The 144179-nt window shown below is 43.7% G+C and overlaps 2 protein-coding genes across 4 annotated transcripts; both read right to left on the bottom strand.

The window, feature by feature from the left end:
• Positions 1-2424: 2424 nt before the first annotated feature.
• Positions 2425-67105, bottom strand: peak1 (pseudopodium-enriched atypical kinase 1). Its single transcript, XM_070907445.1, has 5 exons — positions 67047-67105; positions 19950-23458; positions 12998-13245; positions 7760-8580; positions 2425-4659 (listed from the first exon to the last, which is right to left on the bottom strand). The coding sequence occupies exons 2-5, from the start codon at positions 23321-23323 to the stop codon at positions 3277-3279; spliced, it is 5826 nt and encodes a 1941-aa protein (XP_070763546.1). The 5' UTR covers positions 23324-23458; positions 67047-67105; the 3' UTR covers positions 2425-3276.
• Positions 67106-87959: 20854 nt separating this feature from the next.
• Positions 87960-98315, bottom strand: hmg20a (high mobility group 20A). 3 transcript variants are annotated; one of them, XM_070907625.1, is made up of 9 exons: positions 98282-98315; positions 95620-95709; positions 95278-95487; positions 92178-92310; positions 91207-91244; positions 90313-90388; positions 89789-90004; positions 88705-88837; positions 87960-88465 (listed from the first exon to the last, which is right to left on the bottom strand). In XM_070907625.1, exons 2-9 carry the CDS (start codon positions 95683-95685, stop codon positions 88462-88464), a joined length of 876 nt encoding a protein of 291 aa, XP_070763726.1. In that variant the 5' UTR covers positions 95686-95709; positions 98282-98315; the 3' UTR covers positions 87960-88461. The 3 variants fall into 3 exon arrangements, with proteins under 3 accessions (XP_070763726.1, XP_070763728.1, XP_070763727.1); XM_070907626.1 differs by lacking the exon at positions 87960-88465 and having other exon boundaries at positions 88701-88837; XM_070907627.1 differs by lacking the exons at positions 95620-95709; positions 98282-98315 and having other exon boundaries at positions 95278-95493.
• Between the last annotated feature and the right edge of the window lie 45864 nt (positions 98316-144179).

The raw sequence follows: 144179 nt of genomic DNA on the forward strand, positions 1-144179 counted from the left end.
ATCCCCAGATTTCACTGATCAATAGTGAGCTGGGAAGAAACGTGAGGCTTTGAGGCGCTTCTGAAACATCCATCGATACATGCAGACAGAAACATGAGAGGTCCAATTAATAACTAGATAACTGTGAGAGCAGCGAGGGCATCTCTTCATCTCTGAGAGACCAGGTCCAGTTCAGACCCTCAGACTGCAGGACCAATCATTTTCTCTCGAGTTTAAAACATTCACAGCTTTGGATGATGTTCCAAAGCAAGAAGATGAATATGTTTCCAGTTTTAGTATGGTCACTGTAAATAATTCAAAGGCTCATTATCAGCCCAAGCCTTGAGGACGGTTCTGAATTTGCTGACATCAGTGACGTTGTAGCATCAGTCCAGGTCCAAAGGGACCAGGAACAAAGGGCTTCGCTGCACACTTGGCTCTTAATCCAAACATGGAACTCAAGCACATAACAACATGAAGTCAGTCTATATCTTCACCTCCTCGAGTACAGCAGCTGAAACTCCACTGACAGCTCCAATATGTCCAGTTACTATAAAGCCTGGAGGGAAGAATCAACACACAAAGTGTATTTATAAAAACATATATTTATTGTTCTGTTACTGTTGGTTAATGTGATCAACAATAAATGGCGGCAGGCCAGGAGACAAACTGTACACATATGAACAGAAAGCCTTCTGTTTGTCTGTTCAGTGGCAAAGAGAAAGAGACCGAGCAAAGAGAGGAAACACTGGCTGTACAGCTGATGAATGTTGTTTTCATGGTGCGTTCAGAAGTCAACCTTCAGCCTCTTTTCAAAGTGGTTCATCTTTAAAGCAGATAACTTTACAAGAGGGGTAAAAATACTGTACATTGTTCTGTATATCAATGCTTCTGATCATGTGGAAGAAGAATAAGATCTGTGTTTAGGACAAATAACCACACAACAAGTAAAGCTTTAAAAGTGAATAAATGGTATTTAGACTGTCAAAAGAGGTGCTCTGTACTCGACAAAATAGTGTGTGGATTAAAATAGATAAAGGTTATATATATTTATACTATATATACTATATAAAGGCTTAAATCTCTAGACACAAGGACAGCCACCAGTGCTGTCCACACACATTCTTCAGTACACAAACCCTTCAACGCAGCAACAAACTCACACCTGCCTTGTCTTGAACTGTACATCTGCAGCAGAACCGTCACAGGATCCTGATCCCAGCAGTACATCTTCCCCCAGTGACGAGGGGGACTAAACCAGAACAACTAAGGATGTTTGAGAACATCGTCCACCCGGATGAAGAACACCGAGAAGTTTAGATCTGAGCTAAAGATGCTTTTCAGGGTGTTTGATCATCATAACCACTAAGAAAAGGTTTCTTATTGTTTTATGGCTCCTGTTCATGTATTACTTCCACTGACTGAGGCTGGAAGGTACTGATCAACATCACACAGCTCATTTAATTAAAGCTGAATAGATCTGCTGAGTGACAGGATGTGCCGTCCTATTGGCCGGATAACAACAAAGAGGAGGAATGGAAGTCTCAGTGGTTGAGTAGTTGATTATCACACGGATATGTGACATATTATATGTGAAACAAAGTGGTTCAGTTGGAAGATGAGTGTGTTTCTGAAGCGGTGAGACCAGGTCCAAATGTCTGTTTCAGTCCAGGCAAACTTTTACATTCCACACGCTGCACAACAAATCAAACCCAGGAACTGTTCTCAGTCTGTCCTGCTTCAGCAGGTCCTCCGTCTCCATCGAGGAGCGCCAACGGTCACACTGAATGTGCAAATAAATGTCCTCCGTAACGCAGAACCGCTCAAAACAACCTGACAAGAACAACACAAAAGACAAAAAAGAACTTTTTGCAGTCCCCAAAACATCCACTTTAAGAAGTTCTTTACACAGAACTTCACTTTGTTTCTTAAATTGCAGGATTTAGCTGAAATGAATCAGTTTATGTGCCACAGAACTAATGGAAGGGAGGATTAGTAATAAAAGTGTTCCTGCGCCGTCACCTCCAAAGGAAATAACAAAGATATGAATTGCACGTTCTCCGACAAGAAACCAAACAGCCAGAGCAGTTGAGTCCCATTTTAACTTGTTAAGCATCTAAAACTGTTAAAGAAAGAACTGTTAACTGTTCTGAAAACTGCAAAAACTGAAAAGAGACAATGTGAGCTTAGTGCTCATCACCTGCCTCCCTCAAAGGTTAAAGTACGATTCTTCTGTTAAATTCAACTCCAGACTGGCTTTTGATTCGACTCTCAGCTGTGAAAACATTAATATATGTCGTTACTGTCATCATGTAATAAACATCACAAGTATCTCTGGACTCTCTAAATGGACAAATTTGTGTCAGATCTTTGACTTCAGTGGTAAAACATGTCTCACTTTTGCACCAGTCTAGATTTAAAAACAAACATCTCACCCTGATCAGGTTTGATTTTGTTTGTTTCCCTTCATTTCTCTCTTTAGTCTTTACAGATTTCAAATCTGCATCTTTTGAAGAATGAATTTTAAAAAAGCTTTAAAATAAAACACTATGTAATAATGAGTTCAATAATTGTGAGTTAAATTTCCATTTCTGATTCTTTCTCAAGTTCTTTACTTTGAGGGAATCTGATATTTAGATGTCTGATGAAGATTTTCTATAAAATGTTAACACAATAAATAAATCCTGGACAGCTGCCATGCAAAATATATCTAATATACAGCAATCACAGCTCTGAGGGTGAGATGTGTTGTGACACAGGTGAGATGTGTTGTAACACAGGTGAGATGTGTTGTAACACAGGTGAGATGTGTTATAACACAGGTGAGATGTGTTGTAACACAGGTGAGATGTGTTATAACACAGGTGAGATGTGTTGTAACACAGGTGAGATGTGTTGTAACACAGGTGAGAGGTGTCCAGCTACAGAAACAGATGAACTGGGCTGAAAAGATGTCTGGAAACTGCTAAGAGTAGAAATGGCTTCAACTTGCTCTAGTGTTCGTCTTGGGCTGGATTTGAGAGCATGTCAGACTCTGAGCCCCCCCCCCCGCTGGCGTGAATGAGGACAAGAAGAACCCTGATCAGAAGCCTGTCTGATGGGAACGCAGCCGCTCACTGATTCATTTGTCCAGGAAGAAAACACAGACATTTGCACAAGCAGCTGTTTAGTTTTGGAGCACTGTGGCTGCTGCAACAACAAAGCTGACTATTAGCTCACAGCACACATTAGCGTCAGCAGAGGGACCGCGCAGGAGAAGTTGGATCTGTTGCCATAGTAACAGCTCAGTAGAAGAACTCAGAGCGGCTGGGACTGAGTCAGGTGGAGGTTGTGTGCTAGATGTGTTTGAGTTTGGTTCGGTGCTGCGTGCGCCGGCTGGCTCTGGTTCTGGGACGGGGGATGTGGCTGCGGCTGCTGCAGGATGTGGACCACCCGGCTCAGGGTGTCCGTGGTGGCAAACGCCAGATACTGGCAGCACAGCCAGTCCTCCAGGCTCACGCCGCAAGCCGCGTCAAGCGAGCGCTCCGCAAACTTGATCATCATCAGTGTGCGCTTCAGGTCCAGCCAGTTTTGGAGGGTGGCCTCGCGCTGACTGGAAGTGGCCCCTGACATGGGGCCTGTGCTGCTGCAGCCCAGCGCCTGGAACAAGTCCTCCCGAGGGCCCCAGAGCAGGCACTGCAGGCAGGCCCGGGCCTCAGACATGCGGATCCTCTCTGAGGGGTTGACGGTGAGCAGTAACCTAGCCAGCTGCTGCAGACCCTGTGAGTAGAGCGACCTGACAGGCAGCGGCGGCAGGTCCGCCCAGGTGTACTCCCGCTCCTTCAGCTCCGGCGTCTCCTCGAAGGGGTTTGGCCGGTGCAGCATCTCGTAGATGAGAATCCCGGTCTGGAACTCGTCACACTTGCGGTACTGAGTCGCTGTGACAATTTCAGGAGCTAGGCGTGACTGGTCGCGCAGCGTACCGGGGTCGGCGGCCATGAGAGTGCTCTTCTGTTTTGCTTGAGAGAAGTTACTGATGATGAGGCGGGCGGGGCAGGTGGCGTTGGCAGCGGCAGCAGCAGCACTGGTAGAGGTTGCACCAGAACTGCTGCTGCTGCTGTTGTTGTTGGGCTCAAGAATGTCCAGATTCCAGGGGCTGCCAGGTTGGCAGTGGACCAGAAGCAGGTTTTCCAGTCGCAGGTCACAGTGGGTCACATGATAAGGTTTCATGTGCTCCAGGCCGGAGCACAGCTGCAGCAGCAAGAGGCAGACCTGACGCTCGTACAGCTCGGGGTTATGAGTGTGTCGTGCCACGCCCTCTCGGACAAAGTCAGCCACCGTCTGGAAGGGCACCTCTCGAGTGATGACCACCACTCTGCTCTTCAGGCGCCCGGCGGTGTTCATGTGACCCGCTGCTGAGGGTTCATCTAATTTACCATTTGGAGCTTTGGAGTCCGTCGTTTTACTTTCAGTTTTAATCTCGTTCTCTTTCTCCTTCAGCCCGTTTCCATCTTCCTCCGCATCCTCTTCCTCCTCCTCCTCATCTTCTTCTTCCTCCTCCCAGGGCAGCAGCCGGGTGGGGACATCAGCCAGGAAGTGTCCACAGTCTTGCTGGATGTTGAAGTGCACGGCCAGACTCTGTCGCACTGCAAGGCTGTGGAAGAACTGCTGCTGGGTCTCCTTCACTTTGCTCCGACAGATCTGGAGACAGAAAAGAGAAGAGGGAGAACGTTAACATCGATGCTGAGCTGAGAGACCTCTCACCATGAAGTCTACGTGTTGTGTGTGTATCACAGCCTTCTTCCTCTGTGACATAAAAACTATTAAAAACACATCATGAGCCACACTGTTGCACTGGGACATGTTCCTTTATTACTCTGAACATGGACGCTGTTCTTTCTTTAGAGTCAGCGCCACAAACGATGCACTGCCGCCGGAAATCATCACCAGAGCTCCAAACGTGGATTAATCCGCAGCTAAAAATAGTCCCCAACAAATGCACTATTTCCTTCAGTTTGTAAAGATCTAACTATATATCTGAGACCTTCAGTGGGGATGAATGTGTTTGGGGCGGAGAGCCACAGACAGGGCAGGGAAGTCTGAGGGCACCTACTCCCCTGAGGGAGGGTGCTTCAGATGGAGTATACCGGCTCCTTCACGCGTTGTTGGTTTTGGTCGTTTCATGGGATTTGTTAAGGCCAGCCGTATCCTCTAATATGGTTGAAATGTCACTAACTTTTAAATGATGAAAGCTGATGTTTGTAGCTTTGTACATTTAAATGTGTCCTATACCTGTAAGTCTTCCTTGGTTTGATATGAGGACACTGCTCTTCATTTGAATGAAATGAAATAAGAAATGGCCTCTTGACCACCAACAAACTGCAACCTTCTACAGGGACAAAACACAGCACTTGAGCAGAAGTGAAGAGAGCTCATGATGTTAATGATATATAGAGAGAGACGGAGGCAGAGGGACGACTGTGTCTGTCTCCTGACGCTCAGTGGCCTCTGCAGCATCAGTGTCTGAATACCAACAAAGACGTCTCCACATCTTACTGAGACACTTTCACTTGGTTTCGTATTAATGGTGTGCGTTTATCAGTAATTAAACTGCACCAATTCACATCGGATTTACTGTAACATTTGCTGACACCAACATTAGCAAACCTTTCAATAACTAAAATATGACCGAAGCTGACGTTTGGATTCAGAAAAAGAATCTGAGGACAAACACGACTAATGTGTCGACAGGCAGGTGAGAATCATTTCTCTGCATCAATGTGTCTGTGAGCGTCGTAGACACGAGAAGGTCATGAACTCCTGCAGACTGTCAGCACTAATGTGGACCTTCGCCAGCTGCATGAGGTTGACAACGATTACCAAATGTTTCTTAATTCTCCCAAACTAGCTTGGAAGTCTCTCTGCCGACTCCTGAAGAAAAATACACGTACAATACACCCAGTATTGCAGTATTACAGTGTACACTACATTTTGTACAATTGACTTAGATGTTTTTCCTGCATACCCCCTCACTGAGAGCAGTATGAGGTTTGGTGCTTTGCTCAAGGACACTTGGACAGGAGCCCTTCGATTACTGAGAGAGCTACAGACATCGCATATGAATGAAAAATGACGTTATCAAGTTGAAAGCTGTTATTCTATCAGAGCTGTGGACAGGACAAAAACATCAAAGGTCATTTTTAACTAATCCTTGATAGAATCACATGCTCATCATGATGGGACCGTATTGAAGTCTTTCAGTGAAACGATCAAGGCTGCAGTGAAACTGTGCGCCACCTCCATCATTCCACCGTGTCACTCCTATCAAGGGCGGCTTTAACCTTTTAGTGAAGCTTCATTTATGTGCCGGTTATTAGATTGTGATGTGGGACGAAGAGCTCTGCACCAGTTCAACACACTGTGTAACTCGTCAGGAATGTGTGTGTTGCTCAGACTTGTTGAGTTTTCACGGCTCAGGTGATATTTAGTGAGCAGGATAGCTGGTTGTAACACGAAGCTCCAGGTTAACAGGCGATCGACTTCATTTATTGCTCTCCTTGTTTCCTTGAAGCTGACGTTTCAGATACTTAAAGTCACACGACTCACTCGCTGAATTCCTCTGAGAGTCAAGAATTCACACAGAAATGCTGAAGGTGGAGCAGCAATAATTAGCACCACATAAGAAACATCACAGCATGTAAAATCTCATTTGCAGGAGGATCAACTCTACTCAAGGGGGTTAAGGAAGGCAGCAGCACAACTGGGCCACATTCAAACGGAGAGTTGGGGGTTTAATTGGGCCGGTTTGTGTTCTGCTGCTCCTGCTTGGACTCATTTATGGATAAGCGTCATAAAAAAAAGAGTTTCTCTTGAGCTGCTGCTAATATGAGGGCAAAGCTTTGAAGTGCTGTGGAGCGCAGAGAGTTTCACATCCTGTGAATAATGCAACGTTCATCCATATCTGCTTTGTATTTAGCGTCAGAACTCTTCCGGCAAGCTCTGCCCCCGACCCCCACCTCTCTGAACCTCAAGCAGACAAAACTGCCCCCGTCACACAATTATACATTAAAACAACAAACGCATGCTCACACAGGTTTTATTGCACAAGTTTGTGCCCTCAAGGCTCAAAGTTAAGTGGCAATATTTCAGCACCAACAGCTTCCTCCACCTGGGCCGAGGGAGGGGGAGCAGAGTCCTCAACACGAAAACAAAATACAACGCTTTCAGAAATCTGAAAGCACACACACACACACACACACACACACACACACACACACTAAGGCTGCAGCCGTGAATGAAAACTTAAACTGCACCACATTAAGACGAGATCATTGGAACCAAATTAGGTTCTCTCAATAACTCAATATCTGTGACTCTTACAGTCACATCTAGAGTTTCGCATGGAATCAGTGAACTAGGGCTGCGACTAACAAGTATTTTCATTATTGATTAATCTGCCATTTATTCCCTTGATTAATGGATTAATGGTTGGTCTTTGAAATGTCAAATCTTCAATCTTCAAATGTCTTGTTTGTCCAACCAACATTTTGAAACCCAAAGATTTACAAAGCTATAAAACTGAACGAGGGGACGTTTGTGAAACGACTAATCGATCATCCAAATAGTTTCTTTCCATCATCTACGAGTTCATTTTCAACTAAATGTGTAATCAACTTCTTGTTGCAGCTAAATGTATTTCACCTGAACACAAAGGTTAAACTACTTGTTTTACTGGTCGTAGACTGACAGCGTCATACTGTGCACGACACGCAGACTTATAAACAGAGCCAGATCGCCTCACCTTGATGGCGTAGTTGACCAGTGGGTCCTTGGCGTAGGAGGCAGTGTAGTACACAGCATCCCCCGCCTCACAGCAGGGTTTCCCAGTGGTCAGCCTGAAGTGGGACCAGCTGTCGGTGCCGAATCTCAAGTGATCCTTCTGACCAGCCATGAAGCGGTCCTCGCACTTTGTTGCCAGCTTCCGCAGCGTGTCCGTGTGGAGCCCCCGGATCCTTCCCACCACCTCGTCCCAGCTGTCTAACCCCCTGTAAAGAGCAGGTCTCTGGGGTTTGGAGCCTCCTCCTCCAGCAGCACCACCTCGACCCGTTGTCCGACCCCTTCCAGCCAAAGACTCTGTACTCGGGTAGGCCCTCCTCTCTCTGCCGGTGGTGGCACTGGGTGCAGCAGAGGCAGGTTGCGGAACCAGAGAGGATGCGCTGTTAGTCGGGCGGCCCTTGTTGGTAGCCGTGGCAGCTGGCGGCCTCTCCAGGGAGTCACCGCTCTCGTGGTCGTGGACTCGGTGAGGCTCGGAGCTGAGAGAGGAGCTCTGACTCGCCGTCTCCCAGGTGGAGTCCAAGTCGTAGAGAGGGTTGGCCACACTCAGGTTGGTGCCCCCAGGTTTAGCCTCAGCCCGAGGTCTCAGGGCTCCCTGGACTGACTCTTTGCCTCCCATGCTGGGTTCAGTACTGGAGCGAGGTACAGCCTTCTTAGGTAGTGGCGGTGGCGTGGCCTTATAGGCCGGCTGGTCAGCAAGGCCGTCCAGGTCGATGGAGGCCAAGGTGTCGTTGGATGCTTTGATGTTGCGAGGCTGCTTCAGTGGGATCATGTTGGCTCTGGACTGACCTGGAGGGAGAGAAAGATGACAGCTTAACATATACGACTGTGAGGGGGGCACACTGCTGTACACATGACAGCTGGAAAACACCTGGAAAACACCTGGAATACTCCTGGAATACTCCTGGAATACCAGGAAGTGAAATGACAATGTGACGTCACTACATGCACACAACTGCAATTAGGATTACCAACACAGGCAGACAGTAACTAAGTACACTGACCTCAGTACAATTTGAGGTACTTACTTTAGTATTTCCATTTTATGCTACTTTACAGTTCCACTACATTTCAGGGGGAAATATTGTACCTTTTGATCAACTGCGTTTATTTTACATCTACAGTCACTTCATGGCAGATTGAGATTTACATGATCCTGAAACATATTACATACAAGTTATTTTATCTTTTACTTAAGTAGAGTATTTGAATACAGTCTGTGACCAGTTTATACCAAATGAAAGACACGGCCTTTCTCCACCAGTCTCCCCAGTGCTTCTTGTTTCTCCCACATGGCGTTTCCAGCCGCCTCTCATGAAGTCGACACGAGGTTGTGTGCTGCGGCACGTGAGGCAACTGGTCGCCCTGAGGAGAATTCAAGCCAGAGAACAGGACAGCCGGGCACAAGTCGTCCGTCCAACCTCCCAGCTGCCCGACTCAATCTGCAGCTCTGCTCTGCAGTGAGGCTTAAAGAGGCAGCATGGAGAGCACATTCATCAGAGGCTTGAAGTGACCTTATTTTTCTGGGGTGGTGGTGGTGGGAGGGAACGGGAGGGTTGAGGGGTTGATCGGACTCCCTCGATGTTCTCTGCTTCGAGGACCACAGAGGCAGGAGGGTCGGAGACACGTGTCCCATAAGAGGAGAAGAACAAAGGAGTTGTCCCACTTGCATGATGGGAATGAAAGAGCCTGGTAGTTTTAACTGAGTGGGTGGAAAAGGTCACAGACGAGGTCACAGGCGAGGTCACAGACAACGCTACTGCACTAGCTCCTGCTGGATCACGACGAGAGGCTGCTGAGTGTTATTAGATGATGTCTTTCAAAGTCACATCTTCTCCCGTCCCTACGGTGAGGGAAGATGCTTCAACAAACAGTACAAAAGCTTCTGATGTCAACAGTACGAATAACTGCTCACATGTGCGTCACGCTGCCATCATTAAGAGAGCAGAAGAAGCCTTCAGAAAGGACAGTCAGGATGAAGTAAATGAGTCTTGGTAATCCTCCCTGGAACGGGTGTATTTAATGTGTTCCTCCACCAATCTGCAGTAATCCATCCCCGAAAACAGCCGCCTCCCTCGTCCAGTCGTACGGATCTTCGGTTGCAGTAACGTGGCTGCGACTTAACTACATTACATAAGACTAACTCAGTGTGTGACTGACAGTTTATAATTATAATAAACGTGGGGATAAAACAACCTGCAGGGAGGGATTAAAAACCCCATATGGCTCAAATGAACATTTCACCTTACAACAAACAACACAATGAAATTAGGGCTGCAACTAATTACCATCTCCAACATCAATCAATCTGCCAATTATTGATCTATTCATCGTTTAGTCTATGAAATGTTAAAATACAGTGAAAGTAGTAAGTTGACATCTTCAATTGTCGTCTTTGGTCCCATAAGAATAGATGTGGATTACTTTTATACAAAATAATTAACAAAACTACACAGGTGCTGTAATCTTACTGTGAAGGAACAAACTGAACCTGTGATCTCATCTGTTCCTGCTGACAACTCAATGAAACAAACAGTGTGACAGATGCATAAAACCTCAAATAAAACCTGCACAGCAATACACTGATTATTAAGTTAAGTTACTAGTTAAGTTATTTTCTTATATTTAGATCACAGCTGTTAAACTGAACGTCTTCTGAGTCACAAACCCTCCAAAATCGGTTCAGGATTAAAGAGCTGATGGCACTTTCCAAACATTTTGCTGGCAGAGTTGGATGAATGATTTACTTTCTCTTTAAGTATATTTAGGATTTAGAACTGAAACTACAGAAAATCATTTACTGTGTAGTCGTGTCATAGAGGGCCGATGATGCAGCAACAACACAGGAAACTGACTTCCTACCAACATGTTCACAATACATATAAACACGAGTGAAGATGCCACATTACGGCCGTTCACAGCTTTAGAGACCAGTATTCTGTGAAGGAACTTGTTGCCGCAGCAGATTACTGCTCAATAAAACTAACTGACACTGCAACAAGAGGAGGCGATGGAGGAGGTGGGAAAGAGAGGGAGACAGAAACACAGAGAGACACCTGATAACAGAGGGATGAACAGGTGATGAAGGAGACCAATACTGAGAGATGAGGAGGAAGAAAAACAAGCCTACCTCAAGTCCACTAATGCCTCAAAGTTTTCAGGTAAATGTGGAGCAGCAGCTTCCTCTGCTTCATCCCTGAGAGTCTGTACGGAGCCAACAGGCAGGCTCAGCGCTCCCCCCGACACTGGAGAGATCTCACTGAGCGAGGCAGCGAGAGCTCTGCCTCCTACTGCCTGATGCTCTGATTAAAACACAAGTGTGTGTATGTGTGTATACACTGCATATACAGCCAGTGAGAGAGAGAGCCTCTTCAGCTTGCTAAAATGTGTGAACAGAGAGTATTACTGGATCTGAAAGTGGACAGCAGAGAGAGCGGAGGCAGAGCACTTCTATTTCTGCAATTCTGACAAGTAAAATAGACGAGAGAGAAGTGGAAACTTCAAATAGACATCGCACTATTAGTGTAATAAGAATGACGTGCTGACTGTGATGTTTGAAGGCAGACACACACAGTAAAATGAGGCTGCAGGCAGCTCATCATGCCTCATCCAGGGAGCTTTTAACACATTCACAACATATCCATCCAGATACACAAACAGGATATACACTTTACAAGCCGAATTAGAGCAACAATGACACACAAACACCATCTCCGCAAAACCTGCGCACCCTTCAACGCTTTCAACCAAACACAAGCGTACAAGCACACGTGTCCTCTCTAACACACACCTCTTCATGTTTTCATGTGCGACAGCCTCTCTTTCTCCTCTCGTCGCTCATCAACACCAAACCTGTAACACTGAGCTGCTGACAACGTCTAATTATGAAATGTCCACTGTCGACTCGTCAAAACGTGGTCATCATGGTGTTAGAGGAATGTAATGTTTAATATATTATACATATATTCTCTTATTGTTTCTAAGGCTACAGCTGAAGTTCTTCTGGGCTGCTGAGACAAAAAATGAGCATTACTGAAAAAAGATCTCTTCCTTTCAAAAAGAAAAAGAAAACGTCTGCGCGCTGCTGTTTAACACTGAGGATGAGACTGCAGCGTGCCGAGCGTGTGAATTTAGTCTGTTAGGGTCGTAGGATTTACACATGTGCTGCCTCTTGATGACTACATCTAAGGTCTTGCTTCACCACTAAAAAGGAAACCTTGAAGCAAGTTATTTCAGTTATTTCTAAAACCTTCTTTTGCTTCAAACGACGTCACAGACACGAAGAATAAGGTTACACAACTTGTTGTTTTTATTTTCTAGAAAAGATTAAATTTGTGAACTACGAGCAGACGAGTCATGTGAACATTAGAGGCTGAGAGTGAATAATTCAGACTTTCATGCCCTTTTCAAACTGGGCCTGAAGATTGCAGCGACAGACCAGGTAATATTTAATAATCAGATATAATATGAGACATTAACAGCAGTACTGCAGTCAGTACATGTTAGCCCTACTCCAAACTCATCAATCATATCCAATATGGAGACAGAGAAGAATACAAAGAATAGGATTTAGATGAAAACAGGAGAGTAATCTGTTGATTTACGTGAGGGACCCAGTCTTTGTCCAACAAATGAGCTAAAACAAGCGGCCCTGATGAGGATGAGTCAGAGCCCAACAGCCACAAACAGGAGAACTAACCTCCAGCTCTAGCTACATAACATATCTGAAGCTGCAGGCTTTGGGGAACGAGAGGCGTCGAGACTTTGAGCTGCAGCTGTTTTAGCAGGGAATAAATTATGACTCGTCACATGTGGAGGTGTGCTGGTGCTGAAGAAACTGACAGACTCTGGCAACATCCGTCCACTGACGCGTCACCATTAGAACAAACAGACACGTGATGCTGTCCAGAAAATAAAATGTTGGTTTCATATAATCAATACAACCACTTGCAGCCCAGACACCGTGGAGTTTAACCATGTAGAGCTTTTTTATTGCTCCGAGAGACTGCGGTGCACAATCAGCAGCTTATTTTAATGAGAAGAATATTCTGAGCTGCAAGAGGACCTTGCTTTCTGTAAATGACAGCAAACAGTGTCTTTCTGCAGAAGGACATTTTGGAAGCATTATGACATAAAATCCAGTTCACAAGCAGCACTCAAACACACTTTTAAGACACCAACAAATCCTGTTGCATGTCGTTCTCACCCAGGTTGCTGTACGTGGCGCTGCATTGGCTGGAGGCGGTGGAGTGGGAGTGATGGGAGCGATTCCCGTCCTCCTCTGGCTCTCCGAGGCTGGCGCTGCCCTCGCTGGCTGAAGCCGGTGTGGAAACCTGGTTGGCACGGCCCTCCTCGCCCTCCCCAAGCACCAGCCCCAGATTCACTTGGGCAGGCAGGGAGGTGGCACCGGGCAGCTCCCGGTCCCTGGCACTGCTGGCACTGCCTGGTACCTGGCTGCAGATGACAGGGGGAGGCATGGCTCGTTTAGTGCTGAGATAGTGGAATACTTGCTCCATTAAGAATCAGATTCAATGATTTTCTTTCCTTTCTCCGCTTGTTTGTAATATTTGATAATATTTTGGTTTCTATTGTTGGTGATGAGGTTTAATTCTGCATGAAAGAATTTCGCTTTCATTTAGTCTCTGACAGATAACTGTATCTAACAACACAGGATATGAACAGAACACACAGCAATGTTTTTTCAGCCTCTCTCTCTCCAATCACTGTCTGCATCACTTCATCAGTTCGCCTCTTTCTGCCTCTCAGCGAGAGACGCCTTGGAGGCAGCACAGCTCGTAGTGAAGCCTGATGTGGTGGAAGATCACGATGGTGTGTGATAGTAAGTTGTGAAGATCCCTCTGTGACCGGAGGTTCCAGGTGTTTAAAGACTTAAACGTGATCATTAGCCGTCTTTTATTTATTTTTTAATGTTTAATAAGATACTTATCGAGGCCTTCTGGTTGTCCTTGATGATAATCAACCATGAAGCTTAACAAGACCTAAAGAATTAAAAAAACAGGTCAAAAGCAAAATTGTGAACTCCTCCTCGTCTGCTGACTGACATATTTAGGTGGAGTGTGACATTATGACGTTTTTCGGTCTCTAACGCTGCTCTTCAGACTGACTTAGAGCAGATGAATGTATAACAGGATGCCATATACTTCATGATGTACTGACAGTCTTGTGGGCACTAGGAATCTGGGTCATATCTTACAGTTAATCAGGGTGTGTTTTCACTGGAGAGTTGAGATTGCACAGTGAGTCCAATCACAGTGTGGAAGGAGAAGCTAAGAAGAGACTTGTCGTATACTGAAGTTGCTGCAAGTTGTAGGCGATCTGCCACATGTCTCCTTCAGGAAGTGACAGGACCTCAGTTGCCCACTGGGCCTCTGTGCATCAACATACTATTGCACTGCAAAACCCCCCAATCTTTTCTGACATGTCTGAAAAGACATTTAAATGTAAACATAACTTCTGTTTTATCTTTATCATAGACTGAAAATGTGTCAATGAAGGCTGAACACATTTAATACTTAAGATACTTGTATACAACCCAACTGCAACCAGTAATGGCACCTTCAAATGTAGCAAGTAGAATCCAACATGAGGTGAAGTCTCTTTCTTTTCAAAGCAAATCATGAAATCATGAATCATGACCTCTGCACATTCAAACATAGACTGCAAGTGGGTTTGACGTTCTACCCCCAGAAAGTACAAAAGCATTCTGATATGGCTGCAAATAAATACAGATTCAGATTATGTATTATAAACGTGTCTAGTGATAGACTGTAACTCCATAAATGACTGTGTTACAGATACTAATTCAGAGCTGCTGAGGAACAACAGCACTGAACTGTTTCTACAGAGAAGTTCACAGAGGAAACAATGAACATGCAAACACGTGTGCTGTGCAGAGCGCAGACGTCTATATGACGACTGGTTGAGGCAGGGAGTGACGAGGACACCCGGAGCTAAAAAGCCTTTTAATTAAAGCTAAATACAACATCAACAACTGTCCCTCGCTGCTCGACACCGAAGAAAACATAAACAGCTGGTGTTTCATCGAGAGCCATCTGGGATCAGTCTGCCCCTCTGATCGCAGTAAATAAGACACTGCCCTCTGATCTGAGAACAGTTCAACCGACCTGTGTGAGACATTACAGCCTCAGGCCTCCTGGGTTGTGACTTTCTACAGTAGATCTGATCCTCCATTGTAATACATACATACATTCATACTGATCCAGCTGTCAGACGCTGTTGTGGTGGCATATTGTTTGATTGTCTGGCACTGCTGATTTGAATCTTCTTTATCTTTTTATCTTTCTGCTGAATAACAAAAACAGATTTAAAATCAGCTCAAAGTAAAAAAGGCAAATTGTCACACCAAGTTCACAGAGCTGGTTTCACAGCCGCAGGCGTTGTCGTGGGTGGGGCGGGTTGGCAGTAATGTTTGTATTATCCTGAATCACGTGTCATTTCCTTTGACTGTAATAGTGATTACACATGTTGCAAACTATGACTAATGATTCCCTGTCAAGAAATAGGACGGCTCAAGAGACGACGGAGCTCAGAGGGCCTGCAGCACACTTTGTTACTGCCTGTAGTGAAGTGAGCTGAAGTTCTGCTGTCAGTCAGAAAGCGTTTATATTTTCATTTAAAGAACGTGTCTGATTGTGTGAGGCGTTGAAGATGTGTGATGCAGTGATCCTTTGTTCCTAGAACAGGTACGTTTCCATCTGAAACTGACGCTGACATCGTTGGAAAACAGATTTCTGTGATCTCCGAAGGGTCCAAAGTTCCATGCTTAAGCTCAGCAAAATCTAATAACATTATCTTGCAGCTCTCAGTCATTACGCTGGCCCTTTGTAGACAAGGATTTCATATGAAAGCAGTGATGTTCTTTATAAGGAACACAAGTATTATTGCATTGTTTTGACCACGACGTGATAGAAGAGTGAACACCCAGCTGCTCATGTGTCTGTCTCCAGCTGAGGAAAGCATCAGATCTGACGTGTTTATGATCCGTCTTTGTCTGCTGATCAATAGCCTCGGAGTTGCCACAGTGCATGACTGCAGCTTCCTGCAGCTTCCCGCAGCAAACAGCTGATATAAAAAGGCCCATCAAAGAGTTGTGAGCCAACTAGAAAACAAAGAGTAAATAAACTGTGAAAAAATGGAGGCATACAGACTTGAGTAGTGTTAGAACCGAATGCAGAAAGTTAAGCATAAAACATCTGCTGGTGGCCTGATGTCACCTCAGTTTCCTCTTTTATTCTTCCTGTTGTGTCCTCATGAATACAAGTCATTACATGGTTCTGGTTTTAACTCACTGGACATTAATCCTACTGAAAACCAAAGTATTAATGGGTTACAGTCAGCTTCAAAACGAAACAAAAGACCTCCAGCACATAATCCTGTAGGAAGAAAACAGCTTGAGAGGCCCGTGACACAATAAATACCTTTATGGCTGATACATGTTTCAGTGTCAGGACCTGACTTGCTCAGACGGCATGAAGCTGCTTCACTGGATTTCACTGCATTTCACTGTTTCTCCGATCTCTGATCCAAAACAAATCAGAATCTAAAAATGCTCTCCTCAGTCAGTATGACTTCACATGGCCTGATGGCCACAGGTAACAGAAGTGAATCAAACAAAGGGGTTTCAGTTCTTACCCACTGTACTGGCTCACACAGCTTCCCATCTGGAAACTAAAAAAAAAATAAAAGGCCAAGCTGAATTCACATTCTAGATGGAGCAGTTTTCCTGCAAATGTTCTTTCCTTGTCTTCCTCTGTTTCTCTCTCTTTGAATGTTCTTACCTGTCTAAGGTAATGTGTGTTTGCCAGCACTGAAGCACACGCCCACTGTGAGCCAATAAAACTGCTTCCAGTCAAAAACCCTGCAGGGTTAACCCCTCATCTGCCAATCGAAACCAAAGGTCTGTAGGATGGCCTGTGTGATCGGTTCGTTCCATGTAACCACCGACCTGTTAACTCAGGTACACTTCAGGTTTAAGAAGCCTCTGTATCATGAAAGTCCTTCACTCACTGCATACTATGTTTGCAGCGAAGGTTTGTTTAATATGGAGACATATAACATTACCATTTGTCAGCAATAGTGGTGAGTGCAAGCAAGTGGGACTACAATGTGTTTTGGAGAATTTCTTAACAAATAAATACCACATTTGAGAAACTGCTTTGGTTGCACAGAATCCAAAGTTTCAGAAAGACTTTGCAGAGGGACCCAACAAATCTATAAAACTACCTTTAAAACTGGGGGGACCTTTCAGTTGATAACAATCAGACTAGCTATTTAAGAACGCTTTCTTCTGTTACTAGAGCACTGCGATGCTTTTATCCACATTCCTTCTGCAGACTTTGATTTTGTCACATCACAAAAGGAACTTCAGACACCAAGTTTACTGTTTTTGGGTCAACTCAAAAGCATGTGCCAATACCTGAGATAAACATTAAGTAGACAGCAGAGTAACACTAGGTGTGTATATAACACATAGTAGCCTATGGCCAACACACACACACACACACTGAATACAATAGTTACTCATTGACAAGTTCACAGTGAAAGCTGTAAACAGCCGGGTCACAAAGGAATGTTTGTAAGAGACCAAAGGTGTGACGGATTAAACCGTATAAAATCCACATGGGCTTTCACCTTCCTGTATGATTCAGGAACATGTTGGAAATCAAATGTAAGTGAATGAATGCTTGTTATTGCAAACAGCTGCTCAGTACTTAGTGTTGATACAGATGCTCCCTGATGTTCATTGCTCAATATAAACAAGAGGACCATTTAGTAAGGGGGATCATCTGCAGACTGAACTTGGTATTGGCCAGAACTGAGAAGCCATGCAGCTATTTTACTCAACATTATCAGCTTAGTTTCAAGGACGCAGGCAAAAAAACTAATTTCATTCATCCTCTGTGTGAGTCTGACACAGAGTAGATTTCGGCATCAAATAGTGGATACTCTCCAGTGCAAACACAACACCATCATATACCCAGTTTTAGCATGGCATTACCTTGACATCCCATATTTATAGAAAAACTTGCACAAACTTGTACCACTTGTTATAAAGTGAGAGAAGAGACAGGAACTTCTGGAAGAAAGCAAAGATGAGTAGAGCTGAAACTTGTAGAGGAGAGAAAAAACCAGGAAGCTAGAAGAGAGACAGAATGGGGCCAAACTCTTGACAGGATGGAGGAGAGAAATATTCAAGAACGCACAGTGCTTCGGGCTCAAAGGGGGGAAATGTGGAAGGAAGACGTAGAAGAGGAGCATAAACAGAGAGAGTGATGGTGGAGAGTCAAGCACCTTGAAAACAACCCAGAAGATGTGGATAATATGAGAGAAGAAGAAACAGAGGGGCAGTGACGGTGGAAGTCAAACTGTGACAGATCAGGTGAGACACGTTGTGCTTAAGCTCATCTGTGTGTAGGTGAGACGTCTGCTAAATGGAACCCCCCCCAAAACAACCCCTGTACTGTTGAGCGTACTGAGCTCAAGTAGTACTTTCTAACTGTGGAAGCTTTCAGATATATTAGTTTGCATTTAATTGGCTGGCGAACACTGAAAATGTAGCATGTTTGATGCAGCTTAATAGGATATGACTAACTCTAACCAGATTGTCAGATGATTAATTACTGAATCACCTACTGAAGAACTTCTGAGGCGTTTGGGGTGAGTTTTCCCAAATTTGTAAGTACAAAGGCAGATATCTTTTACCCCACCAGGCTTCATTCATTCTAGATGTGAAGTTCAAATGTATTTTCCTGCTATCAACACACAGTAAGCTTGTGAATATGGTGCTAAAACAACATCAACTGAGAGTGTTTTCAGAGTGTATCATCCAACTTAATGATTAGTGGCCAGTACTTCACATTATTAGCAGTGCTTTCAGTATACAGCTTTCCTGATGAATGAGGTTTTGTTTGGCCACTGCAGCATTCATTTGACTGATTACCATATTTGAGCATCTCTTGGCATTTAGCTTCACAAAAACAAGTCACATTCAGCACAAATAAGCTTATAATCCACAACACAACCCAATATACGGTGTATCCGACACATCAGGGTTATCTGGAGCCATGACTCCCACTGCAGGAAATTAAACAGGAAGGACAATAGCAGGTCAAAGACAAATAATGAACGTATTATGCAAGAATACAGTGCCTACTCTGCCAAATAGATTACTGTGTGTGTGTTAATAGAGTAAAGGTTGATCCGACTGCTGGTGGATGACTTGTAACACACCGAGGTCTCCTCCTGAAGGGAGACCCACTGAGCACAGAGCCTGCTGTTCAGCTAATAGATGACATTAGGGAAGAGACCACATAGGCTGTGCAGCCCATGCAGTTGGCTGTGGCAAGGGGGCAAGCAGACATACCAAATAAAGATCAAACGCCTCTAGAAGCTGTGATGAGGGATCTGTACGATAGGGGGGAGAAGCACCCCTGGCACTTTGGAGGAGCAGCTGGTAAAGGTTGAGCATCTTAATTTTCAGCTGGGTCCCATGAAACCGCTGAAGGGATTGCATGTGAAATAATTAGATCAGCAAGAGGTTATGTAGGAAGAACATGTGCAAACTTTGATAGGTTACTAAGAATTCCAGTACAGACCTTAAAGACGAAGGCATAAGGACTATTTCTGCAAATATTATAAATATTCACCTTATAGCAGCTCAAAGTACCATTCACCTCTTTAAAATCTTATTCTGGTGGAACGACTCAGGTTAATCTTTCTACAGGACTTCAATAGCAGCATAACTGCATTCGGTCTGAGGGCCACAATCCTACAGGTCTCATATTTACTCCATGCACATGGGCTTACCTCGCAAATGATAAGATTACATCCTCATTAACCCTTATTAATGACACAGACGTATCCACGGTAACCATGTCAATTCTTGGTCTGAGGTTATCTGGCTGTCCTCTGCAGTAGTTTAGCAGATTTATGTGTTTTTCTTCTGATAAATAAATCTCTGTATTCTGATGAAAATCTAAAACCACATTTATGCTCAAATCCCAGTTTTAATCACAATCCTTACTATGAAGTGCAACTGTTACAGGCTTTACTCTGGTCACTGGGGCATCTTTTAAGATAGTGGTGTCAGAAGAGTGAATAAAAACCTGGACAAATACCTGAAGTCCTTGCTGAAGAGATCACATCCAGTGGTCTGTGAGGGTGGTGTTCGCCCTGGGCTCAAAGGTCTGGGTTCCTTGCTCTCATCAGGTGTCAGTAGTGCAGTTTCTCTGCACTCCTCTACTCGTAGTTCTCCTTCTCCGTCACCAGGGGTGCTGCCACTGTCTGGCTTGTAGGTGAAGATAATGGTTGGCTTCTGGGTGGGATCCTCTGGTTTGGCCTCGGTGAACCAGTGATGATGTTGGATTGGTGGTGGTGGAAGCATGTGAATGACTGTTCCATCAATCCCAACCAGCTTGCCTTTCTCCTTCTCTCTCTCCACCCTCTCTCTCTGCTCATCCTCGTCTTTCCGCCGACGAAAAAAGCTCTTAAAGGAGATCCAGCGTTTGGGTTTTGAGCTTTCTGTTGAAATGCGTCTCCCTTCTGCACCTGGACTTGCTTCACCTTCACTGGGTCGTATAGGAGAACTGGAGGCGGAGCTCTTGGTCCAGTTGCCAAAATGTCTCTGGAGGATGTTAGTAGCGTGGTAAGGGGAAGACGTAGATCTAGGAGGGGGGAATGGGGCACTGGGCTCCGACCTGGGGCTGGAGAGTGGCACAGCAGCAGAGGCACTCTGGGATTTAGACAAAACTTTTGAGGGCGTGTCCCTCTTGGGCTTGGAAAGACAGCCATCAGTTGTGGAAAAGAGGGACTTGGGTCGGGTGAGAGTCTCTTTCATGGCATCAGGTGGGAGGGCATACAGGTCCTCAGAACTGGGGGTTTTGGCTTGTGCTGAGGGCGACTCTGGAGGAGACTGGGGAGGCTGGATGGAGGCCACAATCTGTAAAAGTACAGCACTGGCCTCCTCTCTATGGCTTGCCACTGTCCCAGAAGTTAAGTCTGTATCATCATCTTTATTGCAGGTAGCGTCTCCACTTGTCTTGCAAGTGCGTGTAACAGCATTGGCGGTAGGGCTGGTTTTAGGTAGGTTTGCAGTAATGGCAAGAATAGCAGGGGTATTTGTTGATGTAGTGGGTGTGAGGGCCCCAACTGTGGAGCTCATCCCAGTGCCTGTCACAGTGCTAGAGTCTATAGTGGTTCTAGGTTGTAAATTTGGTGCTTCAGGTGGAGCTTTTGTCTCTTCCAAAGAGGCTCTCTCTGATGTGCCTCTACCAGAGGTTTTCTCTGTTGAGGAGGACTGGACACTCTCAGAGGATCCAATCTCTTCATAAGTATGGCTGGCTACCCTACTACCCACCCCTTTTGGCTGTGGCAGTTCCCCACTGAGTCCCAAGAAGCTCTTATACACAGCTAGGTTGTCATATGCACTTGGATTGATAACAATAGGCACCTTAACAGCATTCTTGGAACTGCGGGCATAGGCTGGCTCATCTCTAATAATAATGGGGAAAGGAGGCATGCCTGCATTATTGAAACTGTTAAACTTGATCTCTGATAAGTTGGGGGATTTCACAGGTACAGTGCGGGAGGATGAAAGCCCAGCAATGGGAGAAGTGGGAGCTGACTTGTGGCTGCAGTATTGAGTGGGGATGGAGGGGCCAGGATTACTTCCAACCCCTAGATCCACTTTAGGTATCTTTTGGCGAGGACTTGTGCTTGATGTCCACACTTCTTGATAGCGTATGCTCCCTGATTTCTTTCGAGAGGTACCTGACAGAGCTACAGATGTGGGTGATGTTGGCATCACAGGAGCAGATGGAGAAACAGGGGAGGTGGGAGACAGGGGCTGACCTAAAGGAGTGCTACAGAACGATGTAGGGCTGGAAGGCATTGACAGGTTTTTGAGTTTTGGAGTAGAGTCTGGAATCTGTTCGTCTTTGTTGGCCATGGATGCTGACACGTCCACTACAGTGTAAGGCTTACAGATCAGCGATTTTTCCAAATTAACTACACGGTATGGTCTAGCTTGCTCCTCTGTGGGACTAAAACTGATAGTGACTGGTTGACCTGGAAGGGCCTGGGGCATTGGCATGCCTTCTCTGCCATCCTGATCTTCTAATCTAATGGCCAGGACAGCCTTGTGTGTTTCAGTCACCTTGAGTGGACTCAGTGCTCTGTGGACAGGCTCTTTTTTTGGAGGAGAAGTGCAGGGGAGAGGTGTCTTCAAAGATGTGGGAGAATGCAAGCCATTTCGAAGAGCACAGGGTGCACTGCTCCCACTGCTGGAAGTTGTTCGAGAATCTTCCGGTAGTGATGACGATGATTCTGGAGAAGTGGTAGACTCTGAATTTGATAGGAAACCACTGCCTTGCATGTCATAGGGTCCATAGGGAAGAAGAGCACCATTGGAGTCCATGGAGGGGTATCCATTCAAGATCTCATCATAGCTATCATCATAGTCCACTGCACAAATCCGCTGAAGGGAGCGGTTGCGAAGTGGCACAGTGTTCCACTTTTTTCCTGCAGTAAAATGCACCGGAGACAATGTGGCAGCACGGAAATGTGCAAATCGTGGTTGGCCTCGCATACGGATCTCCATAGCTAGTAACTCTTCATCACTTTCATCCCAGCTCTCATGTTCATCATCATCCCTTCCAGTTTCTTCCTCCTCATCCTCCTCGTCCTCATCATCTTCGCCTTCACTAGAAAACTCTGGGTAGCAAAATCGACCACCCTCTGTGCTGATGACCTCAGTGCTATCGCTAAGGGATACCCGTTTTTGAGCAGTGCCACCACCGCCACTACTGCTGCTGCTTCCCATGGCCAGACAGCTTGAGGCTGGAAGGCCTCTTTCCAAGGACCGTCGGTATGAACTACTGATTCGTCCCCAAAACAAGCCCTTGGAACCAGAAAGGGGTGTAGGGCTAGGGCCAGGACATAACCCAGCAATCTCCTTTAGGACATCTGTCAGTCCACTGTTGTTGTTATTTCCACTGGGGGTCCTTGGGCTAAGTTGTCCATACCCCTCAATCTCCTCACTGCCATCCTCTCCTTCGTTGTTGTTGTTGCTGGGTCCACCAGGCCTCTTACGGTTCAGTCCATTGCGATTCCAGACCGTGAAGGCTGATGTTTTGCCATGTTCTATCACATTTGGTGGTCGTTGCAGGTTGCCATCTGAATCCATTCCTGCAGAGGAACAGGGCAGCATCATAGTGGGCTTAACAGCAATGGTTGGCTTCTTAGCCACCGGTGGACGGAAGTGTCCTGAGCGGGCAGAACCACTGCCAGCCCTCTGTGAGTTGTTTGTAAGGTTAGGGTTGGCTCTGGCCCCAGCAGTGGGTGGATTCTGTTGCTGAGTTGTTGCAGGCCTCTGCTCAGAAGGAGGCTTCCCTCCACCACTCTGAAGCAGACAGTGCAGACTCTTAGGTTTAAAGCAGTTCTTGCACTCGCCTGGTTTCCACACGTGCTCGGTGAAAGTGCTGCAGGCGGACATGGCTGCTGGTCCAGTAAGGCAGCCTGCTGGGTCAGTGGACAGAAAACCCCTCCATGAAGCTATGAGCTACAGGAACTGACTGTAGTACCACAATGATGAACACTATTCAAGCCTCACATGTGGGGGATACTGGACCTGAAAAAGAGAACAGGAGAGAAATATTAAACTACTTGAATTCATACTTCACCTAAACAAACTGCAGAGTAGTTAGAAACTTTGTTAATCAAAGTTATGTCCATGCAGGACCAAAATACTGACCCAAACAAGGAAAATTAGATCCCATTACACAATTACACTCATCACACACAGAGCTGGCCTGAAGTAAAGAGGATACAGCGGGGCAGAAAGAGGGAAACAGAAAAAGAGAATGAATTAGGAAGGCAGTGCTGCATTGTCTCCATTAGGTGGCAAACTTTCTCTACTTAGCAGCCAATCTATTCTATGGGGCAGTCATCGGTCTCCTCCTGACCCTGAAAAGGACCAGCAAGACTCAAAAAGCAGAGGGGCAGAAGTGAAGAGGATTAAGATTAAGAGCTTATTTCTGAATTGCTGTCCTGCCTTGTTGTTGGCTGTTTCAGCCAGGCTTAGGTGAGATAAAGGTACTGATATTGTCATTGAATCAAAACCTCAATGACCTAAATCCTCTGGACTAGATCAGTTACATGGAAAATGGAAATCAAAAGCTCTTCAGCTGTGTTCACACGCACTCAAGTCTGACAAACGGCATGGCGGACAATTCAGCAAGACAATGAGCCTCAGACAGCGGATTGTCCTTAACGGTTAGTCACATGACTTTTACTTGCTAAAGACCTGATTGTAAGAAAAAAGAAGGCTGCAGTAAGTTGTGGAGAGAGCAATGCCAAGGAACACACAAGCACCTGAAAATGTCTATGATTCATGGACTTCAGGTATTGACTACAAATTATTTGCAACCTAATATGATGACTCTATTCAATTTTTGTTAGTAGTAGTTTGTCCAATACCATTCGATCCCCTAAATATACAGTATGTATATGAATGGCTACAATTTCTACGCTCTTTATATTGGATGAACAACCTCGGATCTGAAAGTTGGCACATAGTCATTCTTTAATTTCAGTGCACAAATGCAGTGCCAAACAACGACATGCCACTCTCCTCCTGCACTACAGGAGCTGTCAGCAAACAATACTCAGACATATGATATAAAAAACTGGTTTCAAATGGCAACTAAATCATTTGTTTTGTTTCTCTTGTTTAATCTGTAAATCAACGTGCATACAAAAGAAACAGATTTAGATATTCACACCATTCAGCCTTTGTAAGATAACAAAGACTGACATTTAAAAAGCTGGGCTCAAGCATAGTCTCAGGTTATCGGCACCAGCACATACATATCACACACATCCTGTTTTCAGCCCTCCAGGTCACACTTCACATCAGGAAACCACATGCTTTTGTTTTTTTAATTACACAGTGCAAAGGTACCCTATTTCAAATCCTTTCCAATCTATCACACAGACCAGAACTCGGTGCAACAGTTATTGGCTGTTCAATCAACAAATACAGTTGTGACTTCTCTTATTTAAACATATTCAAAGAAGGGAAAGATGGGATTAAACCTCTTTGTGGAAGACTTTGTTTACGCCCCACTTCAACGCAAATCATGAATCTATTGGGGGGCGGAGAGACGTTAGTATTCGAATGTACTTTGTCCTGTCCACTTTGAAAACCACATTGACATCAAATCCATGGATAATAATAATTAAAATCAAGCGTTACATGAACGCCTGGGATCTGTATGTTATCTGGTACAGTTTTCACATTATTGATGTGTCTGAGAGTGAGGAAGTTAACTCTTCAAATATTGTTGGACTTTTGATGATGATGAATCAAAATGAACAAATAACGGCCACACAAACATTGCACAATGACTTCCCAGAGAGCTCAACATACAATACTTGAATGATGGGTTCAACATGCTTCTAAACACTGTCCCTCCATCCTCCATCTCTTTACTTCTGCTATAATCAATCAACAACATAAATATCACCTTAAGCAGACTGTGAGATGATTCTGTCCCTTTATGGACTATGACTCATTGTAGGGCTGATATTGACAGAGGCGGGTGAATCAGACTTCTCATCCATCTAACAAGGTCATCAGGGTGTCGGATCCTGTACGGAAGGATGTTACCATGACAACACCCTGGACTCGCCCAGGGTAAGACACAATACAGCAGGAACTCTTGAATCAAACTTTGCTGACCAAACAGTGATGGGAGGGAGGATTTATCCTGCAGCACAGCGCAGGCCGCATCCTCACAGGAAACAAAAACTGTCAGTGTGACACGTAAGACTTTCAAAATGTCATGGGCAACCAACAGTACAGCCCAAGAAAAATGAATTACTGAGTCCAATATATGTTTCTGTTTTGCTCCTTCGATGGAACAAAAGCCGTATTTTGCTCATTTACAAGAACAGCATCCAGAATCCTTTCCTCGACTCCAGGCCTCTGTCCTCCTTTAAACACAACAGGAATAATTTAAGACTTTGTTTTGCACAGCTGTAATGCAGCTGTTGCACAAGTATCTTTCATATGAGAAATAACTGGACAGCAGAGAAAGGCATAAAACAAGTGGTATTAACATGGATATTACAATCATTTTTGCACACTGAGAAAAAGCTGAACTGAGTTTCTCTGTACCATTACTATTATTACAGTACATTATTTCTTCCCTCCCTATTGTATTTACTTTGTTCAAAGCAGCTCCCAGGGCGCATTAAGAAGATAATAAGATAAGTCAGTTTTTCACGCCTTTGTGTTTCTGAGAATCAAGAAATATCCAATATCCAAAATATGTAGCATACACTTTTCCACCAACAGAAACCCCCCAGTGGTGGATGTGACAGCATATGTCACTTTTCCCTCAGCCACAATTAAAATTCCGTTGTTGCTTTGATTCCATTTTTCCTTCCCTCCACAGTGGGAGCTGATATGACACTGCCTCCACCAGCCAGCAAAACGTACTTATATTTTAGTTTCTCATTAAGCTGAAGGCAAAAAGTAGTGCCATGTTGTTACTGACAAGACCCACAACATTTAATCTGGGATGACAGTTATGCCTCGGGGACACCAACAATCCCATCTGCCAAACAATCCTTTCCTAAACCATGCGGTCCAGTATTTTTAGTTCACACAGCTCACAGTGCGGGGCACATCATTAAAATATGATAACTCCAGACATCATACAGAAAGAGCGGGAAAACCTCCCTGAAACTTCAATCTCTCGCTTATGTAATCGTCTTTGTCGTTTCAGTTTGAACATGGAAATGATTCTATCTATAGTCATACTCATTGCAATGTAAGTGTTCCTACTCATGCCCATCAGCCAAATAATGGACTGCTATTTTTGTGTTACTGTCATTATGTAACAGATATTACACAACACAATTGAAATGTGATGAATTTCAATACAGCAAATTGGTTTCAGTACAAAGCCTCAAGAACACACAATGTTTTCAGTCCTACAGACGGGATGTGTTGCGTAAACACACACGAACACAGTACTAGAAAGATGATTTTTGGTGTTTGGGACTGCTCTATAATATTGACAGTGTCTTATTGATCCAGTCTTTGCGTGTGTCCACAGTGCGACTCTGCAGCTTCTTTGATTGGAGAGATGTGAAGCGGCACTAAGACGCAAGCCAGGGTGATTATTGGAAAACAGGATGCAGTCGTACATCTTTTCTTTCTGCCTGATCCTTTCCTCCAGCTTTCTCTGACCGGTGAAATGAAGAGTCATAGCTGACCACCTCTAATACTGGACACAAACATTGATTTTACATTATATATTATTTCTTGAAAACCAGCAGGCTATAATTTGTCTACACTGGTGAAACATCCTTTTTGCTGGGTGTGTATGTGGGAACATGAGAGCTAAAGCCACTTCATTTGTTCACTGTGTAACGCTGCATCTCCTGTGCTACAGTTGTAAATAGTCAATTACATGAGTCAACACGTGTCCATACATACATACAGTCCCTGCTGATGTGATTATAATCTGGGTATAATCTGAGACGCACTGATGACCTATTTCAAATTTTGTAACATGTACATGGAGAATTCGTCTTTGTAGAAGTGAAGCGAATCTTAACAGTGGAATCCAGATGTGTTGTGTTTACTGATTTACATCTTACTTGTATGTTGTTTCCTACAAATGTTACGGAGAGAATGAAGTAAATACTTTCAACAGATATTTGCCTCCAGACAAACTGTACTTGTGGATGATTAACACACCAGAAACTTCAGATGAGTGGGAAGCTTTTTGGATCACTTGAATGTGTCATCTCTTTCAGGTACTTTGTGTGAGAGAGTGAAGCATGTGAGTCTATTTAAAATCTTACTTACTGAACCTGAATCTTAACATCTAATTCTTACTTAACAAACAATATGAGCAGATTGAGATTTAGAGTGGAGTTTGAAATAGATAACATCAGGAATGTTGGCTGTTCCGAGTTGTGAGTTCTGGGTCAGGTGCTGGTGCTTTGAGATGGACCTCATTCCTTCTGCTGTGTCAACAGGTCACCTGCTGCCTGAGTGAGAGGAGCAATGATTAGCTTTTAACATTCAGCACACATGCACAGTGAGGCTCTTCATAGTGCTTGTGTACATACAGCATTTCAGTGAACTATGATATATGTGGAGTGTGTACATTTGATCTAAATAGCGTTAAACAATACTCTGATGCACTGTGTGTGTAACTGCTGACAGAAAGTAGCTGTAAAAGGTGAAAGGTCGGCGTACAGATGCCTCATTATCCCTGCTGTTAACCTCAGCTGCCCCCCCGTCTGTCCGCTGCTGCTCTCATGCATAACTATTTCCCTCAGTTTGCTGAGGCTCTCCCTTCTCTGTTTCTTCCTACTGTATTCAAAAATGTTCTTTGTTGTTTGTCTTTTTCCCTTTGGCTCAAAATGTCCCACTCTCTTCTCCCTCCACCTCCTCGTCTCTACCCACTCGCTTTTTCTTCAGGTTTTTCTCTCCTCTGAGGAAATCTGCCTTCCTTCTGTCCCTCCTTGCTTCAAACAGTCCTTCCAGATAGACCTGACAGACCAAAAGCCAAACTACAAAATACTAATAAAAGTTGTGACTGGGTGAATGAGAGGCACATTGTAAAGTGCTTTGGGTAAAAGTGCCACATAAATGCAGTCCGGCTCATCCATAAATCATAATGATGAACTCAAATGTGCAGTTAACGTGTCTGATGCACCTGCAGGTCATGCACAAATATGCACATACACATATATGGAGGAACTGATGCTTGTGATTTCATTATTGCTGCAACTAATTATTGTTTTCATAATCAATTAATGTGCCAGTCCGTGCGCCTCTACATTTAATGACTTCATGTGTAAACACCTTCACCTTGTTTTGTCCACCATACAAACTTTTTTCACCGTGTTTTCGGTGGAAGTGAGAGATTCTGGTTTGTGGGCAGGCCACTGGAGGATATAAAGAAATCTCACAGCTGTGTGAAGACAACTGAGGCCGCACAACACGAAAAACACATGCACACACACAGATTCATGCCTACATGCATGAATCAATCCCATATTCCCTCTAAAATGCTGAAAATCCAGTGGTGCCACTTGTGGCTTTCTGCCAAAGACAAAAATCTGAAAACAACAAATCAGTCACACAGATGACAAACAGCACACACACCAACGAAGCCTCAAGACAGTCAAACAGGATGAAGGTCCAGAGCTGCTTTCTGTTGCTTTTCCTGTGACTGCCGTTCAGATGAGATGCAGGGTTGGCCCTCGATCTGCGACCATCTGCTCCTGATTTGATAGCAGCAAACACTGTCTGGTTCAGTGCCAGGCGAGATATCACACAGCACCTGCTGCCTGGTGCCACTACCACCAAGACACGAGCCCCACGGGACCGCCAAGTGAGACCGCCAAGTGAGACCGCCAAGGGAGACCGCCAAGTGAGACCCAGACTTGTACTGAGATAAGAATAACTTCTGTGGAGCGAGTGGAGGGATAGAACTTTATTTACTGAAAGCTACGAGACTTATGCATTAAACATTTCCCTCTGTGTGTGACTCTTTAGAGATGAAGAACTAGCTCAAGAGATCAGTTTAGTATGCAGTGAACCAGCCCTGATCTTAGCAATAAGGTGGACAGATGAGGAAGACAAGCTCTCAGAGTGACTACTTCTTCTCCAGTTAACAGTCACACAGACAAGAAAAATACAAAGTCTTTCAACTGAATCCAAACCCAATTCAACTGGAGTAAAGTATACGTGCTTACTGACAAATCTAGAACGGTTTTAATGAATCAGCAGACGAAACACAGATTTACAAATATTATTCTTTTTAAAACCTCTGTGTCTGCTTTAAATGTCAGTATTACACATAACTGAAGTTTTGAATATCAAAAGCGGATGTTTGAACTCCTGTCATCTTCTTCATGCATCCATCCCTCATCAGTTACAACTCAGTGAACTGACATCCAGAGAAATACTGATAAAGCATGTGGGACCCGTCCGAGACAGACTACGTTTAGCAACAACACAGCCAGAGAAGAGCGCCCCCACCTGTAGGTTTGTGTCGGTGTGAGAGATGGGAGCATGTGACTGCAGGAGACAGAGACTGTGTGCAAACACAGTCTAAATGTGAGCTTGTGAGTCGGTGAGGCAGTAAGAGGGAAGCAACATCTCTGCATACTTAAACAGCAATTTAACACCATGTTTTGGCTCCAACATGCTCAAAAACTGCATTCAAGCCCAGACTACTACCCAGCAGTAACAGCAGTAGTTACCAGTCTTAGTCACATGCTCTCAAGCCTCCAGGTCTGGAGAGGTCTGAGGGCAAAAAGGTTTGGTTTCAGATGGTCAGAACCCCAAATGCCCCCATAAAGGAAATACAGTATGCTCACAGCGAGTACCGTCACAAGCATGGGCAGGGTCCAGGTCTTTGGTTCATGGACATTCACAGACCAAGGAAGAAGCTCAGCGATGTTTTTGTGATACCACAGCAATGTGGTGTTCCCACAGTTTATTTTTAATGCCAGCAGTCTCACGTTTCAGTAGTACACACAGGAAGCAACCGTGTTTTTGTGTCGTGTAGCTGCTTTGTAGGTCAAACTCATATGTAACCAAAGCGTGATTATTCTTATTATTATTCTGGCAGTTGATAATTAACTGACATTGTTTCGTCTATGTCCGATGTCTGACCAAGAATATATTACACGAGGCATCTTTGTCAATATCCAAATTAGACCATTGCCTGTAGTTGTAACTGTGGCTTTTCATTTGAGATGTTAGAGTAGACTTGTGATCAGTTTAGCGCTGATCAAGCTAGCCTTTACACAAGCTCTCTGAGGCTATGTGTTGCTGATACAACCTTCCAACAGCCTGGACACGTAACGTGCAGACAGGTACACGTACGGCGTCACAGGACGTCTAAGGACGGGGTCTTCAGTTTTTGGACCCACGCTGACTTGAAATTTGAAACTTGAACTTCTTCACAGAGTTTAGCCTACTGACTACAGTAACTGACAACAGTAGGCTATATAAGGGATAAGTTACTAAACAACCGGCAGATGCTACTAACATAATCAGAATCAGAATCAGAAACACTTTATCGATCCCCGGGGGGAAATTATATAAGAGAGTAACATAAGAAGAAGACTAAAGCTTAAATATGAGGTGCTGAGACATACAGTGCCAGTGAGAAAACAGACGACAAATCAGACAAGAAGAAGAGATGGAGAGATTGAGATGTAAAGAAGTGCAGCTCATGTTGAGTTTGTCCCTGAGAGAAGGCAGTATGCTGAGGATGGAGGCTGATTTCCCACCCAGAGCACGTTCATAGAGAGGCGGCGGGAGCCGCTGAGCCTGGAACATAATAGAGGAATAACTGAGGCTGAAAGCTGATGCTGGGAGGAGATGGGTTATGGGATTTTCTGCTGCTTTATGGCAGAGGGCTTGAATGATAAGACAGCCGTGGCAGTGGGATAGACAAGAGCAGAGCAGATATGAAAAAGGAGTGGACCTGCAGAGGGACGCCGGGCAGTGGGAGAAAGCTGTGTACTCAGTAGTTTGTTAAGGGAACAGTAAGCCAGTGTCCGCCACCACAAGTTCTTTAAAGAATAATCCTCCATCATTTATTCTTACAGGGTTATATCAGAAGCTTTCCAGATGTTTTCGGGGGGAGAAGGGCCACACCCCACAGTGTTGTTAGTGAAGCTACCTATGGCCCACTGTGCTGATGGTTTTCAATTGATGGAGTTATAAGAAATCATTCCATTTGATCATTTCCTTGCTGTTTGCTTATTCTCATCTGAAATAAATAAAATAACAATCATATAAATAATCTAATACCACTACATTATGATTTCTGTTTCATATTATTAAGAGGCAAGTACATGCTTTCCATGTTGAGAAACAACATGGAAAGCATGGAAATAACATCTTTAATTATCATAAATTGAAAATGTTAATTAAAAAGTCAGAGGCACCCCTTCTACCAAGTGCAGGTCAGCCATCAATCCTGACATTTCTGCCGTAACATCGGCTGGTAAATCAGCGTGGCTCATCTTTAGGTCTAGCTCTAATCTGCACTGTGTATAAACCCTTTCACCTGGTCACTGCAGGGCACGTAACAATCAGCCTCAGTTAGAGCACGGCCGGCACGACTACAGGCTCTGAGTAGCACTTCAGCGCTTTCGTGAAGGACACTCTGACAGCAGTAAATGAAGTGCAGGCTGCACTTATTGCCTCCTTCCCTCATATTTTCTCAGCTCATCCAGGGATTTAAAGTGATGACCTTCAAGCATCTCCCCCAGCTACTGAAGCACAGCCACCTCCGAGTTCAGTTAGTGGTGCCGTTGACTGATCTCTACACTTAGTTTTGGGTGCTGGCGGTGTGTAACAAGTCTCTTTCAGCATAAACTGAAAAGTAATGTGGAATGCCATTACTTATGTGACAATGGCAGGTTTTCACACACGTTTCTTCCTGAGCTGTGTGTGTGTGTGTGTGTGTGTGTGTGTTTTGAGTGTGCATGTGTACATGAGTGTTGGCACATGCCAACCAGCTTTTAATTTCAGGGGCAAAGCCGCTTCGTGTCAGAGCTGACTTGTTCCACATAATTCCCAATTTCTACCAAATTTCAGCATCTGTCCACAGAGAGATTCTGCCACAGTGATTCTCCTGTATGTCTCTCCAGCATCATGGAGTCTCATTAGCTGCTCAGCTGAACTTCTGTTTTAACTATTCAGCCGACATAAAATGTGTTCTCGCATTTATGAGTAAAGTGCAGGTTCAATGGACTGAAGAAACGCTCTTTAAAATGAAAAGGGAACAGTCCCCTCTGCTTAGTAACGTTTCCTTATTCAGACAGACAGACATGGACATGCATGTGAGCCCTGTAACTAAAACAGAGAGTATTATTCTGGTCCGGAACATGCAGACAAGAGAAAAAGGCTCAGATCCCAGACCAAGACTTTAATATAGAGTGTATATACAGTCTACATTATATGTATATACAGTCTATATCATATGTATATACAGTCTATATCATATGTATATACAGTCTATATCATATGTATTAACAGTTTATATCATATGTATAACAGTCTATATCTATATCATATGTACAAACAGTCTATATTATATGTATTAACAGTCTATATCATATGTACAAACAGTCTATATTATATGTATTAACAGTCTATATCATATGTATAACAGTCTATATTATATGTATTAACAGTTTATATCATATGTATAACAGTCTATATTATATGTATTAACAGTCTATAGCATATGTATAACAGTCTATATTATATGTATTAACAGTTTATATCATATGTATAACAGTCTATATCATATGTATTAACAGTCTATATCATATGTATAACAGTCTATATTATATGTATTAACAGTCTGTATCATATGTATAACAGTCTATATCTATATCATATGTACAAACAGTCTATATTATATGTATTAACAGTCTATATCATATGTATAACAGTCTATATTATATGTATTAACAGTCTATATCATATGTATAACAGTCTATATTATATGTATTAACAGTTTATATCATATGTATAACAGTCTATATCTATATCATATGTACAAACAGTCTATATTATATGTATTAACAGTCTATATCATATGTATAACAGTCTATATTATATGTATTAACAGTTTATATCATATGTATAACAGTCTATTTTATATGTATATACAGTGTATATCTATATCATATGTACAAACAGTCTATATCATATGTATTAACAGTCTATATTATATGTATTAACAGTCTATATCATATGTATAACAGTCTATATTATATGTATTAACAGTCTATATTATATGTATTAACAGTCTATAGCATATGTATAACAGTCTATATTATATGTATTAACAGTTTATATCATATGTATATACAGTCTGTTATACATATGATATAGACTGTTAATACATATGATATAGACTGTTATACATATGATATAGACTGTTTATATATAATATAGTCTATATTATATGTATTAACAGTCTGTATCATATGTATAACAGTCTATATTATATGTATTTACAGTCTATATCATATGTATAACAGTCTATATTATATGTATATACAGTGTATATCTATATCATATGTACAAACAGTCTATATTATATGTATTAACAGTCTATATCATATGTATAACAGTCTATATCATATGTATAAAGTGAACCTCTTCTACGTTTCAGCCTCTAGCTCACAGTAACTGGAGGAGCTCCAGGGTGCCGTCCCCAATTAGACTCATCGGAGCTTGTTTTCGATCTTTATAAGAGCGACGTCCATGTTCAGTATTGATTGAACCAAGGCCGGTGGAAGACAAGATGGATTCTTACAGTGAGTGGTGACTCTCATTAAAAATATATAGAACAGATAAACAGCCAACTGTTACAAGAAGCCAGTTTGCAGTTTAGATTCATTAGCTGAAGAGATTCATGTGTCTCGAGTTCCCTCATTTGGTTACATGCTGATGTGTAAATCATACCAGTAAAGTTTACGTGATCCGCACAAAATGCTGCAGAGAGACAAACAGCAAAGACACAGCAAGAGTGTCCCCTGAGAGTTACATTCACAATCCAGACAAATCAGTGACCGCCGACACACAGACCAACAAGGACGTCCCGCAAGAGACAGGAGGTGAGAGGAGCCACAGAGGACTCGGCTCATCCACATCATCTCAGCTCTGTCGCAGCCAGCTGCGAATACTAGTAGAAAAGTCTTCTGAGACTATTTCTGATTTCATACAACAATACAGCAATAAGTAATGATCGTACCACAGGTAACTACAGATGGTGGATGATAAATATAAATCCCCAGAACAACAAAAGTAGCTTTACAAGGTAACCATCCTGAATCCTGTGATAGTCACATACTTTATAGCTGTCATTACCAAAAAACATTGGCTTATTATAACTCAACACATATGGAACAAAGAAACAGACGTGCAGTATTTGTATTTGTTAAATTGCATACTGGAGTACTGCAGGAGACAGTTCATATTATGACACAGTACACCGTAATATTTGGGGGCCACTGATGATATGAAAGAAATCGAAACCCCAATGATATAAGATGGATTCAATGCTTGAGAAATGGTTCTCACTGTGGACCGGACCTCACAGTGTTCATGCTGCATCAAGGGCTCATCCATATTAATGAAACACAAGCTGAATCCACTGTGATGTACTAAGTGGTTAGACGGCTGGCCGTGTGTGTGTGTGTGTGTGTGTGTGTGTGTGTGTGTGTGTAGCAGTCTTTGTGTATGTTTGTTCACGTGTATACAGATTACTGTAAGTAAATGACGTTCACGGGACAGTCACAAAGCTTTTAAAATGCCAGAATAACAGACGGTGTATAATGAGCATGAAGTAAATGATGAAGATAAAGTCAAGTACTAAAACTTGTTGACATTCCTGTCCTTAGGAGTCGGGAACAGGTGCGTTGCTAACAGTGGATGAGCTGTAGTTTCTTTCCTGCCAGTGAAACACTTTTGTCCAGTTTAAAGACAGCTAAATGTGATCTTTGAATGAATGGTGGGGCTGTAGATACTGTTTCAGCTCAAAGTATCTTGCTATAAATAAGTCCTATCTACCGTATATACTGCAGAAAGAATACCTGTAGTGTTTCATTACTAGTATTTTCACTGCCAAATGAAACCATGAGAACATGGAGTGGGAGAACTCAGTTGAATCTGAGCACACGTTTTAGCTGCAACCTTTCCTGGGCCTAGTTCCTTCAAGCCTCCAGAGTAAACAGACTAAAAACATGAACTGTACGAGTCCTTTTAGTGGTAGTGTTGACAGACAGCGATGAGTAATGTGACAAACCAAACCACCTCATAAACTCACCTCCCATAGCTGATTCCCTGACAGATTAGAAACGATGTCCTCAGTGCAGCCCTGAGGTTGTGTCAGTCTCTGTTGTTCAACAATCGCACAAGATGGTGGGATGCAATATAGCCGGCCTTCAACTTTATGCTCGTGATACTCTGCTATAGATGACTTGACTACTTTTTATTTTAGCTGTTAATGTCAAGTCAAGCGCACCTGTATGAGAAGGACCATGTGTATGTGGAACACAGGACGCCTCATTGTCCTCATCTTTTTGACCTTTAAGCTCAGTGAATAGAAGTCTGACATCTGTCCGTCAGGGTGGAGGCTTTCAGTAAGACCCACTGTGTTACATCTTTTGAGGTTATCTACCTCTCTGCAGCCCGAAGGCTCAATATGCAGTTTCTGAGTTTCATGCAAAGGAGATGGTTAAAATACGAATTCATGCATTATAATCACAATATAATTTGATGGGTTTGCGTTTACACTCTATGGGCAGGCATGGCTCAAAGCACCAACTGGGTCTATTGGTGAGAAGGAGCACGTTCAGGGATTCAAGTGAGAGAGTCAATGACAAGGAGTGAGTGAGGGAGAGCAGAACTAAAAAAAGAACAGAGAAAGACGACAGCAACAACATTCCTACGCAGTGTTTGGTATTGTGCAAGCTCTGGGAGAGTCGCTGCAGTCTGGGCTGGGAAAGAGCCGGTGCAGGTCTCTGGGGAGACCAACTCGCTGGCCTCCAGACAAACACCAGCAAAGTGGCAGAGCAGACACAGCCAGCTGTGTGGGAGTGCATCATACACACAAAACAACACACACAAATGCAGAGTTTCATAAAAATAAATAAATATCGGCCATTTGGAAAATGTGATGCCTTCTCAAAGTGAAATGAATTATGCAATATTAGTAAAGCTGTTTGGTATCATAACACCGCTGCTAAGAACATGCATCAGAGTTAACAGTATCTTTTAAAGGTGCTAGTATTGGTTTTATAAAATGTGTACAAGTACAGAGTACACAGACGGGACAAAGGATGTCTGAGGAATGCTGCAGTTCCAGCAGGGACTGCTTATGTAAATACAAATGTTTAATAAATGGTTCCTCAGCCTGAACATATACTGTGCCAGTATTACAATACACTGTATACAACACTGCAGCTCCACACTGTGATTGTTAACCCTGTTAAACAAGTGTTACTGCTCATTTTAGACTGGCCTGATAGTAAGTTAAGAGATATTTCTACTTGACTGACTGACATCCAAAAATCCTCCATTCAATATAACATTATTGGATATTTCTGTAAACTTAAAGCAATAACTGATGTCATTAAACATGCTATATTGAAAATAAATACAAGGCTGCTTTTGTAGAGCTACCTGACTGCTTACTCAAATGTCTATGTGCATAACCTGATCACATAAATTCTGCACAGGAACAAACTGTTCCTTGTAGTCCAGGAAAGTGTTAACAGCAGCCAAGTCTTCGTCACTGGAGCAGGTAAAAATGTGCAACTTGATACCATCGCAGATTAGAGACTTGGCTCTTTTGGAAAGCCGAAAACATCTCAACTGTCCAAAGTCATGTGCAAATTCCATGTTATGGTAGATTTCCTTCCCTTAATAACACTACTCTAGAAATCCCCGGTGGAAGCAAACACAAAGAAAACCACAAAGAAAACAGTGGGGAGGAGGGCGGTAAAACAGATCTGGAGTCAGTGCTCAGTGTGAAACCCACAACCGTTTTGCTGCTCTGGTCAAACACGAGGCACGCTTCTTTGGGCATGTTTAATAACTGGATGTTCGGTCACTCTGTGTTACTGTGCTGGTCATGTTCCATCCACAGTAAATACACACAGACCGACACATTCAAACCTCCAATTACTTGCACACAACTGCAGCGGCTCGATATTAATGCACAATCCGGCTGTCGGGCTATAAATAACAAGCATGTCATCATGAGCTTTTTTTTCTCTCTCTTAGAGGTTTTGCTTTTCTCCGTCTCTCAGCCACACCAGCACACACGTACTCTGACTTTCACACGCTCATTCACTCTCTTTGTTTAGCTGTTTTAACCTGATGTTAAAGGGCTAACCAGAGACAGGCCCCAAATTAGCTTTAGCTAGACGTCCTTTATACACCACATGTGTTGCTGCTGCTGATCTGTGTTAAAATAACTCATAATAACAGTAAAACTTAAGTCAAGCTACAGACACATCTACAGCATTTCACAACACTAATATACACTGTAAGAAGATATAAAGAGCTCACATACATGTAAACAGAATACAGACAAACCGTCTTCCTGGAGCACAGGCATAAGAAACACAATATATAGGCAGAATATATAGGAAGCTACAAAAGACAGAAACAGCCCCGAGACAGAAGTGACGCTGCTGGAGAAACTCGTCCTACTGTATGGAAGAACAATCGCCTGTTTCTGCTGCAGTGATCGACTGGAGGAGAAAGGAGAAGAGAACAGTTCCATATTACCACCAATGAAAAGAAACAGTGCTTTCGTGAATGGTGGTTTGGTGTTGGACTGTGTAATGGAGGACAGGCTTATTTCACTAATGATTTAACCGTGGCTTTGTCTGTTTCTCTGCCTGCTAACTGTGCTCTCTGGAGAGCGGCTATGCTAATCCAAAAATCTGGCCCCAGTTTGGAAAACATTCACAGCTGTGAATTCAGGGGTTTTATTCCAAAATGTAACACTGATAAAAAAAAAAAAAACTCACTATGGGAGGGTAAAAGAGATGAAAATAAAATCAGCAATGAGTTTCAGCTGTATATAAAAGATTAACTTCACTTGTGATGCCAAGTTGGCTTCATTTTACTTGACAGTAAAAGGTCCAAGTTGAAAAATGATCGACTCCAGAAAGACATTACAAACAACAGTAGTGGTGGAAGAACCAGAACAGCTGTCTGACCTGCATCAGAGAAAAGGTAAATGACAGAGAAGACATCACAAGAGGAGACCATAACATATCCCTGACCAGTCCATCGTTGTTTACGGTATCTTCTAGCAACTACTTTTAGACACCTCGCCTTCAGTTTTGCAATGTGAGCAATCATTTCTCTTCGTGGCTTCGAGGAAGGTGATGAGAGGAGAGGGCCGAGAAATGACTGCTGGCATCGAGAGCTTGGAAAGCAACACCACATCATCCAATTACCTTGAACACAACACCTCCCTGCTCTTAACTGCCAAGTGCAAAACTAACCAACAGCAAGAGAAGCTAATGGATGCTGGAGAAGGCAGAGGTAGCGGGGGCGCTAATGCCATCCTACGCCACTGACGCTTCCAGGTGAAATGCACAGGGGACGAAGGCGAGCAGCTGCCTGTGGTCAAAAGCTTTGACAGAGAGAGCCGCTCACAAGGTGCAGTACCTCTGCCTGAACAAGCGCTTCACCCACCTCGCTTCCTCCAACCAGCCCCAAACCATTTCAGCTGCTGCATGAGTGTAAAATCGAGCCTGACGGGTCTCATTAAAAGAGAAAAATTCAAAAATAAGATTTCACACATTGGGGGAGGTTCTGCTGCCAGCCAGTGTTGACTGCTTACTACATGTCATTTTTTTTACCATGGCATGGTGGAGATGAAATAAATGTTGTTTCAGCATCAATATCTTATCATCAGTCCCTCCGAGGGGAGTCTCCAGAACCATCGTGAATTCAACTCACCCTCTCAACACTTAGGAGAGCTTTCCGAAATCGCCAAACTTCAAGAACTACAGTACGTTTATAAGGTCCTCTGATTTAAACTGAAAAAAGAAACCTACATCATGTTATTTCTTTCCAGTACAGTTCAGCCGAGTGTGTGAACCTTCAAGGTCTCAATACAAAGCATCGAAGAAAAGCAAGCGCTGCAGACAAAACTAAAGACAAGACAGTTGTCTGGTGTTCCTTCGTTAAAGTTCAAGTACAGCACATGAAGTATCTATTGTTATTACACACACACACACACACACACACACACACACACACACACACACACACACACACACACACACACACACACGCACGCACACACACAGCAACATCTGTGGTGGGAGCTGTGGAGACTGATCACATGCAAACAGAGCAGGACCCAAACCTGCCGAGAAACAACAACACAGATGGCAGCTTTTTACCCAGCTGGCACTGAGACATATGGAAACAGAGATCATTAGCAAGATAATAAGTGCATGACAATGTTAGCAAAGGTAAGTCATCAACAAGTTCAAAAAAGTTAACAAGTCTGGATGAACATTCACCTCTTAACGAAACAATGTTCAAGAATTTCAAGCTGCACCAATCAACTTTCTATACTGGCAGCGGATCTGATGACTGTGTGTGATGTGAACGGAGTTTTGTTTTTCGGTAATACAGTTCACCCATGTTGTGTTTCCAGCTGGCCCAAAAACTCAATGAATGCTGCTTTTGAAAAAAGGAAATATATTTTCAAATGTTTTATTAGTTTTGAAATATAAACACTTTATTTGATGCACTACCATGTATAGTTATTCCCAAAGGCAGTGAAGAAGAGCTGTGATCCTTCTATTATATATTATATCAAGTGCATAGAGTAAGTTGTTTTATACACTAATAATACACTAATAAGAAAACTGCAGCGCTTGTGATCCTTATCACAGCCTGTCAGTCTAAGTTGGGAACACTAGCTCCAAGCATGCCGTTTTTGTTTTGGAGAAAGCCAGTTTTGCCAGACTGTGTGCCAGAGTGTGCAGAGAGTGGAGTCAGCAGAATAATGAACACAGCATGGAGACTCGGGTCTACGGGGGGGAACCAGACGCTCCTGGAATCAACTTTTAGTCACAAAAATGTTCTTCACAATTCAAAACAGTAACACGAAAGAAGTCATGAGAGGCAGCTACTGAGGAGGACACACCGAGGCTCTGCGGTGTAGTAGAGATTAGACAAGTAAGAGAAGCAAAAGCCTACGAGGACATGAGAACAACACAGATGGACGGATCAACACACACAAATCATAAGAGGAGTGAACTCACAGTGCAGCGAATCACACGGCAGCACCGGCAGCCATGGAGTCCTAGTTGGTGAAGCAGACAGCAGCCACTTCTGCAACCTACAGATGATGGAGAGACAGAAAGACAAACAGAATGCATGACAGGAAGAATGACGAGGGAGGGAGACGGAAAGAGAAACAAAAGTACGTTTGTTAGTTTCCCTGAGGCAGATCTCTTTACGTCGTGGCTCATCTTCAGAGCAGGTCCTTGTTCTTTCATGGCATTACAGAACAGATAGCAGATTTATTGGTACATTTTGCACCCGGGGCAACTTCATCTAAAAACAGAGACACTTTATTATGTTAGAGGCCACAACTTGATGCATATTTAAGCTTCAAGTGGCCCTGAGGACCGGTGCTCCCCGGCCTTCAGTGGGACTATTTAAATCAGCTCAGCATACAATGTAAGATGGATGCAACGGGATAAGAAGTGCCTGTTTCAGAGGGGATTAAATATAGTTTGAATTGTTCATTAAATGTCTGTAGTGCACATATAAATGTGAGCTCACTCACACAAGGAGCAGCTCAGCAGAAGTAGCATCATTACACAAAAATATGAGTTAGTGGTACATTTAGCACCCAGAGAACTTCATGTTCATCTTCTGAGCATCAGAATCCAAAACACAACACAGACACAATGAAATGTTTTTGAGCCCGTCAGGCGGTCATCATTCTCAGGACCCTACTCTAATTGCACAAGCACAGCAACAAACACACAGTGGCTCGTCTTGGGCGTACAGACTGTGTGGGCGTCGTGTGGTAGGGTGTAGTGACTAAGAAATACACTCTCAACCAATCACATAACTGCTCTGAAACAGCTGTGCCAATCACAGAGAAGAAAATTGTAAAAACAATGATAGAAACAAATAATAAAAATAGTTTATATGATCGCATAAATCCAAAGCTATTTCAGTCATAATTCTTCTGTATTCCATGTTGTAAATGGTTCCCTCATATCTTACAATGCAGCAGCGCATCAAGAATGAAACACGAGGCACTGATTTTTCATTATTTTTAGTATGAAAGGAGGCTGTGACACACTGGATTAATGACGACGTCTCACACGGGACACAGTTTCAGCCGACCAGTCTGATGCGTGTTATTCTGTAGCCGCCTGGTTTCATCTGCATGTCGTTTAAATCAAGGCGAACACAGTGGACGGATGTTGTAATGACGCTGATCTCAAATCAAAGACTGCAGATTTATCAACATATTTGTCCTGCTGCTTTCAGAGTCACTCCTGTTCATTTACAGATGAATGCAGACTGCTTTCACCACAGTGAATTCTTTGATGCCGATTTAAATGCATCTACTGGTTGGGGAGTGATTCAAATAGTTATGTTTACATTTTAAGCCTTATAGTCATATTTCTGCACATTTGCTCCAAATATTTAGTTTGTGAGCTTCTGAGACGTCTCTTCTCTGCCCAAAGTCTAAGATACATTTTCCACCTACATGAAGTGCTGCCTCATGAATGAACCTCCCACCTGTGCACTGTGTGCTCTGCACTGGGCACCAACATACCACACAGAGGGGCAAAGAGAGCAGCGGGTCAGAGGCTCGGAGCGCTGCCTTACTGTCCTTCAGAAGGCATGCTTCTCTGCTCACTATGTGTGTGATGCTCTGCTGAGCAGCGTGCAGACGTCTATCTGGTCCTGGTATCCTGTGAGCTGAAAATAAACTGGACAGCAACAGTTCTCCTAATCCAGTTGGTGGATTTAATGCCAACCGTGAAGGGAGCACATATTTCAGTCAATGCATTTAAATTGCTCAGCCCATTTGAACATTCAATCCTCCTCTTGCTCCTTTAGGATCTGTTCGAGGTGTTGTATATGGAGACAATATAGGTGGCTCCATGAGTGTTGCTATGCAACCAAGGAAAACCTAAAAAAAATGCAAAACCATCCCCCCATGTTAAGGATCCCATCTTAAAAACCGTTCTGCATTAATTCATCTTGTTGGGGGATAAAAATAGCCACAGTCATCTCAGGAGCCTTGGGTTTTTTCATGAGCCTATTTATTCGCTTTAAACTGGAAAAATGATCCGTCAAAATGGGAAAGTGGAGAGAAAATCCTTGGAAGTTCTGCAGTGATAAAAATGTTGTTGTACATTAGAGAAACCATCTTATGAATAAATCCAGTTTCAAAAACATTGCTGTTCATCTGAGTGGAAGCTTCCTCTCTACTCTTCACAGCTTCCTGACTACGTTGGTAGAAACAAACCCCATGTTTGCTTCTGATTGCCTGATTTGTTTGATTGTTTGTTCTTGTGTTGTGAGTGCATGCAGACTCAGGGCTTCGGCAGGATGCTCCTGCACGGTTCCAGCTGACTCGTAGTATGAACGCACAAAGAACCGTTCGATCGCACAAACCTTCTCCTGGAGGTTCGCTTTAATCGACGGGAATGTAGGTTCGTTATTTCTAAGCATCTGCTTGTGCCTGAGCCAGTTCAGTCACCACTTAACACATAGGCTGTTGATTTGTCTGGACTGTTTATGCTTAATGTGTGATGACTGAATAAAATATTACTACTACCAACAGTCGGACACAATTACACTTTCCTTTGGCCTGCAGAGTCGTCAGTGTGTCTGCTGGTTCCAACCTGGACCCTATTTTTTAGCTCTGGCATTCATTCCTATGAGTTATCAACTCATCAACTTAATCGTGGAGATTCAGGTTTTGGAGCTTTGTCCAGCAGGGTGAACAACACAAGGAAACCTTTAACTTGATGATACTCACTTGGAAGAGAAAACGGAGAAGAGAAAAGTTGTGAACCTCTGAAACTGTCGGTGTTTGCAGAGTTACTACCTGGTTCACCTTTTTCTACCGACTACCTGCGTTGTGAAGGACAGAGAGTTATATGATGATTCAAGTTACACATTATTGTTCTTAACGTACGCAGCCCCTGTCCCCCCTGCGTTACATTAACGCACGCACCCCCTACTGGACACTTTATTTTGGTCACTGCACTGTTTGCTATTTATCTTATCTTATTCTTTTACCTTTATATTTTTACATGCTTGTTGTCTGTCAGATTATATGTTATATGTTAAAAACAATGTAGCACCATCAGACCACGGCACATTCCTTGTAATGTATGTTACTTGGCAATAAACAGTTTCTGATTCTGATTCTGATTCCAACAACTGGTTCAGAAAATATTTGGGGTTTATTTACAATATGTGTGATCATGTGATCACTTGAGGCCATGTAGAGCGGTTCTACACAGGAAGAGCATCTCTAAAGAGGAGGACGGTGAAGAGCAGGATCATTAACCCACCGGGTGCTCCGGTCATTTTTCAGTGTTATTTAAGTGGAGTAGAATAACACTTGCTCTATCCAGCACTGCCCTCCCACACACTCCAAGAGCTTTACACACCTGCGAGCTGCCCAATAAAACCCCCACCGGTTGACCTCTGCAGGTCAGCTGGAGCAGGTCCTAGTCAAGTGGCTCGGTGGACATATGACAGGAGGGTTAGGGTTAACAGTTGCTAAATAAGGGTGTCTTTTTGCTCATTTCCTCTGCCCAGATTTCAAAGGTTGAAACTGGCAGCCCTGCAGTCATGAGCAGGATCATCAAACCTTTAGTTTATCACCATTCTGCGTTGTGGCTTTCCTCTTCAGAGGCTGCTACAGCGTCAGTCCAACACTCACTTTGTTTTGCACATTTCAGCAGACTGAACATTTTAAAAAGTGTGGTGTTCGCAGGTGCCATTGCACGCATGTCCCTGCCTCTGTGAACTTAACTGACCACAACCCGTCCCTCCTACCTAGTAAACAACAGCTGGTTCCAGTAGTCCATCTGCTACCTGTAAATCCCCTTCCATACTGTTGGTTGGTCTCCTCTGAGAGGTGCACTTCCTGGGCCACTGTGAGTGTGTGCTGCTGCTTTGATACTGTAATAACAGCTTGAATTTCTGACGGGCACACTCAGCAGTAAACAGGCTTTCAATTGACTGTCTGAGGGCTTTTTTTCAAAGCATGACTGGGTGGCTTGAAAATAAATGCACTGTTTACTGCTGTGGCTGTTGTCTGTGCATTATGTTGACTATCTACAGTATATGTTGGCTTTTTACCACAGACAGTCCCAGGGTTAGTTAAACTCAATGAAAGCATCAATCACTCTCAACCGGATGAAACAGATACTGAACATTTTCATGTAGAGTAAGTTCACTAAGCTAAATTCTTGGATCTCTGTTTATGAGTGTGACTGTTTGTGCCACATTTCTGAACATTCTGTATGAGAATAATTAGCAGTGATTTGCTGGCATCTCTGTAGTTGTTATAGAGGCTTTTCATCTGACTCCCACACCACCTTCACCTCTCCCAGTCCAAGGCCAGAGTCTGACTCACCGCCATGAGCGCTGCTGAGAGGCTGACAGCTTGCATGGGAACCACTGGAACCAACACAGCAATCTAAATGAGTTTCTGTGTTTGGCGCAAACAATACTTGAGCAAGTGATTCAACCTAAATTGTGCGTGACACCTATTTGAAATCAGGATTAAGGTAACGCCTCCAGAGTCCATCAATCACACACGACTGTCAAGCAAAACATACCAAGTGAGCACATTCACTAAGCTGCACAACGACTGCAGGTATCTACACAACACAGTGACAACTGGTAGTTTAGTTGAGAAAACATCACAGAACTAAACTTTAATTACAAAACTGCTATTTGTCTCTCCAGTTTTGACCGTCATCCTCCAATACATTCAAGAGATTGCAACACAAGCCTGTCTTCAGATGTAAGACCTGTGTTTTTCTTAAACATGGTGTGTTATATATAGTATGGTGGTATAGTAAGTGTGTGGTTGACTAGAGAGACACACTGGCCGGTTTTACACAACAACAGGGCTCAGTGGAACACCACAGACAAATCATCACTTAAAACCCTGAGCTTAGTGGAGTCAGACGCCATCAGCTGTGACTTACACTGAACACAGGCCAGTCCTCCTGGCAGCTTCATGAATACGCACACACACTCCATCCCAGTCATCAGAATGAGAGCCCATCTTCATCGTTGCTTCCCGTCAGTCTACTCTACCTTGTCCTTATCACTACAACAAGCTCCAAACTACTCTGCATGTTCAGAGACTACTGACTAACTACCACTGGGACTCTTCATCCATAGGAATTATGAATTACATTTTGTACCATATCTACAGTAAATTATTAGTAACAATCAAACATACTTTGATATATTTTTAACTTTAGAAGAAGATTACTTTTAAGTGTCAGCTGTAGTTCGTCCAACAACGATTCATTTTCGGTCTCCCACGCGGGTGAAAGGGGAATAAGGAAAGGTGTAGAAGCATGCCAACCAACACCTTAGCTTGAAAGTTGGCCTGGATTGTTTTAGAGAGCTTGAGAGAAAAAGACAGAAGGCATGCAGCAAAGTAAAAGGGCACAGAGGTAACATGAGGACGACTCCCACCCCTTCAGGTGTTGGTCTCAATCCAATACCTCCAGTCTTTGACGTCACCTATGACAGTTTGAAGCATTTTGCCAGACACTGCTTGTTTCCCTTTCAGGTGAGGTGCTATCATGAAATGAAGTGAAGCCCAGGCATGTGAATATACACACAATAACCCTCCAGAAAAACCTCAAAGAAGCTCTTCCTCTGGCCGAAACAAATCACTTTCAGGTTTCACCTCATGCCTTTAATTCTGAACGATTTCTGGTTGAATCACTCTTGATTCAAATCCACCGCCCACACAAATATGAATGGACTGAAATGAAGACAGAATTAACTCATAACTACTCTGCAGTGACATAGACACTGATCGGACTGAAAGCAAGAACAAAACACAACTCATCAAACACACTCTCTCTGGTCAGGCCTAAAAGCATTAGCTAACACACAGGTGTGTGTGTGTGTGTGTGTGTGTGTGTGTGTGGTGTGGGATTATCCAATATGCATACAGCAAAAACAGTCACCGATAAGCCACAAATCAAGTTGTACTCCAAACGCTGCTGAGTGTGTTTGAACAAATGAGAGAAGGGTTTCCAAATCAATCAGTGCCCATCTCACTTCTCTGTCCTTCACTCACAGGTTCCATTATTACAGCCAGGTAAAAAAACAGATTCAATATTCACGAGAAGGAGAAGCGCAGGCTGCTACGATATCATATAAAAGTACGAGTATTTTTGAGCAATGACAAACTGAAGAGTTCTCATTAACAAGTGAGCCAGCTCGTCCAAAGACACACATCCTGCTTAATTAGAGGGTGTCCTGCAGCTCCCAACACTTGAGACAGGAGACGATAATAATGATGATGCATAGACCGACATGTGACTCCCTCTCCTACGCTTCTCCCCGACTTCCCTTCATCTGATCTGTCCCTCTGCTCAACTAAGTCCTGTGTGATCATCCTGTCCATCTGTGTCTCTGAGCCGGTCAGTGTGCTAGCCAGCCTCTGCCATACTGAGCAGACAGCAACAGTTGTTGGAGCCTTGAAGAGCAGGAAGAGGAGGGAGGTGAAGAAGAAACAAAAGGAAAACGTGGCTAGCTACTTACAAAGCAGCGGCGTGTATCCGATCAGTGGCCAGGCAGACGAGGAGGAGAGAGGAGAGACGGCCACATGACCAACTTAGTCGATATGGAGCCGGAGAATGAATGAGAGACAGAGAGGGAGGGAGGGAGGGAGGAAGAGCTCGAGTGCTATGTGAGGACGGAGGGAGGGAACAAGTATGAAAGTGGCTCATGATGAGGGAGCCAGAACATTGTGGAGGAAGCTACAGGAGAGAATCGAATCGGCTTCTTACATTTAAAGACGAGAGGAAAAAAGAAACAGAAAAACCTGAAAGGGAAAGTAAGAAAAGGATGAGAAACAGCAAAGAGACCTGGCCTTTCCGCTGTCTGACCAGCACTCATGGTGAACACACAGAGGATAAAGAGAGGAAGTGAGAGGATGACGGGGGGCTGAATTCTCCCAGTAGGACTGAACTCCCAGAGAGACCTATCAGTTTCCTGATGCCTCTTAACGATTTGTAGGCAGGGTCGGGGTCGGGCAGCTGAGCAAAGGTAACCTCCGGTCTGCTTTCAGTAGCCTTAAAGTGAGTCTAGACAGAGAAGGTGATCTCATCTCCCTCAAAATCAAAGTACAAGACATTCAGCAGTGAAGCAAACAAGAAGCCAGAAGGGCAGGATTTTCTTTTTTGGGGAGGATTTGCCAAATATGAGTGTTGGAGCAAGTCACAGCTGAGGGGGCTGAGCTGTGACCAAGGTTTCACACAACTATTAAAAATGTGAAATATGATTTTATATGAAAGGTTGAATATAGCTAGTAAGAAATTCCAAATAGTATTCCTCCAGTACCAGTGACAGTGTGAGTATTTTATTTTACAGTGAAACACTGGATATGAACATTTTGCCACAGCAGGAAAAGCCTTCTGTCCCACACAAATATCCAAAACATACAAAGGTTCAACACGGCAGAGTTCAAGTCAGCATTTAACTGAATTCCTTGCAAAGCCGTAGCCTTCAGTACATCAGCCTCATCGTCCATTTATTCAGAGTTTACGACCCACTGACTGTATGCCTCTCGTAAATACATGCTTTTATCAGACAACTCATTGAAGAAAAGGGATTATCAAATCAATTGCTCTGGTCAAAGTGCAACAGCTACGGTATGACAAGTCATTAGACCGACAACGTCCGCTATAAGCTGTTAATTACACTAAACAGCTACCAAAGAGGAAATGCTGGCACAGCCAGGGAAACATGGCCAGCGGATACTACTACTTTATAATGCAGTATTGTTGAACAAAGGGTATAGGTGAATCTTTTGGACTTTGATCACATAAAGTTGAAATGAGCCTCGAGCACCTCATTGTCATCTCATCTATGTCAAGGCAATCAGTAGCATTGACTGCGCCAACTCAAACATCTTCAAGACGACGCGATATCTTCTGTACGGTCGCCAACATGTGTGCAGCTCATGAGCCTGTCGAAAACAGCCCGACCCAAACTAAACCCCTCAGAGTTTCCACGTCTAATGCGCCTACTTTCCATGGCTGACTCCACAGCTACTCACTCTCGCTAGACTCACAAGACATTTGTTAAAATGAGGTGGGCACCATGAGCGACTGTTTTACAACCAAACCAAATCTGAGGCAGTCTCACTGAAGGCTGCCCAGCTGAGGATAGAGACAGTTGATGACTACCAGCTTTTTCCAGTGTTTAGTCTCAGCAGCACAGCAGTGCTAAATTAGCTTAAAGAGGCCATTTCCTATTGACAACAAAGGTGCTATGCATGCAGATGTCAGTGCAGTTGGCAGATGATGTGGTGAAGTCGATGTGGCCCCATCGTCTGTGCTGACATCTGGACCATATGTCCTCTACACTTAGGGGCCAGGGTCCAGATTCAGAATAAAAACAGGGCACTGAGGGTGGAATTAGTCCAAAGACCCACAAGGGCATTAGTTGAAGAGAGAAAAAGGCTGGTAGGTAGTTCATTAAATAGCAAGCGTGCAGCATCAACTGTGGGCATTTTCATGAGGGGCTACAATGTGCATGAGATTTCAATAAAATATGCACTTTATGGCACGTACTTCTTCATGTCATGAATAAGCTATCAACAAGAAAAGACTAGAAAATGAAAAGTGATAGGAAAAACTCTAGCATGCCATCTCTTAGACCATTTGTTTCTAAGGATGATCTCTGGTGTGGAGAACGGGAAGAGGGAGGAAAGGATGAAGTCAGGGATGAGAAGCCAGTAGGATGAAAGTAAAGTAGGGGGGATGGGATGAAGTCAAGCCAGAGGGTTTCCAGTAATTAGCCCCCTGAATGTCCTCACGAAACACAGATCGCTGATACAAGCAGGAGTCTCCTGGGAGATGGATTAAAATAACACAGGAAGTCTTTGTATGCCCCTCTATCTCAGGATCAGATTGAGCACAGCCCCATGAAAATATGACTGATGTGAACGCTCCATGTGACTGCGGGACACAGAAGAATTCTGTACTGAGTTACTGAACACATGGTTTACTGTGGATGACGACTTCCACAGGTTGGATAAGGGAAAGCGCAGCAGCAGCAGAGTATGGCTCTGTGAGAATAACTGTGTTTGATGAACCTTTCATTCACAAGGGACCTGAAACGCTCTTACTACAATGGTTTGTAGGGGTTACTAAATGTCACCTATTTAGAACCCAAAGCAACAACCAAATGGCAAGAGGCTGGAGATGTATTCCCATTTCTTCAGGGCCGGTTTGCTTTTGAATCCCATGAGTCAACTGTTACAGTGTGTGACCACACTTCATGTCCGATGGCCTCCAAGAAAAATGCCTGTGGTTAGACACCATTATGTAAGGCCAACCTGCCATTAAGGTTTACTGCCTTTCATCTGGAAATGTGAGCTGCGTGTTTGTATGTGAGGCGCTGCTCCTCGCATAAATATCGCCGTCATGTGTGCATTCACACACACACACACACACACACCACCGAATCCTCACCTGACAGCTGTTTTCCATCACTTCGTCATCCTCATCTATCCCTCTGTTTATCAGAGAGACTGAGACAATCCCTCACTCCCTTTTTTATTTTCCCGCCTCCCAGTGACAGGGACCATAACAGGATCATCCATTCCTCTGTCCTTCACTATCAGCTGTCCTACCTGGAGGTGGGAGGACGCAGGCAATCGCAGCTTTGTCACTATAATGACTTACTTTTACATGTTGTCTCCGGGAACCTCAATAAATCTATTGTCTTATTGAGCTCTGGGATCATAAAAGTCTATTTTAACAACATTATTAAAGTAGAAATATGAGTAGGCTATCAATCAGTGATTTCAATGGAGTGAAGCTGCATTTATACTTGATGCAAGGAGTTGAAGGCTTTCCCACCACAGACTGTCTCCAAAGCTCAGCCATAACCCCCAGACATGCAACTCCAAATGAGAGGAAGGGAGGCAGAAGCTCACGATCACTCCACAATCAGAAGCAGAAATATTTTATTGATCCCTGGGGGATGATTTGTGTATAATTTCCCCCCGGGGATCAATAAAGTATTTCTGATTCTGATTCTGATTTGATGGGATTTGTGGATCCAGTTCCATGAACCAATGAGGTGTGAGATGCTGTTACTTTTTACCGTGTCCTACTGCATCACAGTCCTGTCCATCCACACTGCAGCGGTGGTTAGGAGGTGCTGTGTGATGCCGACTGTCTGAGTGGAGAAAAACACCTTCAGAGTTCTGGGTATGAGCAATTCCCTCATCAAACAACTAGCTTCCGGACTCTGAGCGGAAACATGGAGATCTTTTAGCTTTCTGATCACGACCCCGGCAGGCATGACATAACAAGAGGCCGGCAGGAGCTCCAGTGTCTATGGAGAAATGTAAGAATGTCACAGTAATCTATCTCCAACCCAAGAGGAGAGAGGAGGATGAATAAACGGTTGAGCTCCTTGGCTCGCTTTCTCCCCCAGCCAATACTTTCCTTTTTCGACCTTGCCAGCAGACCAGTAGGGGTGTTGAATCTGAGTCCATCCAGAGCAACTCTAGATAAGGAGCCAGTCCAGGAGGGAAACGTTTTCCAACAGCAAAGGACGGCAGGGATGAGATAAGGCACTTAGCATTCAGCGAAAATACATCAGCAATACAGCAGAACAAACGGTATGGAGGGTGAATGTTGCATCCATTTTTCTGTCAAAACTTTGAGCAAAATCAAAGAAAAAGAGGTTTTCAAATTTGACTCTTGTCTGTCCAGGGCAGGACTGCTGTTCTCTGCTTCTTCATATTCAAACTCCCACACCACAAAGCACCCCCCCCCCCCCTCAATGCCACTATCAGTGCATAGCATTCTGGTGCTTTTTCAATCTGCCCTCCTTCCTCAGCTGCATGGCAAATAATTATTAACAGGATCAAAGCATATGAAAGGGCCTCTGCGTCAGGGAGGTTGAGCTCGGGGAGCCGGGTGACTGAAAGTGATAATGGCAAAGCACTGAATTGTTTTGGCACTCTATATGCAGAGCCGGAGTATCTGAGCTCTGCAATTAATACTGCTGGAATTGAGAAACTGTCTAAATTATTCGAAGGTAAATCGATTTCTGCTGCTACTTTTATGAAATGAAACTTATTTTCCAGTTTTCTGCATTCACAATTATCATGAACTTTGAAGCAGCTGACGTCTTTGACTAAGAAGAATCCCTTAGCCATGTCGAATTCATGGAACAATCAAAGTGAAAACTGAAATTTCATTTTAGAGAGGCAATATAAAAATGACTAAGATATACAGTCAAACATAACAGCCAAGCTGCAGGGTATCCTGTGGAAACCAGCTCACTGCCTGCTCCACTGTGTATCTGCCCAATATATCCCATTCTCCTCAGTGGACGCTTACATGCACATATGCACTGCGGAAATATATATATATATATATATATATATATATATATATATATATAAGATAATGCTTAAATTGAATTGGTAATGTGGTGCTACACAAGCGTACATGGATGCTTTGAGACAGTTAATAGATGTGATGCACACTGGTGCATACTTCCTGTAAGTGGTGAGCATGGACTCTTATGTGTCTTACGTCTTTAAGGGTCTTGCAATCAAGCTAAAAGGTTGTTGACATGCAAACCCACTGTGTAGTGTCCACATACTGTCCATCAGCATGACAAACTGACAAGATGCAGGTCACTCAGTGAATGACTTGTGGGTAAAAAGCAGGGGGAAAATGATGAAATGCATTCCAGGATAAGATTTTAGAGCCCAGTGAGGCTTTGATTCAATCATAGACTGCTCCTTCACTCACATGTCAAGCAGGACAAGACGGTTTCAGAGGTGCGCTTCAACACTCTCGCATCCCTCAAGGAAATGGCACAACCCCTCGGAGACACTCAGCTTTAGCACTTTTTTTACACTTAAAGTCCTCCTGTGCTTCACAAATTCAACCAACAGCCTGATTTTCTTGTTGCAATAATCACAGATGCCCTAAAAACAATCCTGACTTCACTGTAAAGTTCAGGAAGGCCTGGTCAAAATCAGGAAACTTGTTATTATCCAAGTATAACTCAACACGACAGACATCTGACACATCATTCCTCGGGTTGTCTAAACAAACACTGTCCTGGTTCAGACCTAACGCAAAGCCAGAATTACAAAAATACAAACAAAGCTGATGGACATGTGTGAGTGGAGCTGCTCGCGGCTGCAGGCTGAGTTTAATGTAAAGAGGGAACAACAGGAGACACTAACAAATGAGTTTCTGAAACAGTAACAAACAAATATGGAGTATGTAGTGTGTTCATGTATAAGAGGAAGACACAGTCATATTGTTAGCATGCTCAAGAAACGACATGCTATGGATGTTACAGCCTGCTGACTGAACGGTCCTCGACTATGGGAATAACACGCCGAGATGGCCACGTCACCTGAAGCCAGTCATGTCTCCCCGAATTATCTGCTGATGACATACTGTGATTCATTTATTCTTCTCCTGAACTAGAGACAGATATTACATTGCATTACATGTATGTCATCACTATACATCATTTACAAGGTCATTTAACTCTACACAAGCCTCTGTGCCACGCCGATGATTCAAAATGAATATTTCAGATGTCCATTTGATCCCATTAAATAGTAAAAAATAAATTGCAGAATCCGCCCCACTTTAAGGGCAAAGGCCAACGTTAGAGAGGGACGACGACGGGTCAGCCTCGACACCTTTCACCGAGCCGCAGGAAGGCATCGTGTCATCAAATATTCAGGAGAGAGGATATGTGAACATGAAGTGGTGAGAGTGATGAAATGGTGCAAATTCATTCTGTTACCATAAAATACTGAAGTGTAGATTGAGTATGCACACATGTGGAAAGGCTCAATAAAACCTTTTCTAATAGGATGAGAAAACGAGGGTCCAGTTCAAAGAGACCCCCCCACCCAATTATGACTTTCAGTGTTTGTGAAATGTCTGTGTATATACCGTATATTCCTGAATGAGTTTGTTCTTTTTCTTCTGGTTTCTTCTCTTTTTGTCTATTTTTCTAAAATGTTTTGTAACTTTCCTATAAATCTTTGTGTCTGACAGAAAAAGACAGGCAGCAGGCAGCAGTGTTGTTTAACGATGACCCATGCCTTTAAAGGAGGCTGCAACTAACCATTATTTTCATTATTATTATTCAATTCATCTTTGTCTATAAATTTTACAAAAAAATGTGAAAAATGCTCATCACAATTTCCAAAGTGACACCTTCAAACTGCTTGTTTTGTCCAACCAACAACCCAAAACGACAAAGAAAAGCAGCAAATCCTCACGAGCAGCAATTGTTGCTTGAAAAATGACTGAATCGATTTATTGTTTATCAAAACAGTTGGCAACTCATTTTCTTGGGATTGAATAATCAATTAATCGAGTAATCGTTGCAGCTCTAGAGGATAGCGACAACAACAGGAGGAGATATGGCGGCAAGCAACACGTGCAGAGCCACAATAGTGGGAGAGCACTAAGCAACAGTTACCTTAGAAACCAGTGTGGTACACAGTGTCACTCCTGCCTCACTTGGCCACAAGAACACCATAATTCAATTCAATCAGACGTATCACACCTGCACAACTTCACTGTCCAAGATTCTGGATGACCCCAAGTTTGAGTGTGTGTGTGTTATTCAGAAGACATGGTGTTCGATGTGAGGCGGCATCGAGCTGACGCTCAAACAAACAATGCTAGAAGCAGAACACTACATGGAACGCATTGTTTCGGACCTTTAGCCTCTAAAAGATGTAAATGTGCACAATCACAGTTCTTCTGCATTGTATTTCAGTTATTAGTTGTCCAGCCTGACAACATTCATCTCACAGTCACAAACACTATGACTAAACACAAGCAAAGGAAACAATCAGTGTATTCTTTCCATTCGTCTACAAAAGAGCTGAACGATACGATACAAACATGAGCTCCTAGATGGATGCACAGCACGTATCATCAGCCCCTGCCACGCTCCAGCTCTGATGCATGCATACACATCCGCATTTGTTCTGGAATCCGTTACAACTTGTAAGGCTGTTTTAACACTATACTGTTAATAACCAATAACCTGACTTCAGATCAGTAACTGTTATGTCACATAAATACACTAGGCTTTTTACAGAGGGAGAGTTGCGTTCCATTTCTCATAATCTAGCTGAAATAATAACATAACAACCTGCCCTCACAAGTCAGAGGACTAAGTTTGATGTTTTCCACTTGCAGCGGTTATGTCTCTAAATTTCACATATTCTGTAGTTTTCACCTAATCAAAAATATTGTAACATGTCAAACGTGAGAGTCGCTGAATGAATAATGAGTCTACTGAAAAACAGTACATCTATAGAGACTACATAAACATCACATACACAGACCTTTATTCTACTAATGTCCACTTAGAGAAAGAAATCTGAATGTGAATCATGTATAATTATCCCTTTGTCATACAATCCTGATCTTTATGGTACTTTTTAATGTAATACAATACAGGAAGGCCTTACATTCAGCTATCAATGACATATTCGACACTACTATGAGTAATGATTTATACGACTGTAGTTTGGAGTAGACGACGGGGGGGTGAACATATGCACCAACACCTATAACGTATTATTCATAATAATAAAGGTTAAAAGCAGTGCTGTCATTGTAAATGATTCCACAGGTACAATAAAAGGCTTGTTGTGCCTCTCAACAAGCCTACAAACATAAACATATGCTATTTGCCAGACATTATATCTACACATACTTGCTTTGAGAGATCTCCTCATTCCAAACTGCTAATCTGAAGATTCTGCATCTTCTGCAGGCTGTAAGCATTTCAAAGAAAGCTCTGCCGCTGCATTGAATACTCTCTCTGGATCAACTTTCATGACAAGGGCACATTTGAGAGAGAAATGAATACTCAAAGCAAAAACAATGAGTTCCTCTCAACAATAGTTGGGAGAAGTGAAGAGAAAGGGGGTTGGGGGGGGGGGGGGGGTAGAACAGAATAATGCTATGCTCTCATGTCGGCTTCCTGCTCCGGGCTGATTGCAGCAGGTCTCTGAGGGCCTGTCTCAGACTAAATACTTGATAAGAACCTGTGAAGGACTCTCAGAGAAAGAGAGACAGACACAAGACGAAGATTAAGAGACAGGAGCAGAGATACAAAGACATTGGGGGAATAGAAAAAGAAGAGGCTCTCCAGATTGCTGGATGTATTCTATCCAAGCAGAGAGAGAAGGGAAACCTGGTGCACACATCATTTAAAAATGACGGCCTGTAAGCTGGCGCGATGAAAAGGGTGATGACCGAACCCTCGTTTAGGGATCACTTCCAAAATGTTCACATGTAAATGAAGCATTCTGCTGCTCAGGAGCCTCGTTTCTTCTATTGTTCTGGCCTGTAGCAGGATATCAAATGCTCCTTCTTCACACTCTCTGCCCGACTCGAGGATGGCTGGCAGTACATCTCCATCATCTGGGTGCAACACACAGGTCATTTAATGAGCGTCAGTCGATGCACATACTAGACATGCCATACAAGGTACAGTAGTCGGGATGTTCCGATCTGGGGAGCAAATGTTGGACATTTTTCTGGGGAAAAGGACAGCAACACATCAATATGCCACCATGGGTTTTCTGACTCGTCTCTTATGTAACAGGAGCTACGTGTTTCATGCAGGTGCCATATCCTTCATTTAAAAAGGGAATTTCACCAAAAAGTTGAGGAGTTTGCAGGTCTGAGTTTCAAGCTAAAGAAACTGATTTCTGAATAATCTCTGCTATCACCTCAGAAAGCTGCTTCTGCCTTTGACATTCAAATAGTAACTGAGAGTTATTCCATAAGTGGGACAGGGAGAGAGATGGTGGGACTACATGTCACTTTCTGAATACTCTTCCACTACTTATTGAACAGTTACATGGCTGTCTTCAAGCAGAAGATGACTGAGTCATCACAAAGCGCAGCAAGACATCAAAATCCATCAGCGCTGCTCCCAATGCATAGAAATGAAGTCATTAGACCCGTGAGCGAAGGCAACCCCTGCTGCATTTTACAGCCGCGTGTCGCTCGGTTCTATTTATAGGACGTCAGGCCCAAATTAGCCCTTTGAAGTGTAATTCGTAATATTCGCCAGGTACCAAATAATGAGGGAAGTCACTGGTAGCTACGCTCTGGATCAGCTGAAAGCATCACTGTACATACAACCTAAAAGGGCTCAGTGGAAAATGAAACACGTTTCTGGATAATGGGACTCGATACTTTCTCACATTATGTGTTTGCTTCAGGTCTGTCGAGACAAACAAAGGCTGGACTGTTCTACGTCATCTCATTCATTTCAGTACGAAAAGTATATCGACAGTCAAACACTAAAACAACATTAAAACAATGGAAAGGTGACTGTTTTTACAGAAATAACTTAAGCAGTGATGAAATTAAACTTTTATTTCATTATTTTCATACAGACGAAGACTGTGAGATGCTTCCAAGTTAATTGAGTTCACTTCGAATCGTGCGACTAACAAACATTCCCACGCCTAATGTTCACGGCACTCCCCGTGTGAATCTGAAGCATTGCAAACCACGACTTCTTGTTAAACTTGTGGAAGCCTCTGTACACATGCTTGCTTGCCTGCTTTGCTCCAGCTTGCAGTGGTGCTCTCTGATGCTCGCACATCTCTGCCAGTCTGCGGAGAAATATTTCAACTTTACCAGCCTCGCATTCCATCAACAGCTGAGGTTGTGAGAGACATGCACCAACAGGACGCCACAACACAGCCAGAACCCTGGATCAGGCCATGAGGGCTGTAAGAGCTGTCTCACGTTGCAACCTGACAGGGTTTGGGGATTCATAACAATATAGCTCCGGACTGCTGTGAATTCTACCCTATGACATGTCACGATGAGCTTAAATCAATGCAGTCTGTCATGTTACATGAGACCAACAGCATCTGGAATGTGAGTCTGACTCTGATTTAGGGCTCATCAGGTTTTAAGATGTATATGTGAGTTACAGGTAAGTTCAGTGTTTAGACACAATAATCCTGACCACACTGTGGCCACCAAGTCTTCTTAGTAAGCCGTGTTTCATGCCACATCATTATCCAGTGAAACACGACTGTAAACTGCAGCAAGAACTGCAACTAATGATCCTTGAACAGATTTAACGTCCAACACGATCTGAGTAGCTGAAAGCATTTTCCTGCATCTTGAGGACCAGATGAAAAAGACGACGGTGACACGTGAACTGCTATTTCTAGAATGTACCTGGAAGGTAAGCACACTGTCTGGGGACAGCTGGTGAATAAGAGGACATGTCGACGTCACTGCTTCTCTTCCTTTAGTGTTTATATGACGGAGTAACTGCTCATCAGACGGCCCTCACACACATCTGTGATAGACCCCCCCTCCCCTCTGGACCAGTAGTGGGTGGGGATGAAGCGCTGGAAAAGTCCTTCATCAGTCCACAATGGATATAATGGATCCTAATGATGGATGTCCAAGACTATTAAAAGGGGGGGGGGGGGTTATGTTTAATGTTGTCTCTGTCAAAAGAAGTTAACTCCTTTGCTGGACCTGGATGGTTTGAATGAACCAATCCCCATGAAGAAGACATTGCTTACAACTGTACAGCTTTCTTAGTCCTCAAGTAAAGTACGTGCACTCCAAAACAAAAACATTATAACATATATAATATAATATATAATTCTCCATCAGGATTCACTTTGCTTTGCTCCAAGGTTCTTTCTCACCTTGCTGGGATATTGAAAGAGATACTATATTTCTGGTCAGTTTTTAACCCTGTCCCACTTTCCTCTCCTCAAATAGTTTTCACTTTTTCCCGTCCCCCTGCCAAGCTCTCTAAAATCTAATTTCATTTTGGCCATTTGGCATCTGAAGACAGATTTGACTCTGCGGGCCTTCTGGCAAGAGGTAACACACAGAGTTTCCAAAGAAAAGAGACAGACTATCAATCCATGGAGAGAAAGATATTACCTGGTGACACTGGAAGGAAACAATCATATGAGCTGCAGCATTTACATTTTCACAGACCAGTCTCGCGACAAACAAAAGCGTTCTTTGGGTTCAACTTTCTCTCCGAGTTCCACGGGGATATGTGATTATGTGCTTTGTCATTGTTTGTAGTCATGAACTGCCATTAAACATCACAGACGTCTGCAAATACTGGCCTTAAAATCATTTTTAATAAATGAGAATGAATTGAAACTTTATGCATTTCAACACATAAGATCACGAGTTACATGTTGGGAAATAAAGATATAGAAGATTTATTCTTGAGTGACACCTGTAATGACAATATCTAATATAATAACACCACAATGAGCCTGATGAGCGTCGGTGTTCAGGTCTCCATCTGGCTTCTTCTCATTTTTCAACGCTGTCCATCTTCATTATAAAAACAGCCAGTCACGTCATGATTGCTTGAAGTAAATGGCAATATGAAGATATGATTGATGAATGTGATTTACCTGATGTGATATTCTCTTTTGGCATTCATTTCAGCCAGGCCAATCAGGTCCCTTCATACTGCACCTCCAGTTTAGTGAAATTCTCAACTAATGCATTTCAGTCCATTACAGTCAGATTCATATTCATATCCTCAGTGACTTCAGTACTGGTGATGCACACAACATTGAGAAAGTGAAATCAAACACCACTAACTGTTCAGTAAACACTAGAACACAAAGAGTGTTTGTGAGTCCATGACAAGCAGTGACTGCCTGGTTGCTGCAGCTCCACAGCAGCCTTCAGTGAACTGGGGAGCGTCCCTAAAACGTTCCAGCAAAAGAATCAAACCGACTGAAGTGTACGCATTCAGGGAAACTCATGTGTCATCCGTCTAATTCAAGGAATGACTTTGCTGCCGGGGACTGCAGACATCAGTCTTCATATCAGTTAATATGGGGGTGGGATATTGTCTGATTCAACAGAATGGACAGAAGGTACTTCTTCTTCTTCACCTTAACCTAACCCTATCACCACATATTGCCTTCTCCCACAAAACCTCTCGTTCCCAGGCCCTCGGCGCACTGCTTTACATGCATACAGATTGCACATTATTCTGAATGAAATGGGCCGAATCAGAGCACAGATGATCAATAACAGGGCAGGAGGGGACTCTCATGGATCGAGGGTGCTGCACACCACAGATGAAAGATGACCTATTAGCTCAGAGGCTCAATTTTCATGCTCATCAATAATGCATGTAGTGTAGATGCTTTTCTTCCCGGCTAACTGACCGATCGGAGGAAATACGTTCTTATGGGAAGTGAAAGGTCAGCATTAAAAATATACGCTTTTCTTTCTGTATGAGGCAAACTGAATGTATGGGGCGGATTTTAATCATCTATATATTTGAGTTGGGTAATACTTTAATGCTGGATTCACAAAATAATGAGGTACTGTCTATCAATCTCAGCTGTGCATTTAGATGGTCGACAATTACTAAACTGACCTTTCAAGATTAAAGGGCTGACTACTGACGATTATTAAAGATTACTGAGCAACAATTTGTTCTCATTGAAATTCTTTTGTGAGATTGTTTTCTTAAATAATAATAACTAGAAATATTAAGTTCATTTAAATATTTCATAACTCAAACAGCCTTTAGGATAGATTTAACCACCCATCCTTCTCAAAAATGATAATTCTTAACTTTGAAGATCATAGCATGCGGCTACGGCAGGTCAAAAAAGATATGATGCGACTGAAACTGAGTTTGAAACAAGCATCACAGGAACATCATGTACATGAGCTGAAAACTAGCATGTATGCGTCATGTAACGGGTAAAGAACAACATGACAGATGTCAGAGGTCTGGTACAGAGGAAGGCATTCACCCCACCCTTCAAGTTTCAGAGAGCTGGCATGTAAACACAGCTGAGAAAGCATGCAAGAGAGGGTGGGATGAACTGGATCAGGCCGGGTGTGGAGAAGTCACAACAAGGCATGATTACATAAAGAGCATGGAAACTCAAGTCTCCTCACTCATAACATCCACCCTGATGACAATGGTCAGTAGTATTTTCATATGCTGAGAGGGACAATTACTCTGTCGCCTGTGAAATCCATGCCAGTTCTCTTCTGGGAAGCAATGTAGTTCACATGATATCATACACGATGTTTACAGAGCCCGTGGCCCCTCAAAACCTCCTTCCAGTGAAACAAGTCACATTCAGGTGGATAACTCCTGGGTTGTCAATAAATGTGCAGTGTAATTTCAGATTAGGTTCTTCTTTCAGTTATAATGTGATTCATCTAACAGCAGCTAAATCCCTTCCACACTGACAAGATCAGAAATGGCTTGCAGGAGACGTTCTATCACTTCCTTATCTGGCCTCCAATGCCGAGTGACATCGATCATGTATTAGTTTGTGTGTGCGTGCCTGTGGTTAGAGTGAGTTCATCAACTCCTACAGAACTTTTTAACAAAGCTTTTACAGCTGCCTTCCATCACATGCTTCAACGTTTCTATGCACTTTCATTGGCAGTCTGTCTTAACTTTGCACAACAACGAGTCTCAAAGGGCCCGAGAGCATAAGAGAGGGATCTTAGCTTGAATTCAGAAGATTAAGCCCTGCAGGAGGCAGAGAGCAACACTTCTGAACATGCAAACATGATAAATCACATGTGCAATGTCACCAGAGGCTATTAAAGCTGTCAAATGCCTTCATGTTACAAAACAGTTTTACAAAAAATCCAAGTGAAGTAGTATAATCAACAAAACATACATACCACTTATACTATAATCAAATGCTCTTCTATCAGACACTCGTACACTCTGCTTGCACAGCTGTAAAACGAGCTTGTGATTCAGTGGTCAGAAGGCCAGAGGCATTCTCAACAGGAAAACAGTGATACTTCTCTTAGAAAGGTTCCATTTTGACTTTAATATCAACTCCAAAGCATGAAATCCAATTTGTCATTCCAGCTTCAAAGCACACACCAGGCAGGGGGGGTGGCAGAGGCTGAACAGCTGAAACTTCAGCTTGTTTGAAGAGCCAGGCAAGACAAGGTTGACTAAACAGTGAAACAATAGGTGGTCAGACTGAAGGGCTCGGAGCAGATCAAGTTGAAAGTCTTTGGGCAGACTGGAGGCCAATAAATCTGAAACACAGACTACATGACACCATCTGAAGTAACTTGAACTATTTCCAAAAGTCAGGGACTTCCCCCTCAATATCCTGAAGTGCAGAAAGCAGCAAACAGAATCAAGCACCGTCCATGACCGATGGGGGATCACTGCGAATCTTATTCAAGCTTATCTGCATCTTAAAATTATCCATAAATCTAATGCGACAGCATGATCAGCACGATGTCTGCCGTTGGGAGACGAGCTCAGGGCCATGCAGGTGTCACCTGCAGTAGTACGGTGATGACTCTGTATCAGTGGACAACAGGAGGACTCCAGAGGTCTGGTGGATGACTTTGTTGGGTGTCAGTTGAAGTGTCCACCAGAGAGTCCACGTTCAACCAACTCATGACAGCAGCTGTTCACCCTCTTGAAGACAGTTTGGACAAAAACTGACAAAGCTGCCGTCTGTAGCTGAACCTACAGTCTGACTTCCCTGGTGGTTAACATTTACTTCACTTTCAGATGATTAACTTTAGTCAGAACAGGAAACAGAAACAGGGTAACCAAGGTAACATGATTTTTGCTTCCATTAAATCTCACGGCAAGTATTAGGTTTATTACAATATGACTAACATCCCTGTCTTCAGTATAACACCAGCAGAAACTCACATGTCATTGGCCGTCACACGCTTTACCTGCTGCTTTTGTTCACATCAGGGCCGATGATGAAAGGTTTACAGCGAACGTCATGAGCTGTCTAATTACTCCAGCTTCTAACATGCTGCCAGTGCATTTATGGGTTATGATGCATGTGGAAAAGCAGCTTAAGTGACGTTGTTGCGGTTGCAGTGCAATGCATTAGGGATGACTTGGTGGCATTTTGGAGGAGTAGTATGTGTAGGGCTCTTTGTGAATCACAAGAAATAAACCAAAACGAAGAGTCTACAGCCATGCTAAATGTTTACATCAGCATGCTAACATGCTCACACTGATAATGCTAGCGTGTTGATGTTTAGCAGGTATCTGCTCAGAAACCAAAGAATTGGACAAAATGACATTTTGTCCAGATGATGGCTCTAGATGAAAAGTCAGGATAACAAAGTTTTCACAGTTCCTCCCCAACAGTTGTTGAGTTATTTATTTTATGATAACAATAAACTGGATCATAGGTTTATTTAGAATACAGACTGCATGGGTAAGTAGAGCTTCAGAGGAAATGATAACACTGGTACTTCCTCTAAATAGCCTGGATAAAGCAAAGTTAAGCTCCCTGCATAATAAATATCAGCATTCTTCACTGATGAATGGGAGGACGGTTGGTGGGAAAGCCTGTCCAGATCTTGGCAGCCTTGACTCAGGACTGGGGAGGAGCCACGGCAGGCCACGAGGAGCGATGACCTCCTCTCATGCAATGCCACATTCCTGCCATAACTAAGTTGAAACAGGCCTGTGGTTAACTATAGCAAGCAGCGTGGAGGGGACAGGGGTCACAGCTTGATGGAATTTAGGGGAGACTGCCCCCCACCCCTCTCAAACCATTTTGAATAGGCTACCTAAATCCACCAAGACTGCTGCTGGACCTCGAGGGTTCAGGGTGTCAAACTGACGTCATTTTTATCACTTCCCCTTTGTTCCATCAGCAGGTGACGGCAAGAGACAGCAAGAAAATAACCTCAACATTTGGTCAGTGTTGTTGGGATGTTGGCCAGAAGACATATTTCTTTTATAAAAAGAATGTAAATCAAATGTATGGACGTATGTATGTGCTAACGTGTACTTAAGCCATTACTAATATTTGTAAAAGTTACTACTTATTTCAGGTTTTTATCTCCTGATCATTCTTTCTTCAAACTAATCATAACCAGATCGGGCTTGTGAGAACTTGCAGTTGATGAGTATGAGAATATATAAAATAGCAATAACAACATTTGTAAGTCTTTGCTGGCTCCCTCTGACTTTGGTTAGAGCAGTGGAGCACACAGCTGACCCATAGATCATTTGATATTGATGTTTCAGACATCTGCGACTCCCTCAGTGAAATTCACTTTCACTCTCTGAGGTGCTCTGATGGGAACTCCAACAGCTGCTGGTTTCCACAGTCCACTTAGTGGGGCCTTAAGGGAAAGTCAGGGACTGAGGGAGGGAGAGTGTGATGGGAATACATGCTCCAGGCACCAACTCATTTATTGATCTCCACTGACCTTGGCTCCTTTGACATGCTGGGCTTCAAGGACAGACCGCTATCCAAGGTCTGTCTCTTTCCACTTTCTCACTACATTTCCTGGAAGTTAGATACTTTCTATGGCTTCATTGATTTAAACCTCATCAATAGGCCCTAATGGGAAGACTTTACATTGTTTACTGTTGGAGCACTTTTAGTGAGCACTGTTGAAATGATAACTCTAGAGGCAAAAAGCCCAGGGCACATCCTAATCCATTTATCAAGGACAACCATAGCGGGGAAATGCAGCAATCAATAAGCAGAGTAACTTAAAGAGCTTCCATGAGTCAACAGTGTGTAATCTTGATGGATCTATACAAACACATACTGCCAGACAATACACACCGACTTTCATAGCAGCCGGAAACTCCACAGGGAATCAAAGGCTGCACGGCGAAGCCACGTGCATCCAAACAGAACAGAAAGAGTCTGAAGCCAAAGCTGATACTCTAACAAGATGTTCAGTAAGACAACAGATGAAGCATTTCACAAGGAAATCTTCAATCGTTAAGTGCCTTTCAAACTACAAACAGGATGCCGTGTCGTATTTAATGTGTTAAAGTTACACATCTTATTTCAACTTAGGAGGGGAGTTGGACTGGCTAACTAGTAACGTTAGCCTCGACACCGACCTGTCACACAATACACTAATTATTTCACATAATCTCTTGTACTCTAACTTCATCTGTTCAAAAGCATCACGAGTTTCACTTCTCACTCACTAAAACTGTCCTTAAAAAGGGCCGAGGTTACAGCTGAGTGTTTACACTGGACTGCTCTAACGATCCTAATCAGGGGATTAGCTCAGAACGAGCGGAGCCGGTGGGCCTCGACTTGAGCGTTCATCTGCTGTGTGTTTAGTTTGTGCATCAGTTCGTACACAGAGAGCTGTTGGAGAGTGCAGCAGCAGGACAGAATGATGATCAGTTGGATCGTATATTATCTCTGCTGATTCTGCAATTGTAGTATAGGTGCAATTTCCCATGAATCAAAAATAAAGATATTAAATATTTGTGAAATCATACAGAAATATGGTCAAAGCGATTACTACGATCAGGTCCTCAATTGAAGTTTCAGTCTTATGCAAATGACTAACGATTAACGTGCTTCGGGGTAGAATGCTGATGTTGCCAGCAACTGACTGCATTCCCTTCAGTAGACAAACAAGCCAACAACTGTTCATATTACATTTCTACATAGATGGTGGAGGAGTTGAAGATGTCTGTGGTACTTCCCAAGCACTGACAGCAATGACCAGAAGCAGGCAGAGACTTCTTTATTTAAGATTTAATGATTAAACATTAATTCTTTCTTCCTATGACATCTCTACTAAAGAGTGTCAGTAAACACAGTCGCAATACAGCACACATGTTGGCTTTGGCAACAGTAATACAGACCTGACTTCACTGCTGCATCATGTATTTGAGGATCATTATTACTCGACACACCCCCAGTCTCCCATCCCCACACTCAGTAAATAAGTTCCCCAGAGGAAACCGAGCTGAGATGTGGAAGCCGCATTCTTGCGTCCTCTTGACCACATTCCAGTTAATGCCCTCACTATCAGAATATAATCATGTTGTTAAAAACAACCCACTCAAATCATCTCCCCCCCGACAGATCCCCCTGATCCTCCGTGAGACTGGATGGAGCTGGGTCTATCAGTGGGAGCCTGTGAACACAGCAATGTGTGGTGGCTGGCCTGGACTCAGCCAAAGACTTGGCAAGTCCAATTATACTTCAGCCATTTCAAAGTCCATCCAAAGACAAATGTGGGATTTAGCTTTGGTGCTAATTAGGCCTTGGAATCATGAGAGACCTCACGGTGCACATCGCCACGATACATATTGAAACGGTGGACCACTAGAGCTATTTATTAGTTCGAACTACTTTTAGTGATAAAAACATTAAAATGACACCAACATATAAAAGGTTAAATCCCTTTCGCTAATGACTTCAGCACTTTCACACCTTCTGAAAGTACATTTTCTACACCATCGTGTCAGACATTTGGATAGAAATACAAACAAAATGTGCATTAAAAATCTAAAATTAAACCTTAAAAACTCAGACACATTCATATTTTTATCCAAAAAGTACATAGAAAGAGATACATGGATATAGATATACTATAAATACTGCAGATGCTGAAGAGTTTTGGTACCAAAAAGAAAGAAACATCTACCAGTGAAACTTTTTTCCTGTAGCAACAAGAGCAAAGTATGTTTGCAAGACACAACAACAGACAAAACAGATCAAATGTGTCAAAGGGAGGAGGGAGAAAAAGGAATGTAAAATATGTTTTGTGAATGTGAAATAGAACAGCGACGACAACCATGTTGGTATGAAATGCAGAGGGACTTACTGAGACAGCACAACACAGCAGAGGAGGTAATAATAATAATAACAATAATAATAACCACCAAAACAGAACAAAAACCAAACATGGACAGAAACAGCTGCTGAGCTTTGGAGGTGGCACAAAGCTACAATTTTGAAATATTTTGGTCATGAAGTCAGAGAGGATGAAGATGTGTGTGTATTAACAAGCAACCATGTAAAGTAGTCAGCTAAATAAACAGCAAAATATAAAAATATACCTCTTCCTAAACATATACCTCTCCCTCTCGTACGACAACAACACAACACACTGTAGGCTTCTCAGTATGACAGACAGGCAGGCAGACAGACAGACAGGCAGGCAGACAGACAGACACCTGCACAAGTTAACAAGGTGAGCTTGTTGAGCAGTTTGACAGATTTGACTGCTTTGTAGTTGTTCAGAGAGGGAGGGTCCTGGAGGGGCACTCACACAGGCCCAGCTCAAGCTCTTACAGCAGAAGATGGAGAAAACCTGCCTCAGCACATAAAGTGATGTAAAAGCAGCTTAGAGAAATTACGAGTGCTTAGTTTAATGCTACAGATCTCCCTGCGAATTCAGAACTGACAGAACTACTGTCACGTGCAAAGAGACTGATTCATACTAGTACGAACTGAAGCAGCAGCTTTAATAATAATAACGTGCATTTTGACGCCGCTTACCTGCCAGGCTCTGCGGCTCCCTGTTGTCTTGAGTATTACAGGTCTGAAAGAACCAGAACTTGCTGATTCAGACAAAGCCACAGGGCATCCTAATGCTGCAGCCAATTTTCCTGCAGACAAGGGAGGCAAGAGGCGAGAGGGCAGACGTCAGCTTCATGTCACCATCAGGAGCTCCTGGTGAGGCTCATTTAAATGAAAGGACTTCTGTTTGGAAGTGACAAACTGACACTAACTTTTTTGTGCATTCACATGTAAATAAAGAGAAGCACAGAACAATTTAGGATTCACACGTGTACTAAATGTACTACTTCTTCAGATGTTACTAAATACAGCGAATCACTAAAAAAGCTGATGACAACTTGAGGGACAGGTCTATTTTGGTATCACAAAAGAAATCCACATTGTAAGTGTGTAAAACTGAGACTGCACGCTAATGAGCAGCAGATAAGAGTTCCATCTTCCACAAGAAACTGGGGTGAGATACACCAGGGTTAACGACAGTGCTGCTCTCACTTGATGTGGGATAATCTTCATAAACATTCACATCATCCAGCCAAAGAGCCGCCGTGCATCAATAATGCCAACAGGCTAACGAACCAGCTCGAACTCAGTCTCCACAACACTGTCACGTCCCAACTCTCATTAAAAGCCATGAGTCAACAGAAATTAGCCATGAACCGCTCCCCTGCCCTAAATTCATCCCTGCAGGCATTCTGGTTTTCTGTAGTCAGTGCTCAGGCAAGAAAGCGAGCTATATAAGGAATTGTTAGTGTAGAGCACAGCTAGTGGGTTTAGAGGTGGGGAGTCTGTTTACACGGAGAGCCTTTTTCTTTTTTCTTTTAAGAGGGTCCACTTGCTAAACATGACTCAGGCTTTAATGTATAATCCAACACTAATATTGGCTGCCAGTGGGGGGGGGGGTGAACCCACTGTTTGCAGGTGTGTCCATATTTGGGTGTGTACCCATTCTTTTTGTGAATGTGTATACTTGGCACTTCTGAACAAAGATCCATCTAACTTACTGTAATGTGTATGCATCACATCTCATATTTTAGTACCACCTGGTATTGATGCCAGAGGTTTGGCACTAGTGCCTCGCTACAAGAGTTAGCAGATAGATACACTACAAGACAGAACAGGAGTTAAAGACACCATACGTCCCAATGAAAGTATGAACTGCAGTAAAAAATGTCCCGCATACAGAAAACCAAAGTGTAATAACTGAGCAGAGTCAGTCTCACCTTTGCTTCTGGTTTCAGCCGTGACACCCCCCCCCCCCCCCCCCCTCTGGCTCTAATTGACACTTGAGTATTTCTGCGTAGGCAGATATCTTAACAGCTCCATATGTCTCTTTATGACAGTTAAGCGATGGTAATCAAGACTAGATCACTAGACACAGAGTTGAGCACACCAGCCTTTTGCTACCGTGATGCAAACTGTTTCATTGCATCCCAACAGCACCACTGCACCCCCGCTGAGCTCTGCCTGCATTATAATGCCTCCACAGGTGTTCTTCATTTACAAGCTGCTGTTGATGATGCCATGATAGACAATGTTCATGCATCAAGTTTGGGAAATGATCACTCCAAGACCAAAACCAAGAGTCTGAGTTCACCTGCCAGGATTCTGTGGTTGAGATTTTATATGTTAAGACGTGCGCATGGATAACATGCACTGGGCCTTTGATCTTCGACTCCAGCTAAGACTGAGAGATCCCTATGAGAAGGAAACATGCCAAGCTAAACAGACCCTGAATCAAAGACTGCATGATACTAGCCCTCAAACCACATATGACATTATAGTGCTTGGCTGGAAACATGGAGAGCAAAGTTTCAAAGACAATGACGTGCTAGCTTATTACAGTTCTGTTCATGCAGGACAGACCATGGCAACGAAATTTGATTTTAAAAAAACATGTGAAGCTATAGGAGATAACTGTCAGCAAGAGGCTTTTGAGCATTGCTAAAGTGAAAGGCAAAAGTTCATTTCTTCACTTGATTAATATTAGAACAGTGCGCTTATTAACATTCACACAACATTCTGGTGTCTTCATGAGATGCACAGATGTTTCCTGCTCTTATCCATGTGTCTACATAGGCTGCTGTGCAGACCGAGTTGGCTGGGAGGCCACAGGAGGGGCGGCAGACTGTTTGCAATGGTCCATGGAGCATGTCTTCAGGCCAAGACCCTGTTACCAAGACAACAACAACCGAGAGTTCACCATGACCTTAACAAGAGCCTGGAAAGTTTGGAATTCCAGATAAAAAGAAAGAGGTTTCAGAGATGCTGAGGCTGCAAAGGAAGAACTGGTTCTAAAAGGCATTTATCAGTACTCTGATAAATACATAAACAGCTGTACGGTTTGTGAATCAAAAAACTGGACCACCATCTGATATAATATGGCCACAAAAATCTCATCAACGAAAGACTCACACAAGTCTACTCCAACATAAGCCAGCCACTCTGTCTCCACGGTAAAAGGATTATGTCATGACTCAAGCATCTTGAGGAAAATGCAGCCTCAGTAGGCCGTGACAAGTGACAGAGTGGATATAACATTTGTGAAAGAATTAGGGTGCAAGCCAAAGGACTACACAAATGACTGGAATGGAGAACTACCCTGTAGTACATCAGCCATGATGTGATTATTGTGCATCTTGGAGCCAGGGCAGAAAAAGCATCGGTACTGATCCAAGAGCCGAGGACCTGCATCACATTTAGATGGTATCAGACTCTATATTAAGTATGATTCTGCAGGAGGACAGGAAAGGACTCTGACAGCTCCTGGACTCTTAACAAGACCCTCTTTTTATCACAGTCTTTACAATTTACATTCCTGTTCTTATTTCAGTAGTATTAATATGTCTTTTCTCCTGTCAACTCCCTGACTCCCTCTCTCTCCATACTCCCGGGGCAGGCAGCTGGCTCTACATCAGACACATCCGAGGACAAAAGGGAAACTCCAGATTGTCGTGGTGAGGGCAGCGCACAGCGAGACTTGGGTTGTTTATGGTCGGCACTAATTACAGATCGACAGACTCACCAAGCTCTAGAAACTCCAGTTGGTACAAAGAAAAGATTCGAACTGGTTTCTACAAAGAAAAACACAGACTGACCATTAAAACTGTCTCCACTCGCAGCAAGCCAGATAAAACATGGAGGGATGTAAACTCAACAGGGTGGCTTAAAGACATCAGTCAGGATCAAGCGCTCACTCTCTGGGGACGCCCATTAACTTGTGCAGGGGCACAGTGTTGCAGCTTTATTGCTACCCTAAGGGGTGGCGTGGTCAGCATATGGAGTATGTACAGGACTGAATTCACACTACAGGCTGTTGTAAAGATAATCTCCCTCTTCAAAGCTCCATGTCTTACTTTACAATCACTATAGTGGCAGAAAAAGACTCAGAAGTGTTGCATTGAGCTTCATAACTGATCTTCTGCAGGGAACCAGCACAGCATGTCTTCATGAGAGGCCTGTGAAAGACCCACGTCAGTGATTTTGAATCAGTAATGGAATCCAAACACTCCAGCCATGTTGGAACTACCCCTAGTAGGACTATTGGGTGGTGTCCCTTCAGTACAACAGATGATGGTATCTGTGGAGAGTGCCCTCCTTTGTAGGAGATGTCTTACAAAGACTTGGGTTTGGATTTTGTATCTATTTAAAAAATGCAATTCTCACAATAAACACTGGTATGGTGCATCAGCCTCAGACTTGTGTTACATGTCATTCCCTCCTCTCCGGGCCGCTGCTTTTATGCTCCCACATTTTGATGACATCTATACAGCATCTTGACAACTGTGGGTGTGTAATTTCTATTCCACAGAGCTTTGACTGACAAGTTAATAGCCAATCACACACAGGAGGCGGGCATGTATGTGAACTGCAGATAGCACAGACATGAACACATGAAGGGACACATGGAATCACTTTGACAGCTGAAACCTGTGAATGAAAAGAGAGGTTTGTTGCAGATGTAGCTGCTTGTTTGAGCTGAACAAAAGAAGTGCATCAGGAGAGTGTTGGGTTATATCCAGCATGCAGTCCCTTTCAAAGGTGCACTGCACAGGAACGCTGAACCCACACCTCACCAAATGTTGAAAACTAAAAAGACCTAATTTACATAAACACACACACGCTGACCTCACTTTATGTTTGATATGTTTGTTATTAGAAGGACTGAGACAAACCCGTTTAATTAAAGCTCTTTATGAGGAAAGTCAGCCTGATTAATATGCAAGTCGTCCTTTCTGTCATGCTTCCGCACCAGGCCTAAGGCTAGTTTATACAGTCAAAGTAAATGAACATGTCTTGCTTAACTAGCTGAGATGTACTGGGGGACTGGTGAGCGTGTGTGCAGAAGAGATAGCTGTTAATTAAAAGGAGAGGGCCAGTATGGGTTATAAATATAGATATATGTATTTTGTGTGAGTGAGTGAGAGCGAGAACTAAATAATTAGCTAATTTCAACCTCCTTGAAAACAGTGTTCTAACAGGCTGAATCATTATTTTCTCAACTGACGAAAACAGAAAATTGATTTAATTTAAACAAGTAATGTCCTTGTGTAAGAAGGGCATTTACATGAATATTTATATTGAAGTTACATTATTAATGATATTAAGTTGAGTTTTGAATAAAACTGTTTATTGTCCAATGTTCAAAACGTCTTCAACTTGAAGAAGTTATTGTTTTAAATGATTTCTGAGCTGGTTTACAACACAATACTAACCCCCCCCCCTAATAACTGACTCTTGTTCTTGGTCTGTGATCTGTCTGGTGATAAATAAAAGTAAGAAGAACAAACTCTTCGGTTTCATCTTTCAGATCTTTTGAGTTCTCTTTCCACCCAAACCAACACAGTTTCGTGGGATCTTTGCCGAGTCCTCGTCACGTGTCGGTGCAGGAGTTCCACTGCAGCACTCGCCCGGAGGGAAGAAGATATGCATGCCAGAATAAATACCTGTGTATATTTTCTCCATTTACATCTTTTCTTCTTCAGCAAAGAAAACAAACTGAAACTCCTCCTTAAAGGGGAGAATCCAGTCCTCGTGTTTGAACATCACACTTTGATCTGCAACACGCTGCCCCAGCACTGAGTCCACTACAGTCCACTACAGTCCACTACAGCTGGAGCTTTTTGAGCTGTGGTCCTGTTTGCCAGCCTCGTGCTCATTGGCTAGTTTGTGCACAGCCACTGTTCCTGTCAGTCAACAGTCCTCTGGATCGGAGCGCTCCTCCTCTTCCTCCCATGGCCCAGACCTGGCTGAATGCCAATAACTGGGCAGGACACCCCCCTGCTCTCACAGTGACACACTCACGCACATGAAGCTTCACAAGCAAGCAGCCAGTCCAAACACCAAATCAGCAAACGTCCCCCCGAATGAGGACTTCCGTTCCTTCTTCCCTCAGTGCTACATGCTCTCTTTCGCACCATTCTCAGACAGACACGTCACGCTCGTCTAACCCCCCTCCGAACCACCGGCCAGGAGCCCCCGTCAGCCCTCCAGCCTGATATAGCTGTGGTATGGGCCCGGGTGTGGGCCCAGGTCTGAAGGAATGGGAGTGTTTGTTTTCTTGCCATTTCGATCGCCATGTGATCCAGATCGTGTCACGCACCAAGCAACAAGCTCTTACACAGCCAGGGGGGGGGGGGTAGTTACTGTTACAGACATGCGGCATGCACTGATATTGCTAATGAGATCACAGCGTGGATGGGCTGTGTGTGTCTACAGGTAATTTGAGATGTGCCCCCCTCACTCAGCTGGGTGACTTGAAAATGGGGTGAGTCTGCAAATTTAATTTGAGCAGCACCAACAGGATTATTTACGGAAAGGAGTCTTGCTGTGTCAGGCGAGGTCAGCAGCGGATGTTTGTTTACAGGGGATGAGGTGGTGGACGCTGGGATGCTTTTTCTCCAGCTTGGTGCTCAGTGACAAACACTGTACAGTCCAAAGATTATTTTCTGTCAGTGTCAATCAAGGAGGCGTCATTTCAAGGATGAATCCCTCGTGGTCACAGCCTACCTGTACTACTGAGCTTGACACTGAATTGAAAAATCTCTCACATCTATGGGTGATAATTCACTAATTTAATTGTACAATTTGTCTCCAACTGGAGTTACACTCAGCGGCCAGGTTATTAGGTACACCCAACTAAACCTAATGCATTACACAGAGAGGTGTTTCTGTTACTTAGCCCACCCTCATTGATATAAATGGGGTGAAGTGAACAAAATTATAGAAACACCTGTGAGTATAACAATTCAGCAGCATAGGCTGCAGCCTCCAAAATGACCAAACATTTTAATGTAGACCTCTAAACAGTTTCAACAAAATCTGAACGTTATAACCTTCCTGAAGGATTTGATGATGATTTAATATTGTGGTACGTCTACATGTACAAGGACAAAAAACTTAAAATAATTGTGTGTAAAAGCTTACACAAGTAGCCAGCGTTGCTACGCTGCAACTGATATGGAGGTACCACATGGAGGCCGCAAGAAAGGCAGCTTTGGATGCTTGTATTTTCTCCTGCAGGTTTCCAATCGTGAAGAAAACAATGAAGAAAACCTTTAGCAAGTTGAAGAAGAGCTCAGTAATCTTCTGAGCTTCTTAATCTTCTTAATCTCCTTTCAAGAAACACACGGGATCACTGCTGTCTCCTGTTCAGTAAAGAGACGAGGCAAACCTCCATCATCATCGTAAACTTAGTTAGTGTGGGCAAGTTAATTACAGCATGCTCCGGCCTGATCATGTTAAATACATGCTGTCAGCAGGTTGGTATCTATGGCGTTAAACCTTTGTGGCAAGTATTAAACCGGCTGCAGTTCAAAGCCACAACAAATGTGATTTTAAATATATCCTGATACTGATTAAAAGCTCTAGATATTGGCCATCCTGCCTATCCTACTGTGGCTTTTGACAACCTAATTACTGCATTGTCTAAATACAATGTAGGATTACTGCTTTTGACAATATAGTGCCAACATTGGTCTACAGTATTCATGAAGCAGAACATGGGTTCGTATGTCATTCATTTTTGCTTGACGGTCTGTGCAGTGTGACATGGTAATAAAACTGTGATTAGATAGTAGCCACATTACACTGGCAGCAATATGTATATATGTAGATATATATATACACACACTGTCAGCTACTACAGTTCACGACAGCTCTCAACACGACGTTCCCAACAGCTGAAATCAGCCGAAGAACAGAGGTATTAAAGTCGTCCCCGTCCATCACTGAATTAGGACAAGATTAAAAACTGCCATAAAAAAAAGACAAGGGGGTTATTGTAAAAACAAGAGATAAGAAGCAAAGCATTTCACATTTGGATGGAAATAAGTGAGTCACGATGACCTAGTTTAGCATTCAGAACAGTAGAGGAAGGTTTTCTACATTTGCAGTGTCAGGAGGAGCCATTAATAAGTGTGGATTTGCAGAGAAGCACCACACCCACCACCTCCATCCATCTCATCTGCAATTTATGAGACTTCTATATTCCACTGAGCTTTGTCAAGATGCAAATTCAGAACCATACAGAATATTTAGACCATATAGAATACATCCACACAACTAAAGGGAACTCTTTATAAAAGAGTTATCTTCTGCAGGCAAAGCTGTGTAGCTGATGCTCCAAAAACCTTCCATCCTGAAAAGCTTCAGATTAATGCACGAGATAGTAATGAGGCATGTAAGTGGCCCCCAACCCGCCCTGTGATCTCCAACAGCAGGCAGAGCTCAGGTTCACCATGGTCAACAAGGTATGTCTGAGAGACTTCAGCACAACACGCAGCAGTTATTTTAAGATGCAGGAGAGTTAGTGAGGTCAAAACTTGGCCAAAAGCAAGTACCCCTCTGTGCCCTCAACACAGTCGAGTAAGCCAGGATTGTTTTGGCCTCACCAAGGCCACAACCAATCACAGAGGGCTTGTCATAACTCAAACAAATACTTGTGTAGATAGATCACCACAGATCCTGCAGGGGAGGGTGATCCTTCCATATATGGAGTTCAATACAGTTAAAAGTTAGAGATCATGTAACACAAACCCAAAATTCAACATATAAACAACTGAACCACAGACATCTGAGAAATTGTTGAGAGAAAGGTATTTTCTTTTGTTTCACTGGTCCAGTGTAACAGTCAGTCACATCCCTGCGAGCAGCGGCCACTGGGCCAGACTGGGACCAACACTGTCCTACATCAAAAGACTAACTGGAGGAACGCTGTCGTTGCAGGGGACATTTTTCACCTGCTCCAGAGACACATGATGCCAGTGTTGGACACGTTAAGAGTGCATGTGCAGGTGTGCACACATGCTGGGTGGGCTCAAATGCACGTGACTGCATGTCACTGTATTCGCAGTGTCGACAGTGAACTTTATTTGCATTTTATAGTTATTTGCTTTTCGCCACATCCATCCACAGATTTAATCACTAGAAATGCAGAACTGTGGGACCGAGCCTAAAGGCATTTTGCTTCTAAATGAAATTGGAAACGGGATTCATCCAGGGATTCTGATCTCCCACCACATATTGTTATGTCTTTATTGGCCATCTCTCGTTCCAGCCTCAGGCTGTGAGCTGTGTTAGTTCTCAGACTGAGGGAGGAATTAGGAGCTTGCAAAACTCTGAGAAAGAACATTTTATTCAGGCACAATTTCTACATTTCATGGTAATAAAGAAGCCCAGATTAATCTTCTGAGAATTCAGAAGAGCAAAGAATTTACAGCAAACTTCCTCCAAAGACAAGAGCATTAAACTGCCACATTATTATTGTATGACACATTCCTTGTTGTTGGCTTGGGACTTTTGAGGTCAAGAATCCACAAATCTATGAAAACAATACTTGACACAAAAAGCTGTGACAAGATCTTTGTTACTAGTTTTAGTGCCACGTTGAGTTTGTCAGAATCAGTTAACCTTATACTAACTTTCTACTGAGAAACTTAATACATGCTGTTGAACATGTGGTACTGCAGAGCGAGGTGTATCATCACTGTTATAACCTGGACAGTTACTAAAGAAACAAGGCTGTGTTTAAGCAACAAGATTTATTGAGGCTGCTCAACATAGCTGGTGGTAGTTACCAATAGTCCTGCTAACACTATGCCAACTGTTTTCACATATTTCTGCTGTCTTCTCACGAGGAACAAGCATTTAATTAAAGCTTCGTCATGACAACGTGTTGAAAAGTGGTTGGGCTATGACAGGATTTTAACAGCAGCTAACTAGCAAATGTTAGCAAGCCAGCATAGCCAAGACCTATTCATTAAGATGTATGTATGCTAATCATGCATGAAAAACTCATCTTTCATGGAAAAGAGATTTAAAACAATGTTTACTCAAGAGGTCTCGATCTGTCTGACCGACACAGCTTGTTAATGATACCAACTTTAGTCCCAAACGACGCCTGTGATTGGCTCGAGTGCTTCTCCAACCAGGAAAACAGCAAAAACCTTTTTTGTAATCCGTACTCTTCAGCTAAAATGTACAACACAATTGATACCTTTGATCAGAAACTATGAAAATCATCGAGTCCATTGCTGCCCGCTCTGAAAATAAACTACTCTTTATCCTTGGAATCTCTGGAGTGCTGTTGAGGAGTTACAGCCACAACATCACGTATTATTACTGTTAGTGGGAGCCTGAGAAATAACAGACAGAACTGGGAAAGCCACGCAGCTGGAAAAGACCCTTGAAGGAACCTCCAAGTGAAGCCTTTGGTTTGGAGTGAGTATAGCGAGTGTGAACGACGTGCTCCGATCATTAATACTGTCATGAGCAGTTTGTATAAAATGAGTTAGCCAAGACCCACAGTCTTCCTTCAGAAATATTCAAACTGAACCTTGAACCTGAATCTAAGTGGTGTTAGAACCAGGTTTGAGGATGGTCTCCAAGCCAGGGTGAAATCCTAGAGAGGTTGGAGGCTGAGGTGCACCGTCGGGTCATTCAGCATCAACAATGGTGGAGCACTCGTTCTACATGCTGCCACGTTATTATCCATCGCTTTCTAATGTAATGTCTGACCTGACCCGCATCAATCAGCTATTAAAGAGACATTAACGAGACATCGGAGTGCTTTTTACTAGCAGAGAGACAGGTGAGAAGTCTGGAAGACGTCCACAATGAAAAGGCCTTACATCACCACTGGCTCTGGTTCAGCCTTTGTTTTATGGACCCCACAGGACGATCGTGGAGGAGGAGGAGTCTATCCCACACCCTCTATCCAGTCCAAAAGGAGAATCTCTGACACTGTTAAATCACCAGTCCAACAGCTTTAGCCCATTAAGTGGGTCTGGGGGTAGGCTGAATAGCTGAACTCTGCCTGGCCTGTGAGGAGGAGACACACTTTTAAATCACACGCTTTGGTGAAAGGACAAAGTTTGACAATGGGAGAGCAGCAGCATCCAGCTTTTAGCCAGAGTTAGGTCATTAAGGTCATCATCTGTGGCACACTGGCTTTCTGGAATAATGCACTCTAACTTCATAATAAATATTTGTTTTCAGACTGCACCTAGCATGAATTATTTGTTTAAAGTGTGCCTTTTGATTAATTCAACAGTCTTTCTATGCAGCATTACTACATTATAACTAATAGCTCATCAGACTTACATTCCCAAGGTCAACACCTTAGCTAATAGCTTATCAGCAAAGCCGCAGCCTTGACTTTCCCAGATAATCACAAATGTTTACGGAGTCAACATTCCTCCTCAGGTCGAACAGAAATATCTGAAACTGTGTACATTTCTTCAGCCTCTTGAAACTGTGAATAAATGGCATGCTAACATAGAAAACAATGCACTACAGATTAGAGGCATTAATGTGTGCTAATCATCACAAGATGATTAAGTCGATTAATAATAAAGTAGAATTCATTCTACACAGAGACACAGACACACACAGAGACACACAGACAGACACAGAGACAAATAGACACAGACAGAGACACACAGAGACACAGACACACACAGAGACACACAGACAGACACAGACAGACACAGAGACAAATAGACACAGACAGAGACACACAGACACACAGAGACACAGACAGAGACACACAGAGACAGAGACACACAGAGACACAGACACACACAGACACAGACAGAGACACACAGACACAGAGAAACACAGAGACATACACAGAGACACACAGAGACAGAGACAAATATACACACACAGACACAGACAAATAGACACACACAGACACACAGAGACACACACAGAGACACAGACACAGACAGACACACACACACAGAGACACAGAGACACACACATAAACACACAGAGACACAGACAGACACACACAGAGACACACACAGAGACACAGAGACACACACAGACACAGAGAAACACACAGAGACACAGACAGACACATAAACAAACAGAGACACACACAGACAGAGGGAAACACAGAGAGACACAGACAGACACAGAGACATACAGACAGACACAGAGACATACACAGACACACAGAGACACACAGACACAGAGACAGACACAGACACACACAGAGACACACACAGAGACACAGACAGACAGAGACACAGACAGACACAGACACACACAGAGACACAGACAGAGACACAGGCAGAGACATACACAGAGACAGAGACACACACAGACACAGAGACACACAGACAGACACAGACACACACAGAGACAGACACAGACACACACAGAGACACACACAGAGACACAGACAGACAGAGACACAGACAGACACAGACACACACAGAGACACAGACAGACAGAGACAAACAGAGACACACAGAGACACAGGCAGAGACACAGACAGAGACACACAGAGACACAGACAGAGACACACAGAGACACAGACACACACAGAGACACAGACACACGCACTTCAATTAAAGAATAAAACTTCAATCTACTCGACTTGTTGTGGAACTGAAACATGTTTCTCATTCATCTGGGAGACTTCTGGAGTCCAGAAGATTTTTGTTGTGACATCTTCCCACCTGGACGCCTCGGATGACACTACACTGACTTTTGGTAGGTGCAATGTTATTGCCTGATAGCTGCAAAATGTACTGGGTATAAGCCACGACCTGGAGCTGCCAACACGAATTATATCGAGACCAGAGATCCAAAACAAAACACAACTGGGCTCCAGCGCTGCCTCGACCGGAGACAGGGCTGAGGTCTTTAGACGTGGCTTCCAGCCCAAACTGCACTTTATCAGGCTCCACTGACCTTCTACAACCTGCAGTGTTCTGTTTAAGGGGCAACTTCATGGCCAAATTCATGACGGTGCAGAAGGGGAACAATGCTGTTTCTCACAAAGAGTGTGACATTTGGAAAAAGTGGGACTGGACGGTGGAGATGTAAAGCTGTGCTGGTGTGTTCTGCTGAATTTTAAACTTTGATTGAATTACTAATCTCACTAAATATACACTTCTGACAAACCAATCATTTAACAGCATTTTCAGTCACCTGACGAGTGTCAGCGTCCAGGGACAACTATGAGGGGGATATGAACAGTTTACTGCCCCTCACCATGAATATCAGACACTAAAACATGAATGTGACACTTCATTGCTCTGCACAGAGAAACAGAGTGCAGACCCAGCTACAAAACAGCAGTCCAGAAAAGGAGGTGCATGAACCTGGACTGAGAGGCAGTGTCATTACTATTATTACTGTCTGCAGATCACATCAGGGAGCTGACGTCAAGGCTCGAGTCAGAGGTCTGTAAAGAACATACATGTCAGTTAAAAGAACAGCATCTGCTGTGAGCGACACTGCTGCTCTATTGCAACTGGCTTCTCTTTGAGTGTGTGTGTGTGTGTGTGTGTGTGCGTGTGTTTGCTCCTTAACCTCCGGGTCACACCTGTTACCTAGCTCAAGCCCTGGCTCAGGGCAAAGGGGAGAGGTCAAGGGTCATGGTGTCACATGACACTTCCTTCACAGATCTGTTTGAGAGCCCACACATTCACAACTATCATTTATGTCACTGAATTTTCTCCAAAACACCCTGAGAGATGGGATTCATATTGGCCAACAAACACGTTTGGAATCTTTTCTAAAAAGCAAACGCAGCCTTTAACTTAGGTTAGCAACATCTCAATCACAACTAAAAACTTTTGGAATTCAGGCAAAGTTGTATGCAATTAAATACAGAGGGACTGTGTATAATTTCACGTCTTTGAAGTGGACCAAAGTGTGCACTCATGCATAATTCAATAGTTCCATCCCAACATAATATAATGCCTCCGGGAAAAAAACAATGCTACTTGGAAATCCATTAGCTGATATAGGAATAAAAATAAACAGATTTAAAAGCACGCGTGTGGTGAACACAAACGTCTTAAAATGGATGATTAGACTCAAATTAACCAATACCGTGCTCCGCTTCACTGCATGTGTTCAATGCTTTCAAAGGGCAGATTTTCTAATGTAATGTGTAATGATGATGTTTATGCAGCACTAGCTCATTAAGCTAATTGGCATATTGGACATATTTGGGTTGTTTTTGTTTTACAGTTTCAGCTTCATCATCAAAAGATAACTGGCACTTCCACCTGCTTCCTATCTATGATCAACACGTAGTGATCAGCCTCAGCTCTGGGTCATTGAACTTTCATTCACAATGAGAAGGGACAGACTGTGAACATCTCACTGCTCTGCCATTTTAAAATATGCCTCGAGGTCAGCGAGTCCTCCGTGACATTCCTTCACAACACAAAAAGAGCCTCTTGTACTGAAAAGGGTGTTCTGTCACCTCCTCTAACACACCGCGGCCGGAGGGTGATTAATAAATAAACAAAATCCTTGTGACTGTTGAGCAGCTGCCACGAAATCACAAATGTCGAGAAACGGTCTGATCATTTAGGCGTATTTATCCTACAACTATCTACGAGACTTTATCAGTCAAAGAGAATCACAAAAGCTCCTGCAGCCCAGTGATAGAAAGATCAAGATCACCACAAAACACCATCTTCCTGTTGCTCCCCACAAAGAATGTCAGGTATGTTCACACAGAAACGTAGGAAACAATCCAACTAATATTTGTCCCACACACTTTGGGGACCGGCATCCGCAGGGCACTTATCAGAAGGCACATGTGGAATCTCTGCAAATCTGCTTCAAACAGGTGAAGTCAAGTAACAAAGTCCGACGCCTGCCTTTGTTGACACCGTCCTCTCACGAGGGGAAATCAAAAGAAGAGCAAGGAGCTCAGCGTCTGCTCTGACTGGGACCAGGTCTACAGCAGGACCCAGGTCTACAGCAGGACTGTACTCACTTTCACAAACACATGCACAGAAGGGTTCAACCTATGGCTGCAGAAAAAGGTGCTGTACATCTTTCAGCCCACATGCTCGTGTCCAGAGTCCACCTCGAGGTCGGAGTCTGACCCGCACTAGTGATTGAGTAGAAAAAAGGTTCAACACTAGATGAGCAATTATTTTCATGATTGATGAATAATATCAGTCATTTTTCAACTTTCACTGGTTGCAGCATTTCAAATGCAGGAATCTGCTGATGAGTAGAACGTCTTTGGGTTTTTTGAAGATGTCACCGGGACGTTGTGTTTCTACACTTTTATCAGTCCTGTTCTCAACATCAAAACAGACCTCGTCCGCCTCGTATGTCGTTCGTGCACGCGGCCTGGTGTCTGTGTCAGAATAACGGGAAGCAGAACTACATTTTAGTTAATACTCCGCCTCAATACAACATGATTTATTGTTGAGCCATCAGCAGCTGTCTGTCACGTCCAATAGCCTCTAGATGATTCAGAACTCACCTGACCCCACAGATGCTGACAGGTCAAAGTATCACATTTAAAAAATGCTCATTTACGGCTGCATTCCAAACGTGGTTTCTGCACTCGTCAGAGCCTCCATCGTTGGCGTGTTTTTAATAGAGAATTAAACACATGCTGCATGAAGTCAGTCTCCATTTTGATTTACAAAGAGAGAGACTAATATCCAAAACCAGCATCACAGCCTGGTGTAACGTGGACAGCTCATTTACACGTGTGTGTACATGGCTCGTCATGGGAACAACATGGGGGACCAGGCTGTTGGTAAAGGGTCTCAGCCTGCACCGGGAGGACAAGACAGGATGATCCCCTACACGTCTACAGGGAGGGAGGTGGACTTACAGGAATAAACCACACCTTCAAAATCAACATTGTCTCATCAATCAAATCATTCCAATCTGCAGGAGAACATTTTATTTTCCTTCATTTCTTTATTTGGTAGAGAAGTTTAACTGTAGGTGTTACACGACCCCCACTTTTTTATCACTTTGTAGTTGTGTAGAACTTCAGTGACAGGCTGCTCTGCAGGTAGGAGGCCTCATCCCGGTTTATTACTTCATTATATGATTATTTAGATAAGGCCACTGGTTCCCTGTGAAGGACCCCTGGTGGTCCCTGGTGGTCCCTGGACCCCTGTTTTGGTCGGCGGCGGTGGTAAACACTGAGAGGTTCTCGTCTCCAGACCTGGTCTAAGGCTGGACTAACTTTGGAGCAGCTTCATATTTGTGGGCACACCGAGCGGGTCCCGGTGTTTTCTCTCTCTCCACTCCTGAGAGCAGCAGCTAGTTCTGTAGCAACAGTCAGCAGCTAACTGCCGTTACCGTTACCGTTATCAGTCAATGCGGAGAAACGGAACAACAGCTAGCAAACTTCTCCGCTGCTCCGCATCCCTGGACGGGGACCACCGTCTCCACCGAGCCGCTAGCTTCACGACCCCCTAGAGACACGACATTCCCCCGCTGTAACGTTGACGCTCCCGGCTGGAAGTTGGCAGCCGAAGGACACTGACGAGACTTGTGGCTGAGACACTTTGAATTTGGGAAAAAGGAAGCGCGGTAACTTTTCCATAACTTACCTTCCGCACCGTCGACACGGCCTCCGCTAGCAGCCTCTAGTCCCGCTTTTCACTCCGTCGCCTCCGCACGAACGACCACAATCCGAGTGCGTCCGGCTCGACTGCAGCCGGAGCCCGTGACTTCCTCTCTCGGTTCGCGTCTCCGCGGCTCCGGAACAGCCGCTGCAGTTTTTTCCACCAGCCTGGCGCGGGAGCGCGCGCGCTGGGAGACTGGGCAGAGCAGGAGGAGCGCGGGAACGCGCGCTACGAGGAAGCAGGAGTCCAAACTGTTGTTGACTGAGATCAGTTCAAAATGCCACCACGCTGTTTACTGTCTGCACCCTCAGATTCAGTGACTGCACTGAAGACAGTCGGTCTTCAAACTACTGTTTCTCAAAGGAATTCACAAAATGATATGTTGTGACTAATAGGTGTAATTAATCATAGCTGCATTCCAATATACATTATATATATATATATATATACACAATATTATTTATTAGGATGGGGCTACGTCATGCATCATATTTATACAGGCGGTCACAGGGACTCTGCTATAGTCAGTAATGTTCAAGGACCAGTGGTGGAAAGTAACTAAGTACATGTGTTGGTGCTTCACTGGAGTACTTCCAAACATTTTACTTTCTACTTTTATTGGCCAGCTGTTATTTTGCAGATGAAGGTTTCCACATACAAAAACTATGATCAATTTATAAAACATGATGCATTCTTACATTAAACTACCCAGCAGTATTAGTAAAATGAGATCTACCTCCACCAGCTACAGTCTTTAAAAGGCTTCATTTACATACATGTGTTAGCAATAATAATATCAAACAACACTGTGGTCATTCTGCATAACAAGTGCTTGATATTTAAAGTACATTTTGCTGATAATACTTACAAACCTTCTTGTAATGGAATATCTTTACATTGTGGGGTTGATAGTTCTTCCTTCACTGTCGATGACCTTGTCAGTTTAATTGCATTGTACCCTATACCGCCGATGCATGACTGTTCTGTTCCAGGGTATTACACGCAGTACTTTGTGTTGCCGTCAAGAAGAGCCACTTTCACTGATGATACATTATGAGGCCACACTTCAAAGCAGAAGTAATTTCAAACAGTTCTAATTATTCAAAAGTGTGTTTGAATGGAACAGACAGCTGACAAGGAAGCAAACAGACGTGCAGCACAAAGCCACAGTGAGCGTGTTTCACTTAGTCAGTGTGTCTTTTACTGACAAGAGCGCCTCTCAAGGGATAATGAGGGCTGCAGAGGAAATCCCCTCCTCTCCTGCTGCCTTCAGGTGCTGTTGGAAATTAAAAGCCAGGAAATAGTAAGTGTAACTGTAAAATGATCTTTTCCCGTCTACTCTGAGGATAATGTTTAGTTTAGGATCCCAACAGAGCATGTAATAAACTGTGCATTTAGTTTGGATGTAAGAGGCCAGTCAGATCACACCTCGTTTGTGGAAGCTTTAACATTTGCTGCTCTGGAGCGTCTCTTCCTAGAACTAAAGTCCAGTAAAAAAGGCAGTGGATTGTATTTTTCAGGCAGCAGCAGCAACAATAGTCTGTTTGGACAAGTGACATTTACGACTTGAGAACTTCTATAAAGGAGCTTGTGAGGAGAACCTGACGGCAGCATGCGTTTGGGAAGAGGAGGAGGAGCTGAACCAGAGGTTGACATGTGGGAATGACTCAAGTTTTTACACATTCCAAGCATTGTTTCCTCCTACTCCTCCTCCTCCTCCTCCTCCTCCCTGCCCCAGTCCCGGGCACTGAGGCCAAGGATTTTCCAGGGCTGGGTGAGATGGAGCGGATGATGGATCAAGGAAGAGGAAGGATGACTCGCACTTTCCTCATTTGCCTTTTTAAGAGTAATTCTCTCCCGCTGCAGCTGAATAAATAAGACTTAGCTGGGAATTGTTGTATACGTTTGGGGTGTCTCTCTGGGTTTTTTTTTTTATAATTTGCCTGCATCCCTCACCTGCAGAGAGTGCCATGCTCGTCTTCAGAGGTGATCTAAGAAGGGGAAGGCGATGAAGATAGAGGAGACAATGAAACTAACCCCATTTGCTGAGGTAGCTAATCCAAAAAGCTCTTCTCTCAGTGTTTAGGGGTCAAAAGAAGTGGTAAAACACTTCCCTGAGAAATATCACAAACATAACATGTCAAGACATAACAAGACTAGATCGTGTTCAGTTCCCTCACATATTTTTGTCTGTGTGGCCAAATCACTTTGAATGAGAAGTGAGTTAATATGCAAAAAACAATAGTTTCATTTCTGGGAGGGCATGCAGGATGACACTGTGTTTGGCTCTCAAGCTACCATGAAGAAAACTGATTTTATTATGTGTCAAGGCCTCTTTCAAAATAATCTGTATCCAACACTTTGAGGACAATTCAATTTTCAGAAAATCAAACACTGAAACAATCAAGTTGAGCCTGAAATGTTGTCAACAACAGTTTTAGCATCATAGTCAGTCAAAGTTTCAAAAGGCTGTTCATGCACGCACGTCACATGCAGGTAATCCAAGGCCATTAAAATGTTCACTACTTTTTTATGATCTTATCAGATGAGTGCACGTCACCACAGAATACTGATATACTGAGAGAGAGACAGGGTGGCGTGAGTCAGGTCGGCTGACATCTGAGCTGACTCACAGCTAAAGAGTTGAAAGTAAGAACCATGTCCCTGATGATGGAATATGAAAAAATGAAATGTTCTCCCTTTTATGGAAGTAAGAGAAGCTGACAGACCTAACAGAAGAGTTGACGTCCTGTTCAGAAAATCAACAGAGAATCATAAAAACTACTGTTTCTGGAGAGGAACCTTCAGGTGATACCGTTCAGATAAATTATCCTACTCAAAAAGAAGTACTTTCTACTCAGTCACAGCAAATAGTCACCCCCCCACCCCAGAAACTGAGGTCAACAAAGGCCTTCAGCAGTGACTCACTGGCTTAAACACTTGATTGATTAAAGAAAGGGGAGATTTTGTGCCATCAGAAAGCGTGTTGCATGATCCAAAAGATTTCCATGAATGTTCATTGGGCCACATAATCAAGGCGAAGCCACCTTGTCAACTGCTGTGACCGTGTCTGAGTGCACTAACAAAAGGTAGCTCTTTCTGACCATAATAGTGCTAACAGAAACCATTCAGGACACTGAGACCGCTGAGTGCCAATTCAGCACATGACGCCTGACTCATCCTCTCTCCTCTGAGTCACTCCCTCCCTCCTCTGGTCCAGGATCTGTGGCTCTCTGCTGGAGCTGGCTCCTCTCTCCTAATGTCAACCCACCTCTCCACGGGCAGGAAGGCAGCCAGGGATGCAGACATGGCGCTGCTGAGGAGGAAGGGGCTGTTTTTATTTCAGTGAGGACAACAGACTGGGTGTGATGACGGTGTGGAGAGAAGAGGGCAAGTGGAGGGACGTGATGGGGGAGTGGAGCACAGCCACACTGCTGCTGCTCTGTTCCAACAATTCTGTCATGTCTTAAAACAGATCGATGAACAGGGTCAACATCTGGACTTAGACTCGTGGTAAAACGTGATGAACAAGGTATGAGCCATCGCTCTTCACCATTCATCTGCCCCCCCCCCCTTTTCCATGTTGTTTTTTTACAGCTTTGGGCCAACATCAAAGCAAAGAGAAAGGCTCTAGCTAAGCTCATTATACAAATGAGCTTTGGGGCCTACAGCAGCCACCGAGCAGTCAACATGTGAAAGATGATCCCAGAAGTTAAAAGGTAAACAACTCTAATAAGGTGGTGAGTGTCTCACGGGTCACAGAAGCTCCACGGGATGAGTACATCTAATACACAAGAGCTAGGATTGTATTATATTTACCAGTTTTCACTCAGTTTTGTACAGACAGTCATGGCTGCCAGATGACGTATCCTACAAGGCGTTTCTGGTCGTGAGTGAAATGTCTCACAACTTCACACATTCATGTCCTCATCAGGATAAAGTGTAATTACTTTGTTGACCCCTTAACATTTCATCTAGCGTCATCATCCTCAGCCGTACCGTGCACAGTGCTAAATGTTAGCATGCTAACACACTTAACTAAAATGGCAAACAGTATAAACATCAGCATGTTGACAATGAGGCTTGGCTCTGAGGAGCTGGACCCCCCCGTCTGTCCACACAGTCCGTCAGTATCACAGCAGTCAGCGAGTCTGTATTATTAGTCCACTGTACAAACCCGACATACTCTCCTGTGGGAACAGAACATCTGTTAGGGATATTGTTGGATGTAACACTGTGACACATGCGGCCATTATGGACAGGAAGTCTCAGCTGGCAAAGAGGAAATGGGCATCAGTGAAAGGAAACAGGAAGTGCTCATAATATCAAGTCAAAAACAAATACAGAAGCAACTTGATAGTTTGCATCCAGCTCCTGGTCATATAGAAACAGTCATTTAAATGTCCAGTTATAACATAAATCTGATTTACTAAAAAGGGTTTACGGCCGAGTCATTTCCTTCTAACACGGCTACGAGTGGGAAAATCCTCAAGCATGAAACAGAAGCTTATTGTTTCCCAAAGCTGTGAGCAGCTCAGCGGCTGCGAATGAGCCAAAGAGTGCAAAGTCATTTGTGTCTCTTTCTCCTGATTCTGGTAAATTACAGCAGAGCGGCTCGATGTGTTTGACTGCACGTCTGCTGTCAGTAAATGAGCTGACCAAGCACAAATCCAAACAGTGACGTCTTACAGAAGATCAGCCACCTAGTTCTACTTGATATCGATCCACTGCAAAACGGTTCTGGTTAGAGGGACAAATCACTGGAAATGCAGCGTTTAGTTTGAAAATAACTGAACTAGCTGCTTCAATATTTAGATCACATATTTCAGACACTCGTTTTAACACTTGACGGCGGCTGTTATTTAAAGCCACAGTCACTTTGAGAAAGACCGTCTGAATAAGATGAAACGAGAAATCTAGGGCAATGGTACGTAGTGTAGCTCACTTTGATTTTCATTTCAGTGCAAACATATTCCCAGCATGTCACGAACCTCTTCAAACAAGCTGACTGCTCACATGATGTAAATACGTTTATTGAAAACACAAACACTTTTTCACACCGGAGAGAAATAAATGGCACATGTTTTTCTTCAACAGAGCATGAACAAAGAAAGTCTGCTCAACAATATCTCTTGGAAATGGCAAACACAAACGCACTGACACATTTGTCTTTGATCAGAACATGGCTGATAATGCTTCAGATATTGTTGTGGAAGTTTTTGCTATAAATGGACGGTGAAGACAGAAGAGGAGCAGTGACAGAAAACTGTTTCACGTCTTGTCATCGGATTATTTTATAAAACAAACTACAGCTACATTAATAAAGTGTGAACAGAGTTTTAAAAATATGTAAAAAATAATAAATAAATATGAGACGCTACATCACCTTCACCTACATCACCTTAGCGGAGTAATAAAAGACGTTTTAAAATCAACTGGGATGACAGACGGACAGAAGATCCACCGACGAGGAGCCGCAGCTACCGAACATCACGCCGAGTCTCAGTCCATCAAGTCAGATGGACTCGGGCCATTTATCTGGACAAAAGACAGCAAAAGATTCAGAATGCACTCACAGCTGAAACTTAAACTATGGAACACTTGAACGAGCTCTTAATGAGCGGACCTTGAGGTGAAACTGTCAATTAGACTGATTGATTTATCTTCAGACTGAGAAAGTGTGATTGGCAGTTATTATTATTGTTTACATTTTATTGACAAGGAAATGAATCAAAAATAGTAATTCAAGTGAAAAGTCCAAATAAAGCAGCTGTCACCTGTCCAAACGGTTGACCACGTCTCTCACAGTGTTGATGAGATTATCGTGTTCTTGGGGGTTACTGACGATGATGCTGTGGAGCCTCTTCATGTAGGAGTCAATGGTTTCAAGACTGGGCGTCTCTCCACTGCCTGCAGGACAACAAGTGTAGGAATGTCTGAAATACTTGTGGCTGTGTTTAAGGTGAAACAACACAAACCAAAAGCGACAAAACCTACGTAAAGAAAGAACCAGTAAAACCAGAGGTCAACATGCTTAGACTGGGAGGAAGCTTTGATGTGACACTTTCTCCTGATCAGAATGTGCCACAGAGCTTCCCTGAGGCCAGGTCTGAGTTTGAATCTTTCATCGTCAAGCTCTCAGGAAATGATTCCAGTGTTACGTCAGTTTGTGCTGTTTGCTGAGTCTGTGTCTCAGGTGTGGAGAATACTGCAAGAGGAAACCTGTGGGTGTGAGCTCCGCACGGGTTGTGTGTGTGCATAAAACAAGCGTGAACAAAGACGGACACATTCCTTACATTTAAATAATGAACAGGTTAGAACGGCCAGTCTCTAACGGAGCAGCAGGTGGTTCTACTGTATGCATCTCTGCAGGAGGAGGCGCTGGAGTTCACAGCGGGTGGATGAACACACCTACAGTATTATTTATGTCTCACCACCTTAAACTGTGACTCTGGAACTAAAAGCTTACGACAGTATTTGTGTTTGTGGGTTACTGGCATATCAAGTCAGTAGTGGTTTATAAGGTATATTGACCAATATCAGCAAAGTCCAAGTCCAAGAGCCACACTGCACACTTTCAGAAATAAAAGCAAAGCAATTTGGGGTTTTTTTCTCCGCACACAGCAGAATGTTACATATATATTTATATATTTCATTTTTGTCAAGATTACCAAAACTAATGTTGTCAGCAAATATCTGACAGAAAGAGGCTGCACAAAAGTCATAGAGTGTTGAGTCATTTATTTCGTTTTTATTGAAACTAAAGAAGATGTCCCCTAGTGGAATAATGATTACTGATATTTCAACAGTTCATTTCCGTGTTATTTGAACTGGGATGAAAAAGGAGGCGTTGGCTCTCACCTGGCAGAGGTACGGAGGAGAAGCTGGAGGTGAGCGCCTGACGCAGGGTCTCCAGGTGCTGGTGGAGGAGCCCGTTGCGTCCTCTCTCTTGCATCACGTCGCCCTCCAGCCTCTCCACTGCCCCGCGCATGCTCTCCACATGTTTCTGCAGCGCTGCGTTGCGCTCCTCATACTCCATGTTGGTCTTACGCAGCTGCCGCATCTCAGCTTCACGTGCTGCGGAGGAAAACACAGACACAGAGAAACTGACACAATGGAAGATCAGAGGAGAGACGATACAGCGAAATCCAGCAGTCGGTGCCATCATCAATTTTTTATTTGCTCAGAGAGGTGTACTCTTTCTGAGTTCAGGGCTTTCGGCGGACGGCAGAACTATTCTGGGACGACGGCGCACCATAAAACCAAGTTCTCTTGAGGTAGCAGAGTTTAGAAACACTCAAACAAATGGAAGTTTAAAACAGTCACAGCACACCAACTACAACGTATTTCTCAACAAGACGGCTGGCTGCGTTCAAGCTCTTTACCTTTGCTGTGGTTGAGAAACTCCTCTGTGAAGATCGGGATGTCAAACACAGTTCTGTCCTTCCCCTCGGCGTCCTTCTGTTGAAAGCCAGAGACAGGAAGAGGAGAGGGGATGAGCCGAGCAGTGAAAACAGCAAGAGGTGGTCATTTATGCCGGAACACAGGGGAAATACAGTTATACAGTTTAAGAAATGATGATGAAGAAAGTCATTTCATCAACAGAGCTGCGAACATATCAAAGGCCCTGAAAAGGTTTGAAATACATTTGCAATAAAAATGTGTTTCACAATAGCAGCACAAGTTACGGTGCAGGTTTCTTTGTTATTCCTTCCTCATTTCTTAACGTCATGAAATGTATTCTGAATCCTGTGTCCTTTGAGATCTAGAGGGGAAAACACTGGTATTCCCACAGGAATGCTGCTTCCAATGAAGTCACCTTGGCAACAAGCCTTCAGAAGGATGCCATAAGACTTACAAAAAGAAACCTCTTAATTACATGCAGAACTTAATAAAAATGAATTACACACTTAGTAGAAGCCAAGTGTTTGGATCACGAACACTAACACAGCACCAAAGCGGATTAACTCAGCTTTAGTAACGCAACAATGAGCACTAAATAGCCCCTTTTATACAGCCTGTTCAAGGCGGCAATGTTGCGCCGTTATTCCGCCTCGCCGTTCTGTGTAAAACGTACGAACACGGAAAGGGGGGGGGCATTGTTGTTCCACCGTTAAGCCGGCGGTGGAGGTAGTAACAGAGCCGAAACAACGTCTGGTAAAATGTGGGAGCAATAATGCAAATAAATGTATGTTTCGATAGTTGGAAGAGAATATCTTCATTCAATGAATGAACTCTAAAGGAGAGTGATTGTGACGGGGCAGGAAAGAGTTACTGACCTCGTGGAGAGCCTCGTTGGCTACCTGGTGCCCAACATCTGGAAAGGAAGGGCAGAATAAAGACAGAGGACAGCAGATGATTCATGTTTCCCCCGGCGCAGCTTTGCCTTCACGACATCGTGAACTGACTGAATGAATCTAAGTGATCCCAAAGATCCCATCTCTGCACTCTATATTGTGAATCAACTGAAATGAGGCAGAGCATCTACTGTAGTCGAGCAGTTTCACTTCTCTCAGATTTACTTGCTAAGGCAGGGCTGTTTATGTCATCAACATTTTTGATATTTAAACTGATATTTATGCACAGTAACAAAATGGGACCACGTGTTGTGTGAGCACAGTAACAGCTTCTTGGCCTCAAGTTAACTCATAACCTGAACTACTACTACAGACTTCCTTTGCCACATTTCCAAAGCAAATAATGAGTTCTGAGTTCCTACAACAAATGATGGAATATATTCATGCAGTAAAACACGTTCAGGGTGGGGAATGATTTTGTTATATACACTGACACCCTGTTTCAAGTTTAGCAGCCACACATAAGCATCTAAAGGAGTTTCCCAGCAAGACCAGCGTCTTCTTTAAGCCACAAAGCAGCTCCGCTCGATCATTTAGTGGTTTGGTGCCTTGCTCATGGGCCTCTTTATGGTCAAAACCAAAATGTTCAAGCCAGAAAGGATTTAAAACAGTATTCATTTATTTATTTATGAATACTCATTTCAAAAAGAAACAGACCACACAACCACATAATGCTTGTATGATGTTAGTCATGTTGTCATGTTATCAAGTTAGTCAACCTGTCTGAGCAGGAACTGTCCAGCTAGCAACACCTGGTTTATCCAGATGTCACCAGACATATGAAGTGTCCTGTTGTAACAGCAGTACCTGACAGTGATGGGGGGCTAACTGCCACACTAGTTTCAGTGGCCGATGCCAACTTGTCATCCTGCTGCTTTCCTAACAGATCTCACCTCCTCTGTGCCGCTTGCCCTTCTGCTTCTCCTGGACCTTCCTGGTGAAATGTTTGTAGGCCTCTGTCTTCTGGTACTTCTCCAGCTCCCGCATGTAGCGCTCCTTATCCCGCTCCGCCTCGTCCAAGTACCGCTGCAGAGAGAAGGCTGACAGGTGAGAAGAGCTGGGAAGACTCAACCAAAAAAAGAGGAAAATGAGATTTGGGGAAACAGGATGGAGGAGGATTGTGGGTGAGATGGCTCGATGACTGGGAGTAATTATTCCTAATCAGGATTAGTTCCTTTCAAAAGACAAATGAAAGTAATTTCCAATATTAATAACCTACGTTCACTCAAAGCTTGTAATGAAAAATGCATCTTGTAATATAATTAGTTCAGGAATTTGAGGAAATACTAATAAAACTATCTTCATGCAAAGACCTTGTACCAGGATACAGACACATCTGACTCCGCTTTGAACTCAACGTGATACAAATCAGCAAAAAGCTATCCCCGCCCTATCCCGGCACTATCCCGACTCTATCCCCGCCCTATCCCATCTCTATCCCGACCCTATCCCGTCTCTATCCCCGCCCTCTCCCGGCACTATCCCCGCCCTCTCCCGGCACTATCCCGGCACTATCCCGACCCTATCCCCGCCCTATCCCGGCCCTCTCCCGGCACTATCCCCGCCCTATCCCGACTCTATCCCGGCCCTATCCCGTCTCTATCCCGGCCCTATCCCCGCCCTATCCCGACTCTATCCCGGCCCTATCCCGACCCTCTCCCAGCCCTATCCCCGCCCTATCCCGGCACTATCCCGGCCCTATCCCGGCACTATCCCGACCCTATCCCCGCCCTCTCCCGGCACTATCCCGATCCTATCCCGGCCCTATCCCGGCACTATCCCGACCCTATCCCCGCCCTCTCCCGGCACTATCCCGATCCTATCCCCGCCCTATCCCGACCCTATCCCGGCTCTATCCCGTCTCTATCCCGGCCCTATCCCGTCTCTATCCCGGCTCTATCCCCGCCCTATCCCGACTCTATCCCGGCACTATCCCGGCTCTATCCCGTCTCTATCCCGGCCCTATCCCCGCCCTATCCCGACTCTATCCCGGCCCTATCCCGACCCTCTCCCGGCCCTATCCCCGCCCTATCCCCGCCCTATCCCGGCACTATCCCGACCCTATCCCCGCCCTCTCCCGGCACTATCCCGATCCTATCCCGGCCCTATCCCCGCCCTATCCCGGCACTATCCCGACCCTATCCCCGCCCTCTCCCGGCACTATCCCGATCCTATCCCCGCCCTCTCCCGGCACTATCCCGACCCTATCCCGGCCCTATCCCGGCCCTATCCCGTCTCTATCCCGTCTCTATCCCGGCTCTATCCCGTCTCTATCCCGTCTCTATCCCGGCCCTATCCCGACCCTATCCCGACTCTATCCCGTCTCCATCCCGGCCCTATCCCGACCCTATCCCGGCCCTATCCCGGCCCTATCCCGGCCCTATCCCCGCCCTCTCCCGGCACTATCCCGATCCTATCCCCGCCCTATCCCCGCTCTATCCCGACCCTATCCCGGCCCTATCCCGGCCCTATCCCGACCCTATCCCCGCCCTCTCCCGGCACTATCCCGATCCTATCCCGGCCCTATCCCCGCCCTATCCCGGCACTATCCCGACCCTATCCCCGCCCTCTCCCGGCACTATCCCGATCCTATCCCCGCCCTCTCCCGACCCTATCCCGGCCCTATCCCGGCCCTATCCCGTCTCTATCCCGTCTCTATCCCGTCTCTATCCCGGCTCTATCCCGTCTCTATCCCGTCTCTATCCCGGCCCTATCCCGACCCTATCCCGACTCTATCCCGTCTCTATCCCGGCCCTATCCCGGCACTATCCCGACCCTATCCCCGCCCTCTCCCGGCACTATCCCGATCCTATCCCGGCCCTATCCCCGCCCTATCCCGGCACTATCCCGACCCTATCCCCGCCCTCTCCCGGCACTATCCCGATCCTATCCCCGCCCTCTCCCGACCCTATCCCGGCCCTATCCCGTCTCTATCCCGTCTCTATCCCGTCTCTATCCCGGCTCTATCCCGTCTCTATCCCGTCTCTATCCCGGCCCTATCCCGACCCTATCCCGACTCTATCCCGTCTCTATCCCGGCTCTATCCCGTCTCTATCCCGTCTCTATCCCGGCCCTATCCCGGCACTATCCCGACCCTATCCCCGCCCTCTCCCGGCACTATCCCGATCCTATCCCCGCCCTATCCCCGCTCTATCCCGACCCTATCCCGGCTCTATCCCGTCTCTATCCCGGCCCTCGTGGCCCTAATATTACAAATATTATATATAAAGGCAACCCTAACTGATTATAATTATTCTGCCACATTTTGAAATGTTTTCCCTGGTGGAAACACAGTGATTTAACTCAGATATATTTGCAGTAGAATGATTTGCCTCAACATGACTGTAATAATGTTCTATCACTACAATAAAACAACTTTATCCACTGTGATATCTTTCTGCTATTCTTGCACCACACTTGAGGACATATCTAGGAGACAGCACCAGATGCCATCCAACTACGGCACTACAATCTGTAAAGTGTGTCTAACAGCTCCCAAACAGTCATGAGTAAGTCAGTGTCACATCTCTAAAACACTGGCACTGTGGACTCTACAGGCCTTTGTTCTTTCACTCTGTTTGTGCACAGTGACAAATTAGATGAAAGTCTCTGCCTCTGTCTTCAGTGTTTGCATGTTGCAGATGAAAATTTCAGTCTGGTCCTTTGGGGCACCGTTGGTGCAATTACTGAAAGCCAAAAGTAATTACAATTAAAATTCCACCACCTTGTTAATCAAAAACCTAAACAGATCTCGTTCCTGCCTCTGCTCTGCTTATTTTCAACCACCGCTTCCTCAAAACCTGGATGGCCCTAGTTGTTCATTATTGCTGCACTAATCTACAGGAGGACTTGCATAGAAATGTAAGCATTGTGCAGGTCATCTTAAACTGAGTAACATACAAAGTGGAAAGGAAAGAAATGCAGAACTTTGACACATTTCTCCTCACAGTTGTTTGCTCAAAGGTCAATTCTGTGTGGAGCTTCTTCACTGACCTGCTTCTCCTCAGGGGGCAGCTTGCTCCACTCGTTGCCCAGCATCCTCGTAATCTCAGGAAAGGGCACGTCTGGACGCTCGGCCCGTAGCTGCTCCCGTCTGTCGTTCATGAAACGAACGTAGCCTGTTAGGGGGGCCTTGGGTGCATTGCTGTCCTTCATCGGCTTCTTCCTCTTCCTCCCCTTGGTCCAGCTGCCACGTCGGGGCTTCTGCAAAGATAACAAAAACAGATATGTTTTGAAGGTTCAGGTAGCAATCCCCCATGATATACAGTGGCAGGCCATTCTTGGAGTTTGAATTGGAAAAGAATGTCATTTGATATGTGCGTGTTCAGCTCTTACCTCATCTCCATTTCTCTGGCTGTTGTTGTCGGCGTTGGCTGCAGGAGAGCCCGTCTGCTCATCCATGACTTCTATGACTGCAGAGGAGATCTGGAGGAAAACAGTGGGAGATGTTAGAATAGGAAGCGTCTTGTACCAGTACGGTAACATCTACAAAATATAGGTATCATTATATGATCTGGTAAGGTCAGTGATTCGTTAAGGTAAAGCTGGGGGAGGGAGATAAAAAAAAATGGGGACACACATTGTTGCCCATTGAAGGTGGTTTAAGTGTTTTGAGACAGGGTGGTTCTGAGGCGTGGAGCATTGTCACAAGGGATGCTGCCCAGCCAGGAAATACAGAGCCGACTGTTCCTTCTGCAGCAGCATCTCCTTTTCTGCTTTGTGTCCAAACTCCTCCCAGTCTTAGCCCCAAAACTCCCCTTCGCCCGCCGCATTTCCTCTAATAGAAATGTCTTGCTGCTATCAATCAGTATTGAGCAAGTGAATGAAAAAACACATCAGTCCCACTCCTCACATGCTAATGTGGCCTGTTTTCAACAGGAGGAAGTCGTGTTACGGTCCTGCCTCATAATTACAGATAAGAGAACGCCTACATGCTAAAAAGCTCTCTGTTCTCCACCTGAACTTCTGGTGAAACTGAGATTTAAAGAGACTTTGTAGTCCAAACATCAGACATAGAAAAACATTTGTAGTGTTAAATCCTCCCTCGAAATTACAATATGTTTGACTCTTATAACCAATTTTAAAAAATGTGATGATTTATGTTAAACAAGACTAAATTAATTGAGAGAACATCTAATTAAAAAGAATGCTGACTGAGTACTTGTGAGCATGAAGCCCAGGTTGAGCTCTGATAATATTGTGTTTTAACCTCTGACCTCTTCTAAATCACTACGTGGGAAGTGAGCCTCTGTATCCTGGATGTGGTTTCTGCCCCCTGCCACTAAATACTGTGGGAAAAGTCACAGAGGAATTAGGTGGTCTACCACCAAAAGATCTTTTGGGAGGAGAATATGTGGGGAAATCCCCCCTACAGCAAACAGTTAATGTATTAAGCAGGGGTTTTCTTTTCATACAATTCTGTGATGCCTGAAGTCAGTTTCTAGAGACATCTAGAAATGACACATATATAAGCTTGTTTGAGCAAACGGAAGAGAAAACCTTAGTTGCAGGTAGGGCTTCAAGGAGCTGAGGCTTAGATTTGACCAGAAACTCAAAAGACAACAAAGAGCACAGAGCTGACTGCATCCCCTGTGCTCTGATTTCCAAACCTATCAAATGAAACTATGCTGCAGTGCCCTCTGCTGGATGAAAGCACACAGTGCACGATTCAATGATAGACTGCATGGAGTTAAACCTGGACAGAATAATACAACATTACACTGTGAGCGAAGTGTGATGTTGAACTTTTTATCTTCTCTAAAACCCCGCATTGTATATTACACTTTACTGTACATGACTTCTGTATATTACAGCATTTAAATCACATTACTCCGAATTTATTTACGATTCCCAGAATAGGCTAACCTCGCAACAAGGCACCCAAGGCCACTAACGACTTAGAACCGGGTTATTCTTATATTTTACAACCCACAGAAATATGTAAACTGCTTTAAATAGCACGATGGGTTGTTATGTTAGCATTTAGCGTTCTCTGTAGGTTGTAATAACGTTAACGTATGGCACATTATTAACGTTAACTGTATGTGCACCTAACGTCGGCTAACATTAACGTTAAGCTGCATTAATGAAAGTGCTGTGGTCATTGTGTTCAAATATCGTGACGGTGGCAGGTTGTTGGTCAGAATCACACTTCATTTCGCTGCTTATAAGTAACGTTAAACTGAGGTGTTCAATGAATTCATACGTTACACACCGTACAGCCAGCTAGCCAACCGCACTGTTATTAGCTAGCGTCAATTATGTTGACTTACACAAGCTAACGTTAACTTTTAACAGCTGCGGTGCATGAAATGCGGTTTCAGCACCACGACCTATTGCTGTGCAGCCGATGAATGTCTGATATCCATTATGACTTACGTTAGCATTTAAAATCAAAAGGTGCATTCAAATTATCATTATCAGAAACAATGGTCTTGCACTAGGACTGCTGAGCTAATAGCTAGCTAGCGTTAGCACGCTGTTAGCTAGCAGACGGGCAGCTAACATTCTGCTGTAGTTTAAGCTAACTCGCCAAGATACGATTTGAAACATCATTATATGAACTATGTAATGTACATTTAGTAAAACCATCCAACGTAAATGCACGTAAACCCGCAGCTGTAGCCTACCTGTCCAAATGATTAATCAAAACAATACAGCAGCCTCTCCGTAGAACCACACCAGGTAGACAGGCATGTAACGTTATACTTCACAATGCAAAAGACTATTATTTCTGCCTGTATGTTTTCATATGTTATCGGATTTGTGTTTGAGCTTTGTTTGATATGAGAATAGCGAGGAAATGTATCGGATCATAACAAATCTGAAATGTATAGAGAGTTAAGATAAGACTTTTTAATACGCTGACTCTAACTGAGAGAGAGTTTCGGATTCGGCCTATAATAAGCACACACCAGAACAGCAATATTATAAAAGCAAATTCTGCATGCTGTCCTTTCTATTAATATAATTTTCATTATAGAAAACTGCTCTAGACCTTCTACTTCTGTGGCCCCTCCGTTTTCTTCGTGTTTGTAGCCTGATGTCTTTGAGGACGGTGCCTCCCCCTACTGTTTCCTTTGCGTATTACATGTATCAAATGGACTTCTGTACGCTCCCCCTTGAGAAGTGTCAAGCTTCATTTATCGGACGTAGAAGTCGCTTTCGCATCAGGGTGCGTAATAAGTATTAAATGGACATGAGATGAGGAAATCTTCCATCTTTTGTAGGTTGCAGATGATGTTAGGAGCGGAGCTGACAAGCCCTCAAACTGTTTGTAGTTTGTAGGGTATTCCTTTATGCCAATATAGCAGCTGTAACTTGTAATGCTGCCATCACCTCTTATATTTCAGTGCCCTCTCTTCTCTCTGTAACTGAGAGCGAGTGTTTGAGCTCTGCCAACGCCCCCCCCCCCCCCCCCCCCCCCCCCACACACACACACACACACACACACAACTCACCGACAGCGATATTTACTGTGCTGGCTGCACCGGGGTACAATCAACTTCTGAGAACAATCAGATCCTCATATTGCACTGAGCATCCCCCGTGCACTGATAAATGATTTTATTCATTTGAGAAAACTACACAAACTCTGCACTACTGCTTGTGGAAACCATCCCTTTCAGTGCAGCCTTGTCTCTGTGGGCTAATACGACCTGTCCAAACACAAAATTCGGTTACACGTTATTGTCCTTTAGTGGACAGAATACACAGGATTAATAATGATGCTCCCAACCCAGAACCCCCCCCAATTTGAGAGATAGAAAGTGTGAGAGAGTGAGAAGACTAATACTCTAATTCCAAATTAACAGATTGCAAATCAACACCCAGGCGGGAGTAACCTAACTGTAGCTGCAGTCTAATTGAAACTTTGATTGCTCTCATTGCAATTATCCAGAGTTAATCCAACCCAATTCTCAGGCTCATTACACTCAGGTTGGGTACTTGCAGAGTTTAGAAAACAAAGTCACAAAAAAAAAAAAGGACCTTTTTTTTAAAATCAAGAACATTTAGCGCCGAATGCACCTCAAATTTTCCATATCTTGTAGATTAAGAATGAAATCAAACCCAAAGTTTCTCTGAGGAAGGTGCCAATAAATAGCAAACCTCCCAGTATCAACACACCGGGACAACACGCCATAGTAGTTTACACATTTTCTGACAGTGTCACATACAGCTTGTACAAGAGTTGGATGTTTTTCTGGCCTCACCATAAAAATGCCTTATGGATCATTTTATAGACCTTTACCTTTAATGCTGATTGACATATTTGGTATCCTTGGAAACTTTTGAATCTGCACGAGAACTGTTTTTTTAGATGCACAGCATGAATTTGTAAGGCCTTGCCAACTGGTCAGTGAGATTTAAGGCATTTAAGAACATCTAAACACTATGAATCATCAGTCTGTGAGGTTGGAATTATGGAGTTTGTCCACAACCTGTTTTGTCTCACTTGTCCTTGAGATCCTGGTGTCCCCCATTTCAAATAATTCCCTGAGAATTCAGTTGTTAGTTATACTGTAGGTGAAGGTAATAGTGTTATAATAGTAGTTACAGAAAGGAAGTGAGTTTTTTTCCCAGCAGTTAAAGAAGTAGAGTAACAGTCAAATGAATTGTGGCTGTATTGCATTCAGAGGCTGCTGTCCGTGGAAAAACTGACATCTTAGTTTTTTCTTGGGTGGAATTATGTCGACACAAAAACCTGACATTTGGTACTGATGTTTTAGATGGATGAAAAAAGTCTGCCTTAAACTCAGTTTAACACACACTGTTTAACTGCCAGTTTATTTATCTATAATTTAAAAAAAATCCTACAAAGCAACCTGGCCAGAAATGAAAGCTGCTAGAAGCAGTTTTTTCTAAGGTTGTATATAAGGCTGGGGATTTGCTAACAATTACAACAACAGGTACACAAATTAGCTATGATAATTTTTAGTTGAACAGAAAAAATCATCTGCCAATAATATGGTAATCTCTACCAGCAGACATCTCATATTCTCCAACAGTCATGAATTAATAAGAGGTAGCATCGCCTGTGGAATCATATTTGTCACTAATTGGCTGACTTGGAACACAGAAATGATGCAGCCCAACTGTTCAACTCCCAGCAGTAGCATGTCTGGCTCAGTTCTTACCGGGTTTTTTTTTTTTACCATTCAGCATTAGTGGTCACTGCATTGTGGGCAGCGGCACAGCTAACAAAGCTTGGAAAATAGCGAGCCAGGTTCAATCAGCCCTGAACCGGAGACTCCCAGCAGGCCTGCGGGGCACAGCATCCAGCCGTCCCCTGCACCGCTATCCACCTGTCATGTCACGTCGAATCATGTGGTCCCAGCCTGAGAAGCTTAGTGTAGAGGAAAGGCTGCAGCCAGTGGCCCTCTGCGGGTCGGTCATATGTCCTTGCCAGTCAGCCAGTGTGGCCTGGAAAGAGGCAACACTGTGACACCCACACTGCATGCATCAAGCCCTCCCTACACCTCAGGATATCAAGGGTGATAATGTCCCATGACGTGCCAGAAGGGTGAGAATAGATGGTCAAGTTAGTGAATCAGTGGATCATGTGTCTAAAACTGATGCTACTGAGTAAATAAGTGTGATTTACAACTGTAGAAGTGAGAGTCAAGCACTGTTTATTCCCAGTGAAACGTGAGTGTAGTCAGCGCTCATGGACAGAAGACATTTGATGCTCATGTTCGACATGGTCAGCACATTAGATGTGAGTCTGTGCTGCACCTGTGTTTCCTTTATCCAATTTAAGGCAACTTCTGTTACTGTATTGTAACTTCCCTATAACTCTATATTTGGTCTATTATTATTATTGTTGTTATTATTATTATTATTATTCTAATGCATTGCATTATGTAAAACACTTTGAATTGCCTCTGTGTTGAAATGTGCTTTACAAATAAACCTCGCCTTGCATCAGTGCAGAACACATTCACACCAGGCAGCGGCTTCAGAACCCCTGAGACCTCCAGTATTAGTTCCTGAGTGAGTTCCTCTCTCTGTCATGCATCAGGCTTTTAAATGAAATATAGACACAAACAGACACAACAGCGAGATACTTAGTGTTTAATGACGATGAATACAAAAAGGAAGAGACTCACTGGGTTGAACATCATCAGAGGTTAACATCCTGTATGTCAGCTTTGTTGTGAGGCTGTGATCAGATGCAAACATGACATTATGAATGTAACGCTGTGTAGTCATGGTGCCGTCGTGATGTTTCCTTATGTACAGGCACATTCACTGACTAACACAAACATCACATGAAATGAAGGCCATCTCCTACAGAGCAGGTCATTGGCTTCGATTTCTCAGAATCTTGCGGCTAACATTCGGATATTAATGGGAATGAATTTGCTGCTTCATGCCCTCATGCTTTAAGATAGTTAGTTAATATTAATACCAAATTGTTTGAAAACAAGTACGTCAACATATGCTAAGTAATGCATTCATTAGCTTAGTTAACGACCTCATCAGCGTAACTGGTTATGATTCAGTGTACGATGGTGAATATGGCAGGATGCTCCTGCTTCTCGTGCACAAACACAAAGCACAGCTGTGAGCTTTGCCAATATCACAGAGAACAAGAGCTCAAAGGCCACAAGCACTGTTGCATCATCTGGTTGCAAGCGTCTCATTAGTCTTAGGTAGCTAACCTGAAGAATCAAAGGGGTGTCATGTTAGAAATAAGAACGGGACAAAGATAAATGGTCTCATGTAGCGCTATTCAACTTTCACGGTTCCCAAAGCGCGCTACAGTTAAGGGCTCAGTCAGACACCATGCGAGGTGCTGCTCCCCTTTGGGAGCAAGTTAGGGTTCAGCGTCTTGCTGAAGGACACTTCAACATGGCGGGGGGAGCCGGGGATTGAACCCCGACTTCCTGCCAATCAAACACTACACAGGTGATTTCAGTGATTAGTACCTCTTCTCTGGTTGAAGCTAATCAGTGAAACTACCTGGAAAGAAATCTATCATATGCAATCACGACCACAATGGGTGAAGCTAAAATATCTTGAAACTATCATTATCATCATCCTCGATCCCTTTTCATCAGAACCGTTTGGTGCCTCTTTCAGCTCACATGGAAGGAAACAGTTTCCTTTGACCAGAAGAAGAATAACTTCTGACTTTATGTTGATATTTCACATGAATGCTAATTGACTCACAAGCTAACGCTCGTTATCTCATTTGTTTCATCCATCTACAAACAGAAATGTAAAAAACATTATTTGTGGTTTTACAAGCGACGTGCTGTACTATTTCTTATTGAACCACCAGCGAGAGCAGTGACTTCCTGTTTGTGTTCTCATCAAACAAATGAGGTGAATATCAATTAGTGCTCTTCAGAGAGCCAGGCTAGCTGTTTCCAGTCTTAATGCTAAGCTATGCTAATCGCCTCCCGACACACAAACATGAGAATGGTGTCGACCATTTTCATTTAATCCTCTGACAATAAATAGACTTATTTCCCAAAATGTTGAACTCCTTCTTGATTTTGAGCAGCAGGTTGACTTCCCATCCTGCTGCTCTGATCTGTCCCTTTGTCGTCCACATCAAGGCCTTTCACCAGCTCCTGGAGGACCCGGCACACAAAACCCTTCTTCATTGTGGTTCTGCACCTACCTGCCGTTATTTGACCTTTAATATTATGAAGACGTTACTGATTGAAATGTAAATGAATTGTGATTCTCTGCCCTGCATGATGCACCATTATATTTTGCAGCTCTCTTAGCATCTTGTTTTGTGTATTTTATACACGATGGAAAATACTTCACAAAATTTGGTAAAGAAAGACTCCCTGCTTATCACCACTGGAATAAAATTAGCATTTGACACAGGTGCTTAAGTTTAACAGTGATGCTACACAAGAAGAGCTACACTCACAATGGCAATGCCATGCATGAAGAAAACGTTGCTATTTGGTCAAAATGAAGGAGATTTGTGTCCTTAAAAATATGAACAGAAGATATCTGAAGTAGAATTTTCTTACAGCTGATGATTACTTTTATGAAAACAACAACAGTATGTTCAGTCTCTAAACTGACTTTAAAGACACATATCTTCACAGAAACACACAACAGATTAAATAAACCAGATCAGACCTTTAATGTGAGGCAACCCAGGTTTGAAATGATGGCTCGAGAGCGACTGGACTGCCCTTTGTAAAGGGCTAAAGAGGCGAGAGGAGGTGACAATGGATAATAACTTGATGTATGACGCTTCTGCCGTGAGCTTTAAATGTCTTATCTAAATTCATACACAATGAATACACAACGTTTATCATCTTTGTTGCACCGCCTGGCAGATAATGGACAAAGGAAGATCAATAAGTAAGAAAATCTAACTGAATGAATAGCAACGAGCGCTGATGAATGCACTCTATTCTCACGCACACTGTATTGACTTTGTGGAGGATGGCCATGAGCCTTATTCAGAGGGTTTGTGCAGCGCTGAATTCAACACTGTGCAATGGGTTATGGTGAAGAGATAAAAAGAATTAGTTTGTTGTATAATGTCACGTTCTGCGAAAAAGCTGAAGATGTGAATTTAAGTGAGGGGATAAAGATCAATAGTGTTCATTTTAGTCTGAAATATAATGCACAAAAGGTGTCATGTCATTTTAGTCATTTCATGAAAAGGAATACGAGCTGGACAAAAGTAAGACAACCACAGTTAAAATTCAGTCAATGTGTTACCTTCGATAATTATATTTCAGCATAATTATACAAGCGGCATCTCTTAGAAATGGACGAGCGTGAAACAGTTTTAGTTTAATAAATTCATGACGCTCTTGGAGAAACACATTTTTTATGCGTGCAGCAACAAGCTGCTCATTGTGGCTGTGACAAATTCCAGTCATGGATGTCATGTTGGATCAAAGACACGATTACATTTATAATGCATTTTGCATTGGTGTGTATCCATGTGTGCATTCTGTTGAACAACAACACAACCTGAACTGTTACACTCGAGTATGTTCCTGCACGATGGCACGATCACATCAGGGGAATTGTCACAGCTGCAATACGCAGCCGTGCAAATAAGTGTAAGCTGTAACCTGTGGATGTCCTCACCCACTCCTCTCCCTCGGGGGACACTGATGGACAGGTTGGTTACAGGATATCGGCAAGGTCACCGGCAGTGTACTTTTGTCATACATGTATCTGCACTTCGCATTGACTGTTAGATGTATTTGTACTCCTGCAGCAAAGGCAAACATACTTGTGGCTTCAGGGAATAGTTGTTCATGTCCATCACATCCTCTAATGTACGTGATGGGCATGGGACAGAAAGACATGTCTTTTTTTCTGCCTGACCTGGTCACACAACAAACACGCTGAAACGCATGGGACACTGTTTGATGTGCAGCGCACACACAGACACGGACTCAGGTCTGCACACGTAAGTGTACATGTATCTGTGCATTTGCAGTTGATGGGGTTCAGCGTCAGCGTGCATCTGAAACAGCGGCTGTTAGCTGTGAGGTGTATATATATATATATATATATATATATCGTGTGAGCGCAGACAGCTGGTTGCCACACAAGCACAATTGTTCATATACTCGCCTGCGTGCTCCACAAGTACCTGGAGGATTAGAATTTGATTCCTGGCCGACAACGAAATGTCTTCTAAACTAAAATGCTCTTTTAGTTTCTCTTCAGAACTTTCCGCCATGGTTGTTCTCGTTTGTTAAGCGTCTGCTGTTACCTGCATGTTGCCCCCCCAACAATTCAGGGGCTTGATTGCATCTTGCGGACATGTAATGTTAACGTGTGACCAACGAACGAGCTTTAAACACTGACGTATCATCTTTTTAAGTTGTTGTGGCTAACCGGTTAGCAAACGCTTGTTTTTTCTCTGGTCTGGTCACACAGGGAAACGTCTGTCTCTTTAGCCGCTAAATGCTGCACTATGACACCAGCTAGTTGTTAACTGTGTCTATGATGGGAAAATTCTTTCACTGAAAACAGCTGCCTCTTGCATATGAAAAGGATGCTGATGAGAGCCGTGAGAGTGAACCAAAACCGTACCACTGCAGAGTCTGGTGATAATTCTCACGTGAGCGACCCCTCTCACATTACACATCGTCATCTGATCCATTGTTAATATAAAAACATCAATTATAGCTCTTTTAAATCATATTAAACGGCGCACACTCATTCTATTTGGTTCAAAATAAATGTTGGTTGAAACTGGTTCATTTTAACAAACAGTAAGACACACAGAGAAATATGTGACCTGAAGCGACATTTCCCTTTAAAGGAATGTGACTTGTCCCATTGCTGCGCCTTTTCTCCAGCCTTGCTTAACTAATTGGAGCTTACGTGTGCACGTGGACGCCCACGACTTCTGTAACTTGTGGCATTACAACATGAGGATCAATGACGTTATGCAGCAGGGCATGTGCTTCAGTCCCACTTACATCTCTTTTGCCCCCCCCCCCCCCCCCACCCCTCCTTGCCTTTGACCTCGCTACCAGGCTTGCCTCTGTCTCTTCCTCAACTCTTCTTCCCTTCATCCTCTCCTTTCGTTCCCCCTGTCTCTTCCCGCCCGCGGCAAAGTCTTCCTCTCCACGCTTTGCTCGAATGCTGGCTTTGTGCAGTCATGGTGTTAGGCAGGCTGGTTGAAGACACAATTTAATTAGCAAGTCAGGCGATAAATTACCCCCGCAATTAAAAGGCAGCCCCTCTTTTCTGTTTATGCCTATAGGGAGAGCTCTCTAAACAAACCACAGCTCTCTCTGTGCAGACACGACACTTCACTGATGACCGCACACAAGTTTAGCATGGCCGAGCTCCCCTCCAAAATGATGTAAATACAGTTGTGAGTGGCCCTCTCCAAAGAGCCAAGCTCCATTTCCTCCTGTCTCGGTAACAGACGAGCTTTATCTCCTGTTACAGAGCTCTGGCTTTGGCTGAGGACCAGGAGGCACCAGGGAGAGAGCACAGAGTCGACTTCAATAGCCCACACACACACACAAATGCAAAAAGACACGTTTGCATGCACAAACACACAGAACAGACGTGGTTCCAAAAGCAGTCCAAAGGCCCAGCCGGTCTGTCCTTGGTGTTTCACTTCCTGCTGATCAGAGAAGACTTTCAGAGGTGAGCAGTCCTTCACAGGCTCTTTGAGGATCTCAAACGGTTGTTTCTTTTTAACTGAATTAGTAAAGACGATGATTCATGGTGTAAGCACTCTGTTCTTCAACCATGTAGCAGCACATACAAATAAATCCTGGGAATGCGTGGCTCATGAATACTGCATTAACACTCCTGTCCAGCCCTTCAGCAGAGACTGGAAGACATCTGACTTCAGATCAGTCGGTCATCCTTCAGCTGCCAGGTGGTTCTGTGGGTAGAAGTGACTAATGTATTACAAACACCGACGATGAAGCCAAAACTCCTTCATTCATTCATCAAACATGTTTAAAGCGACTATGATCGTATTATGTATTATATATTTTTAAACACTGTGACCTTTTACGGAGCTTTGCAGTGAGGTAAAGAAACCTGAAGGAATGACATTTGTAATAACGCAGAAAAGATGCAGCCATGGAACATTGCCTTACTCAGCTAGGTAAAGATGGTAAAAAAAATTTAATATAAATTTTAGCTGCCTTTAGCAAACAAAGAACACCATTTCCCATAAGCCCAAGACCATCACGGTCCACGTCACCAGCTCTACAATGAAGCGGGTCCATGGTGACGGGTGGCTAGCATGGAGGTGACATCAGGACACTGCTCGTCTATTGGTGCCAGTTATTTAAAACATCTCTCAATTGAGAGCATTTTGCTGGCAATGTACAGCTCGACATTATTTAGACTAAAGGGGGCCGTTATGTCTCGTCTGCAGCTCTAAGGAAATCATGTCAGACTTATCGCTAAACAATGAACGAGTGGGAGATACAAAGTCCAGACACACGTGATGGCTGTGCCATGGAAGCATTAAGGCACTAAAAAGACTGGCCTTTGTTCAAGCGACTGGGAGAGCTGAGGGTAGCGGAGGGCGACTGGAAAAATGAGGCAGCCTTTGCGAAATAAGTCTGGGTAATCCATCAGATGCCAGGCCTCATTATGGCTGTGGGTGCAGCATGAAAGAGAGCCCTTTATCTGGGCTTCCTGTTCTTATTAGTAGCACTCAAGCAAAGGATAGTAGCCGTCCCTCCTTCATCCCCCACTTCTGTGCTGGGGGGCCGCTGCTGACACAGAGAAGCAAAGTCATTCTCTGGCCTGCATTCCCTGGCCAGGTCTGTGGGCAGGCCTGCCAAGTTCTGAGGATGAGTGTGTCTCTGTGTGTGCGTGTGTGTAGTACAAGTGTGTATGTGCACACACATATCCGCGGAGGCTCAATAGTCACTGTCGGAAACCTTTTTGCCAGCTGCAGCACATCCTCCCCTTCACTGACGGTAGCCAAATCCAAAATGGTTGGAGCTATTTTAAGCTACTCATTCTCAAAATGGTGACACACTGAAACTATTGCAGGGGACTCGGCCTCTCTGGGGTGAACCGTCTGCACAATGTAGTACTCAAATTAGTGATTATTTTTTGTTTCATGCTCGTCTGAAGTTTATAGAGCTTGAGATCTCGAGGGGACGCGAGTCTTGCGTCCTCCTGCAGTCCCCGTAGAGGACTTCAAAAAAGCACTTGTGCTAAGCTAGTATGCCTGCTCACCCACCACAGCTCACAAACTGCTGAGTATGACAATATGAAGAGGAATGAGCCAATCCAGGATGATAAGCCACACCATGCTGTGTGAGAATGACACCTGCTACATCACAAGCCCAGTGGCCCCGACAGAATCTGCTGCCAAATTATTGCTTTTTTGTCGCTCACAGCGTCGTCAATAAGGAAGTACATCAACAAACTTACAAGATGGCGGCATTAAAGATTACAACCAAGCGAAAGCCAAACTATTACTGCTAAATCAACCATTACATTTAATCTCCTTTTCATAGCAGGACTCTGCATACTGGTGGTGTCGCACAGCGATGCAGTGCCTGGTGAGGCCAGCAGAGGGCAGTAGATGACAGTGGAGGCGGCACGTCGCTGTCAGAGCTGTCCAGATGAAGGGCAGCGAGGGCTGTGGAACATCAAGGAACCCTCAAGTATGGCAGGTGGAGCGAATAATGCCCTGAAAAGGGAAGAGAACAAATGGTACAAAGACAGCAAATTAGCCCATCTCCAAAGATGAGGGGCTTCAATTATCACAGCCAGAGACCAGCTGAGTGCGTGAGGGGAGCCGGATTGAACTTTCCAAAGAAGTGGAGGCGCAGCGTGAGGGTCATTAAAAAGAGGGGCTGCCACTTCACAGAATGAAGGTGGCAAGTAGGACTGGACTCTGGAAACTGAGGGTTCTTTAAGGACACGCAGACAGACGGATGCCTCAGTGTGTTTGGACAAGCGCAGCAGCCGGTCTTCTGACATCCCTCGGCTGCCCCCCCTCTCCTCTGTAGGCTCTTGGATTGTGCTCTAATCAATGTGGAGGCCCAGAGAAGAGTGTCTGGATGAATTGGAAATTAAAACACTGTGTTCTGCTCGTCACAGATTCAGGACCAGCTCCTGCTTTCACCACAAACAAGGCAAAAATAACACACACGAGCCCTGCAGCAGGCTGTATGTAACCATATGGATATACATGAGTTTTTGTGAGTGCGTGTGTGTGTGTGTGTGTGTCATGTTTACATTCAGACTCTGTAAACACCTGTCATGCGTGCGCTCTCATCAATATGGTCCTATCATCTGCATGTCAAAGGTTACCAAACAAGCTCACGGCTGAGCGAGCAGTGGGATCAAACCGAGGAGAGCAGGAGGCAAATCAGTTGACTTTTCCCCCAGACGGGATGACTACTGACAGCAGCTCACAGCCTCAATACAAACACAGCCACACAGTGCTGACACACACACACACACACATTCCTCTCTATCTAGTCCTTCACCATGCATGCACCTAATTGGGGCCTGATGAGGAAGTCCACTTCATACAGAGACACAATGAAGCAGGCAGCCGAGGATACGGGCAGCCAACACAAACACAGAATGGCCCTACAGATAAAATCTCTGCCAGCGCCTCCGAAACCCCACAGGAGCCTTTTCTTCAGATGCTGGCTCAGATGAACATGTAGACCTAATTAAGGGTCATTTCCCGGGGGAGGCAGTTAGACCAGCTGTATTATTTGCCCAGTCCGATATGCAGCCAGGCTGCTGTTTTCCATTTCTTTCAGCGCCTCAGGCCCATGTGCTTGCCCTACTTCAGTCCACGAGGTGCTCTCAGTCTGGTGGAGGTGGATGGGCGAGCCTGGAGGACACGTGGGACAGACGGGGAGCCGCTCGCTTCTTTTATGACATTGGGAACATCGAATTTAGCCTTTTGGACTTTGGGAATTGATTTGATCGATGCAAGCTTGATTACATTAGCACTGCAATAGTTCATTATCATTATCTGTTGATACACACGTCAAATGAATCGACGACTTAGCTGTCTGAGCTAAAATGTCCTCAGCACCTCAATGCGGCCTCAAAATCAGTTCAGATCAACTCAATTAAATATTATTGGAACTGGAAAAAGGGCTTTGTTATCTTCTATCTGGGTGCGAAGCCTTCACAGCTCAAGCAGTGATATCCAAGCAACCCTGAATTTATCCCTCCTATTCTCTCCACACTCGCCATTCTTCCAAACACAAAGCTAATATGCGGCGGGCCTGACAGTCACTACTGCGTGAGGAGGCATTTACATAAGCTTGTGTATACGGCCATTGTGATGATAATAGGCGTGTGATCTCCTGTGTCAGCGAATGAGAAAAACATCTCATCCATTCAAATAGATATGTCAGCCAAAGCATTAGCCTCCCCTATAATTGGCCACAGAGGTCACCCTGGCAAAGCCGAGAGGCGACATTTAATGTGGCAAGAATTTGTTGTGCTCATTCACCCCCTCGCTACCCGGCGGACCAAACTGCTTGTGCCCGGCTGAAATGTGACACCCGGCCCGCTCGGTGCCAGTTGCAGCTGCCCGTCCAAGGGTTGTGTTTCTATGTAAGATATTTTTAATGGTTTCCATTAATATCACTCATGTCCACCGTCCCAGTGGAGACATGCAACCCGTCTCATTCTCTCAATGCATTGTGTGTGCACTCTGTGGCAAAAGGCTGCGACAGTTCAGAAGATTACAAACTAACATTGAAAACCGACCTTGAAGAGACGACACTGCCGTTAATCTCGGTGCTCTGGCTTTAAAATTCTTTTTCTTCTTCAGGAAAGCATGTGGCCTGTCCTCCTCTCACATATTTCTTGTCTCTGGAAGAGACTACAAGGAGACGGGGGGTAAACAGACAAAGAGCTATGGTTGACAGAATGAACCAAGACTCAAATCAAAAGTGACTGTAAGTACAAAATGTACACCGTGCAACTCTGATATACTGTTGGTGCATAATGACAGCTTTCATAACTTACTGTACTTTCTACATCACTGTGCTCTGTAAAAATACAACACGCAGCTGCATGAAGTAACATGTGAGTGGATAGCAAATGGCTTGTTTGTAGAGAGAAAGACAAGCATCAGGTGAGTAAGCATGGACAACCTCTCACATTTCACCTTAAATATCTCTTCTCTCATCGATCTTTATTAGTTCATTTCAGCCTCTTCAGTTTTGCACAATTCCACAAAGTCAAAGTTGCTTTCATTCCCAACCTTCACACATTCAGCTGTTGCTCTTTAAAGCCCCCCTGGGTAGGGTAGCGTTTTCCCGCTGCACCAGTTTCCACTGGGAACATGCGATTTTCTGTACAGACGAAAACTTGTCATCAGAAGAATTGAAGCATTGTGTAAAGTTATAATCCTAAAGTTTCCAGACCTGGTTGATTCAGCGACACCTGTGGTTACCATGGTAACAGCAAATACTACAGCAAACTCTACTTTGTCAAAAATACAACAGCGGAGCTACTCATATATCTGTTTATAGTGCAGCAAAAGAAAGACACGACGTTAAAATAAAGAAGCCCCTCAATACGACAATATCACACCGCGATCGTATTCCATGTTCCACACAAGAGCAGAGAACAGGACCTCGAGTTGTTCACCTGGCTGAGAGGCTGGAGGCGTGTTTCCTGCAGACTTCATCGAGTTGGATGCTTTTGATGCAGATGCATTAGCAGTAATTGAATACAGTTGTGATGTGGCGGTAAGAGAGGGAACAGTGAACAGGGAGGCTGATATCAACCAGATAACACATGCTGCATCCTTTCCTGAGAATCCGTCTTGTGTAGGTGGACAAAAATCTGAAGGATCATAATTTAAAACGTCTTTGTGATGTTTTAATGGTGAGAGATTTGACCGTGGATCCTGTCCTGTCTTCTGTCGCCTGCTTCTTACTTCATTGTTAATGAAGTCTAATGGTCTCAGTCCTCTATGAGTATTTGTACTAACCCGTCCAGCATCAGTTGTTGAGGTCTGGGATATGTGTGAATTTCTTCTTCTCGACCTACCTCCTCTCTTCATCCATCAGATGAAACTTTGTGGGTTTTCTGGCAGTTTCAAAGTGACAGTGCCGGACCAACAACTGGCGCCGCAATTACAGGTCAAAATGCAGTGACTTGTTTGCTGCCGCTTGCTTCAGAGAGGGAGTGTGGCGTTTGTGGAGGACAAATGTCACTGTCAGCTGTTGCCCTGTCACTTTTTGTCATTCTTTTTCCAAAGTCATCCCATGGTGTAATGCACCCAACTGTCATCATCTGCTCCCACCGCTTCAAACCAAACAGCACACTGAAACTCTGTGTGCAGAAGGGATCGGCACCAGGTCCATCTGAAAATGAACACTGACACTTCCGAAGAAGAAATTAAATTCACAGTGAATTGAAAGTGAATTAAACATTGCAAAAGAAAATGATGTTCATGTGAATTTGACAGAATTTGGGTGAAAGTCACTGCTAGCGCTCAAAAAATTGCACAATGAATTCTTCAACTTCAGTTTGTGTTCGTTCAGAGAAGAGCAGCTGTGAGGAAATATGACTCCCCCCCCCCGCACCTCTCCAATGTCAGACTCGGAGGGGTCTGACTCCGACAGCTTCTGTAACTGTGTGAAACTGCCAGGTGTTAGCCAGGTGTGCAAAGGAGAGACAGTGAGATGCATTTGAACTTCTCTCTTGTACGAACAGGTTCGAGGGGAGACTGTCTGGAAATGTGTTGCATGATTCCCATTTGTTCGATTATCGTCCGGCCTCTCTCTGTCATGGCTGGCCCCCTCCAGTGTGGCCACTGTAGTACACTCAGCAGTGGGAAACTTATTATTTTTAAGAGTTTAATAATGAATAATTCCTGAATTGTATGTTCTAAAACATTTATACATTAGACTGACTCACTCCAGTAACCAGTGACCGTCTGATCTGAACCAGGCCACTGCTGCATCCTCTGCATACAGCACAAATATAAATATAAATATATATATATAAATAGAAAATACAGCACTCATTTACTAGTTAAAACAGGCTCCTCAAATTTCAATCCTCAGATGTGATAGAAAATGCACGAGCCACAGAGTGCCATGAACGTCAGATTGGAATATGAGGGACATGTTTTAGAAATGTACAAAAGATAAATAATTACTACTTTGGAGTCGATTCCAATTCTTCCACAGTCATACAACTCAAAGGCACCTCTGGGCCCTCGTGTTGTTTCATGCTCTTTATGTAGCAATCAGATCGACTCTCTTCAGTCTCCTCCCCCAGCACGAGGACGGCAGCAGGTTGGCCTCCTCATGCGTTAGTGTTACACCTCATCTCTGGGCACGGCCAGCGGCAGCAGCATGTTTTCCACACAAGATGATGAGAAGAGAACTGTGATTCTTATGCAGATGAGAGGAGCACCGCACACAGAGCCCCCCCCAGCCCCCCCCCTGCCCAGCCCGCCTTGCGTCGTTGTTATCATTTCTGCCCACGGCACTTTTATTTATGTTTGAGAGTATTGCGTCAACTTCTCCCTCTCCCCAGCCGTTACATACAGACCACTCCTCCATGAGGACATTAATAATTGATTGCCCCCCAGTACTGGCCAGTGTTGCATTGTTTGTTGACATAGCGTGGCTCCTGAAGGGAGCTATGGTCCTGTGGTCTGTGGTCTTGGTTTCACATCTGTCCTCCAGCGCAGATGTTGAGATCAAGTCGGTCCTTTAGGAGCCATGCCAACACCCCCCCACCAGCAAAGCATGCTTCTTCAGTGGGCTCCTTCAAGGCTCCTGTAGACAAAACAGTGCGATACAATAAGGTATAACAATAATGTAAAAGAATAATGTAACAATATATTAAGTCTCACTGGGACTAAAATATAACCAAGTGTGATTTAAAATCTTTCTACATGTAATCAAACCTTTAGGCGTTTCATCAGGATGTTGTTAATGTGACTGTAATTAACCAAATTAACGTCTCAATAGTTCTCAAACCATAATCTTTCCTTCACCCTAACCAAGTCATGTAGGTGCCTGAACCTTACTGTCACATCATAAAAGCGTTTTATTTTTGTGAGCACTAACAAACCACGTCATCCTGTCGATGGTGGCGTCACATCAGAAGGGGTCTCAGACACTGGGAAGGAGCTCAAAGTAGAACCTTGGCTCTTTTGGGTTGAAAGGAACCAGTCATGGCGGTCTGGGCATCTGATAAGGACGTCTGGGATACCTTGTTTAGCCTGCCGCCTCAGCAACCTGGACCAAGGTGAGCGGCTGGAAGAGGATGGATGGACGGCTGCATGAGACAATATAAAAAAACACTTCACACTCACATCCAATAATATGTAGAAAGCAACATAGTCCAACTGCGGTAATGAGGTTCCTGCAGCAACTTGTCTGAATGTCAAGCTGCTGTATTACTGGATGGAGTGATATCCTCTGAAGGTTACCGGATGCTAGACTACATTTCCAATACTCAGGATGGCTTACTCATCAAGCGATTAGAGTTGTTCAGCTACTCACGCGGTTGATCCCGACAGACCGCCCGGTGTGGTTGTCAGGGAGACCGGTGGCCCCTTTAGGCCTGGAATTAACATGCATTTCTTATCTGGATTGTGTCTGAATGTGATTCTTCCGGATTACCGTTGGCCCTGACATTAAAATCTGACTCCAGCGTTCCCACTAAATTCAGACAACATGCACGTTTCTCTGCTTTCTTCTTCTTCTCATTATATTTAAATCTTTTTAAAAGTTTTCCAAGATCAGATATATTGTTGTCATGTTGGGGATAAAAGCAGTTTAATCGAACTTCTATCATTACTTCTTGCTGTATGCCCTATGTATTCTTTTAATTGTAAAATGTATTGGGACCATACTGCACGATGATTCTGCACTTCAAATAAAAATGGATTGATCGATTGAGTCAGTGTTGAGAGCTTTGGTATTTCAAACTGAAACCGATAACTACAATGATCCAGTTTGGTCGTTCACATTCGACAGTCAGTGCTGTTCGTTTCTCTGCTGTCACTCCTCACCTTTGTGTTCGTGTTATAGTCGCGTCTGAGGACAACCCTACTTACATTACATTACATCGTATTTCAAATCTAGCATTAATCAGATTTACATCACTGAACGCTTTCTGAAACACCCCACACATACTGCAAAGGAGGTCACTGTCAGTTTCCACATGAACCACTTAAGATAAAAAACATTTTCCAGCATCATAACAGAGAAGTTGTGTTACAAAGCAAACCAAACACCTCCCTGCCTTCCACCGTACGAAAAGAAACTCCTACACACTCTGTTTCCTTGCAGTGAAAATATTTGACAGAAAATACAACATTTAAACTCTGAAACCTTTGTTAGTTTAATGGTTTCAACGGTGAACATCATGTTATTATAGACATTCTCTCTACGGTCAAACCAGAGAGTAGCTCTTGCTTTCCGTCTGGTGTGACACAAACGGCAGCGAGAACTGAATTCTTTCCAGCATAATGAGAGGTGATAGGAATACAACATGTGCCTTGGTGGATATTCTGTTGTGTGTTACAATGACGAGGGACTGAACAGTCTTTGTTTGGGTCTATAAGGAATTTCCATTTAAACAGCATCATTAAAAACCATAGAGAGAGTGAGGCAGGCAAATGGAGAACAACTGACACATACATTTTCTTTTCCTCCAGCGCAGAGTGTATGCATGACTTGGCATCAAATACTGAAAGAAATGCAACCTGATTATTTCATTAGATATTCTTTTAGCTGAGTTGCTCCATAAGGATCACTGCACGTGGATACAATATGTGGAACAGCTCACAAGCATAGCTGTTTTGATCGAGCAAATCCATGCAGAGGTTAATGAGTTGAGCCAAGATAATGAATCTCTCAAAAGATGCAACACACACACAGACAATGTTCATTTTTATTAGTTAATATGTGAGTCTCCACATCAGACACAACGGGACCTCCAAAGTGGGCCAGCGTCTAATCCAAAGCTGTTGGCAAAGACTAAGAATTGTTATTGATGTCTTTGATGAACATAAATAAACAGACGTGCACACGGAGCAAAAGACGAGCAGGAGACGAGCAGAAGAGGAGCAGGAGACGAGCAGGAGACGAGCAGAAGACGAGCAGGAGACGAGGAGGAGACGAGCAGAGGACGAGCAGGAGACGAGCAGAAGACGAGCAGGAGACGAGCAGAGGACGAGCAGGAAACGAGGAGGAAACGAGGAGGAGACGAGCAGAGGACGAGCAGGAGACGAGCAGAAGACGAGCAGGAAACGAGGAGGAGACGAGCAGAAGACGAGCAGGAAACGAGGAGGAGACGAGCAGAAGACGAGCAGAGGACGAGCAGAAGACGAGCAGGAAACGAGGAGGAGACAAGCAGAAGACGAGCAGGAGACGAGCAGAGGACGAGCAGGAGACGAGCAGAAGATGAGCAGGAGACGAGCAGAAGATGAGCAAAAGACGAGCAGAAGACAAGCAGAGGACGAGCAGAAGACAAGCAGAGGAGCAGAAGACGAGCGGGAGACGAGCAAAAGACGAGCAGAAGACAAGCAGAGGACGAGCAGAAGACGAGCAGAGGAGCAGAAGACGAGCAAAAGACGAGCGGGAGAAGAGCAGAAGACGAGCAGAAGACGGGCAAAGGACGAGCAGAAGACGAGCAGGAGACGAGCAGAGGACGAGTAGAAGACGAGCAGAAGACGAGCAGAGGACGAGTAGAAGACGAGCAGAAGACGAGCAGAGGACGAGTAGAAGACGAGCAGGGGACGAGCAGAGGACGAATAGAAGACGAGCAGAAGACGAGCAGAGGACGAGTAGAAGACGAGCAGGGGACGAGTAGAAGATGAGCAGAGGACGAGCAGGAGACGAGCAGGGGACGAGTAGAAGACGAGCAGAAGACGAGCAGAAGACGAGTAGAAGACGAGCAGAAGACGAGCAGGGGATGAGTAGAAGATGAGCAGAGGACGAGCAGGGGACAGGAGGGTGGCAGAAATCTAACATGCAGATTCGCTGCGCTCGTCCTGAGGCAGAACTCTTCCTGCTGCATGGGATTATATATATATATAGATATATATATCTATATATCTATATAGATATATATATATAACAGCGACTGCAGGAAAGAATTAGACTGCAAATGTCTTTTAGAAATGTGAATAAATGAAGCTTTAAACTGTCGCTGTGCTTTTTATTAGCACATATAGAAAGTCAGGACTGACCTTTTCATTAGAAATGCATCAGTGGGAAACAGCGTGGGTCCATATTTATTTCAACTGGTGTGAACGTGGACGTATTTAAAGCGTTGGTGTTGTGTGTATACACAGGATTTATATATATTATCTGGAGGTGAGAGGACTCAGACGTCAGGTCGGGCCGGGCAGCTCTCCGATCGGACAGATACATCTCGATATGTGGCTTCGATATGATTCAGGGACGACGCATTTGAATACAGAACGATTCGGTGTAATCTGATACAGTTGTTAACATTTGTTTAATGTAGGCATTCGTTTTCCATAATGAATGAATAATTCTATGAAAGTAGCATAGCTTACCTATATCTCATGAAAGACCAGGGAATCCCAAGTATTCTGTAACAACAAGCGGAGTCGTTTCCTCAAACAAGACTCTACTGAAACTGATCAAACAGGTATGTTCTGATGGAACACTGAACTAAGGCATCCGTGAGGACAGCTACGTCTTATCCTGCTGTTTTCAACAGCTGTCGTAACTACGGCAACGCAGAGACCTTTGACACTGATCGATCCAGGGGTCCGCAGAGCCATGTAGTCGCAGCTTTAACGTTAAAGCCGGACTCTGATTGGTATCATGAATCGTTTCACCCCAAACGTCAAAGGTTGGAAGAAACTGTCTGTTGCCCTCAATGTTTACAAACAATACTAAATAATAAACTAACATCATTTTTATAAATAATATAAAATGATGAGGACCATCATCCAGGGAGCTGATCCTGGAGCTGAAATTTCAATCGAATCGCCACAATAAGTGTATTCGCTCTCAGAAAGAAGTAAATCTTTAGTATTACATTGAACTTTGTGAACTTTGACTTGCGAATTCACGCCGATCAATAGCAAACTGTCAGACAGTGTTGACCTTTGAGGGCGACGGAGAGCCGGAGAGTCCGAGGCACAGGAAGCATCGTAACTTGTTAGCTGTGTATAAACTGCTCCACAACAGAAAGGTTATGAGGAGGTACAAATGTGTCCCTTGAATAAATGTGGAAGACTTCATGTCTCACGAGCAACAGCTAACTGACAAGTAGCAAGCTAGTTAGCTCGGCTAGCGGGTCCAACTCCATATTACAAAACATTACTCACGCACATTGTACTCAGTAGTCACATACTAGCAGCTCTTTAATACAGTGAATCAAAATGCATGGAAGTCAACAGGTGGTGCCACACAGCAACAACAGATTTAGTTTTACAACCATTTTGGACCCCAAAGAGCAGCTTCCAGCAGCAGCAGCCTGCAGCCTCTGCTGTGGATGCCCACGACCCCCTGATGTTTTTCCATCACAGATGCATTGTTGCCTTCAAGTACAGGCTGCTCTCAAAGGGCTCTGTTTGGAACGGTACAGCAGAGGTCACGTGGTCAGTAACCTCATTTTAAGTCTTCCGCCATTTTGTCCGGTCATCCATTTGGGCTCGCACCTGCTGAGCGCTGACCTCAAGGCCAATGTTGTTACAAGAAATTGTTGGATGACACGCTCACCTCTGGCTATTGACAGGTTCTTTGAAGCAAAGTGCCTTTTAGCGAGACATTTCATTCCATTCTCCTTTTTTACCTATTAACTATTTCATCTCTGTCTCCACTTCAGGATCAACTCTCTGGTAGAGTTCCTACGCCCACATCCACCCATCACTCGTCAAATAGATATTATTATTATTCTGGCTGAATATGCCAAATCTGTAACCACGGGCCATTAATGCACAGGCTTGCCTGGACTGGTGATGTCATACATCCTGTGTACTGATTGATTGGCCAGTTTGTTGTCAATTGTGATAATTGTTTGTTTGCTCTGATTGGTCAGCTTGGCGTCACAGAGTTGGAAAGTTATGAGCAAACAACCATGTTGGAATTTAGGAGACATGAGAGCTGTGTTCAAAAGTGAGAGGCTCAAAAAGAAAAAGACAAGCGAGCTCATCAGTCACATGAAGAAGGCTCTAAATGACGGGCAGCATCATTAAACCTGCTGCAGGTGCCGGTTGTGCGACTCACTGGTGCTAATGTTAGTAAGGGTGGTGTTAGCCAACATGACCAGCAGATCTCCTTGTTGCAAAATGCCAGTTGTGAAGAAGATCAAATACTTGTACCACCATCAGCTGTAAGTGACCACACCATCAAATGTGAGACTTTAGGAATAGTTTCATCATGTTGAGAATATCACCATCTAGCTAAGTAGTGTTAGCCGACAGCAGTGACGCAGCAGGTTGTAATCGGCGTGCCCAGTGCCGTCTGGCAGTGCATGCAGAGGTCAGGCTAGGCTATGAGAAGGTAGCTAAGCTAAGCTAGCTGTCAGTCCCTGCAGGCGCTGTGGATGCAGCACAAGCTGTTTAACAGGCTGGCTTTGTGATGTTTCTGTGAAACCGTCAGAGGAGAGAATGATGGACCAAAGATGTGTTGCTGCTTTTCATCTTTACTAGCTAACGTTAGCGAGCTGTAGACTGGAGGAAGGATCACTTAATACACTCAAAGCAACTTTTAAGATGGAATGTTTTCTTGCATGTTACTCAATGCACGAGTCGGCAACTTCAAGCAGCCGTTGAAGCATGACAGATGCTTCAGTGATGATTGGGCCTACAAGCTCTTAAAAATATGAATTTCAGCTGCATCATGTGAACTGCAAGTACTCTGTTTCCTCACGTGGAGAGAAGAAGTGGCGGAGCGTCACGCCGGTTCGTCCATTGAGAGTGACATTGTTCGGACTTCAAGGAGTTAATCATGAATTTTAATGCCAAGAAAACCAGGCGTAGACACTTCTAAGGGTAAGTCAGTGTTTAATTTTAATGCTTGTTATTATGCAGCAAGGGAGGACAGAGAGCAAAAAAGGAATTCAGACTAGAGTCTGGATTTTAAATACTTCTATTTGATCCACTGCAGGGCTGTACAGACGACCAAAAACGTTTCAGTCCATGTTGAACTTTCCTCATTGTAGAATGAGGCGTGCATGAGTCTACAACCCTGCATGTGGGTTGTTATGATGACATTATTATGTTGTAGACTGGACATGCAGCTGGCAGACATTGTGTAGTGTGACAGCTGTTGAAGACGGATGTTTGTGTCATTTGAAAGATGCGATTAAGTATAAATGAAGTGAACTCACTTACATTACGTTTGTTATGGCGAGGCTTGTCACTGGGAGGTGGACTGGTTGGTTGTGGTGGTCGACGGGCTGAGTCAAGCCCAGGGGCCTATGACGGGGCTAAACCGGCCCTTCCCATACCCGGGATTTCTCACCGTAATTATGATGAATCAGCATTTTGTACATTTCGTAACAACTACAGCAACAACGCTACAGTTTGCTTGCTAGCTAGCTAAAAAAGGCTTCGTGTCAACTAACACAAAATTAAATTGAGTCAAACCAAAATGTCCGTGAAGTCTAACAAACTTCTCCTTCTTCATAAAACGTTTAGCAAAACTAATATTTCAAAATATTTTGAAGCCTCCATCGTCATGTTTGAAAGCTAATGGTCTTCTTTCTTCTTCTTTGCCTTTTGCTAATACATTACTGGGCGCCATGTACTCGCTATCAATGCCGTATCAGTGGAAAAGCGTGAAACCATCGGTGGATATGTGACTCACCACATGGGCACCCTCATGTGGGCTAGCAGCAGCCAACAGGGACCCGCTCATCCAGACATTGCTCCATAGCGCCACTAGTGGCCAAAACCTCCTCGGGTGCCTTAAAGTTCTCAGTTGTGACTTGAGTTCGAGTGACGGTAACGTGAATGTCCCAGTCAGTGTGGCTTGTGATGTAGATGAGCTCACCATGGAAACCTGTAACTTGATGGACAGAAACATGAACCTTGATGTTCAGAGTTGAGTGTTCATTGATGAACACAGTCAACCGTTACACAGCACCAAAGTGTGATTACACCAAGCCAGTATCTGTCTCAGTGTCATGTGATGTGCCGGGTCAATCTGACGACATTCATAGTTTTGCACACGTACTGGACACATATATTACTTATATAATACAATTTTTAATTGCAGGACCTGAGGGAGATTTAGCTTTTCCCTACTCTTCTCTCTGAAGGTGTTCACTTCATGAGAACCTTCCAATGTATTATTCAACGGCGTGGTATGTTGAGGTCACTGCGGCTTTCCGTTCGAGAGCTCCAGAATTAAAAATGTATCACAAGTGACTACAGTGTTTACTGCAGTGAAAATCCTGCAGGCCGTCTACCAGACACAGGCAATCAAACCTCATTATCAACAAGTACACTGCATTTCAGGGGCAACAGTGTGCTTATTGGCAATATTTTGAGAGCGGTTCCTCTGTGGTAAACGCTGTAATTGACCTATTTGCCAGCTCAAGGAGAGAAGATACTGAGTGGGGAATGGTTTCACTTTGAGCTTATACAAATTCTGTGCCTCTTTTTATCATGAAGTATTGTACTGTGCCCATTCAGATGATGTAATAACACATGAAAACATTCTTATACTACTCATGTCATGGGAAATGAGAGAAACCAGCTCTTTGTAGCTGTTTCATGTTGGGCTTCAATCTGTGTCATATTTCTCATGGTTTTATTTGTGTCGTGTGTCATATCGAAGCACCTCACATGGTGTACATGGCCTCATTTCTGCAACAGGACTTAAAATGTAAGACAATCTTCTAACACCCAGCAGCCAGCCACTGTTGACTCTATGGAGTCCAGTTGGTGTTGGAGGCGCTCCATATCTGTACGTATCGACCCCCCCAGGAGGATTGCTCCTATCGTCTCGGCTGCATGTCGCTCCAAGTCAATTAAAACTGGACTGGATGGCCGGTCCAAAGAGACCAGAGTCGGGAGTGACAGCTGGACTAAGAGAGGCAGAGAGGAGAGGTGGAAAGGAGGGAGGAGACAGGGGGAGGAGATGGAGAGAGGAAGAAAGGAGGGAGGAGACGGAGGGAGGAGGAAAGGAGGGAGGAGACAGGGGGAGGAGACGGAGGGAGGAGATGGAGAGAGGAGACAGGGGGAGGAGATGGAGAGAGGGGGAAAGGCGGGAGGAGATGGAGAGAGGAACAAAGGAGGGAGGAGATGGAGAGAGGAGTAAAGGAGGGGGGAGTAAAGGAGGGAGGAGATGGAGAGAGGAGGAAAGGAGGGAGGAGATGGAGAGAGGAGGAAAGGAGGAAGGAGTAAAGCAGGGAGGAGATGGAGAGAGGAGACGGGGAGGAGATGGAGAGAGGAGGAAAGGAGGGAGGAGATGGAGAGAGGAGCAAAGGAGGGAGGAGATGGAGAGAGGAGACAGGGGGAGGAGATGGAGAGAGGAGGAAAGGAGGGAGGAAAGGAGGGAGGAGATGGAGAGAGGAGGAAAGGAGGAAGGAGATGGAGAGAGGAGCAAAGGAGGAAGGAGGAAAGCAGGGAGGAGACAGCAGGTGTGGATTGGTGGAGAGCTCAGAGAGACACTCTGTTCTTGAACACACACTGATGTCTCAGTCTCAGCCATCACAGAGGTCTTTCTCTGCTGGGGTGAAAACTGGCCAGCTGCTGGGAAGGAGGGGGGGGGGGGGGGCAGGATGGAGGGATCTGAGATGGACACTGGGGGCAGAGCTGGCACTCATCCTTTCCTGGCCCTCTCTTTCCCCCCAGTCTCTCCCTCCTCTCCTTTTAAGCCCCCGCTCCCTCCCCGTGCCTCAGTAATAAGCGGCGTCCTGATCCAAAACACAGTTCTTTGTGTTTGTGGGACTCAGCCGGACGGATCACTGTGGGAAGGAAGAAGACGCTCCGGAGTCGCCAAATCCCCGTGCTGAGCAGTCTCACCAGCTGTCATTCCTCTCTCTCTCTTCACATTCGTAACTCCCAATGTGACGGTTAATGATGGAATATTTGGGTATTTAATTAGCACTCCCTGCAACTCATTCCTCTCTGCAGACGAGTTGTTCAGAGTTTAGTTGGGTTCTTCACCAGGGAACTTAATGGCCATTCTAGTACCCAACTTTATAAAAGATTCATGAGCTGCAACTAATGGCTTTATTAATGCTTAATAAGTTGTTTGTGAATGCTTTAGAGATCAGTAATAAGCCATTAATAAGGACAACTTTAGGGATGGCTTTTTAGAATCAGTAATGTGAAGGAGTTTCCTACGTTATAATAAGCCATCAAGTCTGAAGTAATAGTGTTTATTGGTTATTGTTAAGGGTTCTTCCACTATGCACTTCTGTGTGTTAATTGGTCATTAATAGTATAATAGATCCTTCCACTACAATACTCCAGCAAGGCTGCAGCAGTAAATGTTCAGCCGGAAGACGTGAGGAGGACGAACTGTCTTCCTGAAAGACGTGGCTGAAACAACAAACAGAGATTTGCGGGTGTCACAATATGAACAAATGCTGGGACGTCAAATCTTTCCTTGTTTAAATGTGCTTTTCTGTCTTTGTCCATCTGCAGGTAATAATCACACAGCAACATGTGAAAAACGTGAGGAAAGGAACATTGTTGTGCTGCAAATATTTCTGGCCTCCTGCTGAACTGAAAATGTCAAGAGTGAGCAACCTGAGAGTGATGCATAAATGCTGGGCAGCAGCAGCAGCAGCATTCTGGTGTCAGCTTTGACAAAATGCAGATCTCCTCGAGGCGTGACCTTGTTGTCATTCTGCCGGGCAGTAATGGATGCCACAGTGCAGGAATGGCTGAACCTTACAAGCCATTGTTTGTGTGCTTATCTCCCAAAAGCAAAGCAATACAGAGGAGCACGTGAAGGATTGTGGGAGTGTGTGTGTCCCAAAAAAGCAGACTAACACCTGGGAGACAGTCTGCTGTCTCTGAGGATTGTGTGTATATGTGTGAGCATGTGTGTGTTGTGGTTGTGTATGTGTGTGAGAGATGACAGAGCAGCGGTCCCTCGGGGGAAGACAGACACCAATAGCCATCACTGCAGAGGAATCCTGGGGGACAGCGAGCTTCGCTGGCACTGTCCATGCCAGCATCTCCCTCCCCGACAGGCAGGCTGGAGACACGCACACACACACACACACACTTCAGATACCTGTCTCACTCTCTGCCACCTTCCCTCCTTCTGTCTCTCTCACACAAGTAAAATCTTGCAACAGTCTTTCCGCATCACACTCACTCATTTCCAATTACCGGGCAGGTAGCTGCCGTTCCAAGACAATAGCTCACCAAACCTGATTACCTGTTCCCATGGAGCCGCTGGGACAACAGATGAAGTCTGAGGTATTGAACGTAGCGAGAGCGTCGGCTCATGTTGCTTAGAGACTGCTTCATTTATCACAAGTTTGTGTGGAGAACATTTTTAATAACATGCAATTTGGATCATTTCTATTCAAAGCTGTTCTGTGGGCATTTCTGGTTCACGATGCAGTACGTGAGAGACAGAGGAACAAAGAGTAATACCGTAAACGGGATCAACAAGGTTTGAGAGTTTGTGATGGGCCCCTTCTGCGGGTGGTGTGCTGTAGAAATGATTTTGTGATGGTTCAAATGAGCAAAAGGACATCTGCAGAGAGAACTGAGCTCTGCGTTGGTTATAGCTGCATGCACAGCTTACTTGAATTCTTCACACATCAGCTCACTGCTGGTGATCTTCTGAAATGAGTTTAAATATCACATGGTTGCTTATATTTCCTTGTGGGAAAGCATCTTTATTTTATTTCCAGTTGACCGCCTTTGTTTGCGTCTCTGAACAGGCAAACGCTGTGAAACGGGAAGTTCCTCGTCATTGTAGGAATGTTGCCACCTTGATCCCCCCCAGCGGTGCGTCTGACGAGTCTTGGAAAGAAGTGCACACAAAGTTTAGTGCCCTTTCAAAGTTGCAAACATATTCATGTATAGATTAAATGTAACTCAGTGTCAGTAGCCATGTGGCCGACGGAAAGTGTTTCTATAGCAACCTTCAGTGCTATGATGGATTGCAAAACCCTTATGTGCCAGTGCGCACACACACACACACACACACACACACACACACCTTTTTCATTTGTTCACACACAAACACTCCAACACACCCATCCACACACACTTCAGACTCAGCAGGAAGACCAGACTGTATTTGATGACCTGAAGCACTCATGTTCATCTATCTATGAAGCAAAGAAACAGAGACAAAAACAACAACAGTTGTCTCTCGCTATAGGGAGATGGGGGTACATCCGGAAAGACAGGCAGTGGGTGGAGGGAGAGACAGAAGGTGTGTTCTCTGTCTCCTCATTTAACAACAGTATACTATATGAGCCAACAGCTGAGATCTGGACAGAAGCAAAAAAACACCATCTGCATCTGAGAAACACGTGTTTCCGTCCTACTCGCTGATATAAATCCTCTCACCGATAAGGACACCCAAGAACTTTAGTTATGACCAATAAACACAGATTGTAGATTATTATGATAAAAATACACTTTTGCGGTCAGACGCAGACCTGCTACTGATCCTCTTCATTAATATTGATGCCAGCGATTCCACACAGGTTCTCTGGGAGCAAGAGCTCAAGGATATTCAGCTTTTACCTTCCCTATCAAGTCAAGTGCACTTTGCATGCATGTCAAAGCATACACACATGCACACACACACACACACACACACACACACAAGCAAAACAAAACAAACAAAAACAACAAACACCCTTATCTCTCGAATATTGCACAAATCCCATAATTACAATGCTCATCACAGTTTCTCTGTGTTCCTCCCTGTTAATCATATGAATTATAATTGCTTCATGAATAATATTTTGAGGGGAAAGGGAGCCCATTCTAACCTGAGGTGAAGTCCGCCTCTATTTCAAGACCAATTGACCTGAACAACACATAATTTAGTATAATGATGTATATATATGTATATAAATGTATATAATGTGTCTGTATATATAACATTTCTGGGACCATGTGAGACATCAACAGGTCAGACTCTCTGTGCTGCTAACACTGTTGAATTAGCTTCATCTTCATCTTCCAGCTCTGCCTTGAGTCAGTAGAAGGAGTTCATCATACCCTCTTGGTTGGATATTGGTTTTGTCTCTTTGCATGAGGTCCTGCTGAAGCAACAGCTTGCACCTCTCATTATTTTCAAACCTTGGATGGATTCACTTGATACTAAACTGAACAGCAGGAGCTGAAGACACATAATACTGTGTGTGAAGGGCATGGGAGGTACACATGAATCACACTCTCCTGCTTATCCTAAGTAACATTTTCTACGTGAAGGAAATGAATGTGCATTAATGGAGCACTGCAGAACCCTCCCTTCCAAGGCGTGGAGCTGCAGGAGGGCTGTGAGCAGTCAACACACCTGCTCACAATCAGCCATGCAGAACTTAAATAATGTACCATAACCATAATTCCTCTCCCTCCTGCTGCCTCCTTTCCTTCCCATGAAGACCGGTTCCTCACTGGTCTTTACAGACCTCAGGACTGCTGGGATCTGCGCTTCTCTAAAGCACACCTCACTCTTTTGTCTCTTGTCGTCATAAACTGCATTCAACCATTTCTTCATTGTACTACAATGCCCCTCCCGCTCATCTGATCATTTTAAGACTTTTGCTTTGATAGTGTGTACCATGGTCCTTCCTGTATCAGACCACCAGCAGATGCCAGAAGGCACACAACCTGACAGCTACTCTCACTAGCTTTGCACCTCAGCGTGTGTGAAGCAGCAGTGAGCCCAACGTGGGAGGTTAAAAGCAGCATTTTTATACCCGTTTTTGCACTCAAAAGCAAACCATCTATCTGTAATCACATATATATATATATGTGTACATATATGTATATATATATATATATTGATGTCAATTCATATAATGTGTTGACTGTTTACATATACATGCCTGGTTAATTGTTTTTGATAAATGATCACAAAGGACAAACAGCTGTTACGTATTAATGCTCCTTTTTGCTGATGTTTTACACCTCACACTGTTTTGACAAAGAAACATTGTGAAAGCAGCAACTCAGGTGGAGTTCACTCCCTGATGACCATGTATGTTTAAAGTTTTAAAAATGGATTTCTTTAGTAATGACTCTGTGAGCTATTAGAAGTGTGCAGTCAGGTCACACTAATGGTTATTTACTTGCCGTGTGACGCGCCGTGTAATAATCACAAACAGCACTGCTCTGTCTGGGACTAAAACCACAGAATTATACTGGTGAAAATGACATTACCCAACACAGAGTCCAACTGATCCCACAGCGAGCAGGCGGACACACAGTGGGATGATGCACATGCAGGCAGCAGTCAAACTCCACAGTGTCGGAGGCCAAAAGATCTGTTTCCAACCTGTATTTATTCACGTTTTCACAAATGCACTTTTCAACAATGCACACGCATTCATTCATTGCCCTTCAGAGCCAGAGGATTCTGGTGCCAACCACAGAGTGAGTGGAGGTTAACTAGAGTCTGTTGATCAAAAGCACTTTGGCTGTAGTTTTTGTGAACGGGAACGTCACTAATTCCTCGTGGGATTTAAACTGGCATTGGTTTTAGCCCTTAAAGAGCCGCTGCAGAGGTTAGAGAGACGTTTTCTAACAGTAATTAGTCATAAAGTCCAGATGTTCACCAGAGTGCAGCACGACCTCTATGTTAATGACCATACCAATGGCTTTGCATGTTGTAGCCCATTTACCACAAGTCATGTACTCTGACTATTTAGCAAAACATACTGTAGTTTTTATGTTTACATTTCAAGCAGGTTTGCGGTTTCAGATCACCCCAAAAACAGTATTGATAAAATAAAAAAGCACACTGAGTAAATGCATGGCTAGTGTTCCCGGAGGTGCAGATTATTCAGGCCAATGTTTGAAGTGAAACTGTTGTTCAGCAAAATCTATTTGCTGCAAAATTACATTTACCTTCTGTACACAGGCTTAGGCTGGTCCTTAAATATCAATTTCCCACACAATCCACCCACAGGGATCAATACATTTCATGTGTCATGTGATGTGCAGGGACCCAAAAGATGCCCTTTCATCTCTATCATGTCATGTCAAACTAGTTGCATCACATTTTTAAACTCTTCGTCGGCAGATTGACAGAATGCCTCTCAGCAGGTTGAAGCGAGTTGCTGCCTTTTCCAGCACCCTCAGCAAAGTGATCACTATATTTAGTTTTACTTCAAAGTAATCCAAAAACTAATACAACTAATCTTTTGGGGGATTATGACTGATCACTGATTATTACTACTGATAATTACTGCTCTATATAAGCCCCACCCTTGAGAGGGCTGTTAACTTGTTATTGTCAAATATGTCGTGTCTTTATTGGGAGAGTTTTGCGCTCAGGTTTTCTGTATTTATTTCTTCTGCAGGAACGTTTAACTGTTTGCACGTATTGCAGGGTGCAAAATGGGTTTTTAAAAAATGGCTATAAATGTGTAATCTCCATCTCATATTCTCACATGTAGCTAACATGGAAACCAGATTTATTGTGATCTTCTGCACCGGCCTCTTGTCCAGCACCTGGTACCTTGCCGACCTTTTAATACCTTTTAATACAACATATTTATGATGGTAATTGTTTGTTCTGTTCAACAACAGCAACTCTCTCTGCTGAGTGTTTGTCAGTAAATCCATCTATAAAAGTCTTTGTCTAAACTTCTCTCTTTCCCTCTCGTCTCATTCGTTCTTTAGCGGCTCAGACTCGGTCTCATTGCTTCTTTCTATCAGCCCGCTGGCCGACTCTCTGATAGTCCGTCTCCCACAATATTTCTCAGTGTTATTTCAGCAGCACTGTGAAAAAAGAAAGGGAGCGTTTTTTGTAGACTTTCGGAGCCATTATGCTGATCCGTGGTTAGTACTTAGCTGAACATCTGAACGGTTTGGTGTTTGATGATCTGCAGCATTATTAGTTTGTTTCAACAGATGTGAACAAAAGAACAGTCTCACCAGTTTGGCAAATTGGTCCTCGATACAGGCCCTGCTCTAGTCCAGATCACCCTCACTGTTTTAAATCATGACTAATGAGCTTCGAAGGGGGACCTGGTTGAAGCTCGATGCGTGGACACACACACACACACACACACACCTCCACCCCCTCTGCATCTGGTGCAGTTAGTAGTTCACAGTGAAGAAGCTAGAGGGAGCTGTGGGTGTTTGATATCCACAGTCTGACTCCCTCTCTCTCTTTCACAGCACATAAACACAGACACACAAACACATGCAGAGACAAACAAACACACACACACACACGGATACAAACATGCACAGGTGAGTTATTAATATCTCATGAGCGGCTCACAGATTGGAATCAACCCAGGCTGCTCTGACATGTAAAATGCAGCGTCTGTAGTCAGCTGTTGGGACACAACAGAACTAAAAGGAAGCTTTTCAGTGCACCCTTCAGCGGCATCGAACCAGTGGAACGACACATTATACCCAAAGCAGGGAGTGGGTCTCTCACTGAGGAGCGCATGCATTAAGATTGTACGCATGCAGAGCCCCTCTCCCGAGGTAGTGAAGGAAAACCCTCAGCGCTCTCGTTTCAGAAGGTGACTGACAGTTCGGCTCAGTTCACAAGTAACATATTCTGATTTCATGCTCATGTGGAATTTCAGTCTTAAGACAAATCAATTCAAGGCAGAGTCAATTTACATTGCATTATCCAATGTTGGCAGAGGCACATGTATCTCAGACCATTTGATTTGGTGTTTTACAGGAGTCTTGGTCGTTCAAGCAGCACGACAGAAGCAGAAAAACTCTGTTGGGTCAGGTTTTATGGGTTTCTTTATCTCTCGAGGCAGGTTGCAGCGTGATACGGACAAATCTGAAATGCAAATGCATTCAGTAGGATTTCCATAGGTACTGCAGTTGTTCAGTGTGCTGAAACGGATGAATCTACCTCTTTCCAAGACAAAAAGGAAGTTCCACAGAGGTTCCTCGAATCCAGATATAAATAAAGGCCGTACCAAAAGGCCACAGGCTTTGGCCATTGTCCTAATGGTACACGCCTACTCACCAACTGTCATTGCTGATTGAGACCACAGAATGTTCCTGGTAATCTCATTCCCCAGAATGTGAAAAAGGACAAGAGACTGATTTCAGATCAACCCTCCATTTGTAAGATTACACAAGATGTTTTTTCATTTTGGCCAAACAAGTGGTTCCCCGTGAGCACTGCATGTACCTGCAAACAATCACTGTACCTCAACCGCTACCTTGTCCCGAATCACATCATTTCTGCGTCAACTGTCACACATTCTCTTCAGTATTTTCTGGGTTTTTATTTGCATCCTTTCAGTTGTATCTCTCTTGGTCACACAGCTTAAGGAACCACCAAAGTGAGATTTCACAATCCTTTCATTAGAGGATAATATGACATTTCAAAAGATCAATTTTGCCACAAGTAAACAAAGATAAACACTGAGTGAGTGCTGGTGGTTACCCATGCGTCCACTCTGTCTCGACTAAAATAAACACTTTATTTCATCACAGGTGGACGGTTGTAACTTAAGTTGTGGTGATTTTATGACAACGCTTGAAGTTACACGTAATTCTATAAGATCATTTACAACTTTTATATAATTTTATATTATAATATCATCTAAAAAAGAAATGACTATAAGGATAAAAACAATGCTGCTTTGCCATGTCAAAGCTTTTATGTTTTAATGCAGCGGTCTCAAACGAGAGGCCGGGGGCCAGATCCAGCACAGACGACAAAGGTGAAAAACATGTGGGGCAGCATCACTCAGCAAGTGCCCCCCCGGGGAGAACAGCCAGACTATTGGGGCTGTGGCCATGTTGGCTGAACGATAGACGGCCCTTGGTTTGAACCTGTTATTTCTTTTCTTTTGTGTAGTAAATGTGCCCACTATGTGTGGGCCGGTGTGGATTCAGAAATGGGAAATCAGGCCTTTGGCAGGTTGACAGCAGTGAAGTCAGAGGTGCCTACAGCGTATTGATCGATCACACACTAACATATTACAGAAGCTTCCTTTATTCAAACAATTCGTTAAATGAATCAAATCCATTGAATGAGGTCTCCACTGGTACAGCTTATGTCCATGGTGTTGAAACGTCTACCACGTCTGTGCTCTTACGGCAAAGACTGGACATAATATTATAATATTAGTGTCCAACATAGAGCTCCCAACTTATTAAAGATGCTGCCAAAGTCTCCTTTTTCACAGCACCGGTGACAAGGCTTTGTTGCTTAAAGCTTTGTGCTCACTTAGAGCGGGCGGTGGGATGTCAGTTCAAGCCGGGCAGAGGGCGAGTGCTGCGAGGGGCCACAGATCGTTCATCAGTGACCCTCTTCTTAAAATCTTCACGCTCTTTGAAAATGAACAAATGGACAACAAGATACGTTTGTGTTTGCTATGTTCCAAAAGAGCAGAATACTTGTTGTATTGGGATGAAAGGGGCTAAAGGCAGCTTGCTATTGAAGCGCCATCAGACTGCGGACCATAGTTCGAGCTGTTTGTTTCAGCTGTCCACACAGCTCACAGCCATTCATCGTACATCTATCAATGCACTTTCAGTGCCACAGAGCACTGGACTGCCACAGCATCCACACATTCACGTGTGCCAAAGAGCAACAACACTGCACACACATGTGCAAGCACAGACACACTGCTCACCTCCAAAGGCCCATCACCTTGGTGTTGACCCCCCTCCCCCGTCTCCGGCTCTATTTCCCTCAGTCCTGAGGGTTCGTGGGGTCAGAACAATTGAACAAGCTGGAAGGTACATGTTGTGCCGCTATTTAACAGTGATGTCAAGTCATGGACCAAGGTAATAGAAAAACTTGAGAGCTGCTAACAGCCCATAATATAACGTTAGTGCCCTGCTGAGGGCTGCAAAGGCAAACTCAGAAATCCATTTCTTGCAGCTCAAGCTGCACACAGCAGCACTGACGTGCCTTGTTTGCTATGACACAAAATCTTGTGTGTTTTCTCTCCAGCGTAACCTGGACTTGTCCTTTCTTTACAGGCTCATTTCAGAGCCTTTGAGGCAACACGAGAGAGGAAATTGTTCTGGAGTAAATAAGTCACGTCGCATCAGCGGTGCAGTAATGTGTTTCTAATGACCGTCTAAAATGAGAAATCCTCTAGTATTAAGCCGAGGTAATTAATAATAGAAAAAACGAAATGACAATGAGCAGCGAAACAATATGGGGTGTGCTCGACTAACGAGCCTGCAATATGGATTTATGCTGATATATTCGTATGACAGAGACACTGAAATACAGTCAGAGGGCTCCAACTCCAGCAGCATATTATGTGTTTCTTTTGACACCAAACATGTCATTAAAATTCTGCTCTTTCCTGTAAACAACTTTTGTTTTGTTGACAACTGACACTTGATGAAGTTACTGAGATGAGTGCGTAACATGAATGAAAACAAGGGTTAAAAAAGAAGGTGGATGGATCGTGTGGTATCATGAGATCTTTGGAGCAATACAGTATTTTATAAAATAATAATCAAACTATTTTGTTTCTTTGATGTGATCAATGAAATGTTCAGACGGGAACATTTGTGAGGACAGCTGAAATATAGTCAAGAGGTTTGGCTGACTGTGGTCTGCGCTGAAATCTTTATATGTTTGTATATCTGGAGGCCAATATGTCCCTTTGTTTGTCTGCACTGGATGGTTTCTGTGGGCTTCAGACCTACTGTGCTTTATGCTCTGCTTCTACCTGCTCCCTACCTCATGGCCTCTGGATCTATGCCAACAATAATCCTTTCAAAATCATTTGGCCCCAACATGCACGTACATCTCATTATTTTCCTGCATTAAGTCCATGAAACACACAAGTACAATGTCATTTGATTACAAGGCCACACTGAAATATACCCAACCCATAATAATAATAATTAGTGAGTCTACCATATCAGTGTGCACCCTTGTACATTTCCAGACCCAGTGTTAAGACGGCAAGAGCGTCACGACAATAAACTGTGTGCTATGATGCGGCCGACATCTCGACCAACATCATGACCGTACATGTCTGCGTACAGTGCATCTGCCTGAGGCCGCCGTGTCAGCTGGTGCCGCTGTATGTGCGTGACAGCTGACATCGGCGGGTTGAGTCACCGACAGCTTGTGCCATCACTGATGTCACCACACACACACAAACACACACACTCTATGGCAAGCTTAGTCATTGACAGCAATCTAGAAGCCATTTTAACCAATTATCTGCCGTTCTTCTCCTCATCAGCAGCACCTTATTAGAAAAGCTTACAGGTGTGAACATTCACACAATAATAATGACAATTAAAACCTTCAATTGATTGGAGCAAATGGGGGTTAAGTGCCCTGATGAAGAGCACCTTGGTGAAAGACACTGAGGAGAGAAAAGCTTTAACCATATATGTTCCTTGCCATCCGCTTTGCATAAGGAAACAATGACCTTGAGGCCTCAGGTTAACAATTTTTTGCTATTTTAGCATTTAGGCAGCTGTTTGGTTGAAGTTCCCATTGAGCAAGTGTTGTAAACGTACTGCACCTACTAGAATGACTTTTGATAAACCCTAAAGACCACACCTGGACCGTAGAAATAAGGAGTCCACAGCTTGTTTGCCTTCAAGGCTTTCTAACACGTGGTTAACGCTGTGAAACATTTGGTTCGATTTAGTCACCAAAAGTAGTTCAACATTGACTTATTATTGTAACCCAAACCATGATCTTTTCCTAAAGCTAACAAAACTGCAACTGAAAACTGCATATACTAAAAAAAACAACCTGAAAATAAGTAAAAATAGTAAGACACAATCACACACACACACACACACACACACACACACACACACACACACACTATTTACAACCACAAAAAGCAAGCAAGCTAAGAAACCAAACTACGTGACGCGCTCTGTGTGTCGGCCAGCTGCTTGGGCAGTGTTGCCAGGTTGGTTCAAAAACGTAATTATTAGCAAGAAAATAATATCAATATTGAAAAAATAAGAAAAATGTCCACGCCATGACAAATCAGGTTTTGTCAACCCACCTAACCTAATTTTTACCCACATAAACGCATCCTACAGCCACCCACGTGGGCGGAAAATCGCCCAACATTTCTTGATCCAGTTATTTTCTGGTGCCGTGTCAACCAATCAGGGGCCACCAGGGAAAGGCGAACATGTTACACACATACCGCCGTCACGCAGACTGTAGGCAGCACTTCTTTATTGGTCAAAAATCAGTAGAATTCATCCTCTGGGAACATGACTGTATAGTACTCCATCCAATAGCTATTGAGATATCTTAACTCTCGACCAAAGTGGTGGATTAACCGACAGGCTGACATTGGCCTCCTTAGAGCCACACTGCCAGCTCGTTGTATTGTATTATGGACATGCTGTATTCTTCTTCTTTCTGTTGATCGTTGGTGTAAAATGATGACGTGCTCACACAAAACCCTGATGTTTAACGTGAATGTTTTACATTGTTGAAGACACTTAAACTTGCATGCTGGAAATATCATGACATTATAACAAGGAAAATGCACAAACAACAAAATGAATATTTTTATATTATAATATGTCTTTTGGTGGATTTTTCCTTTAATACCCTGCAGTCAGTGCACCACAGAGCTATCCATCATTGTCCTCATTCAGTAGAAAGTGCTCACTGAATACCAGAGCTTATAACTTTGTTCAGTAGTGATCACTGACAAGCGAGAAAGGCTTCCATCCAGGGTTTAGATTACACTTTATGTGAGCCTTCTAATGGCTAATTTCACATCACAAAAGAAATCCACTTTGTTCAAGCCAGACTCAAACATGGATCTGCATCAATGTCAGAAAACAAATTTGGAGACTGTAAGATAAGTTGGTGAGCGGAGCAGTGTGAGTGCAAACACTGTGTCACACTGATTAAAATCAAGCCATTACTCACAATCAGGCCTCTTTAAACCGAGGAAATACATGGATCTGCCAACGTGGTGTTTTCCTGTCCTCTTTAGCAGCTCTATTACTTCAAACTAAGTTTCAGCTCTGAAGTCCGTATGTCACCATATCGATGGGTTTCCCATTCACTTGCACATGCAGCTTGGGTGTAGAAAACTTCATATATGGACATTTTCACTATTTAGGAATAAAGCAACTTGCTAGAAACCAATAAAATTATTGTTTAGAGGAGAAATCATATGTGGCAGTCCTCACATTTCCTCCCTGAGACAAGTAACATTAGCATAAAAGGAAGTTACGTTGGCATGTATGACATTCCTGCTGTTTGCCTGCTGCACTAGTTAAGAGCAGAGCCGTCCTCATATTATATTGATCAAGTCCGCATGCATGAACATCCTGCTGCGCATACAGACAGAACAACACTACTGTACTTCCTTCTGCACTGGTCTGTCTTGAATAAAGTTGAAATAAAGGATTAACTAACATTGTAAATCAACACACCAAAATACGTTATTTATTCATTAGCTTTATTATATAGCTGTGCAGTAATCACAACGGCCGCTATAAGAAGTAGGCTGACTGCCAACAGCCAACTCACGTTCTACACACTGCAGTACATAAAAAGGCGGCCATTTTAAAAGCAGTCAAGTCTCTGGCCTCTGTTCCTCTGCTGAAAACACCTGCTGCTGTTCATGTAGCATTCTCTGTTTTTCGAGCTAGATCACCTGCCAACAGTATAAAAATGTTGCTTTGGGACAAAATGTATATTGTGAGTTGTGTCTAGAAGGGAATTCTCTGCATTTTAGTAGTCATCAGCTACTCCCCAAGAAGCAGAGAGGAGAAGTTTACGACCAGGAAAGGGTTAACTAATGTAGGCGGGACCAACCTGTGTGACTGCAGTAACAAGGCCACTTGCCTCTTGCTGCATGTCTGCACGTCAGCTACCCACAGCGCCCCCAGCTGCATAGCTGCTGTGGATGCACTGCCACTGCTTTATTACTGCACCATGCAGTAGTTTTATGACTCAACTCATTTTCTTAAGCTTAACATTATAAATATTTCACACAAAGCAATGAGCTTACGTGAGTATTCTTTCATTCTCTCTTTTAAACTCATGTCCATGTGCTGATGGTAATCTGGGATGTTTAATGCCTGTTTTGTGCTTTTCTGCTGGCTGTTGTTTTGCTCTGGTTTCTTTCTGACTTCTCTTATGATGCTTCTGTGTTGTCTGTTTAGGTGGTCATGAAGTAGAGAGTACAATATAAAGGAAATGTGTGTAATCTTGTACGTTTTCTCCTCACACTTCATATTCAAAATGGCATCAGGGCGGCTTTGAGGAGGAATATTCCACAGCTGTTGGCCTTACATGCTGAACATGCATGGCTTGCCTGTGTGCTTGACAATATGGCTGCTGATGCTGCTTTGATATTTTATGCTTCTCTGCTGGCTGCTAATTTCTACTGTTGTCATCTGTGTGCAACAATAGTCTGAACTGTGAATTAATGCTGATGTTTTTCCTTTGGTTGTTGTGTCATATGGCTTTTATTGTTTTTTGTCTTGCATTCTGTTGCTTTCATGCAGTTGATGTTTGAGGATTGTTGGTCTGTTCTTTGCTAGTTTTATGGTTGTGAGAAACACGACTAATCTTTCACATAATTATTTCCCTGTAATATTGGCTTCATGGAAAGCCAATGTGATGTTTACATTTTCCCAGGACACACAGGACACACAGGGAGTAGGTCCCAAATGCAGACACTGAGGCAGAGCTGAACGCAGGTAAAAGGTTTATTAGAAAAACAAAGGGGACAAACCGGGACAGGCAGTCCAAACAGGCAAACAAATCCAGGAAGGAGCAGGCAAAAATCAAAGTCTAATTAACTGTCCAAAAGTCCAAAAAGTAAGTCCAAAACACTGGAAACAGGGAGCCAAGACAGGGAACACACAGCAACAACATACAACGGCCTGGCACTGGGGAGAGGGACGCACACTGACGCCAGGTGAAACTAATCAGGACAGGTGAAGACAATCACACAGGCGGGAAAACACACAAAGGCAGGAAGTGAAGCAGACCGAAACGAGAGGAGAGTGCATTAACAAAATAAAACAGGAAACGTGACCCATAAATGACTGAATGAGCTAAACACACATAGGGAGCACTGCATTAAGCAAAGCATGATGAATATTTAACTCACAGCAATGTGATAGTTTGCTTTCATTGTCACTCTTCAGCTTAAGTCTATGTACTGATGGTCGTCTTGGCTCTCTTCAGTGTGTGTGTGCTGGCTGCTGTCGTCTCCATGTGCAGAATGTGTAATGGTATTTATTTGGCATTGTTTGGATAGTTGTCTGACTTGCATTATGATGCTTTGCTGCAGCTGATTCATGTCATTGTGAAATGTGAATACTCATGTTTGAGCATTACGGGCAACAACATCTTCGCCTGTTGTTGCCACGACTAGTCTTTTACGCCTCCCATTGAAATCATTTCCCTGTAACATTGGCTTCATGGGAAACTCAGCGAGGCTTTTGTCACACACAAGGTTGTCATGTCCACATTTTTTCCACACACACGAAATTGTTTCGTTAACCGGAAGCTGGAGTCTTCAGTGTGACTTCTGCAGCGCCACTTCCCAAAGAGATTACTTGGGTATCTGCGCTCTATTTGCTGCTGTTGCTAACATGCATATTGTAAGTTGACGTCTTGGCTTTGTTCATTACTGGACTTGCTGACACAGCTTTGCTGTGGAAGACCTGTTGTGTGCTGTTTGCCGGCTGCTAATTTCCGTTGCTGTCATCTATGTGTAGTGTGTGCAATGGTTTTATTATGTTGCTTATTTGCATATTCTTCTCTTGGTGGTTGTTTGACTTGCATTCTGATGCTTTCATTGATGCATGTCGTGGTATGAATACGTCCCTCTGTTGTGGTTGTTTCTTATGCAGGTGGGGGAGGGGCATGTTGTCAGTTAGCTCACTGGTTGCTTACTGGTCTCTTGAATTATTGTATATTGGCTTTATGGATGTACAATTAACTTCATGAGAGAAAGTCAATGTGGCTTTTGTGACACTCAAGGTAGTTTGTCATGTTCACAATTTAGAATTTCTGAATTTTGTGTTTAGCTATTTTGAAATATTGAATATGAGTTTGAAATATTCGCCTGCTTCATTGTTTTTCACACTTGGCTTATGTCCATGTGCTGACAGTCACCTTGGCTTGTTCAGTCGCTGTGTTTGCTTGGCCTGCTCTGCTGATGTTTATTTCTTCTGATGTCTTCTATGTGCAGAATGGATGTATTTCATTGTTTGCATTATTTTAGCTGTTGTCTGACTTGCTTTTTGATGCTTTCATGCTGCTGATTTATGTGATGGTGAAATATTGTCTTCATGGGAACCTCCTCTTCACACACAGCGCCGGCAATAATAGTAGTAATAATAATAAACTTTATTTATACAGCACTTTTGAAAACAAAGTTTCAAAATGATTTACATGGTTGAACCAGATTAAAGCATTTCAGGAGGCAACGAGGCAAATCAAATCAGACAATTAAAATGGAATAAAATACCCAACAATAATGTGAGACTAAAACAACATGTTGGAAATGAAACAGTGTGCTGGCATTAAGAGAAAATATTTGTGAGAAGTGATTTAAAAGATGTCACTTACTCTGCAGCCTTCAGTTCCAGCTGGGGGTCACCGTCTACGAGCAGCCAGCAGAGTCCTGCAGGATCTCAGGCTGCACTCTGGCTCATATGTGAGCAACAATTCAGCAATAAGGCTGGGAGCTGAACCACAAACTGCTTTAAAAGTTATGAGAAATACCTTAAAATCAATCACCTACTGGTAACTAGTGAAGGAAGGCTGAAGCAGGGCTGACACGATCTTGTCTTCTAGTATTTGTTAAAAGCCGAGCAGCTGATCGTTCTCTGGTTTAACCCTGAATTACAACAATCGAACCTGGATGGAGGTCCTCCTCATCCTCGTCCTGCCAACAGTCTGCTTCAGGACGGCTGTGGAGGAATATTTGTCGTTGTTTATGCTTCCTGTGTGTGACATCTGCAGCAACTGTTCCCAGAGAGGTTACTTGTGTATCAGCGCTCCGCTTCACCAAGGTAAGTGCCCGTTTTCTGCTTTTACTAAAGTGCACGTCATGAGTTGATGTCATGTTTTGTGCTTGTTGTTTGTCATTGGTTTGGTTGTGTGTGTATATATTTATTAGGGGTGAAACGATTCACCGATATGAATCAGAGTCTGGCTTTAACGTTAGAGATGTGACTACATCGATACGCGGACCCCTGGATCGATCTAAGTGTACCGGTTGATGGCCCGATTCCAAAGTTACAAATTGGTTGACTGAAGCTTAGCTGATGCTAATTCTGCACAGCGTCTCTGCTCTCTTAAAAAGGTCAAAGGCCAATGTGATATATATATATATATATATATATATATATATGTGTGTGTGTTACACGTTGATGGCTCGTCTATTGGTCTCTAGTAGAGTAATATTGTATATTGGCTTCAGGGATGTAAGCATGACTATTGACTACACAATTATCTCCCTGGCTTAATGGAAACTCAAAATGACTTTCATCACAGACCAGATAGATGTCCCATTTTCTCTTTTTTTACCATTAAGGTAAAACGATATGTGACTCGGAGCAGTGGCTCGATGTGGCAGCTTGCTGGACTTCTGCATCTCACCCCATACCTACTAATTCTGCACTGATTGCGGACACGTAGTGGGCCTCTGATGACGGCTACCATTGTTACACTGTTGTACTGCCAGACTTTTCTGGCTTCTAATGTTGTACAGGAATTTATTTCTGGTCTTTAAGTCATTCGGAGAACCCACAGCTGGAAGTAGCATGATAACGAGCAAGTGACCATTGTGTCCTGAGGCGCTACGAGGGTGACATTGAGCAGATTCTGTGGAGCTCCAAGACGATACGGACTTACAACCTCAGTGATGTGCCCGAGCAAGGGGAAAGCAGAAGAAATCCTCTTTCTCCTTTTGCCTAACACGGGACTGAGCTGGCAGTAGTACAAGGCTAGGATAAATGGAAGTACATCAGAGTGGAGGGATGAGATTATCCTGGTTGGGATTTGGATTGGGACTTTGAGGAAACGCTGAAGGTGGGAGTACAGAGGAAGTTCTCACCTAAGCTACGGCAGGCTGGTAGACAGCAGTCGGCTGAAAGATGAGAGAAAAGCCGGAGATACAGAAAGTTCCTATCCGTGTCTCTCGAGTCTCTGCAGAGAAAATGGACAGAAGCTGTGAGAGAGTGTGTGTGTGTGTGTGTTAGATACTGGAGCAGCATTATGCAGTTGAATTCAAACTAGTATAGTAAAGTGCTACATCTACACAGATTGAATACTTATGTGGTAATAAAAGCAATTATTTGTGCACAATTAGACATTTTGTTGGTTCCATTAGTTGGAATTCTCATGCTGATACATGCAATTAGAAGCACTCCAACAAACACTTTAGTGTGTGTGCATGTTGGAATATTTCACAGACCAATTAAGCTGTCCTCTTAACTTTCTTAGCTCTGGGTAAGCAGAGTTCTCCAGGGCTCATTGGTACAGCAAGATCATGTAAACCTCGTGCTCTGACCTCGTGACATTGCTGCTGGTGCGGCGGAGATTAGCAAATGGCAAGCATGGCATTATTAAAAAAGTGGTAGCTCTCTGCAGCACTGTGCCGAGTTTAACACCGAGTCCTCTGTCGCGTTAGCAGCCTCTCAAAGAAAAGCGTATCATTAAATTTTCACAACTCTTCAGCTTTTGTCTTTGTCGTGACATTTCCGTTCAAGTTCTTGTCATTTGAAGTAACAAAATAGATGCTGGAGCAGGATTTAGTTTATACTTTTTGTTTTCTGTTAGCGAGTTATTTCAACCACATAAAGATCTGAGTTGCTTTAGCAGCAAATTTGCGAGTAGGACCGACTGTCAGGTTTATTTGATGACTTGATTTATATATTATCCCGTTGAAACTCTACACCCTCCTGATAGGCTGCAAAACATCAGCAGATTCCTCCCGTTGACTGCCTGCCTTGAGCCACCTTGTGTCCAGGACGTCCTCCTGTCCTCTTTAGTCTCTCCTCTTTCCTAAATATAAGATGTTTTATTAGCATCAGCAGCTGATGTTTGGGTTTTCCTGCTACAAGAAGTAATGTTTGCGTCTTTAATCTACACTGAGCAGGACTTTACGCTGTCCTGACGTTTTACAGGGAACAATGTGTTCCACTCTGCAGTGACTGCAGTATTTAAATAGAATCTGTGTTTGACAGTTTGTGAATCCAGCGTTTACTTACTACTTACTACCTCTTTTACACATGTTGTCTGTCAGATATCACATTTTACATAAATGACTTATTTAGCAGAAGCACTGGAAACACTGTGTTGGTCCTATCGGTCTGTAGGACGTGTAGAGCATGGATCGGTGCCACGTGCTCCATATGCCTGATTGTCTTGTCTCAGGTGTTGTAGTTGCACAGCTCTCACACCTCAGTGGATCACTGACGGCCCAGACTGTAGTTTCTTTGAATGAGATGAGGTTAGCTGCTGTCTTGTCACACCTTCGTGTCATTTACAGAACGCTAATGTATTCACTTACTCATTCATTTGTTCATTCAGAGTTAGTCTGCTATCTATGCATGATGAATATTTCTAAGGGGAACAAGTGTTACAAATGATTCTATATCCAGCCAATTAGTGGTGCTTTAAACTTTAAAGTGGACCAATCACAACTTGTCTCTCTCACTGCTGACCAGATTGCTGGATAGAAATTTGCAGCCAGAAACAAAAAGGCAAGGGAAGTGGAACGGAGGTGGCCTCCTAATTAGGAGAGAAAAATGGTTATTTCATGGCTAACTTTAAACATTTATATGCTCTGAGTCCCGCTGTCAGTGTGGAAACAAGGACGCTACATTATGTAACAGCCTCAAAATAACCAGGGTTTCTTTTCCTTTTAATTCTTAAGAGTCCATAGAAGCGATCAAATAAACATGGGTGCTTTTACTGTAACTTCTAGGAAACACGTAATGAGACTTTGAGCATCAGGTGCCTCAAGGCATCAACGAGCTGTTTCCCCTCGGTCATAAAAAACTCTCCATGAACCTAAAGTGGGGAGTAAAAAAAGTAAATGACTGCATTTGAATTGTAGATACTTTGGATAAAGCAAAAAAAAGTCATCATGAATTATGTATTTCATCATGACAACATTATAATTAAATGCATTAACACAAAATAGTCCTCTTTAATTATTCAACTCCAGTGTTTTCGTGAAGGAATGTCATGTAGTTTATTGAAAACAGGGAGGTTGCATGCATAACTGAGCAGCAATATTTCCATAATCGGACCTAAACTGTATTCAAAGGAGTAGAAGGTTATAAAAGATTTGCAGAAGAGGGACGGTGGCTCGTGTGGAGTCTCCAAAAACACAATATCTGTCGCATATCTGAATTATTTTTGCTACCAAAATCTCAAACTGAAATAACAGCTATTCAAAACTGGTAGTTCCAGGCCAAAGGCTGCCCTGTCTGCTTTTGTAACATGATAATTGCATTGTTCAGTGTAACCTTCAGTTTTCTACATCAGGCTCTCACCTGTGGAAATATCCACACAGACAGACAGACACTCAGTTAGTGGTTGTCTTTTTCACTTTTACTCTTCCTGGAAATTATGCAGGGTGGTATTTCCACTGCTGAAACATTTAGGTACTAAGTGATAACTCGATTGACGCTCCTGCACCCACATTAAAGATGTTCCATATCAGACCCAGCAAGACGAATCGCTCTCTCTCTCAGATGGCAGCAGTCATTGAGTCTCATCCCCTCGCCGAAGATTTTGGTTTAAATTACTGGACAATAAGACCAATTACCTAGATCAGAACATTCAATCAATGGCTTAATTACAGGTAATTTAACGCCTCAGCTGGAATTGATTCTATTTATTATGCAGCTGTGAATTAATCAAATGTAAGTGGTGTGAAGGAAGAAGCCACATGAGACGTGTTTGGGGTGAAAATGGAGAAGTTGTCTCCACATGAACCACTGAAGTGTCTAAGTCCTCCACCAAGACTCGAATACCTCAGAGATGTTTCTCCAACAAACCTAGACCCCCCCCCTCCGTTCAGATGTCACCTCTCACATTAGTTGGAGATTAATGATTTTTTAGCATGAAAGTAAAAATAACTGGGAACATTATTAATGTTGAATGTCATGTTTCTGTAAGCCTTTTTCAGAGACAGTGGTGGAGACAATTTGTACAACTGCAGCACGATAGACTGCGATTTCACGATTTCTATATTTGGCAAAGTGATCCTCTTCCCCCGTTCTGTCTGTTTTTCTTGTTTTAACTTTCCTTTTTTCATTTTCAAGTATTTCTTTTCTACTGATGACGATCGGAGACAAAAGCAGACATTGTAAAGTGCTGATTGTTTCTCTAATGAAGCTTTGAAGTAACTGCACCCAGTCTAATAATCCTGTTTGCACTGCCAACTAGTGGCATGATGTAATAATGCAGGTACCACACTACATCAGAGACTATACCTTTCAACCGATAGAGGTCTGTGCAGCCATGTTTTCCTCCTCCAAAATCTGTAATGAATTGTTTGAATTACTTAAAACTGTTCTACCAACATGTCATATGATGTATCTTTGTTATTATTGAGAAAGAAATCTTCAAGGCATCATAGAGAATGTTCCATTGCAGTCAGCTCGAACTCCGTCAGTGTGAACACTGGTAACATCCTGCTTCGTTTTGTGCTATCAATATTGCAACAAAGCCGTCGCCACCGCCGCTGTACTCGAACGAAGTTTGAGAGTTCAGACTGTCCGTGCTAAAGCTCCATCTCCAGGTGAGATCACAGATCTCATTGATCTTACATCCACACAGAGGAGCTAATGATAAAACAGCCATGCCTATTTTGTTTCCATCTATAATGCAGCAGCATCAGCGAGAGTGTTTGCCTGACTCTTGCAGGCTTTCAACTCAGATTGCAGAAGCTTTCACAAAATCTGTAGCCTCCAGCATCTGTCTCATTGTTAGTCTGCCTCTATTTTAAGTGTTTTATGACACCTAGCAGTTGACAGAGATGGAGGGAGGGAGAAATATCCTGCTGCTGGATTAATGCAGAGGATGGAGGGGCACCGGTGGCTATTGTCCACACAGAGAGAGAATTTACAGGCTTCCATGACATAAAGGAAGAACTGTGACTGAAACAACCCCTTCTGCTAGTATACTCCTGTGTAGGAAACCGAGCTTCACACCCTGTCTGTTGCTGCCTGTCCCTTTAAGAAAACAAATATTTCAGGGAGTGTTTGTACCCTTCAGTGTTGGCCAAAAAGACAAAGAATGACATGCAATTCAACAGCTGACTAATTTATTTATTTTATTATGTATGTTTTGTGACACTGGATCAACAGG

This window comes from Enoplosus armatus, chromosome 6 (genome assembly GCF_043641665.1).
Source record: "Enoplosus armatus isolate fEnoArm2 chromosome 6, fEnoArm2.hap1, whole genome shotgun sequence".
NCBI lineage: Eukaryota > Metazoa > Chordata > Actinopteri > Centrarchiformes > Enoplosidae > Enoplosus > Enoplosus armatus.

What these genes read in the sequence shown, in the direction of transcription:
- peak1 (XM_070907445.1), bottom strand. Translation starts at nt 23,323, where the DNA reads ATGTCCGCCTGCAGCACTTTCACCGAGCACGTGTGGAAACCAGGCGAG. An exon ending in CTCTTCAGCAAGGACTTCAG is followed by an intron (nt 13,246 to 19,949) that starts GTATTTGTCCAG and finishes TGTCATCTGCAG; the next exon opens with CCAGGTACCAGGCAGTGCCA. An exon ending in TGGTCAACTACGCCATCAAG is followed by an intron (nt 4,660 to 7,759) that starts GTGAGGCGATCT and finishes TTCTGTCTCCAG; the next exon opens with ATCTGTCGGAGCAAAGTGAA.
- hmg20a (XM_070907625.1), bottom strand. Translation starts at nt 95,685, where the DNA reads ATGGATGAGCAGACGGGCTCTCCTGCAGCCAACGCCGACAACAACAGC. An exon ending in GCCAGAGAAATGGAGATGAG is followed by an intron (nt 95,488 to 95,619) that starts GTAAGAGCTGAA and finishes TTATCTTTGCAG; the next exon opens with AAGCCCCGACGTGGCAGCTG. An exon ending in TGCCCCCTGAGGAGAAGCAG is followed by an intron (nt 92,311 to 95,277) that starts GTCAGTGAAGAA and finishes TTCTCTCTGCAG; the next exon opens with CGGTACTTGGACGAGGCGGA.